The sequence below is a fragment of the Pieris napi genome, chromosome 7, assembly GCF_905475465.1.
Source record: "Pieris napi chromosome 7, ilPieNapi1.2, whole genome shotgun sequence".
Classification (NCBI taxonomy): domain Eukaryota; kingdom Metazoa; phylum Arthropoda; class Insecta; order Lepidoptera; family Pieridae; genus Pieris; species Pieris napi.
The window spans coordinates 63,048-206,645 of record NC_062240.1 but is presented as its reverse complement, the minus strand read 5'-3'; the positions used below and the strand labels follow the sequence as shown (position 1 = coordinate 206,645).

At 35.7% G+C, this 143,598-nt stretch overlaps 6 protein-coding genes across 8 annotated transcripts; 4 read left to right on the top strand and 2 right to left on the bottom strand.

Annotated features, from left to right (window-relative positions):
• Positions 1–2,345: 2,345 nt before the first annotated feature.
• On the top strand, positions 2,346–3,378 carry LOC125051259 (histidine-rich glycoprotein-like). The gene has a single exon (XM_047651471.1). It carries the CDS (start codon positions 2,551–2,553, stop codon positions 3,277–3,279), a length of 729 nt encoding a protein of 242 aa, XP_047507427.1. The 5' UTR covers positions 2,346–2,550; the 3' UTR covers positions 3,280–3,378.
• A 1,431-nt stretch (positions 3,379–4,809) lies between these two features.
• LOC125051252 (probable cytochrome P450 28d2) lies at positions 4,810–6,683 on the bottom strand. Its single transcript, XM_047651463.1, has 2 exons — positions 5,422–6,683; positions 4,810–5,183 (listed from the first exon to the last, which is right to left on the bottom strand). The coding sequence occupies exons 1-2, from the start codon at positions 6,629–6,631 to the stop codon at positions 5,005–5,007; spliced, it is 1,389 nt and encodes a 462-aa protein (XP_047507419.1). The 5' UTR covers positions 6,632–6,683; the 3' UTR covers positions 4,810–5,004.
• A 28,116-nt stretch (positions 6,684–34,799) lies between these two features.
• Positions 34,800–66,723, bottom strand: LOC125051238 (zinc finger protein 177-like). The gene is made up of 7 exons (XM_047651452.1): positions 66,225–66,723; positions 47,685–47,795; positions 47,292–47,463; positions 44,180–44,446; positions 43,844–44,013; positions 35,511–35,676; positions 34,800–35,338 (listed from the first exon to the last, which is right to left on the bottom strand). Exons 1-7 carry the CDS (start codon positions 66,411–66,413, stop codon positions 35,301–35,303), a joined length of 1,113 nt encoding a protein of 370 aa, XP_047507408.1. The 5' UTR covers positions 66,414–66,723; the 3' UTR covers positions 34,800–35,300.
• Positions 66,724–76,066: 9,343 nt separating this feature from the next.
• On the top strand, positions 76,067–85,170 carry LOC125051237 (nose resistant to fluoxetine protein 6-like). Of its 2 annotated transcripts, none has more exons than XM_047651451.1 (13): positions 76,067–76,359; positions 77,650–77,929; positions 79,144–79,329; positions 79,788–79,867; positions 80,724–80,917; positions 81,061–81,175; positions 81,319–81,533; positions 82,233–82,426; positions 82,513–82,648; positions 82,775–82,961; positions 83,143–83,285; positions 83,690–83,798; positions 84,002–85,170. In XM_047651451.1, exons 1-13 carry the CDS (start codon positions 76,176–76,178, stop codon positions 84,082–84,084), a joined length of 2,106 nt encoding a protein of 701 aa, XP_047507407.1. In that variant the 5' UTR covers positions 76,067–76,175; the 3' UTR covers positions 84,085–85,170. The 2 variants fall into 2 exon arrangements, with proteins under 2 accessions (XP_047507407.1, XP_047507406.1); XM_047651450.1 differs by lacking the exon at positions 76,067–76,359 and adding an exon at positions 77,267–77,522.
• Positions 85,171–87,366: 2,196 nt separating this feature from the next.
• Positions 87,367–94,864, top strand: LOC125051236 (O-acyltransferase like protein-like). Its single transcript, XM_047651449.1, has 12 exons — positions 87,367–87,610; positions 87,768–88,095; positions 88,174–88,359; positions 88,565–88,644; positions 89,000–89,193; positions 89,615–89,729; positions 90,309–90,523; positions 90,800–91,093; positions 91,969–92,167; positions 93,151–93,293; positions 93,512–93,620; positions 94,109–94,864. The coding sequence occupies exons 1-12, from the start codon at positions 87,433–87,435 to the stop codon at positions 94,228–94,230; spliced, it is 2,163 nt and encodes a 720-aa protein (XP_047507405.1). The 5' UTR covers positions 87,367–87,432; the 3' UTR covers positions 94,231–94,864.
• Positions 94,865–95,202: 338 nt separating this feature from the next.
• On the top strand, positions 95,203–102,856 carry LOC125050961 (facilitated trehalose transporter Tret1-like). 2 transcript variants are annotated; one of them, XM_047651059.1, is made up of 10 exons: positions 95,203–95,459; positions 95,790–95,899; positions 96,019–96,138; positions 96,513–96,668; positions 96,742–96,909; positions 97,213–97,345; positions 97,554–97,783; positions 97,901–97,947; positions 102,301–102,448; positions 102,579–102,856. In XM_047651059.1, the coding sequence occupies exons 1-10, from the start codon at positions 95,396–95,398 to the stop codon at positions 102,828–102,830; spliced, it is 1,428 nt and encodes a 475-aa protein (XP_047507015.1). In that variant the 5' UTR covers positions 95,203–95,395; the 3' UTR covers positions 102,831–102,856. The 2 variants fall into 2 exon arrangements, with proteins under 2 accessions (XP_047507015.1, XP_047507016.1); XM_047651060.1 differs by lacking the exon at positions 95,203–95,459 and having other exon boundaries at positions 95,787–95,899; positions 96,062–96,138.
• Positions 102,857–143,598: the final 40,742 nt, after the last annotated feature.

The following is a 143,598-nucleotide window of genomic DNA, read 5'->3' as shown; positions in this document are numbered from 1 at the left end:
TTCGTAATTCCCTTAAAACTAAAATATTTATTTTAAGAGAATATATTTATTTGGTAATGATTGCCGGATATTGGATGTAATGTGTTAATGTGTTCTATGATTGATACAAATAATATATATTATTGGTAAAACAATAATTAAATTATTATTTACTATTAATTAGTTTCTGTCATTCATCAATTGTGTTGAGGTTAAACGTTGAAAACATGAGACTTGAGATAAATGAGTACTTTAGCAAATATCACGAAATTGGCGTTTTTTATGGGAGGAACAAAAAGTCGATTTTTAAATATTTCATTAATCAAAGTATTTACCATTGCTATCTATGCACTTTTGCCATCCTATAGGTAGTTCCTTGATCCCTTTACTGAAAAAAAACCATTCGGTACCGTCCGAATGAAATCTTTGAATGCGGTTTCGACTGCCCCATCAGAGTTGAATTGTTTAGCTTGCAAGAAGTTATCCTAATTCCAAAAAAAATTGTAATCTGTTGGAGCAATGTCCGGGGAGTATGGTGGATGTGTTAGACATTCCAATAGAAGCTTCTCTAATTTAGTAGCAGTCAGTTGTGCAGTGTGTGGACTAGCATTGTCGTGAAGCAGCAGTGGCCTAGAGCGATTGACCAGCCTTGGTTGTTTAGCAGCTAGCTTTTCCATCATGGTTTGCAGTTGCTGACAAAAGACATCTGCCATAATCGTTTGGCCAGATTTAAGAAAGTAATAGTGATCGACCCCGGCACTAGTACATCAAACGCTCACAAGTACCTTTTTCGCAGTAAATTTTCGCATGGGGCACGATTTGGCTGGTTCGGCTGGGTTTAGCCATTGCGATAAGCGCTTCCGATCGTTCTACAGGATCCACTTTATGTCACTGGTTTTTTTTCATTCGATTTAAAATCCCTTCATTATTGTGCCGGTTGAGAAATGTAACGCAGCACTCGAAGCGCGTTTGTCGTGAAGTGGATTAATACAGTTTTATCAATAACACCGCAGCCTTCAGCTTACTCAGACGCAGTTTGCGATGGATCCGCTTCCACAATAGCCTTCAATTCTTCGTTATCAACTATGGTGTCCGGCCGTCCCCGGGGCTTGTTCTGCGGGTAAAAACATCCAGAATGAAAACGTGTTTTCTATTGCGACACCGCCACCATACATATTATTAATCCTTCGAGCCGTTTCTGCAGCACTGGTGCCACACACTCCTACTGGTTCATAACGGGATTTATCATGTTTTCTTTTTATAAATAGAGTGACACAAAGAAACAAATTCAAACGGGAAAATGAAATTAATTATGGTTTTCGAAAAACAAATGCACGAGTAAATAGCTGTAAAAAATCTAATTTTACAATTCCTGTATTAAGAAGATATTAAAATGTGATAAGATGATATCATATGAGGTGTGTCGGTATGGATTTTAGGCTTAAATTTATGTATTTTATTAACTTACCTGGTGATCAATCTGCTGTACGTGACTTGTCTTCTATTTTCCAACATTGTTGTACAATATATTTTTTATAGCATGCTGGTTTCCTTACTTGTTTCTCTCAATCACGCGAGCAGATATTGATTATTAATTGGTCTCTTCGGTAATTTAAAGTTGAAAAAATAATATCTTGCTGGCCAACATGCGATAATTTGAACGGGCTTCACTACTCTATACAATTCGAAGTCTTTATTGTGCACCGACCGGTCGTTTGTTTTTTAAACTTCTTTGGACAATTTACAATGAAGTAGTTTACTTTAAAAAAATATTACGGACTTAAAGATTCGAAAAAAAAATTTGTAAATAATTATATTATTGTATTAATTGTCAATACATAAAAATAATAAATCACGTATTATGATCAAAGACTTAATTAGTTTGAGTCCCTCTCCTCTTCGTGGTTATTTATACACAATAAAACATTACATAATATGTATATACACTAAAGAAAGAAATCAAGTAAATATAAAAATTTCATGCGTACTAAACATTATAGGGGTCCAGTCAAGAAAAGTTTGGACCTCTATATGATTTTGTTAAGGTAAAGACAACGAAAAATTTTGTAAGTCCGCTTCAGTCATTTTTAAGGGCCCTTATGGGTCGCTCTCAGTCTTGTTCCCGGACCAACCGGGACCAACAAAGGAATCGCTGAGGCGTTACTACATTGGCTGGTCTCCGACATACGTCTTAAACCTAAAAGTAAAAATTTTATTTGCTTCTAATACCTGTTTTTTAAATAATAATTGCTGCCTTCAAATATAATGAAATTCTCTTTAGGTGCCATAGTCTAGTAACATGATCTGTGTATATTCCATCAAAGTAATTATTGCAATTATTTTAATATTTCCTGTTTGTATTTTAAAATACACTTAACATGAAATAATACATTTTGTATGTAGTAGTAGCCCATAGTAGTAAAATTAGTCCACTGTTTTACCTCTAACATTGAAAAATGTGCCTGGCATTGTCAAGTAAATTGCAAACCATTTGTACATCGACACAATCGACACAATCAATATAAAAGACTAGTTTTCAGCGATCAAATCGTACTTCATAAAGCTACGACCATGAAGTGGGTTGTAGCTATCGGTTTCATCAGCCTCGTTGCGGTGTACGCCAGAGAGCTAGATGATGATTCGAAGGATCTTGTAGCAGCTGCCAGTGGCAAGGGACATCATCATGAAGAAGGAGGTGGCAAGGAGCACCATGCCCATCACCACCATGAACACGGGGAAAAGGGACACAAAGGGCACAAAGGGGATCATCATCACCACAAGGGAGAGCATGGTGATCATGGGAAACATCACCATGCTGGACATCACCATGAACATGGTGGTGGACATAAAAAACATTGGGACAAACATGATCATCACGGCCATCATCACAAACATGGGCATCATCACAAAGGCGCTAAACACGGTCACCATGAACATCATGATAAGGGAGATAAAACTGATGGATACCACAAGAAATACCACAAAGATACATCCCACAAGGACCATCATTTCTATGACGATCATCACGACGAAGGCAAGCACCATAAGCATGGGAAACATCATGGTCATCATGAAAAGCATGGCGGTGAGCACAAAAAGGGTGGTCACCATAAGCACGGTCATCACGAAGAACACTATGGGAAAAAAGGTCACCATGATAAGCATCATTATGATGAGGATCATCATGGTCATAAGGGCCATCACGGTCATGAGGAGCATCATCATCATCATCATGACCATGGTAAGAAGGGTGGCCACGAAGACCATAAGCACTGGGGCTTCCACCATGGAAAACATTAATCATCTTACTTTACTAAAGATTACACCAATAGATAATAATTGTTCTTACTTAATTGAATGTTGCCAGTTAAAGATAGTAGGTAGTTCTTATTAAGCGTCGTCACCTTCGTTAAAGATGTTATTTCCATTTATTAATCATAAGACATGTGTTTCTCAAGTTGATTAGGTACTTTGTTATGTATAATTTTTACTGTTGTTTTTATTATAAAACTATTTTGAAAATCCGCGTCTTTACTGTAATCCCCATAACTTACATATAAAAACATATTTATCTGCGATACGTTATTATTAGCAATGCCACTTCGAAAACCAATCGGTATTAGTTGCGAAATCATAACCTTGACCATAACGTGGACGTAACGGTGAATGAACCGTTTCATTTATTATGCAAACAAGTTAACTATTTCGGAAACAGAAAACTTACAAATCAATTTTAATACCATACCAACTCATAAAGCCAGCTTAAGCTGCCTAAATACTATTACGTTACTGTACGGTACTCCGTACACGCAATTAATACTATAATTGTTTGGCAAGGAAAGTTAAGTCTCAAGCAGTCAAATTTTAATTCTTTAAAATTATTTTATGCCGTGTGGGCAACAATTTGCCACAACGTTACCATTGGCGTACTTTGTCATTCATTCATCTACATACCTTTACAACGAGTCGTAAAACAGCGCTGAACATAAAACGTTTGATTAAATTCTCGAATATAGCAAATGCCAATTTTTCTTTGTTCTGCAAATACCTATACTCTGCAGCCACATTGTCTTTGAGAAATAAAAATGTGAAGAAATTATGGTTTTCCACTAAGGTAATCCAATCAACCGAAACTTAATAAAATTAGTAAAGGGCCTACAGTCATTTTCGTGCGATTTTCACTTATTTTTCTTATTCTGATTTCAAATAGTAAGTAGATTTGAGTGTATTTCTACAAGTAAGTATATTGTGCAAAGGTTCACAAATGCCAACAATAAACAATTCATGTAAATTTAAATGATTATAAAAAAACATTTTTATATATGCTTTTTATATTCTCATTTAGATTTAAGATTATTTTTAGCGCAAAAATCAGGGTACTATGTATATTCATATCTATAACCAAAATCCGACGTTTAATAACTGTGGTTTAACCTATCCAACGGTAAATACTAGTTTTTGTAGGCTTTTGTGCTACAAATAGTACAATATGTCATTTGGTATAATATTGTACACTGATAATGCTATTGGAGTTAGGAAAATAGTAAAAGTATGTAAATATTAGTCACGAATTAGTGTACGCGATTTTGTATGCATAGAATTTGGTGTAAAAGAGGCGGCGTTACCCTGGTTCACCTTTGCATTAGTAATTTATTTGAATATCAAAATACAAAATATATTTCAATGTGATACCGCAAAACTGTACTAATTAGTTATTACACCGTTAAAACCAATTTATACATTTACATATTTGCAAAATATAATTACCAGCTAATTGATAATTTAATATTATTAGATACTTATGATTACATTGGGAAAAGTTAAACACTATTAATATTTCATATTTATTCTTAACTGAGTTTCAGTTGATTCATAACAAAAATATATATTTTGAGAAGTTTTCATACCCGACCATGACCTTTTAGTACCTTAGTAAAGTCCCGTGGCATGTGGTTAGATGACACACTTTTAATTATCGAAAATAAATATTAGATTCAAAAGTTTAATCTACATTATATGCTTATTTTATATTTTATTACTATTAATAGGGCTTAGTTTCAACCAAACATCGTTGTCTATGGTTCGGCCAAAATCTGTATCAACCAAGCGAAGTTCAGTTGGTGTCATGTTGCAGGTATCAATATGAAAATTATTAACAATCACACTGGACACATCAGTAATAATTTTCATCGCCAAATCTGCACCTGAAAAGTTAACACAAATATAATTTTAATATGTTTACTACCTTCTGTTATTAGAACAGAATGCATTAAAAAGGCGTTTTCTTTTATCGATCCATTATCTGAGTTTACTCGGCTGTGTGAAATCGGTGTCCCCCATTTGAGTAATGTTGCTAACTCAATTGTCTATTGTAATTCATATATTTTTTCGTATTTCATTATAGACTGATGTTTACCGATTACCTAAGTTTACTTCACTTACCAACACAATTCCGCGGTCCCTGCCCAAACGGCATAAATGCTCCAACATCGTCTTTGTTTTCAAACCTTTCTGGCTCGAAAGACATGGCATCACTAAAGTTTTTCTCGTCTCTATGAATTGCTTCAAGTGGTATTGTAATAGTCACCCCCCTGTCTACGAGAAACTCGTCCTCAGCGAATGTGTACATTTTAATACATTTACGTGAAATCACAGAGTATGGTGGATGAAGCCTTAATGTTTCTTTAATGGCTAATTCTAACTGTTTATTATTACTCCTCACTCTCTCTTGTACCTCAACATTTTTAGCTAGTTCATATAACAGTGAGGTTAAAACATTATGGCAAGGTAAATACCCCTCTGTCATAAACAAACTCAGTACAGAGAATGTATAATTATCGTCGGTGTCCTTTTTCTTTGATTTCGTGTTTATTTTCTCCCCAGAGACCATTTCCCTTTTTTTAATATCTTTGTAAAGCTTAGTATCACACATGACGCTTATATACTTATGATATAGTTGCGAAATGGCCGTATTTATACCCAAAATTACATGTACCGATGGGAAGATATTCTTCAAATACCACTTTATTTTATCTTGAAATGAACGCTGTCCAGCCTGTTTTCGCAAACATGTTATAATAGATCCTTCAATATTATTGCCGATGAGTAAATCTTTAAAAACAATATCCAATAACTCCGACAATAACTGTTGAACGTTCGTATCTCCATTGATTCCGGACAAACAGACATGTAAGTCGTCTTGGATCTCGCTATTCATGTTCTTCAACAATGTTTCCAATTCCTTTCGCAACAGAGTCCACTTTTCACCTTCCGAATAAAACAAATTGTTTCGTAAACAAACATCCCTGGATTTGTCCAGCCCGAGGCCTCGGCAATGGAAATTCGAGAAATCCGTTGATAGAATTTTCCTTACTGCATCTGGATCCTTTACGATCAAATCTGGGATCCTGCTTTTGATACAGCCCACGAATTTGTCTTCGGGATATTGGTTGTATAGTTGTTGTACTTCGTTACTTGTATTTCTCAAGCCAAGGACTCGATGATAGTCGCTTCCGAAAAATGGTATTGCAGATTTGTACGGCACATGGCGTATGTACCAATAACTAAAGAATTTCGTCACATAATCAAATATTAGTGCTATTATTAGCGCTAAAAGTATGAACAAGTTTAAAATAAGGCTTTCGAATATCATTGCGTTCGAACTGGTCTGTATTTCGATGGGAACTGACTTATGTTGCGAGTTGCGACTTCAGTAGGTCACAGTACCGGTGTAGAGTCTGCAGCCTCTTTGATACATTATAGAAACCATTTTAGAGCGGCAGTTCCCATATATAGGGAATTATGAATCTTATGTGGTTACAATAAGAGGTAAAAGCGCATACCATGTTCAGTAGCGAGAGTAAATGCCATTGAACTTCACTCTTATGTCTTTAAATGTATTCAATTTCACTTTAGTAATTATTTAATTTCTCCGTTCCGAATTCAGTGTTTTAAGTACTTGGCTACAGAATGTATTAACACAACACCAAAGTAAATATGGCTTATGTAATTTCCCTAAAATTATTGAGAACACATAAAAATTGTATATAAATTACATTTTATCAATTTATATCGTATTTCTATGATGCTCACCTCATTCTGAAAACAATATAAAAATAATTCAATACCATCAGCATTTTAACGTAACGTATAAATAATATATACGTATAATGAATATATATAATAACACTAAATAAAAATTTACTTTAGTTCCATCTACAACCATATTTTAAAGTTTGATCATCATCAAGTTTGATATAGGTTTTACTTTAAACATAAGTTCTACTTATTTCACCTAGATGGCAGGCTTCGAAAAATGCTCGTATCGGAACCCAAGACTACATAAACTGTCTCAATTTAATGTGAATTTTTAACAAAGTGACATCTGTGAGAATGTATTCACACTAACTACGTGCACAACTGCTAACAGTTATATGTTTTCTTTACGTTTATATAGATGGCTTTATTGCAATATGAGCAGCTTGGAGTAGACTGTATATTTTTGGGTTTATTCGTCTACTCCTAAAGTATTATTAATATGTTGAAGTATGTTATATAAATGGGTTTTAATGTCATATTTATCTTTGTCTTTTTTTAAGTCTAGTTCTGGTTAATCGTTATTTTTATAATAATGGCAAACTGTTTGCGCAAAAATATTTGTGCGAATTATATAAATATAGCAAGAATATTTTTTTGTAACAACCAAAACGTCCTAGGTTTGATTCTCGGCGAAACAATAACATATAAATTAAAGTGGGAATTAGAGTGAGGGATCAGAATGAGTTGGCTTCGGTCCTAACGCGCCTTTTACCGGCACCTGTACTCGCTCGGCACTGTCCCGAAGAGCTGGAAGAACGCTTCAATACATCCGATCCCTAAAAAAGGCGATTGCTCTGATCCGTCCAACTATAGCCCACTAGCTATATTAAGGTCTTGTTCTCCAAAATAATGGAACCCATTTTTAATGGCCACCTCTTAAGGTAACTACAGGGCCACCAGCTAATTAGCGATTATCAGTACGGCTATTGTCGTAGTAGCTCAGCTGGTGACCTTCTTACACATAGATGGACAGAGGCAATTGAGTCCAAGAGTTATAGAGTATTGTAGATGTTATATTCTGATTCTCTTGTGACAAATTTTATACCGCACTACCGACCTGGCAAACGGGCCACTTAAAGATAAGCAAGTAACTCAAAATTCCTTTATTAATATTACATAGTACATATTAGGTTACGTGTTTTGTTTATAACTTCCAATTAAGAGATTTACATTTACCATAACCCGACAACTGACAAGTAGTGTTTATGGGGGACTGACAACTTAAAAATATTAATTAAGGTTGCAGCATGAAACAAGGGATACCTAACAATATCATCTGGATATATTGTTACAATTTCCTAGCTTTACAAAAAGACTAACAGAGTCAGATAAAACGGATTTTCTCAGTGAAGTCTAAGGATTTAAACTAAACAGAATGGAACTTAAATTTTTAAAACTGTAACTAAAGATGACTACCAATGTTTCCACAAATAAATAATTTATTGGAGTAATTACTGTTGTAATTATGTAATTATACTGTAGTAATTGTGTTGCAAGGATAGATCCCTTCCCTAAAGAAGACAAACTAGTGTTAGTACTGTTGAGATTGGATGTAACTGCTCTTATGATGATGCAACCTATTTTCGAGTGATTCAGAGATCAAACACACAAAAACAATATTAGATACCTATGTTTTGTCTTACATGTATAAAAACTGAATAGAAATTCTATAGACTCTATAGGCAATCTAATAGACTCTCACGAGTGAAAATTAAATATTTCGTTCCAATGTGAAGAGTGTATATGGATGCGAATCGTGGAAAGCCACAAAAGCCACCTCGTAACAAATCGCAACTTTTTGTTAACAGGTGCCTATAAGACAGATCCTAGAAGACGTCTAGCCTGCGAAGATTTATAATGAACAACTACAAGAACGGTGCTAGAAAATCTCAATGAGCTGAAGAGCCCAACCACATCATCAAATAGGCACTAGATTCGACTCCCCTCCTGGCGAAGCTTAATGAGGCCGAGGTTCGAGCCATTGGTTTGACGTGGTCTGAAGTTAAGTACGTGGCTTAAGAAAGAAAGCGATGGTGCACCATTGGGGATTACTTCTCCTCATCTATGAGATATACGTAAAATAGTCAAGTGACTTACTTATATCACGCTTTAATATTAAGTATTTTACCTATCTAAATTATTAAATACATGGACAATCAATATTTTCTAATCAAACTACATCTGCAGAGAATGAATCAATCATGTCTAATACATTTTGACATCGTTAATTATCCAATATTAATTACTGCTCGTTATCTGTGCGCCAGAGTAATACATTTTGGTTTAGATAAAATATTATACGTGTGACTAAAGTGAGGTGGGTTGTGTGTGAAATCAGAATAAAATAATTTAGGCTCTATTAGTTCAAATACCTAGGTTCAAAGACTATTCGAATTTTACTTAAAAGTAATAGCAGGTATGTTTTTGACAAAAGACATGTTGATAAAAAGTTACCTTTAGCAACAACATTAAAAATAGTGATTATAATAAAGATCGCAGCACGATATTTCTAACAAAAAACCAATCACACACGTTTAGTTCACGACAATAAGAATGGTCTATGATTTCCATTTGCGGACTTAATCAACATCTAGATCAATTTCGTCCAACAAAAGATCTATAGATCACTGATCGATCTCTTACTGCGAACAAGAAAGTAGTCTCTTTGAGCGCATTATTGATTTTAGATCGAGCGTGGAGTTCTATGATAAAGGGTTTCCCAATGGTTAAAAACAGGTAACTGAATTTTTAATTACTTTTCTTATTGCTATAAACACATTAATGATTAATTAATGTATACCGTATTAATCTTACACTATTATATTTTTGATAAGCGGTGCTTACCAAAAATATAGACGACTTCCTACTACTATTACATATATTTTCAACTATATTCTGTTTTCCAATGATAAAATGACGAATACAATATGATATTACTCCACTGAAGGTACCTACGGTTTAATGAGACAGAAACCGTAGATCACAAACGAAACGGTCCTGTCAAATTGAACCATTATGTCAATCTGATAACGTGATTGACACAGGTTTTAATCTTGTGACAACTTTCAACCGGTCCACGAGGATTGATAGTTTTTTTTTCCGTGGTAAGTTAATCTACTATACGTAAATCCAAAGTGGAAATCGTATGAAAAAAAATATAACATACCCTTTTTTATATAGATATTATTGTACTACATAAAATTTGAATTTATGTTAATTAATTCTTCACAAACGCTACGGTAGTTCAAATAAAAATTGATATAGGCATAACATTTATTATTAACAAAATTCACACACAGAAACTCAAAGTAACAATAATCAAAAACAAAAATAAAAAAGAATATTTTTTTTCTTTTAAAGAACAAGAAAGTAAACGTGTGTGTGTGTTTTATGATAGGTGTAAAATATAGTTTATTTTACATCTATCATAAGTAAAAAGTAAATAAATAATTTATTTTCACAGAAAGTAGAATACCGTAATCCGGTTTGGGCCATAATTTAATCAACGCAAAAGACAATACGGCCAAATGACTCAAAGGATAAAAAAACACCTTCGCATGACCTTGCGACGTGGGTCCCGTTATTCGAGAACTTTTTGCCTCCTAAACCTCGGGGCGCTACTATTCCTCTGATCTTGTGAACCGCAAAAGGATCCCGGTGAAGTCGTCTAAGGGAACCCTGTACACTGTTTGGGTACGTTTACTTTGTCTCAACAAAACAGATTTTACCACTAACTAAGCGAAATGAGAGATTATTTTGCTTTTTATTAAGTTAAGCTTATTTAAAATTAATGAAATAATTAGAACTTTATAATGATTAACCTGGAATATCTATAATATATTTTGTTCCTTATGATAAAAGATTAGCAATATATACACTCCTTAAGAACGAGGCAGGACGCTATGGAGACGACAGTTTTGACTATAAATAAGTGTTGTATTGTATTCAATAGGACGCAACAGGCCGCCACTGCTACCGTGCGCATCGTCGGCAAAACAAAAGAATTTCCAATCTTTATTCAGCATCTTCGAATTTATCCCGTCGACGCTCAGAACGTTAGATTTTACTACGGGCCTTTACATATAAGAGAAACCGTTGGAATCGTTGATAATGATTGTATTATTTCAATAAGAGCAACGCTTAGGCGTTTATGTTATGCCTCAATTTATTAATATATAATTATTAGACCTGGGCCGAGAGTTAATCTTGATAACAGTAAAATGAACTTAAGGGCCGAAAGCATTGACCTTCTCAATCTAAAATTGCTTTTAAAAAATGGTTTCAATTTAACGATTATTACACAGACCCATATTGCGCAGGTTAGCCATAACTTACTAAATGGTAGCTTTATGGTCTCCGATCCAAATCTAAAATTAGCTTTTATGAAGCTCGAGATTGGTTCCCGATCGATAAACGATACGAAATCTGCTCAATTTATTATTATTAATATTCGGTTCTTAATGTTTTATTTTTACTTAAATACCCAATCTACCAGACCTTCGACTTGGTCTATATTGTATTAAGTAAAACAATTGGATAAGGTACATCACGTAGAGCCAAATATATCAAAAGAAATAATAATATTAGCCCTAAATTAGGATGTTAGCAGTGTTAAAACACCCCTATATATCGGATAAGTACTATCGATCCTGCGCCGGCTCTCGCGGTACTCTGGCCGTGTCGGACATATCCGTTTCATCGTCCTGTGAGATTTATGTGTCTATGCATTGTTTACATATTTCACATTCTTCTAGCTTAGTGGTCGAATATATTAGAAAATCTGATCATTAAAATATTAAAAAAAATGTTCCCATTACCCAATAAAAAGGTCACTTAATATTTTGTTCTTATATAAAAATTTTAAGCAAATTACTTTGAAACAAGAACATAGACAACGTTTCTTTGAAACTATAACAAAGTTAATGTCAGCATAAAATATGTCTGCAAAGGACGGGTCTAAAGGTATCGGCAAGTATGGGTTACGGGGGAAATACAAGGTTTCTAACATATAATCTGCCACAAATTACAGTAGCAATACGCTAGCTTTCAATACACATTTTTCTTCTAAAATCGAGTTAGTACAGTAGCCCGAGCCCACTCGATTATAGTAATTTGATCCGAGCAAGATGGCTATTCGTCGACGATATCGATTTCATTACATAACCACTGATTTAATGTCTTCTGATCACTCCGGATGGGTTTTTGTTATGGATACGCTTCTTATTATAGTAACCAACTAGAAAGGTAATTACAGTACTTGAAATCTAAGCGATCTACTTTATGCGATTGTGGACTTTAAGAAAATCGCGGTAAGGCGAATGTGGTGTGACGGAACAAAGTTGACCATACGTAGGTGGCAAGGAATGAATTTTTAAAAAGCTGGTTCCATTTTAATGAGTCTCCATCGATTGATTGATTGGATATTTAATTGACGTCAATGACTATCCGATACACGAGGTATTGCATCTCGGTGCAGTGTTGGAGAAAACCAAAACATGAGCTTATTTCATGAATAGTATTATTTTTAAACATGCTCGAAAGAAAGGTTTTTTTTGTTTTTGCTTTGTATAATCCAATATCAGCAAGCACGATGCTTCATACCAATTTGTATAATAAAGTGTATTTGGTTCAACTCTCACTATTGGTAAGCAGCTGGCTTATCCTATTAGGTATATTACCTATATACATGTGATGATTCAGGGAAATTAATAAAGTTCTGGGTATTTATAGTTTTTCATGACCTAAAAAAGCTTGAAGGGTGTTTTTTCCTAGAACATAAAGAACAACTAAGCAGTCGAGTGAACTGTGAAGTTAAAATGAAATGAAACTTTAGCCGAACTCAAGCCTGAGCCCAAATCAAGAATTTAAGATGACTTCACTTCATTTTAATATCATATGGCTGAACACAATCACGCGTCACGCAGACCGACAAGTAGTACGATACAGCATATCTTCAATTATCGTGCCTTACTTAAACACACGGTTACTGCTATTACTGGTTTAGCAAAGATTAAGCGTTGAGAAGGTACTGTAAGCTAAACGTCTACTGTTTTTGCACCTCACACAATTGTTTTAGATTTGTTGTATTAATTATATTACATTAATGTATTTAATTATATATTGTTCATAATTTGAAAGATCATATAAAATAGATTAATGTATTACAAATTGGAATTTAAATACAGAACAATGTCGGTCACACACAAAATTAGCAAGAGTTTGGTATAGTAACCCTGCAGAACCATTGTTTGTAGTGTTCAAAGCAATAATCGTATGGGCGATGGCTCACTGGCCTTTAATTTTTAGTCAGGTTTAATCTTCTAATATTGTATAATGTTTTGTATTGTTGATCTCCATAATAGAGTTAAAACGTTCTCTTAGAAGCTTTAGAGTATTGGGTATAAAACCACACCACCGCACATAGTCTTTGACGAGGCTTTTTACGTACAGCACTCAGACACCGATCGCTAGCGATAGAGCCGTGATCATTGATCGCTAATCACGAACTGACGGGATAAGAACTCATTTCCTGTCTTACCATCTAATTTACAACTCACTTCGGTCGCTTTTTAATTTTAATTTTTAATATGGTCAAATGTGAACACGTTCCATGGATACATTTGGTTCATGACAACATTCTTGAATTACCCAATTGTGCAATCAAGGGCTAAATTGAATTTGAATGTAACGGTGCTAGCTAGCCAGCTCTGACAATCTCTATACAATCTTTGTAAATGAGACTAATATCATCCTAATGTTGACTATTCGGTTCCGGAGATTTTGATAAAATTTATTAACCCTAGGGTCTGACGCGCCCAGATGACCTTCTCGGGTATTTAACATTGGTTTAGGTATAACAGTGCCACCATATCATAATTTCACCATATCAATTTAAACTTAGATCGAATATGACTCATATGCAATTAGAATTTCTTGAAATAGTTTATTATGTTATCACACGTATCAACAAAATGGCATGTAGATTAACCGTAGATTTGGGTATTTTTCATAAATTATTGATCTATTAACTGATAGTACGTGTAATTATTATTCATAAGTTTCCTTATAAAATCATGATTAATTTGATTCTGTCACCGTGATATATATTAAACGTGTATGGCAAAACGAAGGAAATTGCAATCCAAAAACCAGTACTTACCCACGAATTACGAAGATGCCGAATGCATCACAATATCGTCCAGTCCTGTTGTTGTAATCAAAGGAAGAAGAACTTTTTCTTGACTTTGTATAATGCTCTTGTAGGGTGAGGATACGCTTTTACTTTCACGGATAAATCTCAAACTTTAAAACACTATTACGTATTTCTTTAGTAGTAAAACGGAGTTTGTTTAGTTCTTATATACTTTGAACAATATATAAATTTAAAAAAAAAAGAAAAAGTAATAAAGTTAATTATTTACTTTGATCGCTAGACAACTACTAAGTCTATAATTTGCTTGTATTTACTGCACCCCTAACTTTGTCGTATCAAATTCAATATAAAAACTACATTGTCCATGAACATGTATTTAAATAAATAACTAAAAAAGCCAGAAAAACCGATTGTACCGGGTACCAGTAATGACCAAGGGCTAGTATTGAAGGAGCGCTAATGACGTGCCCAAGGCAGCCTCCGTATCAGGAGCCATCAAAGTCTCCCACTTCACGCCAAAATGCCTCCAGTGACTCCTATATTATGATCATATTCCTTTAAACTTGTCGGATAAGTACCAAACGCGTTATTCTTCATTATTATGAGTAATCATAATGTCACAAGATTCCTTGCTGCAAGGGTGATGCAGCTTGCTCACTTTACTGCGCATTACAGATTCAAATACTGTATTTGTTTATAATTAACTTTGGTTAATACAAAAATCCTTCTTCAGCTGATCTCTAAATAAAAACGTTTCATACACGATAACGACAATAATAGAAAAGCAGCCGTTATCACGCATTTAATATTTGCAAGAAATATTTAGCCGTCACTAGTTCATCGCTTTAAAGAAATGAAATCGTATACCAATGTACTATAATCTTCTAAAAATGTACCATTCATTACACAGTAATTTGAACACACAATGATAGATTCGAGTCTCGGGACAAAACACCTGTATGAATGATACTTTGCGTGTGCACAAAGAAATCAGTTGAAACAACAATCATATCTTTTGCCTCGAGCAAACAAAAAGAGCAGTACAGTATCGAAGAAAAGTGGCATGTATGAGCAACGAAATATGACAGGCGATTTCAAGCTGATGCTGAGAGAAAAAAGCTATTATACGATACAGTAGCCCGCGCCTGCCGCCGCCAGCGGCCCTGTGACGCTGACAGTACAACCGAACACATAATGCCTAGGAACATTTTAAAAACATACGTTTTAAATTTATTTCAAGAAAAATTTTGGTTGTCTAATTTAAAACCGATTCTATACATGAAAAAACAATACAAGTTGAACTTTGATCTGTAGGCATCACTTTCGGTAGACCCGTAACAACTTACTTGACAACAAACAATAATAACATCTATCATCTTACTCAGTTTTCATTGACAAACATTATGGTTGGTATTTGTATTAAATATTATTATTTATTGAAATTTAAATATACTCGGAATTCATAACTCAAGCGCGATGGAACTTTTCTCAGCGACTGTACAGCAATGCCTGTACTGTCATTATTACCAGTTTTTGTTGCCGTTGCTCTGAAGACACGTGGTGCGATGAAATTATGGTAATCATGTCTCTCCGGTGCGTGTTTAGGGTCCCTGCGACTCATGCGCAATTCTATTTCCAATACGCACGCTACTATAACTATTAAGTTACTAATTTAGCGGTTAACTACTTCAGTCAGAATCTAAATTAGCCTAATCCAATAAAACTTATATGTATATCACAGTAGAACCATGGTTTTTCTTCTCTTTCTCTTATACTCGTAACAGTGCTTTAATCTCATGTTAAGTCAAATAATATACATTTATCTTACGACGTTAGGCATTTAGGAAGAAAATTCCATTGGTCATAAACGGGGTACGAAGAAAGGACCTCGGTTGCGTTAGTCGGTGGTCTTCCCTTAACCCCTAGGTCACTGGTTCACTGTATGATAGTTAGGTGTACATTAGATCTAATCAAAGTAAATAAAAAATAGTGCATTAACCAATTGATTTAATAAATTTTAATTTGAAGACGGTTGCTATAATTACAAAAGTTAGTCATTTGCAACAAAGTTTGTTTATAAAAATAAGGAAATCAACCGTTACAATGGTGGATTAATTAATGTCAAACAATTAATTGCACTGTTATAATAAATGTCACGTGAACATAGTAGTTATATATGGAGATATGATAATTGTTTTCTATCACCTTTTCCTGTTCAGTTTAACGTTGTATGCCGTATAATTACTGGTCAGATGAACTTGTTAACGCATTTTTTTTGTTATACGCTTAAAATAGTTAACATGCATACCATATGTGTGTATGTCTGTACCTGCTTAATTGGTAGAACAGTAACAAATTTTCGTAAGATTAACAAGAATAGATATTCATATTATACCTTAATGGTAAAGGTCGTTTACTAACATTTATTGTCACTGTAAAGAGATATCTTTTCCATTTCTATTTTAATTCAAATGTATTTTGCGCTATTCTCAGAAACTACTAGTTTCTATCTAAAAAATCTCTTTAGTTCACCTATCGTGTGTTGCTTAAACAGGAAAATAGTCCGTTTAAGTAACGTAAGCTACGTTGCGTGCGTGGCTTATTGGTTAAAGTTACGCAAAAATTACGTATGACGTTAATGTTGCCCTTTGAAATTCTAAAAATGCCAGATTGGAAAAAATCTTTCATGCCACATGACCAAAGAAACTTTCGCATTCATACCGTTTGCGACAGTTTGTATACTCTTCATTATAACAGAAATGTTGTTTCTGGCCAATGTCTGGCTAAATATATCCTCTATATGAGATTTAAGACAGTATAAAAAAATGCAAATCTCGCTCGTTTGTATATTTAATAGTTTGAAAATAGAACACAAAAAGCATTGTTCGCACGCCACCTTCACCTATTATTACCTACATGTAATTATATCATAAATGCCACTAAACTGGATCGCGACAAATTGAAATAATTGCTCATCATAATTTTAGCTTATAATGATGATAGTTTGTTTAAATTATATACGGCGAATTATTATAGAGTAACGGGATTGGTTGTTACGTTTTTTTATAGGATTAATTTGTATTTAATTTGCTTTTACTCTTGATTTTTTGTTTCAACCTTCTAAAAGTTAACAAAATTTAAATAAATGTCTTTGTTAGTTATTGTGACGTTACAAAGAATATCATTATTTAAAATAACAGATAATATCTAGGCGGAGGTAAAAATACTCAATAACAATATATCTATAGATTTATATTGTGTTCCTAAAAAAGTGATCTAAATATAAGAATGAGCCAACCTTGTCAATGTACGAGTAGATACTTTGTAATGTAATGCTTCAGCAGTGATGTGCACAATAGACTCAAATTGTAATGATACCGATATACTTCTTATCACTGATAATAACTTCCTCAATATAACTAAACTATTTATTTTATCACACAATGCATGGAAGTACGTATGGAAATTTAGCAATAATATGAATAATAACATTAACAACACGAGGCTGAATCATATAGTACTGAAGAAATACAAGTAATGAAAATACACTAATGTTATTAAATATCAATTAACGACTAGCGCTAAATACTCTCCACCTAAACACACCATTACAAAGGAAGGATATTATATATAAACATTTTCAGGTAAACTCTCGACTAACAGCTACCAAAAGGCAACTAAAAGCGGCCATTGCCGATCTGACACTGATCTCACTATCTATTGGTGAGGCAACATACTGGCCAGCATCTAGGGCACTAGGGATTCATGAGGAAGACTCCTCAATTACGACTCCACCGCAATGGGATCGGCGAATCTTTCCGCACTTCCACAATCAGCACAAACCTACCGTTTAAAACCAAAAAGAATTTATCACGGTGATTTACCATGATTTTAAATAACTTGTGGAAGAGAAAAGGTAGGCTCGCAAGCTATGGCAAACAACCTGATACCACGGGGACAAAAAAAAATCTACTACGTAACAGCGAAACCCACACACTTCTAATGTACCAAAAGGAATAGCTTCTAATGTAGCGTCCAGAAGTATTTAAATAATCTAAGTCCTACAGCGGCTACGGATTACTCTCTATGGAAAGCCATCAAAAATCTTCAAATTACGAAGACCTGATGGTTCTGGGCTATTAACGACACAGAAAATTGGCCAGTCAAAAATCCTCAGGATCACTATTAGCGCTCTTTGGTTCGTTACCGATGAACCACTCAAGTCAAATATTCAAATTCATAATTCCTGAATATATCATAAGTACCTATCCATGAATGTAATTCTAATAGTTATTCTATTTACATTCCTGTGTTATTATTTCATTTAAATTAAAAGAATTTATATAAAACAGTTACAGGATTTTCATAATTAGACATAAAAATTTCGTTACAAAATTATTATTTATAAAACTTTACCTAAATTCGTATTTCGCAAATGCTTAGTACTAATCGAAATACGCCTCATCCATACAAATGGTCATATTATTCACTAATATGTTCCCAAAATTCTCGTGCATTATGGTAATGATGTAAAAATTCAATGGAGTTTTTGTTAAACCTCATCGAATCCAAAATTGCATTTTGAACAAAAAAACTGATGTGCACTGGATGAGACAAGAAACTTTTTACAGCGAAGTAATGTATTTTTAATAAGTATTGAACATTTTTCGCGAACTTAGGATAGTTTTAAAACTTCTGATGCATGCAACATAACCACTCCAAATATGGTGACAAAATTAATACAAAAAGTCTACTAATTGGCGTTTAAATTAGACAAAAACGTTCCAAGAAAGAGATTTGAAACCCCAATTAGACCATAAACGGCTTATCATACACCATTAACCGACAACGAACACGTAGGGAGGTTTATGAGTTTTACTACACAAAATCGTAGTTGGTCGTTTTCAACAATCTTCTTTCGATTTACTACCAATTAACTCAATAAACACCGGCGCTTGTCTGTCTTATGCTCTGCTCGTTTGTGGCCTCCAAATACTCGTGTTTACATTGCTCATGATGGTGGTTGGTGGTGTTTTACCATTTATTCTTATATAACAATTTGGTGGTGTCAGCTGTCCACGATTTTGTTACGGGGACACAAATGGAAGACACATTGGGCTGTTTGGAATATGATTAGAGAATGCCAAGTGCTAAGCTACAGAATCACGACAATTTTTTTTAAATATTATTATTATTTAATTTATATTAAAATATACTCCTTCTGTTTATTTTTCGTGGCCCCTGTTTATGAACGCGCGCGGACCGAATCTACGAATATGTTAAGTTTATGGGAACCCATAGACAACAACGGCGCATAATTGAACATAAACTATAATTATTGACGAATGACGAACGGTAGCCGGCGGCTATGATGAGAAACCATAAAACTAAGAGGTTTTTAGATAACTCAAAAGTGTCGTGTTTTGGTAAATGCCGCTCTTTCGTGATTCTAAAGGAATTTTAATTAAGACACTTAAATTGACTTGTTGTGTGACTCTATTCACGATGCATCTTTATGTCATTTTGTACTTTACTGTGTTATATAATAGATTCATATATTTTTGTAATTATGAAAATGTCATAAAACTATAATATGTTGGTATATAATATATATATTTCCATAATCTAAACTGCAGTAAGTTTAATTGTAATAGGTAGACAACCAGTCTGACCCTTAAAAAATAAACCGGACACATTGTTCTTTCTTTCAAAACCTTTTATCTCAAATACATTGAATAAAACAAGAGATCCCCTCTGCAAAGTGAGTCTCTAAACTCTAAACAGAAATATAAGAAATATTTCTAGCATACTATTATTAATCTACTTTCTACCTGTACAAAATATATGAAAATTCCCTCAAACATAGCATCGATTTAATCAATTAAAATGCATACCAATAAAAGTGAAATATAGTTACAACTTACGACCAGTAAATACGTTATTGCTAGCTTCAGGCTACTATTATTGTTACTATCGGAAAGTGCCTTAATTTTACTGAATGAAGTTTTGGATATAACTTGTAGACAAGTTCTCTATCATCCCGTACTAAAGGTTATAGTCGCTTGAACACAAGAGATGTGTAACATATCCGGTCAATTAATAGCCAAAGGCGGTAATTTAATATTTTTAAAGCAAAGTTACCGAATCAAAATAGTCAATGCTAGTTTCACGAAGAAGTGAAGTCTTCATTTTTGGCATTTGAGTTATGATTCGATTGAGTTGTAATGTTTTGAAGTGATTAATCAAAGTTAATGATTGATATGTATTTAGAACACGAACTATTATTAAGCTGTAGACAGTAACACGATGGAGTACCTATTCAAAATACTTAGTTAACAAGAGAATATTTCATATCGGACCAAAGACTCTCTTCGTTTCAACCTTTAAAATCCTGCTCAGTTCGAATAATACACTAACCATGATAATATGTATAATGTTACTTATTTTAAGTTTCGTAAAGCTTTTTTCTTGTTACCAAGATATATACATTAATAAAATATATATTTTTTTGTAGAAAACATTTACAATTAAAACAAAACTTACACGTAATATTTGAAATGAAAATCTATTGCAAGAGCCATCCTCGAATAAACAGTTACGCAAACGATTGAATGAACTATTCTTGATAAGATCTGAGGCACCGAAATAATGGCAGACGCTCCCGGCACGTGCGCATCATACTCGTTTCTAACTATTCATCGAAGATAATAAAAAAATAATAACATATTACATTCGTTACCGTAGTCGCTTTAGGCTCTTTACTAAGGTCAAAGTTTTCTATCGATCGTAACGACAGGGGCCGTAGATGTACATACAACATTATATTATATCGTTTCAAAATAGATTACACTGTTATTTCATTCATCATCTTGCAAAATTACGTCAAATGCGTATAAACCTAAGCTTAGACATTTTCCCTAATGAGGACGAGGTAATTAATTAATAGTAGGCGATTCCGCAGACCAACACCAAATGTTTTATGTACTCAACACGAATCAAGAGATTCAAGCTAAAATATTGCAACTAACAATTTGGTTTGTAACGTAACTGCAATTCATCAGCTGAGGGCATTTGCCTGCGGGTTCCCTATGCGGTCCAAAGCATAAGCGATTCGAACTCGTGTAATATAATATTCTAACAAATTATTCATTGTATCCTATTAGCCATTATAGGCATGTTTAGATAGAAGACTTTCTTAACGGATATAATAAACGCGAATTTACTGCATTATTTACAAAACTCAACGTTTCGAGTGCTTTTCATACGCGAAAGGTTATCATATTATATTTATCAATATAGTCAAAACATCAAAAACAAGGCCAGTTACAAGTACAAACTACAGTTAGTAGTCGTCGTAAGAATAAATGATTTTTTCGCTACTCGGCGTTTAACGAACATTTAAAGATGAACGCATTTACACTGCGAAACAGTGCAGTAAATATTCTCGCCAAACCCCATTGCTTATACCACATGTAGTTGTCAATATAAAGGCAGGTGAGGTGGTACGTTATTGTGGCCACCACTCCCATCAATATGGAATATATTATTTAAGTCTACTAAAATTACGACATTGTGCGCTCGTAACCACTGTCAACTGATTGGCTTTAATCGTTTTTTTTATCTTCCACGATTAGTAGAAATCCTTTTAAAAATGTTCCAGACGCCATTTATCATAATATTTCGCATAATTTCTAAACGTTTTTAAGATTATCGCACTTGGTTTCATAGTCGCAACTATGAATTTGGTTAGTCAACATGCTCGACAAATGTTTGCAGGAAGTTTCGATAGAGGGCGCTACGCGTATACGCCTTATCGCGATCCATACTCGGGTAAGATCGACAATCGGCTTCTTTGATATCGAAGCATTAATTAGCAACCGTTTGGAGCAGCCAGCAGAGGTATCTCTTCCTAATCAATTCCCACTAGCGTGCAATAAAAATGAATTACGACTTTGTCTATTTTCGTTGGTAATTAATGTCAGTTGTCTAGACTCGCAGAAAACTTTATAAATGAGGTAAGTTTGAATATTCGTGTCGGAAATATTGATTGATCTATCGGGATATTTCAAACGAAAATAGTCTTATAATTATGCGATTTTAATGCAGTAGATAAAATCAACAAATCTTAATATTCAAAAACAAAATACAAATGTTTCATGACCTTTGACAACTATGTTATCTTGATGGGATACGAGAAAGGTATTTTTATATTTTGTTCAATTGTCTTAATATCTACATCCCTTCACGCTAGTACATATTAATTATTTTTTGTTAGAGTATCTTTTGAAATTACGAAATTTACTGCTTTCTATAATAACATAGAATTAACGACTATAATTTAATAAAAAGGTTTTTTTTAGTAAATATAGTACGATGCTTTTGTGTTCCGATAAAAGGCTTCGACTCTCCTAATGAAAAAAATAATATTAAAATCACGACTCTTAAGTAAAATAGTTCTTGATGACCTGTAGAAGAGTAATATCGTAATGTAATTACGAGAAGAGTATCGCGTAGGCGACTTTTTTAAAAATATTCACGCTAGTTATCATCGATAATGATTTATTGCCTTGCGCATGAGTTGGGCCAGATTAAGGTCTGTTAATATTAAGCTTACGAAGTGCGATCAGATTTAAGTGAACGTGTTCCGTAATGCTTTTTCATTCAAAAATTAAACAGGTCAAAATACAATGTTTTTAGTACAGTTATAGTTTTGGGTGAATAAAATTACGAATTAAATATTAATTTTGAACTTAAATTTATTATTTAAAATAAATAAAGTCAAAATACAATATTTTCAGTACAGTTATAGTTTTGGGTGAATAAAATTACGAATTAAATATTAATTTTGAACTTAAATTTATTATTTAAAATAAATAAAACAATAAAACAGTGGCCCTACAACCTTTTTAGGTCTTGGGCTCAGAACTTTGTATCTGTTTCATGATCATTTGTCAATCTAATAGGCAAGTCGGTCGGCCTCCTGTGCCTGACACACGCCGTCAACTTTTTGGGTCTAAGGCAAGCCGGTTTCCTCACGATTCTTTCTTTCAACGTTCGAGTTGACAAACGACGAACGAATGTTAAATGCGCACATAGAAAGAAAGTTCAGTGGTGCACAGCCGGGGCTCGAACCTACGACCTCCGGTATGACAGTCACACGCTGAAGCCACTAGGCCAACTAATGTTCATTTATTTATCGACTCACTACTGTTTACATCGGAATAGAGCATATAGAATGTTCTTTAGAAGAAGGAACCCTAAATTGGGAGAAACTTATATTACGGTGGCTCTCCCTATTCCTATTGATTACAAACATCGTGTTGTTTTTGTATCATCAGAGAAAGGGCAAATACGCAGATGGGTGCTTGATGGCTTTTATTATAAGACGCCACCAGCTTCATTTACCATTGATTAATAAAGCTATATACACTATGTATACACAGAGACAAGCTAATCGAAAGCCTGTCTGTGTCGTGCAGCTTGAACATACGAATTCTACTGTCAAAAGCTTTCTACATCTCCAAACCCTTGCGTAATGTAAACGTCTTTAATTCGAGCCATAAAATGCGTTTACTAATCATGTTATAAAACAAACCGAATCTAGCCCTCATTAAATCATTAATTACCTCAAAACACTGTTTAATGAAGTAAAACTTGAATTGCCATGGCAACACTCGAGTAGTTTATGTGTAAAGTGTTTTATATTAATAAAATAATTAACTACTGATTGCTGGAACTATATCATGAGTGGGTGTGGTTCTTCGCACGGTATAATTTATGAAACTTGTTATTCGTGAATAGATTGTTTGGGGATTAAGTCTGCTGAAATAGCTTTCTCTTGTGTACTCTTTGTATGCTATCCCTTGTACTGAATATAAAGGTGTCTTCAGCCTTAGCTTATCATTGTTTTGAATGCATTTTTATTTTGTAGCAGCGCATAGTTAAGAGTATTCAAAAGATGTAATATAAAGGAAAATATACATACAGAGAAGAGTTCCCCGAAATCAATCGTAAACAACCCCTTACTTCTTAATTGGCGTGTTGCGCTACCATTGAACCGCTGGCGTAAAGGGGTGAAACAAAAAAGACAACAAAAGGTGCTATATAAGGTGAAATTGTAGGATTGTTATGAATATGTATGAATGTATCATTATGGCGGGAACATATGCGCGACACATGGCCAATGAACCATACGGCAACTAATACTTATTGAATGTTATTTGTACGATAAAATCGGAAACGTCGTTTTTTACTTCAATTAATAGATCCTAGTGTATCCGCTGACATGCCTTATTATCTGACAATGATGCTCTTTTGTGGGCAAAATATGTTTAGATTGCCTTTGTATTGCAATTTGTTTTCTCCCTATTTACCGCTTATTTACGGAGGGCATTATTCATGTCGTTTACTTTCTCTATTTAATTAAGTCACTATTATTAGATTTAACACATTTAAAAATCTGGTTCCTTATTGATTAAAGTGGAAAAATTTACCAGAAATAAATATTTACTAAGAGTCGCCGAGTTGTCAGGGCGAGTAATGTAAAAATAAAGAATGATCATCACAAAAAAAGGGTTTGCCTATACTTATGTTATCATTACGTCCTTCAATTTACCACTTGACTGGCCGGTACTAACACGGCCGGATGGGCACGATCGTGCTTTATTCTTTACTCATTCCAATCTCTGCTATAGCTAACGATCTCTTTTTTGCGATACGTCCCATCTTGCCTCCATCACTATATCCAATTTGAATTATGGTTGTTGATGCTTTATCATTCACGCAATACGATGCTGGCTTTTCAACTGCAAAGTTAAGCAGTCGAGGGCAAAACTCGCAGTGAAATGCGTCCGCTGTTTTATCATTATCGTCATGCTTAGTAGTTTCATTTTGGAAGCGTGCGCGCACCAATCGTCACGGTGTCGCGTGGTCTGATTCACTGCGGTCCACCGCACCTTGCGCTATTTTTTGTACAAAAGTGGCATTCGAGGGTTCTGCATTTCAACTCTCCATATTTTACAACTGTTTAGATGGAAATTTTAAAATAACTTTTTTATGATATGCTTTACTTATCAACAACTATAACTCTAAAGTTCTAAATACTCATTAGGATTTTAGGACATTAAGAAGCTAAGTACTCATTCTGTGTATTGTGTCTTCATTGTTCATCTATTAAAAGCTTCCTTTTGACACACACGACACGACAGCACGAGGAACGGAAAAAGATAAGTTTCTTAATCGTAGCCAAACTAAGTCGTAGGAAATTTATCTCCGTTTAAAGTTTACAGCAATCTTGAACCCAAAAGTAAATCACCAAGTGAACGATGACTAACTGTGATTTCATAGTTTGGGCACGAGCTTATTGTCCAAAACCCCACGTAACGCTCCACGGGTCGTGCCTGACTTTTAATTTGATTTTCAACGTGTAATTTAAATATTCTTAGAAAGACACCCACCATTATCTGACGGAACATGCTGCTATGAGATTGGATTGTGTAATGGAGTGTGTATCTTCGAAATTAATAATAAGTAGGAAACCTTTCGTATTTGCTTTACTATTTCATGTCTAACGTAAAAATAAATTTAGCTGTTAAATTACAGGGATTATTATTTGTAATATTTACAATTGATGATTCCATCTATTATTTCTCATGAGGCACAATTCAGGAATGGGTATATTATATAATGCAACGCATATCATCAAAAAGGTCGTTTAAAAAAGGTTACGAGGGTGGCGACGTGTCTCGCAAGAACAGGTGAAACAAATGCCCCGTGCTGCAAATGTCAGATCAATTAGATTGTCTCTATTAAGGTCATCTAGTTTTCAAATGTGTAGAACTGTTTAACAGTTAGCTTTTTTGCACAATACCAATGTCATGTCACCTTTCCTTTCCTTGTATTCTAATAATTATTTTACGTGTCCTTTACTTGTCCTGAGTATTTTTTTCCAGTTTTTTATGACAAAAGAATATTATTTTTTGCAAAATCTAAGTATAAATTTAAGTTTCGTTTAACTTGTTTAAAAATTGTCTATCTAATGTCAAATGTAAAACGGTACTAGGGCATAGTATTGTATTTTCAAACAAAGTTAATTCATTATATTCGAATATAAATTCTACGTAGTTAAGTAGACTTCGTCCTACGTTATTGTAAAGAGCAATTTCCCTCGTGAATTATTTGAATTAACTGTTCCTCTTCATTGTTATTAACGGCAACTGTAACTATTATTAAACGCTTTTCATATTCGTTAAAATTGCTTTATAATCGCGGAATAATTTTGATTTATATTTAACTGGAGTGTTAAACGTCCATAAGAGCTGTTGTAATCACTCTACTTATGGGAGAGATAGATTTGTGCCGTACACGATAATGACGCTAAAATTACGATTTAATTCTCTTATAAGTAACATGGGAGGTCAAAGAGTATAAAAAGTTGTTGTGCGGACGACAGGTGAGGCTACCAGAGAATAGAAGATTTTGGAATTAATTATTTAGTCGCCAGTTATATTAATAAATAAATCTACTCTCTGAGGCACATAATAATGAAATAATTGCTTACACTAGTCAGTCTCATTAGTAATAGTCAGTCAGTTCTCATTTCAAATGTATTTTTCGTAAATTTTGTCTCAAAAAACCTAACACTACTTGTTATAAAAAGTGTTTATTATTGAAAAGCTTTGCTTGCTTTTAACTTGGTATTGAGTGAATATTATTTTTTTGTCCATCTCAATATCTAAAATATTAATTTACCGACTTACCACAGTTCTGGTTACGTTGATAACGTTAACAAAAAGAAGGCATGCAGTTAAGTACCTTGTAAAACAACAGAAGTCCAATTTTCTTAGTCATTAATCTCTTCAGTATGTTCAAGATTGTAGGGTAACTCTGCTTGACCATACTTCTAGATCTTATGTCTCCTCCTTCTCCTATCCCTATACGAAATGTATTACGAATTTTAACCAAGAACATAATAACGGGCGAAATAGTATTAATCGCATGGATACCAAGTGGTTATAGGTAGTGTCAGGAGTGTCCTACTGTGAGGACCAGCGTCTGTAATATGCAACAATAAACTCTTAATTGATTATCTATTTATTTACATGAAGCAATAACAATAGCTCATCAGTATGCTAATTAATTGTAAGTGTAGTCACCCCAGTCGCGTGTTTGAGCGGTCGCGAGCTTTCTACCGCTAACGGTCGACGCGTGCGGACCGCACCTGTCCCGCGACCCGCACGACGTGTGGTTAGCGTTCAATTGCACTTGCCTTTTACCATTTTAAAATAGGACTTTTATTGCAGAGGGTAATTAAAATTGGTCACCTCACGAGTTCACGAACAAAGTAAGGGTTACATATTGATGTTACTAATGAAGAACACCGGTTTTGCACCGACCGCGATACTCAGATGTAGTTTAGGTGCAAGCTTAGGTCTTGTTTGAAATAAAAATAAACTTGCTTTTAAATATAATAAGCTCTGCTCTCTGTGAGAGGACACTTATTTACAGGTCTACTAATGATTATAAATTCGATAACGCACTCTTTCTTATCGTGTAATAATATTAATTACAAGGCAGCTGACCTTTGATTGGTTCACAATGGTCCCAATATGTCCCGGAAAAGGATACTGTTGGAAACACCTTTAAGTTCGAAGGCTCTATCCAGACGGGACAAAGAAATTGACCGTTGGGGCAGGTGCGGCTACACCTGTTGCGAACGGCAACCGTTAATTCGGTAATGTGTATGATTCAATCAATGAATTTCTTTTTATGTAACTTTTGAGCAGGTTCATTACTAACATGGACGATGACAGAATCACTAATGCTTTAAAAGTTAACTATTGAATAATTTAATTAATTTGTAAACGTTAAGTTCTATAAATTTGCAAGGCATATATTAATAGCAATCATCATTGGTAAAATAGGTTTAATATTGTTTGAAATAATTTCAACGTTACAGTGAGCGTGCGGTCGTCCAGCGACCTCACAGAGGTGAGGCACATTAAGGATCTTCAAAACCAATGTCTAAGTACCTTCTAGTCAACACTTCGGACTTAAGATTTAAGCTTGACCAGAATGGCAGTCGACCAACTTTGCTGCAAAATGTTTTCTCCTTAGATAATATTTTTAAAGGAGCGTGCAGACTGTGCCTATTTCTCAGCTTTAGGTACCATACCATGTCCATGTTTTCTTCATTTAGGTCATTTTTTTTTCAATGACTTGAAGAGGATGTGCTACACTGTTGTTTTATATATAATTATTATTTTCATGTAAGTAAATATGGTGATTAGATAATTGTTTGTACACGACAGGAAGCGCCGGAAGTTTCTCGTTTCAGAGACCAAGGCACTTTTTGGGTCGCAGAGCCTCCGGAGTGAGTGAGTGAGCATAAACATACGTAAAGTATTTTAAGAGGTCAATTTAAACATGTGTTTGTGTTTGTTTGTGTGTTTAGCTTTTTAGTTCGTTTTCATTATAATGCAATATCGTTTATCGTATCTCTTCGAAACACAACGACATTTTGCATTTCAAACGCAAACTGTATAATATTATTCAAAATATCATAATCGTATAAAATACTAAGAAAACAATTACGTACAAGAGATAAACTATCCAAACAAATTATTTCGAACGTGAGACTTATCTCCTGATAACCACACTTTGCTGATATAATATAAACTGTAACATCCTTGTAATAAAAGTGATTGTAATGTGGAATAAAATGGACTACATTTATTGGGAAAATGATGACACGTGCTTGGAGCTACAATGGAATAGGGTTTCTATAACAACAATTTGTTGAAATTGTTTTTTACGGTGTAATCGTTTAAAACCATAATCATTATATTGGTACTTAAACAAAAATATACTATATATGTATAATACATATTCCGCAATTATATTACGCATACTTAATTTTTTTCAATAAAGGAATGTACTAAGCAGGTGTTTTGTCAAGAACTAGAACATTAAAACATAGTTTACGCTGTACATTAGCTCAACCGGTTTTACCCCAATTTTTTAACTTTGCTAAAAACGTATCCTACTTTTATACTTTATCGGATCGTAGTTAATAAACATATCAAAAAATTAAATTAGAAGAAAATTACAAAATTTTCTCTTTGTTTACTTTCAACGATATGAAATGGTCTCATCGTGTACAGCCCTGCAAATAACATAATAAAATAACTACGTTAGGGCGTTTCTGATCGATCGGCGAGGTTTTGCATCACGGATAGAATTACACTTTGCTATTTGTTTATGGTTTGATCTCAGATTTGTATATGTCGATAATAAGTTACTAGTTATATTTCTCATAAAAAACTGAAATAGCCTAGTCGATGCTCTATACTCTATAGTTACAATATTTGGTACAAAGTAATTATAATGACTGTAAGTATGATGACTTGTCAACACAACATGAAAAAATTATACACTTTAATATTAAATTATGCGGACATTTTGATGTTAGAAAGATTTACATTATCTCTGCGGGTCAATTAGTACGTGTATAGGTATGGCGGTCGAATTTAAAATTTTAAAAATTTGCACATTATTTGTAGGATGAGTAATATTAAGTAAACAAAACGCAAGTGTAAATGATATAGCTTTTAAGTAGAACAAAAATTTCGCTCAATCGAATCCTAATATCGATTAAATACGACCGCTGCTTGAATTAATCGATAATTGTACATAAATCATCGCTGTTCGATTTACGGAGTGAGATCGGGGTGCGAAGAGCTAATTTATCGTTGGGTATAATACCTGGATGGCGTGTCTCGGGTACATAACTCGGTCCACAATCCCTGTTTATGATAGTCACTTCACGGATCGGTAGGCGATCTTGTAATAAGTTATTAGTGGATGAGTTTCAGCTTAAAAATATTATTGTCTTAATCCGTCGTGACTCGGGCCCTCCAAACGAGGACGATGAAGACTATGACGTATGAGAGGCACTGGTTAGACAAAAAAACAAGTGCTTGCATACAAAGTAGGTACCACATGTCAGAAGTGAAGCTTCTTTGGCAAACTAATTTTTAAGTCTTATTATATTTATACATATCTAAAACTTTAAATTTCCGAGATTTAAAGGGAAGGAAAAAGGAAGATACGAATTTAATTGTTATTAAAATATTAAAAGTGTCGAAAATTAATACAAATTATAATTTTGTTTTTTTTCATTTATTTCTTCGATAGTAAAAACACGTGGCATTTTAATAGACAATTCGTCATTTGAGACCAATAAAATCATTTTGCACAAAATATAAAATACTAATATTTCATAAATTCTCTTTACGAAATTTTTATGTTAAAAATATAATTTCTACAAGGTAATTCGCCCTTCTCACTCTCTCTCTCACAATTTTCTTTGAATGCCGCATTAGTCACAACAGTCCCTATCACCTATAAACAGTATGAAGCCGCAGAAGCAGTAGCATGCTTCTGAAAAAACATAGCTGTTATCAATAGAAAAGTATACGTATACATATTATATTATAATAAAATACAAGTCTGTCAAACGACCTTTTAACCGAAGATGTGTGTGCGTGATTGTATTAAATGGAGTTTATTTTTGAATTTCATAAAATATTCAAGATTCATATTTGTAAAAACATGAAAATTCCCATTAGAACCGATATTGATCTGGGTTTGCTATCTTATCGTTTTCTTTTCCGTGTATTAAAATAAATTTCAATTACTTAATTACATATTAGAAATCTGATTTTTATCAAGTAATCTAAATATTATATTATGTACTAAAAATCAATCAATAAAAATGTAAAACCCACACCCACCCAGTCCGTCAGTGCTATCAAAGTTTTTTTACGGCGAAATGGGAGCAATACTCATCAGATATCGATACAAAAAACGCCGACATCGGACAAAGGCGCCACCTCGATTACACCCTATGACAAAGCACTTTGAACACTCCATATTGATCCAAACATCTCGTCTATTTTGTTGGCTGAATTGGATTTTTTGTTGCCTAGTGTTAAATGAGTTGTGTCGAAAGAGTTGCCAGCGTGCCTATGAGGTGGCACGATTTAAATTTGGAACACTATTGTTAGAGGACAACGTAGTATGACGAAATCTAGCTAAATCGTGTTTGATAACTCTTGTTAGCTTATTAAAATATCTCTTGTAAGCTTAGCTTGAATCTTAATTACTCATTAATAGTAATACATGTTCCTTCTTCCGAACAATAGCAAAGATATTTTAATATTTTTGCTAGTTTTTGGGCTCCCGTGCCGCGAATTGTTGCCCTGGGTGATCTCCTGCTGATCTTTGATTTAAACTTATTTAACGTTTAGAATGTTACAATAAGTAACATTTACTAATTAAATCATCTTATAACCATCAAAATAGCCTTGTAATTATATCATAGGTTTTTATCCTTAGACCGTTTAAAAAATGGTACATTTAGTGGCCTATATCGGACCACCCAACTAGCCCACATATAATTGTTCCTATAAACATTTATTATGTCCGCGATTGACGCTGAACTATAAATATTAAACATACACAGGGTGTGTTCTTAAATTAAAATACATTTGTTCAGTGAACATTTAAAACTATTTAATAATAGTTGATGTTGTGCGTTCTAAAGAAAGACATCGTTGTTTTAGAAAGTAATGCTACAAGCAGATTACTAGAAAATAATATAGTGCAGAGGACTCAGTAGAATCATCACGCGCTCAAGTAGGGCCAGCCCTATGTTTATTATTTATGATTATTCGTGAATTACATTAATCACCATTATGTGAACGATAACATAATTGATTAATATCATCAGGTTGTGGTGAAAGGTTTCGTTAACAATTACCTTTGAGGCAACTAGCTGAGTGGGATGTCCAAATTGATAAGTTTATTACAATGCAGCCGCAAGCTAAAACTCTGTTTTGGATTTCCTATTTTAAATAATAAAGAATGTAAAAATGTAATTGTTTTATTTTACTTTTATAATTGATTGATCTTTTACACACTAAAAATATGTAATTTCTCAGTCGAGTCAGACAGAAAATATATATGAAATAGAAAAATAAATCTTATTTTTGTCCTATTCATTTTACAAAATGTGCATCCAAAGAAAATGTTCCAATAACTTCTGTAAACAATTTAATCTGATCTGTTAAGTTCACTTTCTCAAAATTTGTATACTGTACACCTCTCTCTAAGTCAAGGAGTAGAAAAATTGATAGTTTGTTCTTTATTGCTGACGGTCGCGTTATGACCAAAGTAAACTAATTCTTTGACTGTATGTCGTTGAGAGTCTCGTACAAATTTAAAGTTGATGAGAGAATGAGAGTTAAATATTGGTATGCTAAATCTTACCACATATTTAAGACAGATGTTCTTAAACCAATAAGAAAAGCGATGATAAATCTTTTAAGCGAATATCATCTTGTGTACTACGCCTTACGTGCAGGCTACCGTATTAGGAGTTATGATCGAGAAATATTCACGGTACTTAACGAAGGTGTGACTTATTTTTATGAAGCAGTCTTTACTAAAAGTATCATAGATAATTGGGTTGTGCTTACTTGACAAGAAAAAGGGTAAATTGTAGCAGATTTTTAGAGTTCCCTTTGGAGGCTCTTTTCTATTAATACTAGTTTTTAAAAAATTGCAATATTTCCTTATAAGTTTACTGTTTCATTACCGATTACTTAACTTCTCCAGCTGTAAGTAGTTAATCCTAGTTACCCTTAACTGATCACTACGGAACTGTCTTTACTAAACACACTTTTACACACACACGTACCCGTAGTTTGATTTGCATTGTATGTGAAACCAGTGCATAAGTTTTTTATTGTAATAAAGAGAATTGTTGACGACGGAATTTATTCAAACACTTTTTTAAGTTTATTTTATTGCATTCGTAATTAAATAACAAGCGTCATAGGAAGAGAAATCCTGGAAAATGATTCCACAGACGGCATTCCAGGACTTCCATGCAACAATGTTGTAGTAATATTGAATGTTTTCTAGGATAATTACTGAATAAAATTTGTCAGTAATTAATGACAATTAGAATGCTTTTTACTTTGATATAAAGGTTTATGAACTCATGCAATTGCGTTTAATTTTAAACTATTCAATGAATTGTCTCTACTACTGTTCCTCATCCAAACTATCCAAACTTTTCGATCGTTTTGTACATTAAGATTTTTAGAGCAGTACCAAATTCGACCAATAAAAATAAATAAATATATATGACTAAACACACGTTATAAAAGAACTTTAACGTACCCTAACGGAAAGGTATTCTATATTGTATATGTAAATTTTAAAATGGAAAACTTATTGTATTATTTTAACTAAAACACCACACTTATATTTTTTGAAATTTTAATGAATGAACTGTTTTTAATATTCAATAATAATTATTTAAGGTGACAATTCGACTCCTGCCGTTTTATAATTAGGCACTGAATTCCCCAAAAGAAATGATACATTTGATTTTAATCTACAACTAAATATCATTTAAATTTTCTTTTTAAGTCCTGACGCCGATAAAAGAACCTAGTGTTAATAAAGTTCCCGTATCGATTAAAATTAACAATTTCCAGCACCTAATAAATGACTGCCGAGATTCGTAACACAACCAGTGAATTTCAATGAACCGATTCGCGCATCCTTAAAGGATAAAAGAGTCGATTTATCGCATCCCTTGCAACGTCCCACAGCTCTTTTCCACAGCACACGTACAACAGTTTGCATATCGAACATTAGCTTTACTCAGTCTTAACTCTTATTCATTAACTAATAAGCTTTCTTCAATTTATTTGAAACTCATCGCAGTAAAAAATATGAATTTGTTGTTCCTATGAAAAACTCATCGTATTTTAACACCCGATCCAACAAAAAAACTAAAGGACGTAGGTTTGGAAGTCAAAAAATCTTTACTGAGCGCTGGATGTATTTCAGCTAAATCGCTAAAGGTAGCTCTTCAGCTCTGGACAGCAATGAGTAGGTACTTACGTTTGTTAAAAATGCCTACTGCACGTTTTGAGCTGTCTTAGTACGCCACTGTAAGACAATTAAGACTTAATACTTTCAAGTGAAGTTGTTTTATGCAAATAGGCGCCGCGTTGCGTGTTCACGCCTACAGTTCGAGACGGTTATACTTAAAACGGTGCAATAAATTGCAGCGATTGGTTCATCTACGCTGGAGACGATCGGGCTTTCATTGACCCTATGCGGAGCATTTGGCTCTTTTGTGATTGACCACTTGTTGTAGGTAGCAATAAATTGGATCTATTGGGTTATATATGATGATGTTACTTCCAAATATACTAAAAATATGGGAAATTCAAAGTAAGTTTCTGATACCTTCAATTGTGAACAAGTGCTGAGCGACCATTAATTTTTTTACTGTATTAGATTTTTACAAGGGGCTTCGATTATTTAAAACACTACCCTTTTTTTTATTACTAAGCTTTCTATGGAACAAGACTATTATATTTATTGAGACAAAGAAGCTAAATTCCTCAGCTTAAAATCAGCGTTTTATTTATTTATTTGAATAGGTTTTCTATCTCATTTTAAAAAAAGTAAATGAAATACTAAATCGAAAAATAAAAAATTTATTACTCAAAAGTAACTTATAATAGAAATATAAATATATTATATAACTTAATAATTCATTATAATTTGGACGGACGCAATCATCACAATATACAAACGTAGTGTTAGTATATTTTATACATTTTTGTTACATAATTATATGTATCTCTCGAGGTACTATGTACAAAGCCTTATAATTTATATTATCATTAATTGATATCGTAACTTTAATATAACTCTTATAATTGTCAATTTAGTAAAAAGAAGCAACAGACAGGGTGACCTTCTGTCAGGGTGCAGAACATGAGAAATTCAAGAGTCCAATTTAAAAAGATCACATTAGGCCTATTTTGAATCTGTTCGCTATATTTACTTATGAAAGGAATAAATTACTCTTACTTATAACTTACACTATAGAACTAAACTAATATCACACTTGGTATAATGTATACGAATAAACAAATACAAATATATATTTACAATTCTTAATTATTATTTAGAGCGTTCAAGTAGCATCTTTCGCCGTGTTCCTTTGATGTTTAGCTGCAACAACAAATTGTTAAGCATTAAAAGATTTTCCTTTTGCCACTAATATATGTATAATACACATATATTACCTAAACAATCGAAAATATATCAGTATTGAAAATTAATTATAAATTGAAGTTAACTATGTAGTGGGCTAAAAAAATTTGTGAAAGACAAACAGACTTACCCGTATGCAAGAAAAGGTGGTTTTTCAGGTTTGTATGTTTGGAGAAACCTCTGGAGCAGACATGACACTTGTACGGCCAGGACCCGCTGTGGACGTACATATGAGACTTGAGGTCGCCCGGAGTAGGAAAGGACTTGGAGCAAAGACTGCATTTATGTGGCTTTTCCTGGTAAAGAAAATACAAAACTCTTTAATTAAAAGTGTATTGAAACTTTACTAACAAATAATAATCGAAAATATTTGTGAAATTAATAAGATAAAAAATGCAGGTTAAAGTCCTCAGCCAAAAGAACGAGTAACGATTTAAATAACTGTTTAGGTGTATACGGCATTCTTTTGCGGCTACCAAGACAATAATTACTACAACAAGAAAACAAAATCAATGTTGGAAGACAATAAAACGGCTAATAATCATCATCATCTCCAATATAATCAAAGTCATGACGGCGCACTTCACCGAGTGCAAATGAATTTATAATGAAAGGCGTCTAGGGTTGTCACTAGTCTCTGTTACGGTTTAATATTAAAATAAATATATATTCAAAATATATTTATATATAATATAATAATATATAATCTATAACACTGGCTAAATCAATAGTAATCAATATAAGGCTCAAATATTCTAATTTAAGTTAAGTATTTTAACGTAACTTTCGACAATCACGCCATGGTTTAATCTTCACGGCGTCAAAGAAGATAATAAAAGTACATTTAAGAAATAAACACATGAAATCATTAACTAAAGTATTTTAATGAGACGTAACAAAGCGTGCCTTGTGCCTACTGATGACACGAAAGCAGTAATGTGGGCATCGTGATGTACAAATTGAATGAACCGCTTTTACAGGAGCGAGCGTTGATAAAGCATGCTTCCGTTGGTATTGGCATTCTTTACAAAATAACAAAGTGACAGATAAAACATGGCGCAAATAATAATTGAAACACAAAAGCTCCTTAAAAAACACTTAAATTAACACAATTGTTGTTCTTGTATTAAAGAATCATATACTTCTGAGCGTGTCTTCATCGTTCATAAAACATAAGGCAAATAATGAAATCCAGTACATATAAATGGACTTTTGGAAAGTTTATTTTAATAATTTAAAATATTTTTAACTTTTCCGTCAAGGATTATCCTGTATTTACCGATGTATTCGGAGTAAATAAGAATCTAATCTATTACTTTTAACCTCATCTAGGTTATAACAGTAAAACAATAATAATACAATTAGCCATGTGTCATATTGCCATTATTTTACCGTTTGGGGAAATTAACGGTCACAGATTCATTTCCGGTGTGTTTCAAATGTAATCAAGTTATACACTATCAAAGATTTCTAGCACCTCCCATTCAATTTTCGCTCCACCGCCCAAATCACACCCACAAAAATGTAATTAACAAAATAAATTAAAGATGCTTAATTGGGAAACTTATTTATCGATTCAGTATAAAAACAGTGGCTGGGATATGTTTAAAATAGTATACGTTTAGGATAATATGTATTTTTAAAGCATAAAAAAGTGAAAATAGGGGTAACTGTTTCGCTTAAATAATTTATAAAAGTAATCGTCCTGTGTCGGTCCGCTACCGAATATTGCAATATATCAATACAAAGAGCCATTAGTTGTCTGACAATTTCCGTTGGATAAATCACACGGGGATAAAAAACAGGTCTGAGTATCGCTTAATGAAAAGTGATGACTCTACAGGAATTGAATATAAAAGATAAAAGAGAGACAAACTTAAAATAAGATTACATTTTTGGAGGGAAAAGTTTAATCAATTCTATATTTGCCTAGTGATTTTATCAATATGTTGAAATTTACTAAACAAATTTTAAGTAAACACTTAGAAAAGAATTTATTTTATAACTAAATAAGCCATTTAAAGTGGTCGCTTTGTCTTACGTACTCAATGACAATTTTTTTTATATAATTATAATATAAAATCATTATTGTAAATTTTATTTACTTATCTCTTCCATGAGCTAGCAATTAGAGCTTCATAAAGTATGTTTGCCTAAAACCGAGTAAAAACCGTCTAAGCCTTTATCAATACTTCCATCGGCGATATGTTAAACCGCGTCTTCGGTCACGATCCGTTCGTATCTACAAACAGTGACGTATGGGAAAAAGATACGAGTCGTGTTATGGAAATCGAATGCAAATGGCTTCCATTTCGCTTAATTTACACACAGAGTAGTTTAATTATTATAAAACTACGTATATGTAGAAATATAAATAACTAACTCTTATTCAGTTATTGTTACTGGGTAGATAACTATTGAATTAGTTAAATTTTAAACATTTTCATTTAACTTTCGTTCTAACTACTAACTGACGTGAGACTGATCATAAATTAAATTATTGTGATTCATGTGCACTTTTAACTTTTTATTTTTCATGTATCCTTTATCAGTTTAGTTTGTTTTTATTGTTACTGTTTAGTTTCTTTGTTTTTCTTAATAACTATATGTAATGTATTTTTGCACTTCTTACCTACCTCATCTAATTTAATACATTTTTTTTTCTCACAGTGGTTGCCTGAAAGAGATCGCTCGAAAGCGATAAGGCCGCCAGTTGCCCTCCTTTATATTTAATAGTGTTAAATTTTTATATTGTAATGCAAAAGTGTAAATAAATAAATTTAATTATATATTTTCAAGATACAACGGCGTTTGGTATGTGAACAATACCAAAAAAATAAATCTCGTCCTAGCTATTAACATAATATACGGTATTTGTCTACAACTTGTTTATCATAATAATAATTATTTGAATAAGTACAAATAATAAAAGGAAAATAACAAAGGGGAAAACGGGTGTTACTCTGTGGCAAAGTTAAATAAATCGCTAACCGTAACGTGCGTGCAGAGCCTATTTGATTTAGGTATCTTCGTTAACTGAGATGGGATGTTGCTTTATTCTGCAAGACATTATGAAAAAAAATATTTTAGCTTAAAATGAATGAGAGTAATTTGAGTAATATTTATGTGAAATACACTTAACATTGCAGTGTGCATAACACTTGCCTTTTGTAGAGCTCTTAAATACAAAAAAATACTTTGAATTACATAAAACAAAAATCTTATCCTCACATTTGGTTAATTACCATAAAGTGAAGCATTATTTGGTCACTCAGATATTGTTCTGTTGCAAAATATATTAAAATTAGACTATTATGATTTTTTTGTGCAATATGTAGTTTGTTTTTCAATACAAAACGCACGAGGAATTGTGCAAATCTGAAATAAATGTAAAAAAATAAAAATTAAAAAATATCATGCTTGACTCGAGCAGCTAACGATAAATGCGATATTAACTTTATTTGGTATATAATATGTTATTTTTTTTTCTTAAAAATTACTAAATGTTTACATACTATTAGGCTACGCCTTAGCTATATTATTAATGAATTCTTTAATATGAAGTTGTTCTAATTTTACCCTACGAATAATAAAAATATTTCTCCGCATTTCATTAAGATGGCTCGCTTGAATAATCAGTGTAAGGACTTATCCTTATCTTAATACGGCATGATTGATGGTAGCCGGAGAGTGTGGAGTATGTGATATTATATTATCTCACTCACTTTACTTCCATCTCATTCTTCACTCTTTAGATTATTAAATTTGTAAGAATTTACCACAACGTAGTAATAAATTGACCATGCGTAAGAGTAAAAACAGAGTAGCATGGAAAAATATTTCAAACAGTTACACAACCTGCGAAGAAGAGGTATTCGCACTCGAAGCCACTGCAATTTATGTAATGTTCATACAATTACATAAAAGCTGAAAGGCTGAAAGTCTGTTTCAATACACCCGATCCCTAAAAAAGGTCGTCGCTCTGATCCACCCAATCTTGGCGTTGCGTCTCTGCATCTTTTACAGCATTTACTTTGTATAGTGTTCTAAGGAGTTGTTCAGAATAATACCTGCGGCTAGATTTCAGTATCGGACGTCAAGACAGAAATCAAAATTCCACCTTGGCGTGTCTCTGAAGACATTTCTTGCCACCGCGTACCACTACTTTATGCGATCTCCAGATATACTGAATCGTAAAAAAAAAGAAGTCGCATCGATTAAAGAATGATCCCGTTATAAAAAAATAATAAACCTAATAATAACAATTACATTGTTATCCCCAATTTATATAGTAGGCAGCAAAATATTGAATTTCTGAGCTGGAAACAGCAAATCATGCGCAAGTGCATGTTTCATAAATCGAATTCAACATTTTCCATTCAACCGTAAACAACTCTACTTCGAAGGCGAAGATAAATCCTGTATTGTTACGAATATTTGCGTTTTGGGAGACTTACAGAAGTAGCTTTATTAGTTGTACGCGTCCTTCAGAGTTTCGAAATTAAACATGACAAGGTTTTTCAAAATACGGTTGTATAAATACAGCCAAAAGTATGTAGTATGGTGTGCCCAAGAAAATCTGTGTCGCAGAACAAGCAGAGTGAGCGAGTAAGCTAGCTTTAAGGAATCTCATTAGCGTTAACGGGTTATAATGATCGACATTTATTTAAGAACATCAATGTTCGGTGAAATGAATAGATTTCCGCCGAAATTGAGCAAATGAAGTGGACATATCTTTAGCCGGAAGTCAATTAAAATTTATTGGTCGAGTAAACTTTCGAGATTCTTGTTAAACTGTAATTAGTTCAGAGTTGGACATGTCGCTCAAAGAGATGACTTATAAATTAGAAGAAGTGGTTATTTTGCTCTATACATATAAATATATTTCCACCTCATGTTTTTTTTTCATTTATACTTTATTTTTATAAATATTTTATTAAAAATAGTACCTAAGAATGGTAATATCTTTTCGGAAATAATTATTTAATTATAATTTAATTGCAAGCGTACGTTATGCTTATACGCACGCAATGCTGAAAAATATAAGTAGTCGAAAATATTATTATTAATGGAAATATAAATGTTTAGAACAAAAGCGACCACAACGCAAGCGTAAAAGTCGAAGCGCTCTTACACTATAATAAATGTTCTAATCCATCGTTATCTTTGATTGGGTGTAATATAAACTTAGAATCAATGTTAACATTTCGCTTCCAAACTTTAAGAATTGACTCGGCATTACATTCATTTCTAAATTGGATATATTTTTGATTTTATTGCCTTGTGAATGACTTGTAAATAAACACAAGCTACTTTATGTATTGAGAAACCGATTGGACTAGTTTTAATGGGCTAGAGTAATTTATGTTATTTATAGGTAATTTTTTATCTATGATTTGCTAATTTCTTCATAATCTACTTAATGTACATTACATATTGCTTATTATCATATGGGTATTGAAAGTTACATATCGTTTATATAAATATATTTATTACTACTACGGCTCGTTCAATCTAGTGGTACCTGGTGGAAAAGTCTAGTTGAAAATGTCGTGCAGGATAATACAGTGTATCCCATTATTGCTTTTGAATACGACAATGGGCAACAACAAAGACCCGTTAACTTGTCAATAAGAGGCTGGTCGTGGTCGAGCGCTGACCAGAGTGATGGGACGCCAAACAAATGAAACCCTAACGAGAGGGACGTGTCAACTTGCGTCCGTCACAATAAGTTGAGGCTGTATGCAAACACCAGATAACAATAGGATTGTGGATTATATTTAATTTCGTTACTGTCTTGAAAACCAAGAATCGTGTGCAGTGAAGTCGTAAATTTTACGAAAATGGTGATCGTAATACATGATTCACCTGGGTCAACAAGTGTCCTTTACGAAATCAAAAAATCAAGAATATTCATCAAGAAGATTGACGAATCGAAGAACCTGGGTCTTGTTGTTGGTCTGGTCTTTAAAAGAAATTCTTTAAGGCGACTATAATGTAAAACTTAAGAAATTGATGTTCAACGCCATGCTTTTAACACCAACAGAGTTAAAGGTAGAATTAAGATAACGCAGAGAGAGAGAGAAGTCTTCTGAAGATTCAAAAGAAGAACAAACAAGTAAAGACTCACAGACCAACGATGGACCCACAGAATGACACGCTGGAACGGGCCTGGGGCACTTCGGGAAGAAAAGTTGACAGACCACTAGAAAAGTAGGCGGATGATCTCGTGGATGTGGCCGACAGAAAGCAGCACCAAACCAAAAACAGGGAACAATTTACGAAAACGGGGGAGGCACTTAACCAATATGGGATCTTATCATAATTATTAACCTAATTTAAGTCAGTTTATAGTACTACTAAATCATAAATAATGAAATATAAATAATCCATTGTACATTTTAGAGTAAATAAATTTATTATTATGATTACTTGATATAGGTTCCCCATACTTTTCTTATATTGATCTTAAAATGATACATTACGCCATACATTTTCACCATAAATTCAGCTCCTTACAACCAATGAATAAGGGCTTTCGCTCCTTAATAAATCAGAGGCGTGTATTGTGCTTCAACTTTATCCAGTCTATTGTGCAATGCTTTATTATGAGACCACTCAATGGACAACAGAGGGCAGTACTGTCCACTGTTGACAGACAGTTGAAAGATCCTTCTAAGTTTGATCCATCGGCTTTATCGAGTAAAGCTTATTATGGAGAGGGATTTACTAAGTTGTGAACTAATCTATACATACTTTTGTAAGAGCTCTAAAGCAAGTGATTGACTTATGTTACATACGCACGTTGCTTGGATTAACATTACATTCTTTATTTCAGATTTAACAATGGTTGGCCTGCAGTTACAATATGGAAGTCATACAGTGGTCATCTTCAGTTCACATACGATCGTCGACCGTGTGAAAAGATATGGTTCGCTGCGCTCGACGTCTTGGTATCGTCTTGTACGATACGGTTCCTAGCTTTCGTGGGAATATGGTTTTGGCTGTTTAGTGCTTTAGAATTTGTTAGTTCACTACAGTCAAATTAAAAATTTGGATAAAACATTGTTTAACACATTTAGTGGAAAGAAACAAAATGTTTTGATAATCCAGTATTTGTAGATTCTCGTAAACTAAATCTTTTATAAAAGAATAGTAGTAAAAGCTTTTTAATCAACAAATCTCAAATTACTTAAAAACAGTAGCAATTATTTGAAGGCAAAATAAACAATTGAATGCTTTGCTTTAAATAAAGAACAACAGAAGATATTGAGTCTCAATCAGGTCGAGTTGATATAAAGGACTCGATTGTTCAATAGCTGTATCGTCACACTGCCTGCCCACTGAGCTTCCCACGATTGACCTGACCTGGTAATTTATTAGCCCTTACCTTACCGCAGGTGCACCTTAAGACATTAGGGCTGCTACAACTTTTTTATTATCAATATTATTTGATAGTCTCATTAATTTCAAACAAACCGCTGCAAACAATTTTATGAAATTGGTACAAGACGCGACCATGTAAACGAAGATATATTATCTGATTTTTGGTTTGTCTGTATATTAGAATGAATTCTATTTCTACGTTGACGTGTTTATCCCCGTTTAGTTCCGAAAAACGTTCGACCATTAATGATCAAAAGTGGCGTATAGAATAATAAGAGAAGCGAAGCAACCCTAAAGTTATTAAGCGTGACGGTTGTGTGATTTTCTTAAGTCGTGGACACATGAGGTCATAGTTAAAGTAAAAACTTAAGGGGCGTTATGGGAAGTGAGCACGGTAACTTCACGGGCAATATCTGTAATATACTTTAGTTTGTTATAATTAAAATTACGTATTAAACAAAGACTATGAGAACCTAATTAAAATTTTCATTTGAAAATTTCCACATATATTTTTATATATTGTGGAATAGAGTTATTTCCTATAAGATTGTTATAATTATGTAATAAATAATGAAATGCTGATAAAATTGTCAACGTCGGTTATGCAACGTGTGACAATTTTCCGTGTTAAAGGCAATTACATCTGTAACAATACACCACTTTACATAAATAACACTTCAATATTTATTGTTCAAACATTCATAACATCACTTATGCATTTATTACTGATTTAACAATGCACATTGCGAAAAAAATTCAATTAACAATAACGCAAAAGGATGCGATATTAACAGAAAAACTGTAATAGCTTCCATTGTCTTCACAAGGATAGCAAGTTTTTATTAAATGTTATAAAATTACTGTTTCCGTGATAAGATGTAATATACCTACTTTTATACATTTAGCGTAGACGTGAAGGCTGATGAGAAAAATTCATGCTTAAACCGCCTGTCATCATTAGGTGAATTGTATCTTTTACAGTGGAAAATGGTTTTCATATCACAAGGTCTAATCTAAATCAAAATAGGTAAACTTTACGTTTAACGATTATTCAAATATCTTGAACCCAATGCTAACCTTTATATGCGTCATTCTGTGGTAATAAAGGTTGGAGCTGGCTGTGAACCTCTTGCCGCAGTGCTGACATTGGTGTGGCTTTTCCCCCGAATGTATCCTTCGGTGGGTGTTTAAACTACTTGATGTACTAAAGCCTTTATTGCAGACCATGCACACGTGAGGTTTTTCACCTAAAATATTTATATATTATTAATTCATAATGTCGTAATAAAATACAGATACATACTAAAGACCGTACTTAAAATGAACGCGTATTTTTAAAAATTTATTTAATTTTGAGACAGCAATCGCCACATATACATAAAGAACTAACTTTTATATTTGATAAGCACTAACCGGTATGCGTTCTCATATGCCTTTTTAACAAGGAGGGTCTGTCAAAAGCTTTTCCACAGACTTCGCACGGCAATAAAGCTCTTTCTGATTTCATTGGTCTTCTTTGAATTTTTGGAGTCATGTCCAACAATTCGTTCGATGATCCCGCCGAGGATGATGCCATTGAGTCACCGGAGACTGATTTATGCTCATCTTCAGGTCCCGATGGCGGTGATATGGGCAATAGAACTCGAGATAGGAGCGACGTGGACAGATCTAAGGGTGAATCTGTAAGGAAAATATATTTTATTATTTCGATTTATTCACATCCAAATATTACGTCTGTTTAATAAACATATTGAAAAAGACATAAAACCACCGAATGACAATCGTTTCTTTGATCCAATTTAAAAATCAAAAACAATTTTATAATAAACGGTTCGATTCAACTTGCTTACATAAAACATAATCAGTTGCCATAAAAGTGTTAACCGAATGACTCAATGGGTGTATTATAGCATTATATTCATCCCATTAAAACTCAACTCCAATCAACTCGAAAAAATTAATGATACACTTAATTGACAACCGTAAATATGTGGGTATTGGAGTCTAGAGATTTTATTGCAAGCAGTTATTCAACTCGATTAAACTCGCTGAAGCTTTTGGGCGATCTCTTGCATTACAAAATATTAACGAAATTTCTAAATTATCGGTGTTAAAGTACAAATCATTGCTTGTAACAACAATTCATTTGGTGAAAATCTGTAGATACGTTTTTAATAAAGAAAACTATTTTATATTTGTTACTGTTCGATGGTTTAATTTATAGGATATTGAACTATTAATCGTAGCAATGTCGGTAGCACTAATATTTTAATTATCTTCGCTTTCAAAATAGATAGCAAATGTAATGAATTGTCCCTTTTCATGATTTGTTGAACGCTATACATGGTATTACAATAAATACTCAAAGATATACATCTCCAAGTATATATTGCTCTTTTCAATCGATTTGAACTAATGTCGACGTAATTTATTTTCACTTAATACACGAGCAACGTAAAGAGGTTGTAAGTAAATTGATGGATTTATTGTCTAGTCCTTAAATAAGTATGCATTCTTTAGAACAAATTGCAATCGAGCTAAAAACGCAATATTAAAATATTATACATACGATGTTTTTATATAATTAAAAAAGGCGGAATCTCCTTGTAAAGACCTAAATAATTTCGCGATGTTTCTGTACCGATATAGTGCTTCCGTTGACAGCTGCAGCATTCGAATAATCGATACGAGAGCGATCGGATCTGCCTTTGATGCAAACGGTGCCGCATTCGTTATCGATCCCAATATAAAGTTTATAGTTGTTTCTGATTCTCATTCATCTCTTAAGTGAGGAATTTAGAGTGAATTCCTTTTGCTCTTTATATTTAAAATTATTGATTTGTTATTTTATGAACTATTCGAACATAAATATCAGTTTGACTTACATCACATTCAAATTTTAAAATATTCTGAGAATTTACGTTTCCTCAATTGAAAGTAACGGAATTAAATGTTTCCTTTTTACATTTTGAATAATATAGGTATGTATACTAATATTTCCTAACATGATAATATATGAAAGTACTGAAGAAATAAGAAGTAATTTTATTACTATTTTTTGTATTATATTGCTATGAATAATTAGGTACTAATAAATTGAGCTTCGTGTCATCGATCGGTTCTTCGGAGATAAAAAAGCAATCACGAAACGCTCACTACCGGCCTGTGAGATGTCGAGCATTGGCTTTGAGGTTCCGCCTCCTACCGACTGATAAAAATGTAATAAGGAAGACCGCCCCCGGTATATTGGAACAATATTTATTTTATCACTTATTATTGCTCATCGGTAGAGAATAAGCCTTGTACATTTAGGTATTAAATGAAACTTGTGCATCATGCAGTTATAAGGCATACTTGATTGAAAACACTAACCTAACGCGGAAGACTTCAATGAGATCTTCCTTCAATAAATTCAATATTAATTTGATATAATTCCGTCGGCTATTCAAGGCTCATCCCGCAGAATGCTACCCGTTATCTGTCGCGTGTACACGCCGCAGTCTCAATCTAGACACTCGTACTATCGTGTGAATACATCCACTTAGCAACCCTTTGAGCTGCCGACCTACCGACTGTAAACCTAAGGGACGAAACATTCTGGCGACTTTTAGTAAATATTCTGTACTTAATATATATTATGATTTAACTGATAGGATAGGGTAAGACCTACTGAACAATTAGCTTAATGCTTCGATGCCCTAAAGAGAAACATTTTTAAACGGAACAAGATGCAAAGATTGAGGAATGTTAATATTTTGTAATGTGTTAAATGTGAAGGTTGATATGTTATTAATTGACACCTTATTTATACGCAATTTAAAAACACGTTTTACTCTCATTTATATGCAAAAGGGCGTGATTTTATTTATATTAAGTGTCTTTTTTGGGTAATACATATTTAATTTAAATATTTTATCAAACCTTAGTTACGTTACTTTTTAATGAATTGTGCTCCTTTAATAAAACCAATCATATTGCATTATGTAGGAGTCACATAGATTATACTTTATGAAGACTGTATGACGAGAAGAGCTTCTAGTAAATTCTTAAAATAATTGCAAATGAGAAAAACGGTATTTTTATAGTCCAATCACTTAATTCATTAATAGCCAATTGTAACCCAATATGAAAGGTATAATTTCCACCATTTTCACGTATCGCCCATACCTTCCAATTACTATGTCGATCGTAAACGTTTTATGTACTCTACTTTCTCTACATTCTAACATAACAACCACCTGTTAATACAGAGTAAACCACTTATAGAACGCATTGAGGTGCTGGACATTACTTTTATACACAGACTCGGAAGATGGAATCAACGGTTTTACTGAATCACAAAAGGACATTTTTGGTTTATTTACTTTGCCTATATATATTTATTATTTTAATTAATATTTTGATTCATTTTGCTATAAAATAAAGAGCTATAATATTACTTGAATGGCCTTCACTAGAAAAATAATAAAAAAATACTACGTAGTCAATTAAGTTGTATCTACTTCACTTGTAACATTCGACGTACCTTCTAAAATTGAATCCATCGTCTGTCGATACAAATTATTTCTCATCCTGACAAAGAAAAGTTCTTCTGGTCTTTCGGGCAAGTAGTAGACCACTAGTTCCGTATGAGGAGATACAGGCTTCACTGCCTCGTAGACAGGCTCACCTTTCACCTTCGTGCACACGAGGTTCACCTGAGAACAATAATACTGATAGACGGCACTCGGAAGCTATATTTTTACTGTCAACAAGAAACATGGTCTGAGTTTGCTGCTTTGATATAAAGGTACTTCTGAGAGAAATACAATTACTGTGAGGGGGTAAAACGTGTGTAAACGCTTATTGTGTTTCGTTTTTATTATAATTTAGAGATTATATTATATGAAATATCGAGAGATAATAAAGTAGTTCTAACCTGAGGTCCATAATTTTCGGAAACCCGTAAGAACCGAACCCAATTGCAATGTCGGACCTGAACTCCCCCCGAGGTGCACACTTCGTCGTAAAGGCCAAACCTATGACGAATCTGAAACAAAGATGAAACAAATTTATCTCTGATTACTTTCCAATTTTGGCTCTGGTGTCCAAAATAAAAATAACAGTTAATTTATTCAATGCTTTTCAATTCCCTTACTATAATTAGCCTGATTTGACTGATACGTAAAATGCTTTGGCGACTAAACATGCAACAATTACTGTAATATTAATGATATAGAAGGAGAATCTTCATTAGTTCAATATCTGACAAAATAAATAGGTATGATTAAAGATTGCGATGAAGATAATCTAATATCTTGTTCACGTATGGACAGGATTAGCATAACTATAAAATTAAAAATAGTGCGTTATCAGAAATGGCACAGCAATGTACATAAAATAGCTGGAAATCATAGATGTAAATTGCATTTAGTTTCTTATCAAACCACAGAATAAAAGGTTTCAATAAAGATAATACGTTCAAGGTTTATTTAATAGCTTTATTTCTCAGTAACCTGGCGTGATCTTTTATCCCGGAATATTTTTTACATTTAGTTAAAAATTATTATTGAATTGAAATCCATAAAGAACAATAATGTTTATTACGATGAATCTTTTAAGTAACATAGATTTTATCCTTAACATTTCAGCGTCCACATTTTTATTCTGCATTGTAAGTTTTTAGCACAATCTGTGCCTATTAGGCATGTGGTGAAGATATCAGTAAGTGTTATCTGCGATAAAGTCAAATTTTGCAAAGAACGTAAAAAAGAAAAAAAATCTTATTTTTATACTAAGCTAAAGAAATCATAGTCATCGTGGGAATTTGTTCTAAACGTGCAATAAATATCACATTCAGGACACCTCAATAAATATGGTTTTGTCGTTTTTTACAAAAAAGCTCATCAATAATGTCTCCTAAGTATGTTAAAAGGTAATAAAAATTACATTTGCATAATTTTAACACCCGTGTTGAGATTTCAACTGCTTGTGTTCGTGATGAATGATTTTGTTGTTCAACACTAGTTCCAAATTTTTTAAACATCTCACCATATGTTAAACCCGAGTTAAAGTATCAAAAAACATAAGACAATTAACTACTCATACATTTGAATAAAATTCTTACAAGAAGGAAATAATTGTAACATTAATAAAACATTCCCTTCCACATTATGCAACGTGACCCAACTATCGATTCAATATCGACTTTTAATCGATCTCCCAAATTGTCTCAATCAAATTTAATTGACGTCGTGAGCGCTTCAAAATAAACCAAGAAAGTTCACACACAGTTAACTTAGATACATTTATAATTTTATATAACATTTTTGCAAAAGGGTTCAATCGCTTAGAAGCAATTGTGTAGAACTAAATTTTCGTGTATTATATCCAACATGAAAAAAAAGCGTATTATAATTTAATGATTGCGTTCTTAAACAGAAGCCCAAATGAACGTCTGAGCCGCAGGCGAACATTACTGACATCCCTGCATGCGGAGAAGGCTTTGCTCGTTTCCAATATACGACGTGGTACGACTCTCTTTACTCTTAATACGAAATGCAAGGTAGTTCAAATTGGGTGTTAGGATTAAAACAGTTGACGATATTTATCTGCGAATCTGTCAAACTGTAAAACAATCGTTGTCAATTGTCAATATCAGCGAAAATACAGTCTCAAGTGGCAGTGAGTTTTGTTCATGATCGGTTCGATTGAGTACGATCGCCTTTCTTCTTTATTTTTTTTATTTATTACTTTTACACAATAGTTGTTCTATTGAAAATATGAAGGTGAAGCAATTTCACAAGCGTGGTATAATTTTCGCGTGACAATGAAAACGGTGCCGGCATGATTGCGGCCGGGGGCGATTATTTGCCGCACTTCCACCAAATTGCTCGGCGCACGCGCATATTTTTAAGAACGTCGAACACTTGTTACTTCTATTGACCGTAAAGTAATGTGGATTACTTACATAGGTTTTTTATGTCGGTAATATTTAAAATAATAAAGATTATAAAGTACTAACAAAACTAAGTGATACACTTAAAGATAATATGGTTATTAGTTATACCGGTTATAATGGTTAAACGCCTTTACAAATTATGAGCTAAATTGCTAGCCTGCTCCTGAAGACATCGATTGTCTTCGAGAAAATGTTCCCGGTTTAGGATGTTTGTTTTTACTATGCATATAATATATTTTATGAAATTTGATGTTTAGAAAACATCAATTTGTCTGCGGATAGAGCACGTGCCCAACAAGAGAGTAATTCAAGCGAGTCGTGAAGGCCGCAGGTACGCAATAATAATACGACATTACGCGCTACGCTCCGTGTACTGTATGGTGCAAGTGGTAGGTGAGCGTTCTGCTGCCCCTTAATGTCCCGTAATGCGAATTATTATGACTTTATTCCACTATTTAAGCTACGTATTTTCAGTCTTAACCTATTAAAAAAATAAATATGAAACTATGTATATATTCATTAATTAGAAAATATTATAAAATGCGAATAGTAATATAAGAAAGAAATAATAAAAATAATCCTTCTTATCACTATTGGACATATTCCTGATACGCGAAGAGCATAGTTTCATTTACCTATCACTTGTGCCACAAAAGTCTCGAAGGCGTCTGCGGCCCGGAGTCGTACAGTCATGATCGAAATTGCATCTCATTTTATCTTCGGCCCACCGGTTGATTGTGATCCAATTGACAGCCTTTGCGATGTGAGTGTACAAAATAATAGATTGCAAATATCAACCCGGAAACTGTTTAATGAGAGGTTTCTATTTTCATCCCATAATAACGGAACCTTGAACTTAAAAGTGTCGGTATGAGACATGAGATACGTATTTATAAACAAACAAATTTCCAGAAGGCTTCTCTAACTGGTAATAACATAATTTGTATATAACACGAATTATCGACCTTGGGCACTTGTTTGTACATTGTTCCAGATGGAACTTTTTGATGGTAATACAGATGGTCATTTGTAATACACTTAATGGTCATGCTCTGCCACTCCCCCTCCAGTACTGCACGTGGTATACCGAAGCGTGACGTCACGCTCAATATTGCACGCAAAAGGCGTGAAATTACACTTGTTTGTTATTCAATTAATTAGCAATTCACCTGTTACCATGAAATTGATACGGTAATGCACATGTAATTAGTTGTGATTGTGATTCTCAATGGTATCCGCCCACTATACTTTAGTTCAGGAAACAGACGCATTTCTATTTTAATTAACTTACAATAAAAAGCGAAGATAATTATTTTCTGTGACTGGTTAAACGGTTAAACAGGAGCAATAATATGATCTTGTCTATGCGACATCACAAGTCCATGGTGTTGTTCGAATACTATTTTAAAAAAAGTGCTTCCATATTTATTATTGATGCCTCACTTTTCAAAGGTGATTTCTACCACACATTCCTATCACGGTTAGAATTAAGATTTAAATTGTGATTTTATCACCTATATCAACCAAAAACTATGAAATTACGTTATGTGCCAAATGGTGCCTCTTGGCCCCCGTCCTGTACCTTCGTTAAGACCTTTCAATTCTTAAGATAAATTAATCTTGTAATTATTTCAAACATTTCTTGATTTAAGAAGACATTTATTTGTAAAAGTGACGAACATTATGTTAACATTGTAATAATCAAAAAGCACGCTTTGAAGGCGACGCGTGGTACTCCTTATTATCTTCCCTATGTACACTATAATATAAATATGAATTACTGGTTTTTCTGTATGTTTCGTTAAAGACAAATTGCTGTGAATAACATTAGTAATTAAAATGTTACTACGTTTACTTTGAATAATGTACTAATATTACGAAAGTAGTGTGAAAATGTTTGCTACTATATTATGAGCATGGTACCACACGATAGGGCGTGCAAAAAGTACTCGACCGGGCGGCAGACGAAAACTTCCACAATCAACCTGTCACATTTTTAATCAAGGACTTGGCGCATTCTATCGCTTTTTTACTTAAATGCTTTTCTGACGTAATAATTGGTCTAAATAACAGGGTTAAAGAATTCGCGATACACAGAGGCAATTCGGTAAGCGGGACTAAGCTAGCATTTCATTTTCTCGTCTGCTTTTTTCTTACAATTTCATCTTACGGCTTCCTTGAAAACAATGAAATGTTAATCCAATATAAGTTAGTCGAAAGAAAATATTAGTCGTACACTGTAACGAAGCAAGTACTACAGTAGATGAGGCTCGTTATTTCGATAAATTAAAACATTAAATGAATTTAACAAATTGCATAACGACCAAAAGGTACCACGAGATATCCATGGAATTCAATTAGGAGTTTTATTACATTGAGAGTAAATACAAAAACATGTTCCAATCTCGTTGAGATGGGGCATAAAAAGACTTAATTTATCCACCATGTCTGATCAATTATGCTGTACGACACGATTGTATTATCCGGTTTTACATACATTACTGGTTTTCAATGTTGTATCGGTGGCGTTGATACTTAAGTTCTAGTCAGTGATGCAGAATGACGAAAGCCATAATTCTATATTGTCCATGAAAATGAAATGCGTATCTACGCGTTGTTATAACAAATACAAATACTTTTATTTTAGTCGATATTAAAGACAGGTACTTTAAAACCCGGACTTTGAAACCGGAATTGCTAATAACTGGGAAGCTTTTAATAAAAAATTTAGGTTGAGTTTCTAGTAAAAGTGCTGCATATTAAAAGTCGACTCGTTCATTATATTCACAGGAGCGCTCTTTGAAGCACCTTAATTTTCTCGTCGAATAAATCACTTGCAATCAATTTTAATTCATATCGAGACAGTAATAATTAAGAGGGCACATAAAGATAATCTATCGAATTAAACCATGCACTAGTTACCTGTGTTTAAGAGATAAATGAGTATTGCCAGCTAAGAAACGAATTAGCATTCCGGCCTTTACCGTTAGCCGCTACAAATTCTTTGCCGCACTTATTAATAAGCAAATCTGCTAGACTACTTCAAAAGTACCTGAGGCTGAAGTCATATTTAATTTTCATGATTTAAAGGATATGTGAATCTCTTATCGTTGCAATTAAAATCATCGTTCGATTTATATGCAATATAAATATTTTATGGATATTGCTTTTATATAATTATTCATGCAAAAGTAATATTTTCTATCAGATTTACTCACTCCTGTGAAGTATATCGTATATTGAACAGGTCACTTGGCTCCATAGATTCCTATAATGCCTATAATGACGCAAAAAATGTATTTTCTATTAATCTGTGGTGTCCAGCCACTTCACGATTAGGTAAAGAAACATTGTAAAAAACGTTTAAAATGATTAGACCACAATCATGTGTTTTATCAACAAAATGAATGATGTCGGTGGAAATCAAATAGTATTTTATAAAAATAAGGCATAAAATAAACGAGCTGAGAAAAAAAGTAATAAATCGATGCGAGCGGTACGTTTGCTCTCACGTTTAACAAATTAATGAACGATTAAGCTACTGATTTTAGTAGTCAGGAATATTCGATGGGATTTTAATGAGGTGCAACAAATTTTATAAACACTGACAAGGGTAATACGCAAACGTAATTTGTTTAGGTAAGGCCGGGTTGTGTTGCCGTTTTTTATAAGCAAAAGCTAAATCAACAATAATTTTAAGCCATCATCATATCTTAAAAATAAATGTTCACCCGTAGAAGCAGATATGTTGTTAATTTTTGTCCTTATCACTCTCTTGTCACTTTATAATGTGATGAAGGAGCAAATATGACAATTTATCACCATTTCACAGTCAGAGTTGATTTTTTTTTTATAACTTTATTTATTCTATTACGACACAGTGAACCTATGTTAGTATATAAAGAAAAAAATACTCTGAAGAAGTCATAAGATAACTCTAATAGTAACAATTAATAACTGTTCACTCGAGATAAAGATGTAAAGCAAATAAATCGGTTTATTTAAATCGTCTTATCATTTTTGATAATTTAACTTGCTCTGATGCTAATGACAATGGTCCATTCAATTAAATTAAACTTACACAACTTTCAGCTTTTTTTAAATAAAGATACTGTATTTTATATGACGATCACTTAAATAGATAAAACAAGTATCACAGGAAACGTAAAAATGTCATTCGTCTCGATATTAATTACTTTATACTAAAACTTGAAAAAAATGCGCCTTTAACATTGCGCGCATAATTATCCAGCAATAATTTAGAAAATCAAATGTAACATATTAAATACTTATTTATTCCAATTATAATATTAGAAACACAAATTAAAACATTAGATGCGATAATTACCTTACCCTTAGCTTTTAATAAAAATAAGAAGTGAATATACATCACTCCTATACAATGTCTAGTCGACAAGTTGAAAATGGAACAAAATAGAGATACTACTCTTAAAATTATGTGCGATAGCTCATTGGATCCGGAATGACGTCTAGAAAAATGTGCTAAAAGCGTGTATTAGCACATAAAAAATTGCAAAAGTTATAGACCATTAAAGATGAAAAAATAATGGCATTTAGTTTTTTGCCAATATTTAATAAACTATTAATATTTAAGAAATTTCAAATAAAGATTCTGAAAGAAGAGGAAATTTCTAATAAAAAACTCTTGACTCCCAGAACTCTATCTCCATTATTTATAATGTTAATTTAACGCTGAAAATAGGTCTGCGGGTGACATTTTTAGGATTCGCGCGTGGCGTCAAAAGCGACTACGGCACATTCATTAATTTATTTAAGGTATTGAATATTTTTTTTTAAATTTGAAAAAATTATGGTGTGTTCTGAACACTATAATTAATTTATTCCCGTTGAAAATTTTACTTAAAGTTAATTTTTCAACAAGTTAAATAATTGTTAACTAACGAAATTTTCTCGAACGACCGTCTTAATTGTAAGTGAAAAAAAATGTTTAAATAATGGTCGTAAAAATATTTCGCTTCGTAGAGCCTTTCTTACATACATACTTAACAAGATCGTGCCATAAAAGTTAAAAAAATATTTATACTTTGTTTATAACAATTTTTTTACTTAAACAAAAACTTAAAAATCCATGTAATGATGTTAAAAAAAAAAAAATTTTTCTAAATCATCATATAATCGTTTTTTTATTAATACAAGATATTTATTGATTTGCAAAAAAAAAAATTCCCGCCATTTGTTGATAAATTTTTTTTTAACAAATTGATTAAATCAATATTTTAAAAAAAAAAATTAACACAACTTTATTACATTAAAAATTTTATGATTTTTAAAAAAAATTTTTTTCCTTAATAACAATTTTTAATTGTTTATAATCGTTTTTTTTAATTTTCTATTGTTTAAATAATTAGTTAAGAAATTTTTTTTTTCCTAAAAATCATAATTGACAGTCTTCTATAAAGTAACAGAAAAAAAATTTTTTTTAATCAACAATTCTATTGTTTATTAACTTACGAATTTGTTATAAACAAATATTCAACTTTTGTTTATTTTTTTTCTAAAACTTCTAAAATTAACAAAAACAACCATATATAACAAAGTATAGAAAAAATTTTTTTGTAAATTTTTTGATTATCATGAATATTACTTTTATTTAAAATTAAAAAATTTTCAAAAAAATTTTTTCTATACTTTGTTATATATGGTTGTTTTTGTTAATTTTAGAAGTTTTAGAAAAAAAATAAACAAAACTTGAATATTTGTTTATAACAAATTCGTAAGTTAATAAACAATAGAATTGTTGATTAAAAAATTTTTTTTTTCTGTTACTTTATAGAAGACTGTCAATTATGATTTTTAGGAAAAAAAAATTTCTTAACTAATTATTTAAACAATAGAAAATTAAAAAAAACGATTATAAACAATTAAAAATTGTTATTAAGGAAAAATTTTTTTTTTAAAAATCATAAAATTTTTAATGTAATAAAGTTGTGTTTAATTTTTTTTTTAAAATATTGATTTAATCAATTTGGTAAAAAAAAATTTATCAACAAATGGCGGGAATTTTTTTTTTTGCAAATCAATAAATATCTTGTATTAATAAAAAAACGATTATATGATGATTTAGAAAAATTTTTTTTTTTTTAACATCATTACATGGATTTTTAAGTTTTTGTTTAAGTAAAAAAATTGTTATAAACAAAGTATAAATATTTTTTTAACTTTTATGGCACGATCTTGTTAAGTAGGTATGTAAGAAAGGCTCTACGAAGCGAAATATTTTTACGACCATTATTTAAATATTTTTTTTCACTTACAATTAAGACGGTCGTTCGAGAAAATTTCGTTAGCTAACAATTATTTAACTTGTTGAAAAATTAACTTTAAGTAAAATTTTCAACGGGAATAAATTAATTATAGTGTTCAGAACACACCATAATTTTTTCAAATTTAAAAAAAAATATTCAATACCTTAAATAAATTAATTAATGTGCCGTAGTCGCTTTTGATGCCACGCGCGAATCCTAAAAATGTCACCCGCAGACCTATTTTCAGCGTTAAATTAACATTATAAATAATGGAGATAGAGTTCTGGAAGTCAGGAGTTTTTTATTAGAAATTTCCTCCTCTTTCAGAATCTTTATTTGAAATTTCTTAAATATTAATAGTTTATTAAATATTGGCAAAAAACTAAATGCCATTATTTTTTCATCTTTAATGGTCTATAACTTTTGCAATTTTTTATGTGCTAATACACGCTTTTAGCACATTTTTCTAGACGTCATTCCGGATCCAATGAGCTATCACACATAATTTTAAGAGTAGTATCTCTATTTTGTTCCATTTTCAACTTGTCGACTAGACTAAAACTTACAAAATTGATATTTGCCATCGTTAAATATGCACTTTGATAATAGCCCACTAAACCAGCTACAATTGACGTGTGCAATCTTTCTAGATACTTTCTGCTATTACCAGGGATTTAAAATATTATCACCATGTACTTCCATCTCTACGAAAACCGAAATTTAACGCGACCGCGTAATTGTACTTAAGTACCTAAATAATGTCTTACAAAATGTTACATTTTTATATGAAGTTAAAACGTTTTTACCCTAACCTTTAATTCAAATAATATTTTAATCATAAATTATGAGCTCATCATAATATTATAATCCATACCACATTTAGTCTGAACTAATTTGAATAAATTTTTTAGATGCCCCCTCTTCACGTATCAGCGCGATGTCTGCTCTCAGACAGCAGAGAGCTTCTCAAAGTACAAAGCCTACAGCGAGTTAGCGTCGTCTTAAGAGTTCTGAGTGTTTGTAGGCACTATTTTGTTGAAAGAGTAGTTTTTACTAGATGAAATAGTACACGTGCTGCATCTAAAATAATTCTCATCTGTATGTAGATGACCTTCCAATATTCAAAATCAATTGATTGACTGATTGACTACTATTAATTTCACTAATTTTTATTACTAATTGGATAATATTAGTGAATGGAGTATTAGCCCAATTACCATGGCCAGTGAATCGTATATCAAAGAATAAACCAAAGTCGACCACTTTACCCTAACTTACTATTGATGGTACCGTCATCGCATATCACAGAAGGCAGTCCCAAATGAATGAACTGAGCAGAGGGATCATTTATGCATCTCACTCAAAAAATCTGTTCTATTCTCCCAATCTAGCCTACAAAATATATGTTGGTATAAGATTTATATTTGGACTTCATAAATTTAAACATATACCAGAGTTCCGAAGAGCTCTGGTCAGGCATACAGTTAGGCATTCTGATAAACAATAAACTACAAGCTCCCTTCTTATCAGAATGTCAAATCATAAAATGACTGCTTCACGAATGATTTGAGCGCGACCGCCGCTGCAAAAACCGCTGTGTGAGTTCGAAAAGTGAGTTACAGAATCGCAGGGCTGATCTTAATTTTTTCATTTTTGCAAGTTGGCTTAACTTATAATAAATAGGTATTTCATGTGTCTTGACAATGAACATGAATAGTAAATAAAATATTAAATGTCAAGTAGCAATGCGGTGAAATATGAGTGAGTAATTTGCGGTGGCTCTTACTGAGGTTACACTGCGGATAGAACTTGTTTAGAATAAACCTAATATTATATAAATAAATTATTAAAATATCTTCAATTTAAGAAAACATATAAATTATTATTGAGATCACTGTCATTTATACTTACTGGTATCAAAGCGTGGTTCATTGATTGGAATTAATTTCAATTTAATTATTTTTTTTTATTTTAAGAACGTTCAGAATAACGCTGATTAATTTTTAATTAATTCATAAAAATCCTTAACAGCCCACTTAATCAGAGCGTGTTTATTCTATTAGCCGCCGATCTTAAGTTCACATACAAATAAATTTAAATAAGACATATTTACGGTAAAGTAATTATACCAGAACATAATTATTCATCATCGACCAGACAGATCTGATTGAAATCAAATAAATTACGAAATTTATGTTTCAACTTGAAGTATTTACTGTCTTTAATACGAGCAAAGCAAATAAATAGAAATACGTACGTAAAAAGCCGCTACGTACTAGAGATTTTATGTAATTAAACATTGCTAATATTTTATTGGAGAAACAACCGTTAAGATATAATAGACATTTTTATCTGGTTTGGTTTGAGCGTCAATTGACAAAGTCCCACATTCATTAACGGCTTCCCTTCCGGTGTTGAGATGTCGTCGAAAGTCATGCCCCTTAATTGCATTATTAATATTCTAATGATTCATTTTATTAAGTGCTATTCTATATAAATAAGTTATTCAACTTGTTATTGTTTATGCACCTCATACAGTACAACATGTCTCTTAATGTTCTGTTGTGTTTGAGCCAAGCGCCGCCCAATAGGTGGCTAATGCATTCGACCTTAACTTATCCACAAGTGTTAACTTTTGAACTATGCTCTTAATATCCGACAACAAATCACTAAGCATTTCCATTACCCATCGTCCGGCAGTCACGACAACTTTTATTAGCATTACCGTCTATCTATCAAAACATTCTTGTTCCATTACTGGATCAAAATGAAAGGTGAATGTTTAAGATCAAATAATTCAGCGTCAGTGGTCGTACAATTTGAAAAACTCGTTCCATTGATTGATTAAGAAGTAGTAGTGTGGTGAACGCATTCGTTTATAAATACCTGCGATGCGGCAGATGTTAAGTAGCGAAGTAATCACCTATTTGAATTACTTTACATCAATATCAGAAATACAAATCATACTTACATAACAAAAGATAATGTGTAACGATAATAATTTAGGACTAGGACTATTAATGTACCATTTGAATTTTATGAGTCACACTTGTGATATAAATATTAAGAGCTAATTCTAGCTAATTTAGATGTGAAGAATTTAAATATATGAATGAAATTGCATCTCATTATGTTGTTTCCGATAACATTGATAAAGCTTGCCTAACGTGATGCTCGATCGCGTTTCCTCCATAGTGTCTGGGAACCAGAATTTCGTCAGCTCGCAGCGGACGTCCTGTCGTTTTCAAAAAAATTTGCATAATCAATACGAATATTTAATCTCGTTCTGCATTTGATTTGCCTACTTTATTAAGAAAGTGAAAATAGTGTGGAATCATCAATGAAGTTGTAGGTTAACGACCAGAAGTCGACTGTGAGAACGGAGCACAATTGAACTTCATGTGTTCGCAGTAGGTATTTAATGATTGAACAAATCTACATAAATCAATGGTCAGTCACGTATATTAAGTTCAATATCATACTATATATTTTATGCGTGAAGATTGTCTAGTTATAAAAGAACAGTTGATCTACTTGTCGACATTCACGTACCTGCTACCTAATCAATTAAAGCCGCAAAAACTAACATTCCTTCATCATGTTCTCATGTTAACGCACCAATGCTCATACAGCGATAGGTATTTGACAATTGATATCAAACTGATCGTAATTTAAGCCGTCACGGTCAACTTGTGACTTTTCTATTCCCATGATACTCAATACTGATATTCTATAGTAAAATGATTCCGAATAGTCTTACACCAAAGCTATAACATGGGATACCTTCGCTGATAAGCAAGCAACTATAACCAATCTGGTGAACTTTCATAAATTTAAACCTTTAAAAGTAAAAAATATGGAAGCACTGGTCACGATAATGTTATCATTATTACATAATTCTTATTACTTTATTTATTATTTTTATAGTTAAGAAATTTAGTTAGTGTGTTCATAGAGCAAATAATATTATCATTATTCTATCGTTGACGTATTGATAATAATCACTAATAAAAAACTACGAAAACATTCTCATTCTCATCAAATTACAACGCATTAGTGAAACCATTTTCGAGCATTAGTTATAGTTTTTTTTAACCAAATGTCGAGTCTCTTGGCCATTGATGATTTGTTGATGATTCTTTTGTCAGGTAACAAAATGTGGGCTTTTCAAATTTGCACCGGTCTGATTGTAGTTTTTACGGTTTATCGCAATTTGACTAATGACGCATATGATGGAGTGTTTCCGGTCTTTGGTTCCGTTACTTATTGGTCCTTGTTGTATGCGTCCTCTGGAACAGACTTTTATTACTGAAGTTAATACTGTTTAATTATTTATTTTAGGCGTATTTGTCTGAATTTGAGCAATACACGTGATCAACCGAATGGCAGAGGCGCTAAACAGGAAAATAGAGATAATTAAAGAGCAATTTACTTGTTTTAAATGTTAATTAATATCAGACACGTTTGGAATTTATAATTTTTCACTTAAAAAAGCTAAGTTACGAATGTTTCATGGTTGCGGTACTACGAACTTAATCGAAAGGAATATCTCAGCGTATTTATGAAATACACCTGGTACTCCAGTTATTTCATTGCTAACTTGTAACAAATCAAACCAACAAATTGGTTTCCAACAAATAATTATATTTTATTACCTCGCCCTCTCGTTCAGATAACAGTCAAGTAACAATAATTTTCACAGTAACTAGTCTCACCACGACTTACCGGCTGAGATTCTGTCAAGAGTTAAATAAATAACGAATTGAAAGCGAGCCTTCATCATTTACATTTTCATGCTGCGGTTGGAAAAGACGATCTCTTGTTATAATAGATAGAACAGAAGTGTTTTTTTAGTTTAAATGATTATTGTTTAAAACTTAGCTTTCTTTGTACAGTTAGGAACAATAGGTAATCACGACAGAAAGGAGACTCCAGGAGGTTATTGTATTTGGTCGATTATATTGATACCAATTAATTCGATTGAATCGACTAACAAGGTACCATCTGTTTTCAATTAATTAACGTGCTATCGTGATCACCTAATGGTATTAGGCGCTTTTGTTATCATTATATAAATTCGATATTAATCGATTGTTGTAATCGGACAAAAGATAGATTAATCGTTTTGCTTTATCATCAAAATATAGCTGCTATACTCTTTTAATCCTTATCATCGTACTAATAAAACAAAGTTATATGATTTCCGGTCCTAACCTTAAAGTGCCCTTAGTATTAAGGTTGGTTTTGATATTTCTTTCGAAAGCTTAGGCAAACAATATTTAGCTTAATCTCTAATCACTACTCGTAAATTATAGATTAATAATTTAATTAATATTCAGTCTAAAGGTAACGAGATTAGCAACGATCAAATTCTGATGGTTTCATAAAATAATATTGCCTTTATCAAAGATACCGCAAGTGACCATTACATTTGATATTTTATTTCTTTCAATACGGTTCAAGTATAGATAAGCCTCCTTCCATTTGTTATCCATTTATGGCTTAGATAATATAAGTTTGAATATTATTAACGATTTACATGCGCTTATCACATCATATACTGTGTACATGTACTGTTTTTATGATACCGATATATATGAGGATATAAGATTTTCAATGGCAAGACTCTGTAGGATATGCAGTCCAAACTGATGTTTCGTAAATTACTAATTTTAAATAAGAAATAACGTTATCCTACTTATTATGTTTCGCTTGCAAAACTATTATCGAATTTGATAAAGCATTCAGCAGCTATAAAGTTATTAAAAATGATTAAATAAAGAAATAGAATATAAGGCGATTTATGTATGTATGATAGCATACAGCTACGAAGGCGGCTTGCCTTTATGTGATTATTTTGCTACTATAAAGATAAATGATGGAACTGCGTTGGCAACACCCGAGTAATATTTGAATGTTTTTTATTAATGGATTTAACATATTAATTAATTATCATTGTATTTATGGACAAAGTTTAATTTGATAAACGGGATTAAAGATTTTTGGCATTCATGAGTCACAATAAATTATTATCATTAGCATTGTGTTTAGATAATAATAAATATATTTATCTTTTGTACAATGTAAAATATAGTCATTTTCAACAAATTTCACAATATTAATTTAATTTTGAAATAATTACAGATTTATTTTAGCCAAATTTTTTTGATAGTGAAAGTATTATCTCAAATTAGTCTAAATATTGAATATTTTAATAATCACTTAGTACAATTTATAATAATATTAACGAGGGCACTTTTCACCAACCCGACGGCTTAGAAGAAGCTGATCGGGTTTACTTCCTACAAAAGACAAGACAATATGGCGATAAAAAAATCTTTTCCAAGTTCTTCTTGCAAGTTCATCGGCCAAGGAAAAACTCATGTGACGCAATCCAGTGAAACACAATTATCTCATGAATGAACTTTCGCTTTTGTTGAACCACTGTTCTCTCTAATGTGGTAACTTATTCGCTTTTTACCTCGTATTGTTTAGCTCCAGCTTGGCCAAGCCGGAAACCTTACTGGTACTACCGGCCAGTGACAATGTGAAAGTATTCTTAAAGAAGTTTGTAAAAATTAAAATTTATTTTTAAGAAATATATATACCAATATGTATGTTTATGAGAATGTATGTTTTTTTTTCCGCTGGCGCAACGACCCAATGTCTAAGTCTTAGCCTCTGACACAAGACAACGCCACTTTCAACGATCTTGCGCTGCTTTTTGCCAATCGGCCACTTGGAGCTCGTATAAGTCCGTCTCCGCGGCGTCCTTTCAGCGGGATCTGGGCCAGCCGATGAGCCAACGGCCCATAGGTAGTCTCTCTACCAACGCTAACGAATTTTACCGATGTTGAGCTCAATAATATTCCGGATAACGTGGTATACTGCTTAGACATCATTGACGTCAAAGGACTTCTAAGTTTGCAGTATCCAATTAGTAGCTAAAAATCAACTCCAAAGTGAAACCCTTTAAATTATTACATTTAGTATTGTTTAGAATTGTTGCTGTAATGCTGTGTTATAATCTTTGTAATGAAATAATTTTAGAAAATATATGGCACATTCTTTTGTTTACGAGACAAAGCGAAGAAAACGTGTGAACACATTAGAGAGGTATTATCTCGGGCTCAGTTACACACGAAATTAAGTAATTATCGTACGATGACATATCACCAAACTGGCATTATCTATCTATATATTAGGTGGCAACAGAACAAATACAATAGAAAAATACTAATTTGGACAAATTTAGTTATAAACTTGGTTCTACATCGCGGACTATTACAATAAAGTTTAGATTAAGAGATGAGTTATTCTCTCGTTCTATATAAACAGTTCATTCCAATAAAAGCAATAAATCAATGTGTCTGTTATAGATGGATCTCTCCTAATCACACTCTCACAATTATTCATAAACATTATGCGCTCGTGATTCATGTATTAGAGTTACAACTTACGAACTGTAATTATTGACCGTAGGTGTGGCGAACGGGGTTTTAATTATTGCATTATTATTTTTAACTTAGAGAGCAATTAGAAAATTACCAATTTAATTCCTTTTAAACCGATTTATTACAACGCTACCTTACTGAGTATGTATTGTAATCTTAAGGAGAAATAGTTATGTGGAATACTGACTGACAAATTTGTAGCTGGATGTGATCACACCCTACTTATTCAAGGGACAAGGGAAGGAGACGAGACTTGAAGAACAAACTGAATAGTGTCGTGCACCGATTAAACCGCTGCTAAAACTGTAGTAAAAGATACGTTTAGCAATAAAAGGTGTGACATCTCAAAACTAGCACAAGAAATATACACGTTGTACCTATAATCCAAACAATAACTAGAACCAGAATTATTGTTAATAACCACCTGGCTTAGAAGTCGACCTGCTAAGTTTGAATGCTCTGTGGTATTATTATAAATAGCCGTTGTCAAAACATCTCAGACAATTGTAATTAGCCTCTTGTATGGAACAAAGCTGTGGCCGTAATGACCGCCACAGCGCGGCGCGTGCTTCCTTACGAAAAGTTTCAGTGGGTTAACTTAAAAGCTGGATGCTATGAAATTTGTGTGGATATATTGAAAGGGACACGTATAATCTATAGCGATACAACTATATGTGTTATTTTTATTTCGTATGTAATTTAATCGAAACGAAGATTCGTATTTAAAAAAAATATATAATCACTAAACATTTTGGAGCCACTACAATGATAAGGAGGGAGATATAACCAAAAATCTGGCAGCTCAGTAGACATAACAACTAAACATTTAAACCGATGCAAATTAATATTTCGCTCCTCTTTTAAACGGTTAACGTTTTATTTAATCGCTTAAACTTGTAACTTGTACCGAATGAGAAGTGGCTCACTCAATGAAAGCTTAACGAACTGAAATTAATTACGAACACAAAATTACAAATACAAATATGCCTTTGTTTGGACAATGCACCCGTCTTAATTAGGAAATCGCTCGAATCGCACAAATATTAGAAATATTGGCGAAATTGGTTGGAAATCAACTAATAAACTTTTGTTCTTGTAATCTTATCGTACAAATATCGTGACATACTTAATACTGGAATATTAATCGGTGCAAATAAATATTGTTTTTGATACGGAAGAGGAATTGCTTGGGTGAAAAATTGTCGCAATTTCGATCGTAATAATTAATTTATTGTATTTCCGATAACAGGATAGGAGACCACTCACACGAGCATTTATAAAGTAAATATTAAGAATTTCAATCGAGGTTTTTGTTCGCTAATGTCATCATCATATATAATAATAATAACCTATACATATTTAAGTAAATATGTGTGTGTATATTTGTTGTTGAAATGAATTCACCAATTTTTTTGTAATTTTGTATGAGTAGGGTATCCTAGGTATCCTAGGACATAATTTACAAGGAGCAGAGGAAGTGTAAAATAATATTGGAGCAATTGGCTATTTGTTCACCGAAGTAAGTATAGGCTTCGATACCTTTTACTCACTGACCACACCCGGCGTTACTTAAACTAGTTGATTTCGGTGAAAGTCGTGCATGTGTCGATATTTCCGTTCACAGGCCTCGTCGCAGGCTTTTGGCAATTTGAAAAATATTGTTGTAATTATTATAACTCTAAGATATTCCATTTTAATTCTTTCTTTTATTTAAATCTTTTTAATAAAGACAAATTCTTTAGAAATTTAGTTTGAAAAAGTTAAATTGTAATTGTAAAACTATTGAATATAAATAGATATATAAAAGTAGGTACCCACCACTTGAACTGTACGAACCAATTTTAAATCGCTCTCCGATATTACTAGTAAAGTGTTGCATATCGATAAACAAACAATTTGAAACAATCGAATCTGTATTGGAAACAATCATGCGGTTATACCAACAGTGTAATTCTATGATTAGAGATAAAAACCATCTCAAACCCAGGCGCTACGTGAGCTTCGTCGGCTGAACCACTTGCGGTCGAAAACATTTTTTATACTTATTGAAATATTTCTTTGTGCATAGATATGTATCAATGAAACTGAACGGAAATTAAAAACTCACGTTTATTTAGCGCTCACTGGGCAGGATTTTTAGAGATTAACATAAGTATTAAATAATGTCAGTCTGATATTTGTGTTAGATAATAATTTTATTACGCCACAGCATTCGAAGCTATTTAATCAATTCTGAGTGAGTCATTTCCTTTGTGAAAACTTGCAGAAATATAAAGACGCGGATTATGGCAATCGGATATTATTAATTATACAAGTGATATTTTAAAATGATATTTACTAAAAATATGGGATATGTGCTCGAGGATTCATTTAATTCACCAAAAATCACTCAATAATTTAAAATTAAGGAGATAAGTGACATTAACTTGTGATCTTAATGGTTACATATTAGAAATAGGTCACTATAAAATAAATATTTAGATTATTTTGCAATTATTACCTAAATATCAGATTCTAGATCCAGTTTTGCTAAATGGGACAATCATATCAATTTTTGTGTTTTTTTCGTAATGAGTTCGTCACTATGTATTATGCAAAATGCTATAGTAAATTACATTAGTTTTTTATCATCAGATAATTGTTTGATAAACAATACCAAATTATACGATTTAGCTAATGAAATTTTCATTATACTACTTTATAGTTTATCGATGTTGAATAATTTTATTAAAATACGCAAATACAAAACTACCCATTAAATATTTATAGGTACTCACATCATGATCGGGCGCATAAGAGTAGACATGAAGCTTATCAATTCTTATCGTCCCCTGAAACGGATACAAAAGTGCACCCCTTGCTATTTCCATAGAAGTCCAAACGCTGACCGAAGCCTCCCGACCTCTAGCGCCTCCCGGCCTCAAAGCCAAGCTCAGCTCTTGGGGGATCAGTACTAGAGTCTCCATCTTACTGGCACATATCCCGAAATCTATCCAGTCCTCAAGCCCGTGTCATAAATGAATAATCACCGGGAATGCGGCCGCTCGCCTTCATCACAATTAATGAGCATAAATAATTTATTGGGAAGATGAGGCCTTATCGATGTCACGGTGATGGATCGTCCTTTAAAACGTCGCGATAAATTACACAGCCCTACACTGATTTCGGTAAGGTTCGTTCAACTCCGATATTGTTGCACGATACCGATGGGGCGGTCGCGAGATAGGATGCGCGCGCGATCTTGTCTGAACGAGCACTGAAGGAAGCGCTAACATTGACCTTAGGCACGGCCGTGATCGCGTTTACAGTTCATTTTTTGTTCGATAAAAAGGAGAGGAGTAAAGCCCTACAGAGGCCGTTGCGAGCGGTTCGAGGCAATTGGGATCTTCGGCGTTCGTGTTAGAGGCTATTCGAGCGTTTGATCGAGTTTGTAAGACGTTAAGTGAGGTGCCCCCTCCATAGGCGGCACCTGCCGACTCGTGCGCCGCCCGACACAGCGCCAGAGCCTTCGCTCCGCGCACCTGATCCCAACGTATTTTTTAATGCTACCTGTCCGTTTTTTATTTTCGCATCTGCCCTAATGATTTTTGATAACGTGTCGAGGTTCTATTTGTGTCTTCGTATATATTTGTGGGTTTTCAATTGTGTTACACTAACTAATGGGATGGATGGAATAGATATTGCACCCCAAAGGTTTTCGCGGAGTAATTTCATATTCTAATATTTTTATAGAATTATGTAATTAGTAATTTAAAATGTATAACGTCACGCATTGCCGTATGCTCCCTTAAGAAATATCGCTAAGTTAAAATTATGAATTGTGATAAAGAAATTAATTAGGGGCCTCCCCTGCAGCCACTTCTATAAACGATGACCACAACCTTAAACCTTCACGAAAGAATCAATAAGTGAGAGTTACACCGTATACGTCACTACGAAGATCAAGTAAAACAAAAAGTTCCAATACAATCTTCGGTTTTCTCTTTTATTGTAATTATGTTATCCGAACGGGTATCTCTAGATAGTAGGTACGTATTGAAATTCAACTCACTGAATAATATCTCTCGGATTAATTATTGGCCTTACTTAAAACTGATTCATCAGGAGGTACTTGTCGGATTGCGGTTAGGCGCCAGGTGTGTTAGGTCATCGACATTCTGCATCATACACCTATCATGCACTCATTCAATAACGGACCTTATGTGATTTTATTACAGGCTATTTTCTATTGAACGAGATGATCTTCGGGTACGGGACAGCATATCTTAGTTAAGTTTTAATTAATTCAGTGTATATCTCGTGATTAATTTTCCATTCCTAATTTTTTATTATTTATATTTAAACTAATAGTTAATAGTTACAATGATATTATACAACTATTAGGATGTGTAACTGATTTCATTACATTTTATTATTTTACGAAATTACTAAGCAAGTTGCTCTAGTCTACTAAAAGGTCCTTTCTAAATAACAGAACCTGCAATAAAATGAAATCCACCAGATTGAATTACATTATTAAATATTTCTTTATATGCGATTTTCATATGAAAGAGAGATATAAAAACCAACAGTCAAGTCGATACCTAGGTTATAATAATGCTACAGCGCACTCTCCGGTCAACATTCGAGACAGATTTATGTCAGCCCAAAATAAGCAATTGACAGATGTACATGATTGTGTGTTATTTAAAAATGTGTTCATAAATCACGTGAGGAGCTTATGGGCGGAGTTTGGGCGGGGCGTGGTCAGTGCGCGGCCGCCCCAGCTCGCGCGCACTGTGCATTACCGGATTGTATTGTTTGGAAGTTTTTACTCGCGATTGGCTGGACATGCGCGTTGATGAGCTTTGTTCCAATTCTGAATTAAGATGATACCAATATGCTTCAATATTGGTATGTGTTCTATTTATATATAATTATTAAATTTGCTTATGTAACAGAGTTCAAGAGAGAGTGTGATCCATCTCTTAAAAGTATCAAACTTATGACTAGGACGTTAGGAAGCGCTTATCTAGGCTATTAGAGGTAACTTTTCACGAAAAAGCTTAAACCTAAGCATTCATAAATATTTATGTAAAATCATTGACGTTGATTGAATCGCACATACACACACACATCGACATACTCTAGGACGGGCCCTGAATGTAGACAACAATACCAACGAACACGTGTCGATATTTCACTGACAGACTTCAAAGACCCGAAGGCGGAGAAAGTTAATGGCAGCTACTGTTCTACTTCTAGGGAGTCGATATCTAATACAAAAACTTTATAGAAATTTAAATCTCATCAGTACCACTTCAATTGGTTTGAAGCTTTTTATAAATATTGAAGGCGCGAAAAAACATTACTCCCACCATTCGGAAAAGAACAAACCATCTTGTTCTCCATAGCTTTAATTGTTACTGACAGCAACGAGTCTGAGTAATTACTCCCTTTGACATAATGCCCTTGGCCTAAAAGCTACTGATTATAGGGAAGATGTCAAGTATATTTTCGGTCAATCGAGGGCTTCGCGTGTTCGTGTTTACCTGTCGAAGCTCTTGGTAGTTCACGGGAAAACATATTTAAGTACAAAGAAAAGAAATCGTAAGCCCTTTTAACGCGTTATATCCCGCGCTGGATCGACACTAAGCACGAGTAATCGGATTTCATTCTCGATACCGAGCAAGCTGTGTCTTTTACGAACGTCTAAAACGCTTGGAAATCTAATGGGGCATCCACACGCTGGCTGTTTGTCACAAACACCGCAAACAGCAAACGAAGTCCCAAACACCAACCACAATCACCCAACACAAACAGCCATCCACATGCTTGGCGAACGTTCATAACATTCCGAATCGGCAAACATGGCGGACGACGAGCATGTGGCAGCTATTACTTTCGGGTTGACATATTTTTATTATAAATTAAAGCAAGAGAAAGAAAAAAGGAAAAAGAGAAGAAAGCAAAGACGATGGTGGATGATTAAAATACATAGAAATCGTACAAGGTACTGCTTTAGACCTATTATTTGGGCTTTAATTGAAAAAGTGTAGCAAGTAAATACGTCCGCCTCCCGCAAGCTCGCGCGCATACTGATCGCTGCCAAACGTGTGGATACGTAGCAAACTGTTTGCCAAACATCCTTTGATCTGACAAGATAAACCGACACCGATGCCGAACACTGCCCAACACAAACACAAACAGGCAAACAACGACAAACACCCATCCACACGTCCGTGTCTGCTGTTTGCTGTTGGCTGTTTGCCATTGTTTGTCAAGCGTGTGGATGGGGCTTGAGCACATGTTGAGTTTTCACATTTTTGCTAGCTAGTGATTTACACGTTGCTGTCATAGGCATAGTCTGCCTTATCTTTATGTCTGCCTTTTAAAGTCGTGTAGAAATAATATTAGAAAACAGTCAGATGAAACAGATTTAATATGAATAAATAATGTAATCATTACATCTATTACATCTCTGGCTCGTTCATAAACTGCCTTATGTCATCATTTAATTTCAAGTCAATTTGAGCGAACGATCTAAATCCTCTATCCTCCGTCGTCAGTATTGTTTACTTTTGAATGTTTGGGTCGGAATTAATGTCACATTCGACATTAGATTTTCTTTGGGCTTAAATATTCAATGTATCAATTTGCCGCTTAAATGAGTTAAGAACGACCACAAGTGCGACAAATTATACAAATTTGCAAAGAAGTAGAAGATACCTACTACTCTTTTTCTTCTTCTGATAAGTTTGTTCAAAAGAATGAGGTGATATGTGAGTTATGTAACCTAGAAGTAGTTAAGTTACATCTATATATATTTTAAATAAGCCAAGTTAATTTTTTGTTAGCGTTACAACCCCACTACCCCTAATTATATGTTAATTATAAGCTCATATTTTAAACGATTAAAGCCAGTTCATACCCAGCTTTAAAAAAGTAGTTTTATTTATCAAATATTTGAACATCTACTACAACCACTATCACGGAACTTAACTTGTGTAATGGCTTAATTTTTTTAATACTTAGTAATACACATTACGCATACCTTATTTATTTGAATAAAATTATTCTTTCAATACACAAAGTGGCGAAGAAAGAGAGTGAGTCTGGTACACAATCCCCAAATCAAGTCTGGCAGACACCGAATTAAGCTGCGCACGCGAGTCAGATAATGACAGAAACTGCTCCATGATTTTGTGCCATTGCAAAGTAAGTATTCCTGTATTAATCGCAGCACAGCCTCCAGTTCCCTTAAGTGAACCGATTATCCGCTCCATGAAAGGAGTAGTATTTCCGAGCTAGTGAAATATATAGCTACGTCAATATAGATATTAAGCATTTGAAATATTATGTAAACTGCGTCTTACAACTATACAACTGTACTTAAATAATAAAATTATTATAAGTTACGACACTAAACAACAATACGGGCCAAACATCAGAACACTTAGCATGAAAAATCTCCAGTCCAGACGGAGGCGGTGTTTAATGAATTTATAATTTGCGGCCATCGACAATTATACTCAGTGATAGAACATGTAGGCGAGCGGAGCGGGAGCGACATCGACGTTCACAGAGTACAAATAATTTAACTTTTATTGATGATAGATAACAGTAAAACATAATTTATTATTTAGATTGGATGCAACTGACATCTGACGCAGACACGACATTGCCCTCAAAATAGCTTTTCCAATTTTTTATATAAAATATTATTTAAAGCACTAAAGGTGCTTTACAATATATATATTTAATAACATGTTAAGGTGTTACTAATAATAAAAATAATTAAATAATATTATTTATTTTCATTACTATAATTCTTCCCGTCGCCATCCACGCAATGCCCTTCAGACTGGGTGCATCGCCGCAGGACAAAACCGACAACTCATTGAGAGCGATCGTTATGGTTTTTTATAATAGCCATTTTCGTTTTTATGCTCCTTTGATTTGTTGAAACTGTTGCTAATTATATGAAATAATAAGACAAATCATTTACTCTTAATTCTGGCAAACTCTTAAATTATTATATATTAAAATCCAATTGAAAATCATATTCACTTGTTTTTCGATATTTTTTTTAATTATAGCCAATTATAAAGTGAAACAGTGAATTAAATGAAAGCTTATAGAATAGTTTAACTGTTCACCGTTAAACTCAGATCAGTGGTTAACAAACAGCAGCAAAAAAACTCGCGTGTCTAAAAAACGATTATCGGCTGCAATCTAAAAAGAATTGCCTCCGGAAACGGAATGAGAAACGGCCATTTAACAATAAGTTGATGACTACTGTTGGCTTCGGAATTCCAAATTGGCAAATGGAGGTTTCGTATGCTAAACTTAAACGCTCCCTTTAAATAAAGTGTTCCTAATTGTTACCCGAATATTTCCGAAAGTGGCATTTTTCTTTTGTAATCGGTCGGATTCGATTTGATAAATATTAGTGTGGATAATGATATAACTACAGGGATTTGAATATCTTTATTTTATCGAATTTTGATAAAACGTGCACCAGCCGTAAAATTCCATTTTTCATGGGGCTATCGTTACTGTTATACTCACTAAACGTAATGTATTCTGAAAATTTCAATACACCACAATATCTTATATATATATATATATATCGTATATCTTATACCACAATACAACACAACTTTGAAGGCGCGAGCTACAGGATAATGCGAGAAACGAATCGAGTGTCGAGCGCCATCTTCACTTGGAGAAGCAAAACAATTTAAAAATTTGACTTCCAAACACAAGTGGATGTAGTTTGTGTAAGCCACGCTCACCTGATAAGATACATTAAGCCCTGTCTTCCTGTATTTATCGCAATCTAAAGACCATTCATAAACAGCAATTAAAGATTGGTCCAAATGTTAAAAGACAAACAATTTGTTTTTTGCATGTACGTTTCATTGTGATAAAAAAATGGAATAGCATGACAGAAGCAATATTATTTTTTTCCATCGAAGATGCTACGAAGATGATATGTTAGGTCTTACATAAATAATATAATACATACATAATAATTTCGGTTATCGTATAAGAAAAGGTAGTTGTTATTTCTAAAATAATGGGCTTATAATGTGATTCTTCGTGAATGGGCTACGAATGAATGGTTTCTGATGTCTCGGGCCCAAATTTGAGTTTTTTTTTTATAAATAAACTCTGACGACATCTCACAAGTACAGCGTCCTAAAGTTCAGTTCAGTTGCGATTGGGTTTTCCTTCTGGCTCGAAAATAGCGTTTAACTATTGATCGGACGTTGTGCTTTATTAATAACGTATAAATATTTGTATAATGAATGATCCTTATCGCAAAGTCCACGAGTTCTCGTAGCGATAAAGCGGACAGATGCAAAGAGATCCGCAGAGATAGGCCGCTAACAATTAACAATGAGACATTATACTTACCGGCCATACCTTCGATAATTACTACCAGAGACGTATTCATGAAAGTGAATTCTAATCTAAGCACACAATAGCCTTATTATTCTAAATATAGTTAATTATTTTGCTCATTAGCTCAGAAATCATACTTCAGATTTTGAAACAAGTAGGAATTCGCCTAACATTGTATAAGAATACATGTAATTAAAAATACAATACAAATTACATAAATTAAATAAACAGTAGCAATGAATATTATTTAGTTTTAATAACGTTTATACAAAATATAGATAATAATTCTTAAAGTTCAACCCTGTTTTCAAAAGCTTCGTCGTTTTGCTGCTCGTCTTAAATAATGGTGACTTATATTAGTGTTCTAATTGGTATGTTCCCTCTGAACGTTATGGCCACATATTTATATTAAATACTATTTGAGTCATTTACATAAACATCCTTTTTAAATTAAAACCAACTTTTACTTTATTATATACAACGATAATATTATTAGACTTGGAGGAAAAACGGATGACCTAACCTGACTACCTAACGGACAGGAAGGTAAAATTGTCAATAGGGCGAATTCTTTGGTATTTTTTACTACACCTTCTGCTCTGGAATACTGGAAAGGCAGGGACATCACGCCCAGGTGAATGACGACGATGTGAAACTCCTCCTTCTCCTCAAAGGCACATGCACTAAATATTGATTAAAGGACAAAGCTTTCCTTAAACCAGGTGAAATGTTGAGGCGAGCGTAAAAATAATAATATTACTCACTAGCCATAATTATATTTTATAGGCTACATTGTAACTCATGTAATATGAGTAATATTATTATACTTACTTGTGACTCTGAAAATATCCCAAATATCTTTAGCAAGACGTAGGAATAGCAATTCTACGCCTTGCTACAAATAGAAAGATCCTGGTCCAGACAGCATACCTAATTAAATTCTTAAAACAGTAAAAACACTGTCCTAGCTATCCTTTCTCATCTCTTCAATAAAATTCGTAAAATCATCAGTCATTCCAGAATCTATTCAATATCCACGGGAAAGCAAATTGAATACCTAGAACAGTACTTTTTGGTACCTAGGACAAACAATTTCACGAACGCACAACATAGGAAAAAAGATTTTAAGAAGAATAATTAACGGGTGAAAATGTTATTTCATACATTTATAAATAAGTTATGAAAGACAAGAAAATCGAAATTATTCAATTCGTGCATACCACCTGTCTCAACGTATAGATTTCGATGGATTGGAAGTTTATGGAATGCGGGAGTTGCAGGAGCTGGAAATAGTGATGAAAGTGAGTCTATACAAAGACGTGTTCAATTTACAAAGTTTGTTGGAGATTCTATTTCTTCAGGAGGATTCATATATTTTCCTCAATATCACCATCGAGAGTTGTTTTTACATCAAATTACAATTACTGTATAATTTCAAAATCAAGTTGAAATGCAACTGAGAGCAGTATTTGTACTGAATTGTATCTCACTGTTGGAGAAGATGTTTCTGTGTAATCTATTTGATAATGATGGGATCACGTTAAGCACAAAGTCTAGACTTATAGATTCAATATTCAAGAGTCTATCTTGTTACATATTTTCATTTCGTTATTTGTTAATTTTATAATTGTGATTGGATATACCCCCTTATTTCATCAATCAATAAATCAAAATACGTTTATTCAATTTAGATGCATCTTAGGTCATGCTTATGAATGTCAAAAACGTTTACAAAATTCCCGAAAGAGCAAGACTTACGCCATCCATTCGCAAAACTACCAGGAGACCTTGTTCTGAGAAGAACGGGCAAGAAAATCAGCAAGTTTTACCCTCCCTCTCTACATAACAATTATTCAATGGAAAATATCATAAACCACAACGTCATTAAAGTTACATAAGTAAAAAAAAAATCTGTTCTGTGATTTACCACCATCATAAAGCCAGTTGTTCATGGTAAGATGCATTGAAGTAGCTGAATCTATATTGAACCCATAATCACATTTTGTTGTTGCTACATAACCTGAATCTTTATTATTGTCTTGTTATGCTTACTTTTATTTTGTAATTTTTACTTAATATGTGCTCATATTTGTTGCAAATAAAACATCTCGGGCCTCTGTTTGGGATTAGCTGAGACTGCTTTGAGTTATTGTGCTTCGTCTACAGTACTGTAGTATTAGAATAAATTGATTTTACTTCATAGAGTTATTTTGTCTTTATTGAGTCAGAAAATTACTATTTGGTTTGTAGGATTCCGGCAAACCAGCCAACAAAATGTTCCCAGCCATTCATCATCAACATTAAAGTTGATGTTTCTCAACTTGTGAGCGGAAGACATTATGTTATCAACATTTATTCCAAACTATCACTCATTTCTAATGGTGTAATTAAGTCCTTTAAATTGAGCTGAGATTGGTGAGAAACGTGGATAGAGCTAGAAGGCCTCGTGTCCCAGGAATCAGGATATACTGTAGACCAAATTTTTGTTTTGTATTGTGTTACATTTAAAACTGCATAACAATCCACCAAAATGCAGGTAAATTATTGATTATTTTCCTATCTCGCACGTCTTCATTATTATTTTTTATCATTAAGAGTTAATACTGGCTTAAATAAAATTTAGATAAAATGTTATCCTTGATTCCGGTTGCGATGTATACGTTTCTTCAAATATAATCAATAAAAATTTATTAAGCGATTACAATCATATATGTCAATAATTTGCCTTAATTATATATAAGTTGTAAATACACTATAGTATAATATACACTATATTTCTTAATTTTCACTATAAATTGAAATAATATACATATAAATATTTGCATTTGTTGTAAGGTTTTTTAGTGTAGTGTTGGCCTAGTGGTTTCAACGATATTCAATTAATAGGTTCGATTCCAGGCATTTAAACTCGTTCGTACGAAGGAATTAAATTGCGGGGAAACCTGCATGCCTATTAGAAATGATCACGGAACTTTTACAGAAATCTGCGGGCCAGACCTAAATAGTTGTAGCGCCATTGGTAGCATCAAAGTTTTTTTATTATCAAGTATCAATTAAGTATTTTTTATATCTACGGCAAAGATAATCCCTATTATAAAGCTTTATAGTAAGTACTAAGTTCAATTATAGCGGAAATCTTTAATTTATAACCGATGATTTAAATATAGCGATAAGATAAAACACAGTTTAACTTCTCCACTTTTATGAAAAAAAGCCCCAGTAGCTTACGGTCACTTCTGGGATATACGGGCTTTGGAATTCTTATAAATAACTATAATTGTAGAAATAAAAGACTGAACTACTCGTCACTTAGTTGTGTTAATGTGAACGTCGACAGAATGTATTTGAAGTGGTTATTTATTTACGGTTGTGTAACGAAAATTGGCGCACAAATACATGGTCCCGTTTCCATACCGAGGGACTCGTTTGATCAGGGACTGTACGAATCAGTGTTAGATGAGGAACAATGCCAGAAGGAAATTGACTATATGAAGTTAGAGGATCAGTGGCTACTTTTGAGGTGTAAGTACAAAACGCATATAACAAATAAAATGTAATATTATTTCTTTAAAAATGACTAATTGTATGGTAGGTAATCATACAGACTCTAGCACATTTCTGTCTCGTGGATAATATCTGGTCTCTCCCGTGGTTCATATATATGTGGAACAATAGAAAGCTGTTCACGACGAATGTATAAAATAATTTATACATTTATAAACGAAAAGTCAAATTAAAACCGGTTAAATAAGAAATTGTGTAAACATATATATAAAAGAAGAAAGAGAAAATAAGATTTGAAATAAAATGCTGTGAGTATTACATTTACGCACATGCGCTATCTTGTTTTTGGATTATAAATAATTGAGATTATTAGTTTCGACTAGTTTTTGTTTGACATATTATATTTATGACCTTTTTACCTATCATTTTAACTTTTGTTCACCGTGACAATAATATATAAATAATATTATATATAATAGGTATTTATCGGCTTTCCTTATAATTAAAGTACAATTATAATAAAATATATAACTAGGTTGTAGTGAACTTTGGGGATAATTGTGAAAGTTTTTCATCTAAAGTTTAAAACATAGAACATAGGACGTTTACATATCAGTGTAACCTAAATTGTTTTTAAAATACATAAACTCTCGTTTAAAAAGTGAAATTTCTACCACTGTGACTTGGTATTATTTCATTAGAGGTCCTAGGTACAGCGGTTTTCGGTTTACTGTGACTCAGTGTTAGACAAATTAGCGGAATCGCCTTTATCAACGTAATCTGCAATCAATACAGAAATATTTAGACTGCGCTCGGAGAACCTTTTTAATTAAGTCATTATTTCCGATAATTGTAAAATCCAGTGATTAGATTATAATTGTAAATTAATCATATTTATTAGATCTTAGTGGCTTTCCGCATTCGACTTATAGCGGTGCGGTGTCACGAATGTGAAAATATTTATTGAATGGAAAAGTATTGTGGCAAAATGAGTTTCGTATATTGCATAGCAGCCGTAGTAATTGTTAGCTCAGTGAGAAACGTGAAAGCGCAATTGGGCGCTCCAGACGGAGTCCCCAATGTATTTGACAAAGATTTGTACGAATCTGTGCTAAACTCCGATTTGTGCCGATCTCAAATAACTCATATGAAGTTCGAAAACCAAGTTTTATTGTTAAGATGTGAGTCCATTCATAAGTTATATGCCATTCTTATGCCGTTATCGACAAACGGAGGGTTTCGATTTGACGTGTATTTTTTTGCTTAAATTAATTGTCTCTTTCGATAACCCTTAATCTTTTCTTTCAGTTTTCGATCTCGGTTTTCGAGCGCCGACGGGTATTATGGACAATGTGAATACGAATGACTTCGGGGATTATTTCAAATGCCTAGAGCTAAACGCAGATTCACAAGATCCTCCGATCAAGGGAAAGTACTGCGCCGTTACGGTGCCTTTGAATCAAGACCTTCGACTGCCCTTTTTGGATGGCCAATTCAACGGACGAGATCTTTTGTCTGACCAAATCAGAAGGAAGGGAATGGATCCAGAAGTGGTGTTCAAAGCGATAGAGCAACGTTCAGACGACTCGTAAGATTTAGCTTAAGACATTGATATACAAAAAACCCAAGATGCACACTCAACGTCAAAAAAACGTCCTCAAAAAATGAGCGCAACATTCTAAATTGTGCGCTCATTTCAAATAGTCTCGCGTCTAGAAGTGGAGTCGATGTTATTTATTTGTGTTTTTTTTTATAAATAAATTTATGTACTCTTGAACTTTTTTGTGTGTAGTTTTTGACAAATATATTTACGCTATATAAAGTGTGGGTCAGGAGGTAGCCAATTTAACATTTTTTTTTAATTTAAAGAAAAAACTTTTTAACCGGATTAAAGTTATGTATTATTATAAATTTACAACTATTTAACATCCAACACCTTTTGTCTTCAGTCACCGTGACCACTCACGCTGTAAAGCACCCGAAAAGTCGGATAAATTTAAAATTATGTTAAATAGTTGTAAATAAAAAAGTCAAGTTCGACTCCACTCAATACCTTGTCCTAACGACTACGGTCGGTCGTAAAATTTTATTGTTTTAAGTACGTATACACTGCGTTGTAATAACAACTTTAAGCAATTCGCGTAAGGTTGATTTTGCAATAATATATGCTTGTAACATATACTGTTATGGACAGAAATAGTGTTTCGGGACACTTTCGAGCGTTACTTTTATATGAGACTGTGCATCTTGGGTTTTTTGTATATCAATGGCTTAAGATCATTTATTTAAAAGATTAATTATAAAATACTTATTTGTAAGAATTAGGATAGAACAACTCACTAACGTGGCTTAATTGCAGTACCGGTGAATTGTTAATAATAAATAATTTAGGTATCTCTTCGTCGTCGCTAAGCGGCGATGGATATGAATATCAAAAAAAGTACAATATCTTTATAGTTTTTAAAACCATCATTAAATATTATATAATAAAACTGATATTTAAAAGTCATAAAAGACAAGATTATCATGTTATATTACTCATGGATCATCATTTTTTCTTTTACGGATACTTTCTACTCTTCATAAAATTCGACGGACTTTATCTGCAGGCAATGATACTAAAACTTCTGAAAAATATATTTAAAAAAAAATACTCGGTGCTAACGAGGAATGGAGTCTAAGTTTTCATTCAGTGCTTTACCCTACGCGTTTGCTACTGCCTTTGCAAATTCAGAAGTGAAACTGTCTGCATCTTATAACTATGTATTTCGACATCCTTTGAATGGCTTTTCTTTTCAACAGGAACGCTGGAGGAATATTCGATGACTTAACGTTCAGATTTGGCATTTGTATGCCGCAGACGTGTAGGACGGATCAATGGGTGTCGGAGGTGTTCGCCAACGTCAGCGCTATTGGGTTCAAATACGAAGAAGAGTTTTGCCGTCTGCCTGACGACAGGCCTTGGGTGGCCGCCGACTACGTGGCAATGTAAGCTTCGACATTAACAAGTCCACTCGAAGGGAAATCGCTTCATCCGTTCTTGTCATCCGTCGTTCTAGAACGTTCAGTCCGGCATCGAGAAGTTTTTTTTCCTCCGTTCCTTTTCCTAAAACGCCGTTACAGAAAGCTTCATCACCAAAGGGGTGTATAACCAATTCTAAAAACGCCTGTAAACAGGTTTCTCGAAAGCTAACCCAGGTGACTGCACTTACTCTGAAACAGTAAAAAAATGTTTCATCCTTCAGATAACGTAACTCTTAAAATTATCATAAATCAGATTTCTGTTTGCCAAAAACGTCTCTAAGCCGTTCCCTGCCAATCCGTACATATATAACTATATTCAATAGATCGTATCTATGTCTGACTGTGTATATCCACAACTCACAAAGCACTTTATATGCTTTATTGCAGCAACAAGAATAATAATAATGGTCTTTCATTTACAGAGTAATATTTTCAACATTGGTAGCTTTAACAGTTGCGAGTACGTGTTACGACCTCCACTGCACCTTTACTCTTAAAAAAGGTAAATTTATATATCTAAACCTATTATTATCGGTAAATAAGCGAGTTTTATTGTGATTCATAGTGAGAGGGTGTAATACAAGGATTCTTTCTAGACGCACTTAAAATGTCCTGAAAGTCCTGGAAATTGGTCCAAAAGTACTTGCTTTTTAAGCTAGAACGGATAATGCCTAAGCCTCTAGATTACCTCATCCGTGTCCGGCGAAGACTTCCCAAAAGAGTGCAATTAACTCATTACTCAAAAAACGAATAACATTGATGTCGTCATTACTTTTCGATTATATTATCTTAGTGAAATAAATAATCTTTCTTTCTTTTTCTTAACTCCTCGTTGGAGTGGGTCTTTGGACTTAAGAGAGACTTCTTGTTTCAAATAAGTTCTTACGCAGGTTGGTCATCGTTAACGTTATACACTAATGATAATATGGAGTTGATACGTTTATCAAATCGTAATCTATAAATTCAGTTCATTTGAACCGATCGTCGTCTCGTAAACAATGGAAACACGTGTTCCGTTTGGGATTTAATATTATCTTAATTATTTGCTTTTAATCGGCGACGTATCAATTAATCGTCCGATGATACAATTTTACAAAGCGATATCGCACGTCTGAATTTAGGGGCTATTTTTCTTATATTAAAGCGTCGAAATTTAGTTTTCAATTTAATTAACCGTTTTGCCGTATTATGTCCGGCGACCGGACAATATCAAATTTATTTTTAGTTGGTTTTTGATCGATTCCGGGCTAAAAGAGGAGCAACTCGATGTCCTAATTCAACTCAAACAGATTTGGTAAAAAATATAATGAATACAATACAACAATATTTGATTCACAATTAATTTCGCGTCGTTCCAGACAAGAAGCAAATCAGTCCTCTGTTGAGCTCTTTCTCCGTCTACACGAACACGCGTCGGCTGACGACGTTCTCCTCGAACGCCAACACCCTGGACTGCTTGGACGGGATCCGGGCGATCTCAATGATGTGGGTCATCTTGGGCCACACCTTCTCCATGTACAACACGTTCATGAATCTCCTGGAGGTCATTGACGTGAGTGACGGCATATTCGTAGATAAAGAGTCGATAGTTTTTTCCAATATTCAAATTACCTTTTACACATCAATGTTAAATTCCTACAACCGTCAATCGTGGTGCGTACACGGGTTGTGATAAAGATCACACGTGGTTTACAGTTCCTCGTCTCCACTCCGGCCACCTTCGTGCAGTCCGGGGTCTTCGCCGTCGACACCTTTTTGACGATGACTGGAATTCTTCTGATCTACACGTCCGTCGGAAAGATGACTACGAGTAAGTTTTGTGAACGGGTTTAGGGGTCGCTCAATATCGGGAAGCTTAAGACTAAACGATCGTAATATCGGGGTTTGGGATATTTAGCACACGCTTAAACGAATGCCTAACGCTATGAAATAATATCGTCGTAATATTTTCAGAGTCACTTTTGAAATCGCTTCACGTGTTCTACATCAATCGTATCATGCGTCTGTTCCCTCTGTTGGGCGCCATCGTGCTCCTGGAGGCTTCCGTCTTTCACAGAATAGCTGACGGCCCCTACTGGTTGACGGTGGCAAGAAACGTCGAGAGATGTAGGAACTGGTGGTGGAGCACCATTCTATACGTCCAGAACTACGTAAATCCTAATGATATCGTAAGTTACTCGATATATTATATTTTTCAAAATAATACGATTAGACTAAAACTGTTTGCCTTCCGTTGAGAACTTTACGACACCCTCAATGACGCCAGCATCAAACTATGAAATACTCAAGCGATCGGGACGCGAGCCCCGAATGGCCTACGACACAGGCGAGTTAAAACGCAGTAAACCGAGGATTTAAACATATCCTCGGTCTACCGGTTAATTAGAGATTGGGCGAGATAGCGGTCGGCAATTACTGTAAGGAGTGATTTAAGTAGGTACTATTTTGCTACTGGTACTCGACTATTTCAGTGATCATAGAAGTGTGATAAAGGTACTCTACGTACACAATACCACATCGTTGCTAACTTTTTTACATCGATAAATAACTATTTCGAATTATTGTGAAGACCCAAGGGCAATTCAAGAACTCGATAGGAGTTCCTCTAATTTATGCTTTCATTGTTGTAATCGCTATTGCGATTCTGTAACTCACTTTTCGAACTCACACAGCGGTTTTCGCAGCGCCGGTCGCACTCAAATCAGTCATTTTACGATTTGGCATTCTGATAAACAATAAACTACAAGCTCCCCTCCTTATCAGAATATTATCGCCCTAACCGTGTAGAGTTATTACATTTCTGTTTTAACTTTTAAGTGTTTGTAATAATCCACTTCGTGAACGTCATAATTCAAAATGACTTTCAGTGCATCCAGCACTCCTGGTATCTGGCAATCGACATGCAGCTGCACATCATCTCTCCACTGATTCTGGTCTGGGTATACTCCGGCAGACGCAGACTGGCGTGGGCTGGCCTCTCGGGCGGCATCCTGGCCGTTCTGGTGGCCTCGACGGTCTTCAACTTCATGTTCGACTTGCCCTCCAGTAACGCGAGTCTCGTGTGAGTTGATTCTTCGATACGATGAAATACGTCGTAACTTTTAGCGTAAGGTATAATAAATATTGGAATATGTTTTTTTATTTTAGCCGTTTAGGAGAACAGGCGGACTACATGCAGAAATTCTACCAAAATACGTTGACGAGAGGTGCGCCATTTTTCTTCGGAATGGCTGCGGGCTACCTGCTCGTCCTCACAAAGGGAAAGAAGATAAAATTGCCATTGGTGAGACCAAAGCAAGAAAATAAAAAAGTTTAAACCGAGTTTTTCTGTTTTCTATGTCTATAAATTTGTTATCGAAATAAATTTTCTAAATAATTGTAATAATCTGATTTTATGGTTGATTTACAGGCCTTCGTGCTCGTGGCTTGGATAATCGCGCTGTCGATGTTCTCCACCGTCTTCTATATGACATACGAGGTGATGCAGTTGGAATGGAGAAACCAGCTCGCCGACAACTTGTACAACTCCTTTGCCAGGCCGATTTGGGCGATAGCGCTGTGCTGGCTCGTCTTCGCTTGCGTTCACGGCTATGGAGGTATGTGCTTCTGTAACTTTTAGTAGAGAAAGTTATAATGAACTTGACAATAATTGATAATTAAATTGGTAGTTGACGTTAACAAATCACACAATTCAATCAATCTCGGCTTCGTCTATAAGAGTAGCAGTACAAAAGAAAAAGAAATAATAATGGCTTCAAAAATTTCTTCAAATTGAAGGTCCCATCAACTGGACGCTGTGCCTGCCGATGTGGAAGATCCCGGCTCGGATCTCCTACGCCATGTACCTCTTCCACTACTCCTTCATGTTCATCGCAGCCAGCATGCAGATTAGGCCTCTGTACTTCACCGTAGCTCAGTCGGTAAGGACGCGATCGGCTATCACAATTTCGAGATTTTTTAAGCTGTGTAAATAGATATTTAGAGCAGTGTTGGCCTAGTGGCTTCAGCGTGCGACTCTCATATCTGAGGTCGTAGGTTCGATCCCCGGCTGTGCACCAATGTGACTATCTTTCTTTGTGCGCATTTAACATTTGCTCAAACGGTGAAGGAAATCATCGTGAGGAAACCGACATGTCTTAGACCCAAAAAGTCGACGGCGTGTGTCAGGCACTGGAGGCTGATGACCTACTTGCCTATTAGATTTTAAAAATGATCATGAAACAGATTAAGAAATCTGAGGCCAAGACTTAAAGAGGTTGTAGCGCCACTGATTTATTTATTTTTTAAATAGATATTTAGAGTTTCTCCGTTCTTCTCCTTTCAGCTTTTCGATTTCCTCGGCCACTTGTTTTTGACCACTCTGACGGCGTTCATAGTGACGGTGTTGATCGACTCGCCGTTCTCCACTTTGACCAAACTGCTCTTAAGCGGAGGTGAGTTCAAAATATCCTCCGATGAGCAAACTCTTTATTAAAAATTAATCGTGAGTCGCAAAACTGAAAACGATATTAATAAAATCACTGATGTAGCTAATTATAGTAAATAATGTAAAAGCTTTTGTCTGCTTTATTGAGACTTTAATTATATTAGCTTAACTGTGTTTGGAAACAATTAATAATAATACTTTAATATTCAGGACAGAAACGACCTCGACGACCTCCACCGGAAGTCAAAGCGTCCGTCGAAGGACAACCCGAAAACGGCAACACGAGAATATAATTCAATCAAATCGATTAGTTTATTGTTTCTACGTCAATTAATTTTCATAATTTTATTCCTAATACGATTTGAATTCATTCGAAGTAATTTCTCGATTCTGAGCTTACACAACGATGACCATACCTTACCTATTGTTATCGAAAAATAAGAACATCATCGCAGATATCTAATTAATGTAATACTTCAAAATTATAAATGTTTCAATTAGAATACTAATTTGTAAACATATATACCTATATTATATGTGTACGATTAGAAAACCTGAGGCGTAATGATATGATGCGTACATTTATATTATATTATTTATAGATTACGTGACATTTAGGTTTAAGAATAACTTTATTTCTCATAAGAATTGCATACAAAATTCACTTACTGAGAAACACATATTTAAAACTAAGATTAAAAATTAGAAATTAGAGCGCACAGATGTAGGTACATATATAAAATAACAAAACAGAACAGCACCAAAAATGTGGGTAGACATAATAAACTTGATCAGTCAACCAAGCAAAACACGGATGTACGAATTTGAGTTTTTACTAGATGTGGCATTGATGGCATAGTCTGATATAACAAGTTTACATTGATTATTTTAATTTTTTTCCATAACACTATTTTATTTTTAGTTTATTCCTATATTTATATATTTAGGGCATGTACAAGGTTTATAAAACATTTTTACAGACTAAAATCACTTTTAGGCAGATTTTGGTCAATATCAAATACAATTCTTTAACACCGTGAGGAGTGTTAGTTTAAAGTTCTTTAGACATTAAACATTTCAAGTGTTATCGCATTCCTGTCAATATATATATATACATATTATATTTTAATCACTTATTTGTATGTAATTAATGTGTAAGTTTTTAGAAGCTTTTTAAATCGGGCATAATTTTGTTCCGCTTTTATAACTGATGGTAACTTATTATAAATTGTACCACCCTCATACTCCAAACTTCTTTTGCCATAGTTAGTTCTAGGAGGGCGGGTCACCAAGTAACTAGCACGTCTTAAGTTAATATTTATTGTAAGAAATATCACATGTTTATTTATCTTTAGGGCAATCTCAATAATGTACATATTATATTTAAGGTACGATTAAGTCTATTTGTAATTAAACAATTCAAAATAAAAACTTTATTTTTTTAAATACCAATTATAATAACGAAATTCACCGAAAATAGTGTAGTTCACAGATGAACAAGGACTAAAATTTAAAAATCTTTAAATAACCAATACTGATGACAAACGAATATTACCGCCATCTGTAGTCGTTATAGACAACTTATCTTAAGCAAAGCGAAACGTATAGCTTTGATAGCGTATAGCTTTGATACACTGTCACTAGATGACTCTATTACAAAATTTTATTCAATTGTAATGATGATATTACATCCTGAAAGCCACTAATAACAAAATAAGTATTTGTATTCAAGTTTACATGGTTTGATCTCACTGTAGAATTGCTCTTTACTCCTGAATTAAATTAATAAAATTAAGAAAATAAGTCTTCATAGCGATAACAATAATTAGTTATTACTTATTATCAAAATGTTCTATTAAGTACTTACCTATTCAAGTATAATTGATTATGATGGTCAAATTCGGTATATATGTAGGAATAATTAAGAAATTAACAAAGAGAAAGGAAAAAAGGGAAATGTTATCGTCGACTAAGATTCGAATATTAGAAATAAGAGTACAGTCAAAATCTATAATAACGCCATCGAAGAGACTACTCATATTTGGTCGTAAAACTGATAGTCATAACAGCCGATGACGTTGTTATTAAGAATCTAATGCGGACGTATTATTGAATGTGTGATTTTCACAATATTTATTGCACATGAAAATTATAATTAAAAAGCCATTACGTAATACGTACATATAATTATATTTTTTCTACATTTAAGAAATTTTGTTATTTTTATCTATATGAATTCAGCCGGGACTTTTGATTTTGGTCAATATAACCAGTATGTTGTTCTAAAAGATGTCGTCGTAAACGGTTTTGACTGTAGATACAAATTCCTTTAAAGACGCACGCCACACAATGATAAAAGAATATTATGCGTTATGTAATTTTAAATTAGTGGCAAGTAGAGAGGGGCAGATTAGTTGACTCTTGTTTATTTACACGTGACACATGACAAGAAGTACGGCAGTATTATCGTTACTGTAAATGTATTCATTTACTTATGAAAACTAAATACTAGGTTTTGTAAAAGTAAGTTTTGTTAAGAGTGCATCTATGATGTTATTCGTCGGTTTCAGTTAATTAAGTTACTGAGACATCGGCCTTCCTTATTCTTGAAAATATCATACTTATACAGAGCTCTTGAGTTTTGTTTTTGTTTTGCCTCTATAGGTAGAAAAAGCACACACACCCAAGTACAATGGACATACTACATCAACGGCAGCGCTCTAAGCAAAGTTAATCACATTCGTGACCTGGCGGTACCTTGTACAGTAAACTTCCGCTTACATATTGATAGCTTTACCAGGAAAGGCATCAAAACTCTGGGTTCGTCTTACGCAACTGCATAGAAATCCAGCACTATAATTGCTGTATACAATGCTCCTGTGCAAAATAGTTTGGAAAACTGTAGTGTCAGGTGGAATCCCCACTATGAGGTCAAAAGAAAAAGCATGGGGTCGTGCAAAAGAGTTTTCTTCGGCACTTGTTTCATAAAGAGCACTTTAAAAAAAATTCCATCGAATAGCAATCGTCTAAGCACTACGACTTAAAGTCACTTCATCGTCGTAGGGATCTTCTGTATTCAAAAAGGGGATAGGGTTTTATGGTCCACCCAACCGAATGGCTAGAGTTTGCTCCAGGGCCCGAACGATCTTAATATTTTTTGGGACAGCTAATCCGATTACAGGTTAGGCATTCTATTGTCACTCTCACAGGTTCCTTTGATATATTTTGTTATTTTTATCTATGTAAATTTTTTAATTACATAATATTATAAGCATATTGTTTGTGCACACATCGGTTCTAGTTTGTGTTACTTGTTTCTTTCCTTCTTTTTTCTTATGTGTGGCCTTGTTGGTCCGGCTATAAATAAACAAATAAAAATGCTGTCAAATTATATCTCTTCAAGCCCTCTAATTCACTCCACACCTTTTACAATGCAAAAGTAGATCGGTCAAGTATGAACCGTCATTTTATTACTGTGGCTGTGGTACATAGACATGCCTCTAGGATTGTTATCTTTCAGGTGGCCACTAATCGACTATTTCTGATAAGATAAAACGATGAATGAATAAATAGAATGATGAGAAATCATAAATATCGAGTTCCATTAAATATCTAAATCAATAGACATCTCACTCTCCAAAATGAAGTCTTTCGTTTTATTGTTAAGTATTTCTTACGCAACGGCTTGGCTGGATCTGAAAACATTTCCAAAGTTCTACCCATTTGATAGAGAATTGCATAAAAGGGTACTAAATTCAGAATTGTGTGAGAAACAGTTAAATTACCTGAGGGATAACGATAGCACTCTACTTTTAAACTGTAAGTATTTTTTTGTTTAACTTTTCATTCACGCCTTAACATAGAGCACGTCACCATAGACAAATTTTAACAAGGTTTTGAACGATGATTGTGGTATTTTTCAATTTCGAATTTTAATAAGGTTCTGAACGATGATTGTGGTATTTTTCAATTTCAGTTCTCGATGCAGGGGCAAGAATTCCAAAAGGAGTTTTTGGAGGTAATTTTCGGGACATGGGTAATTTTTACCAATGCCTCGGTATAAGAAAGCGCGTTGAAAATATGGATATAGAAGGAAAGTACTGTACAATAAATATCCCTCTGACACCCAATACATCGTTTGATACAACCATAGCGTCACAAAATCCTTTTAAATGGACAACTTTAATTGAACTCGTGACACAAAACAAACACAACTATTTTAATCAATCCACGATTGATCAATTCAGCCTTGGGAAATATTTGTCATATGCTCCCTATGTCATGAAATTAGACGATGTCATCAGGTAGATTATATTTGGTTCGAATATGAGGTCTGCAAAGGTTTAATGCGGCTTATGTTAATTATTTATAATTATTTGTAGTAAGTCGGCCCAAAACAGAGCTCTAAACGTAGTGGTCCAATTAGCTTTATGTATTCCAAAAGCCTGCAGCACGAGAGAGTTTATAAATAAAGTGGGGAACATCACCACCTTAGGTCTTCAATATGAGGACAATTTATGTCGACTTCCCGACGACAAGCATTGGGTCACTGCAGATTATATAGCCATGTAAGTGAAAGTAAACATTTCCGTCATGTATTATCCGCCAACGGTACTCAATTACACACTACTACCACAGTCTAAATCCAGAGAACTCATAAAATAAATACATAAAAGGCATTATTTTGTATCTGGACAGGTCGTTGTAGTTGCATCGAGATATTTAGATAAAAGTTTAATTATATATAATTAAGTCCGTAATTCTTGTTTTCAGCGTTGTTTTTTCAGGCTTTGGATTAATTATATTTTTAAGTACGATGTATGACTTACATCATCTTTTTTACTTAAAAAAAGGTATGCAAATACTAATATTACTTATTTATAATTTAAATACTGAAGTTTCTATAGAAATACTTCGTAAATGTGGATTTTAGAGAAAATATATATTATTGATAAATTCAGTGACTTTTGCCGTGCCATCTGTTTTCGAAGGTTGGCTCATCAGGACTACTATAATTTTGATGCCGCGCTTCTGAACAATGAATTGGTGCTTTGACCAAACTGAACATAATATATTACATATTTATTTATTAATGCGGAAACATATATTAAAAAGTCTTTAATTATAAAAACTACAAATCTACGAAAAATAGCTTCACGTTTAATTTAAATTTTATTTGATGTAAGTTAAGAAAAGTCTTATTTTCAGATTTTAAGGACGAGAATATATTTCGCATCTTTTCTGCCTTTACAAATTTGTCTTTGTTATTGAACTTGTCAAATAAACCTGGATCATTGCAATGTCTCGATGGTATACGAGCAATCGCCATTTTTTGGGTGGTTATTGGACATGCTTTTGTAGGAAATCTTATAACTGCGTTTAACTTCCTTGATATTCAAGAGGTACGTACAATCACCATCGAATAGAAAACAGCAGTCGTACTACAATCTTTTAGGTTAGGGTCTCAGATTTTTTTTTCTAATAGGCAAGTAGGTGAGCCATCTGGTGAGCTCACACACACGTTCTCGTTTTGGGTCCAAGGCGTGCCGGTTTCCTCGCAATCCATTCATTGACCGTATGAGAGAGCGTTAAATGCGTACATAGACAGAAAGACCCTCATGGTGCACAGCAGCTTGAGTCGCACACTGAAGCCACTAGGCCAACATTGCTCGCCTAGGCATTATAATCATCGAACAAGCAAAATTGTTTTCCGCAGACCTTTTGCTAACTTTTCCACTGGCGACTACCAGAGAATAGTAAACAATATAAAAACCGCTATCTATTTTTATAATAAAAATTATCCATTGTACAATGTGTTTACAGTGGCAATCTTCGTTAAAGTCGATGTGGATAACGGGCGCACCCATCACAGTCGACACGTTCTTTATGATCAGTGGTCTACTACTGGTTTACACCAGTATGGCTAAATATACGAGCTGTAAGTTTTCTTTTACATATTTTTCCTTTTTGTTAATTATCACGCGTTATTGAGTCAATTTACACTTATGTAATGTGGTAATTAAAAAACATTATAAAAGTATGAATCTACAATGTTTTGATAAGCATTAAGTGGATGTTATTAAAATAGTATTGAAATAACTATCACAAAATACACAGATACGGATAACGGAGATTAAATTTAATCGTAAATCAATACCGATTAATGTGTTTTTCTGTGATTCATAAACATACGTAGTTTATTCTATTATCTTTTAGAAATAATTTTCCGCTACCTCAATCAATTAATGGTTTAGCGTCACAATTAAAAACCACATCTATCCTGATTCCTAAGTATTGGCAAACTATAAGTAAATAGTTTGTTTTTCCTTGGCGCTTAAACCAAACCATATACATAGATTACATATTTCCTAATATACCTAATAGGTACTACTATAGGTACCCTACTCTTAAAACTAAAATCGGAATAATAGATACTATATTTTTATAATGTGTTTTATTCCGACAGAGAAGACATCGTAAATTAAGAAATCATTTCAAAATATTATTTAATTTACAGTGGGACTACTGAAAAACCTTCACGTTTTCTACTTGAGCAGATTATTGCGTATGTTTCCCGTGTTGGCATTAATGGTTCTCTTCGAGGCATCGCTCTATAACAGAATATCAGACGGCGCATTTTGGCATGTCGCGGGGAACGGCGTACACACCTGCAGAGCTCTTTGGTGGAGCACACTGCTGCATCTTCAGAACTTTGTTAATCCATTAGCAGAAGTAACTAAATTAAGATTGTATTTACTTACTAGAGACAATTGTTTCCAAATATTCTGAACAAAGGTTCTGAAACTTTAATCAAATTGCTTGCGAACTGTTGTAAAAAGACAGTTTGAACACTATTTTACGTTGATTCAGTATGAAAAGACTTTATTATTCAGGAAGATTTTAATGAAATGCAAGTTTTAAAATAAAAATAGATAATGGCGTTTTGTATTGGCTTTTCAGCTTCAATTCTGTCGTTGTATTTCATTAAACTTTATTGTTTCTTTCCAGTGTCTCCCAGTTACGTGGTACCTAGCAATCGATGTACAGCTACATGTTATTTCACCAATAGTTCTATTTTGGTTACTTCGAGGCAGTAAAAGAACATCTTGGACAGCCCTCACCATAGGTTTCTTGGTGTCTATAGCTATTGCTACAACATACATATTTCTAACAGATGTCCATAGAAATTATTTTGTGTATTACTACGTAAATATATTGGTCCGTTCACCGCCATTTTTCGTGGGTATGATAGTCGGATACTGTCTCCGTATTTATAGGGATAGAGAGTTCAATATGTCTACGGTACGTATCTGTTTTCAAATTTATTATGTAATTTAACATTTAACTTAACGAACAATAATGTGCCAAACAATCTTCCTAGTAAGTATATAATAATTACCATACTAATGAGTATTTTTTTAGTCTTGAAGTTGAACAGGGCATAGAACATTTTATTCAATTATTTGCAGTGCCAATCGTCGGCAAGTCTCATCTCTGGTTTAAATATGCTTATTAGGCGGTTTCGCGGCGAAAATGGGTACGATCCCCACACAACAAGGAGCCAATATTTTGGCTGTCTCTTAGCATCCAACTCGACCTGTTCACGCTCACACGCACGCTCACTGTCTCAAACCACTAAAAGATCGCTTATATACACACAATCCCAAAAAAGTTCGCTCTGACCAGTCCAACTACTCAATAACCTAACAGCCAAAACCTCTTTTAAATAATGGAAACCAATATCAACGGCCACCTCCTGAGGTATTTAGAAGGCCGCCAGCGAATTAACGTTTGTCAATACGGCTTCTTCGTGGTGGCTCAGCTGGTGACTACCATGTACCTCTTAGACTCAGTTGCCTTTGTCTATCTATGTAGGCAGAGGTTTACTTTGGATTTAGAAAAAAGCTTCGATCGGGTGCGACATAAAGCCTCAGCCTTTGGGCTTCGCGAGACATTATGCAAATGTGCTGAACTCTCAAGTTTTCTGGCAGAACGGAGCATTAAGGTTGACATAGACGGGGCATGTTTCGACCTCAAACCCTGTGTCCTGCCCCGACACTTTTTCTTCTGCATCTCAATGACGGTGCAACCTAGCAACATTCAATGCTATGCGGTTGATAGCACTGGAAATACGCTTTACACTGGCCGTGCAGGTATTTTTATTTAATTTTTTTTAGATTCTCAGCGCATGTATGACCACTATTAGCCTTGCATTGTTGTGCTTGGTAATTTACGTCAACTTCTTAAAGGACTACAGTGTTTATAGCAAAGACTGGACTAATAGCTATGTCGGTAACATAATTGACTCATTTACTCGATCTATTTGGTCTGCGGCTTTAGGATGGATTATATTTATGTGCGTGAATGGATATGGTGGTACGTAGAACTCATTCAAATACATTTATCACGCTTTAACCAAAGAAGTGATTTTAGTATTTTAATAAAAACAATAATAATAAGCCTTTTAATCTAAATCTAAAATAGATTATATTTTATGATTTAGTAGTACTAGAAATTAACTTAGATTATGTTAATACTGTTAATAATTATGATAAGATCCCATCTTCATTAAGTGCCCCCTTAATTTCCTTCCAATGTTTCCCAGTTTTTGGTTTGGGGCAGACAATTTCTGCCGGCCACATCCACGAAATCATTTGCTCACCTTTAACGTGGTCTGTCAACGCTACTTTTCCCTAACTAGAGTGTAATTTAGCGAGTCTTTCTTAGGGTCCATCGTTGGTCTGTGAGTCTGCCGAAGTGACCTGGCCACCTCATTCTTATCTTGTTGCCTAATCATTTTACTACTTATTTTCGCTTTCTTTCGATTTTTTAGAAAACTTATTTCCATGGCTTTTTGTGTTATCTTAATTCTTCGAACTTTGGTTAAGGTACATGTTTGACATCCATCTTTTTTTTGTATTAAATTAGAGTCGCCTTTTAGAATTTCTTTTATAGTCTAAAACTTTTTCCAGGTATGAAAATTAAAAAAAATATGTTAATTTTGTAACATTAGATACAGGTATCACTTATTCCACGTCATTAAATTTGTATAGGTAGACATCACTACTCATCGGCAAAGAAGACAGTGGGTGTAGGCCTAGAGTAAAAGCCGGCGTAAAAAACTCTTGGTCAGATTCTTCGATTGACTTCTCTTGATTGTTTGATTTCCTAAACGACTGTTTGAGTTCTTATATATAATATGGGTAAACAAGTTTCTGAATGTCACACACAAAAAATTTCATTAAAATCGGTCTAGTCGTTTGAGAGAAGTTCAGTGACATAAACACTCACAGAAGAATTATATATATAAAGATTATCTTGTAATTATTTCTCCACTACAAGTGATATGTACATTTCAGGTCCCATTAATCAATTCCTGAGCATGGATATGTGGAAGATAGTATCTCGAATTTCTTATGCAATGTACATAGTCCATTTCTCAGTTATAAACGCTTATTTTTCTTCTATGGTTGAAAATCATTACTTTACTGTTGGAACGACCGTAAGTTAAATACCTTACATATTATCAAAAGATTAAACTTAGAATTAGTCAATTCAAACCTAGCAAAACTAGTCATCGACACACGAATAGGTACTTTTTGTAATTAAAGCAGTTTTTATTTCTGCCGAATCTATCTTCTCTATGCCTCCTGGGGTCTATCTGCGTTTAACAGTTTGCACAGTGAGTCATGACCTTTACTTACCTTTTCTTATTTTCAGGTATTCATATTCTTCTCGTGCTCGGTCGTTACAGTAGTGGTTTCGATTCTTTTAACTGGACTCATTGAAATACCATTTTCTATACTGTTCAAGAATATGCTGGATAAAGGTAATCTTAGGTTCAAAAACAATAGTATATCCTCAAACTCAAACTTATTCTTATTCTTATTTCAATTAGACCACCTTAAGGCACCTTTTACTTTCTAAGTCCCTATATTGTTGCATTTTTCAATTCGCACTGTGCACAACAATATGTATTGTAATCATAGTAAACATAATAATGTTATAATGTACATAATCAGATAACAAGCGCGTGTAATACCAGTTATGAGGGTTGTAAATGAAAGTAAACAGTTTATTTTAGCTTTTCTATTTATTATTTTAATGTCATATAAATATAACTTACATACAGTACATTGATTGACTTTTACTTTTAACTATGCTATGACTAAATATTATAAACTATGTACTGATAAAATTAATAATCATTAAATATTAAAAGCACTTTCTCATTTTTAGCTTGTAAGATTTAATAATATTTGTAGAATAAATAATGTGGTACCTATTCATTATCTAATAATATAATTTTTATTTCAGTTAGTGTGAAATATGAAAAACCCTTAGTTAAACCATCAGGACCTGTTGAAATTGAGAATACGAATATCAATGGAAATATTAATGAAGGATTTATTTGTGAAGAAACTAAAACTAATCTATAACTAATATTATAAAACGGTAAAGGTTGTGAGGTTGTAGGGGTAATGGAGTCTGGATCTACTTTATTTTGTAAGAAAAGAACTCACGACACTACTTTAATTACTTAGTTTCAATTTTTACACTACTCACACTACAATTAAATATAACAAAACAGTGATGAGTAAGACTTTACTAGACTTTTTGTAATATAAAACATGATTTGTGTTTAGATTGGTCTGATATGTCATTGAATGAATTTTAAGTGTTTAGTTTAAGGGTTATTTATTGAATATAACTTGATGTATTATATCACAAACCACAGTTTGAACTTACTTTACATATAATGTATTTGCTTAAGCGTAAATCGTTATGTCGATTTTAAAGTGACTCGCCTTTTAAAGTGATGATTACATTGTCCATAACCGAAAGCCGTAAGTGTTTGATGGTGAGATTGAGACAACGTAGTTTTTATAAATAATGTAACATTGACGAACACTATCAATAAAATAAAATGAAAATCACATTAAGAAGCATTTCCTAATACTCTTATATCCTTATAGACCAACCTTTACTTTTAGATTGAAAATTGTGTAAATGTATTTATATTGTAAAAAGTTATATTGTTGTAAAGTTTACATAAGTTTACATAATAATGTATTGTAAATATAAGAAACTGACACATGTTCTATTATTTTTTTCTGGATTAACTTTATTAATTCGCTGTTAATACGTATTTCACGTATATTTTCCTTTATCGGAGATAACTAATTGTCTATCAGCATTACCCATTCGGTAAAACATTAATAAATATTTACTTAGATATTTTAACATACCGATTCGTTATATCTATCTATCTATTGCAATTAGAAATATGGTTACAAAATTAGCAAAAAAATATTATTTAAAAGACAAAGATCTCACAGGAAATTAAATATTGATAATTGACAAGGATGTAGAACTAAATAAACTCGACCTTAATGAGGGATTACATACAGAACAATAAAATAAATAAATAAACATTGTGTACACGCCTTTCGGAGATCTATTAAAAACATTTCACTTCTAAAAACATCATTGCGAAGTGTCATTCCTTAACGAAGCTGTCTCTGATATGTGTTCCCTGACTGTTTCAACAATCACAATCAATTTAATGTAAACTGTGATATTAGTGAAAAAGTTCATGTGCCAATGAAGTTCTATAGATTGTTTAGTGAAGGGAGTAGAGTTAATCAGTTCATATGTGCTTTTTTAAGTAAGTTTATATTATTTCATTTTTAGTCGATTTGTTTACCATTGTTTTTAGAGTTTACCATTCTCTTTTGCCGCACGGCTTCCACTTTGTAGTGTTCTTACTAGATCCGATTACACAGCCTCCTAGTGTTGCATTAAACCATAACTGGTTGTATAAAATATTGTATGGGCTAAACTATTAATTCTTTTTAAAACCCCGTATATAAATTAATTAATTGTCGTTTCATTTATCATTTCATAGTCAAAAAACGTAGTAGAGAAGGTATAAATGAAATGATATTTTCGTATGATGGAGAATCAAGTTGAGAAAAAAACTCTGGTTTGTTTATAGTAAATGTACCAGTATTCGCATATGGGGCGAGCATAGGATGGATGTCCCCGATGACTTTGCTCTTGCAGTCAGAGAAGTCTCCCAGAGGGACACCTCTTACTGATTTAGAGGTAACATTCGATACATGAGCTAATTTTATGAGATAAATAGCGTAAATAGCTAAAGTGCCTGTCTTTCTTGTATTGATGAAAGAAACTTCAAATTGCAGTGTATGATTCTGATCTTCCAGGTCTCAACCATGGCCGCAGTGGCTTATCTAGTTTGCATTCCAGGTGATTTCATGATGGCGTTATTAGGAGATTGGATTGGAAGAAAGAAAACCCTTATGCTTATATCCGCTTCCTGCGTCGTAAGTGAAATTCAAATAATGTCGTGTTTATACATATATGTAGCATACGCTATGAAACTATGAGATTTTTCAAAAGATTCTCCGAGAGAGAATTTTTTAAAATTGACATCACGTCCGTTATTTTAGGATTTAATCTATTACTAAACAATGTTGTTATGTCATAACACAAAAGCTACGTGTATAACTCGTATATATTCATAATTTTTACAAAAAACTTCTAGAAATAAGCTTCAGGACAATTTTATATGTTAACTTTAGCGATAAATTTGTACAAAGATTTAATGTTATCAGTCAAAGGTTAAAAAGGTTATGACTTATTTACGATACACATCATATTATATAATCAGTTGATCGATGCTTGAATATCTTTACAGGCAACTTGGGTGACGCTCTTGTTTTCTACCGAAGTGTGGGCGCTCATCTTGGCCCGAGCTTTCGTGGGAATCGCCATGGCGGGTGCTTACGTCACCTGTCCAATTTATACGAAGGAAATTAGTGATGACAGTATACGAGGAGCTTTAGGTTGTCTTGTAAGGATAAATAAATATAATTTATTAAATCGTGTATTAAATAAAATGAAAACGGCTGCATTTCAAATTTCAGGTAGTTGTATCGCACACTACAGGCAATCTGTTTCTTTATATCATCGGTGATATTTTAAAGTATCGGACAATTCTTTGGATGTGTCTTTTTATACCGACCTGCCATCTAGTTTTGTTTATGATGATGCCGGAGACGCCTTCGTATTTAGTTAAAAAAGGAAAAACTGAGGTAATGTTCAAGGTACTTTAATTTGAGACGACATATTAAATATGCGTAAATAATAAAATAAATTAAGGTAAATAAAGTCGGATATCGAAATCGCCAGGATGATATTATCTTTCATTCCCTTCCCTGTTTCGTCCACCATTCTCTTGCAGACGTTTAATTTATATATCACATATTTGTAAGCACGTATATCACATATTTGTAAGCACGTATAAAACGTAACAGTCTATATTATTTAAGATTCCTACTCTTACCTCAGGCATATTCGATTCGTTAAAAAAGTGTCATGTCTCTTTACCTTCTCAGGAAGCAGTCAGAGTGATGGCTTGGTTGCGATGTAAAAAAGTTACCGATTCGACCGTTACAACAGAACTTCAATCATTGCAAAAAGAACAGAAAAATGATGAAGGAGCCAATAACTTTTTGTTAAAAGCAATTTGTAAGAAATTTTTAATAACATAACAAGATTTCAATTTTTTTTAAATTTATGACTGTCTCACTGCACACTGAAATATATACAAAAAAATCGCTTTGGATGGGTAATTTCAACCCGTTAATATGTTATGTATTTGTTTACTTTGCTTTCATAATTGCGTCGTTGCGATTTAATAATATATTTTTTATTATGTAGTTGAATTATTTTTCAGTCAAAGATAGAACCTTATCGCGAGCTTTCCGCTTAGCAATGGTCGTCACCTTAGCTCGCGAGGTGTGCGGTGCTGTACCTGTCATGAACTTTGCTGGTGAAATATTTGCAATAGCCTCCAAAGAAAATGGGTTAATTCTCAGTCCCAATCAGCAGGCAATGATGTTGGGTGCCGTACAAGTAGCGGGCTCGGCACTGGCCTCTATTATCGTCGAGAAGGCCGGCAGAAAGGTATTTTGTATGATTAATTTTAAACTGTGATTTACTGAACACTTCAGTTCGCTTTTTCAGCGATGCCTGACAATAGCCTGTCTATTACTTAAAACTAACAAATTTTTAATATTACAGTTTATACTTTTCACAACGTCACTGGTCTCCGGGATAAGTATGTGTGTGTTAAATATGTATCAAAATAATGTTTATGTACTATTAGTGACATCTAGTTTGTTATAAAGAAAGTACTCATTTGTGGGTCTATGTATGATTGTCATTGAATTAAAGTTAGTCTGTCAACGTCCACCGTTGTTTCATTATTAAAGGTTATGGGCCCAGACCCGTTTTTAAGTGTATTATGGAAGTTTAAAGTATTATCTTTATCCATACTGCTATAATAATGTCGGTGAATTATATAGCCAACGTCCCAAAGTTGAAGGGTCGTGAAAACTATGACGACTGGTGTTTTGCGGTGCAAAATGTTTTGGTGCTAGAAAACATGGCGGATAAAATCAAGACACAGCTATCAGCATCGGCGTCGGCGAGTGATATTGAAAGTGATGCTAAAGCCAAGGCAAAATTGATATTAACAATCGATACATCTTTATATGTTCATATCAAGCAGGCAGCTACGGCATATGATTTATGGTCTACGCTTAAACATATGTATGATGATTCCGGCTATATGAGGAAGATTAGTCTACTGAGAAATCTCATTAACATTCGGCTAGAAAACTGTGAGTCAATGGCACAGTATGTTACTCAAATTGTAGAAACGGGCCAGCGACTTCGAGGAACAGGATTCAGTATAACCGATGAGTGGATTGGAGCATTAATGTTAGCGGGATTGACCGAAAAATATGCGCCTATGATAATGGCCATTGAGCATTCTGGAATTGAGGTTAGTGCAGATATTGTAAAAACAAAATTGGTAGACATGTGTGCTGATGATTATGTTGGTACTACATCCGGTTCAGAAAGTGCATTTATTGCGAAAGGAAGACATAGATTGAAAAGTGGCAATACTAAAAGCGGCCATTTTAATAGACAATCAGATATGACGCAACCTATCAAAATTATAAAGTGCTACAAATGTAAACAAACCGGTCACTATAAAAATCAGTGTGCGCAATCGGATAATACTAAACGAAAACAGACCAATGCCTTCAGTGCTGTTTTTCTGAGTGGAAATTTTAATAAGAACAGCTGGTATATCGATAGTGGCGCAAGTAAACACATGACTGCAAACAAAGATAACCTCACGAATGTATCGCATCAGCAGGAAACCAAAGAAATTATTATCGCAAATCAGACTAGAGTTTCAGTGTTGTGTTCTGGCGACGTAAACATCGTTACAGTAGTCAATCGAGAAGAATACGACGTTACAGTTACAGATGTATTGTATGTTCCGAATTTAACCACTAACTTGCTTTCTGTGAGTCAGTTGATTAGGAATGGCAACAATGTAATTTTCAAAGGAGAAATTTGCTATGTTTATAATCAACAGAAAGAACTCGTTGGCCAAGCAGAATTAGTTGATGGTGTGTATAAATTACAAACATTACAAGTCGATGAAATATTTGCAGCACCTGCAATAACATCATGTGAGACTTGGCACCGGCGATTAGGGCATATCAATAGTAATAGCCTGAATAAAATGAAAAATGGAGCTGTAGATGGAATCACATATCCTGAGGTGGTAAACATAGGCAAATCTTCATGCACTGTTTGTTGTGAAGGCAAACAAACTAGGTTGCCTTTCAAGAAAAGTTCATCAAAAACAGACGATGTGCTGGAGATTATTCATGCAGATGTTGGAGGTCCTATGGAAAATCAATCGATTGGAGGATCAAAATACTATGTTTTGTTTGTGGATGACTATAGCAAAATGGCATTTGTTTATTTTATGAAAGCTAAGAATGAAGTGTTCCATTATTTTCAAGAATTTCAGAGAATGGTAGAAAACCAAAAAGAAAAGAATGTCAAGGTTCTTCGAACTGATAATGGAGGGGAGTTTTGTAGTCGTGAATTTGGCAGTTATCTAAATAAGCAAGGTATAGTTCACCAGAGAACTAATGCTTATACACCAGAACAGAATGGTCTCTGCGAGAGGATGAACAGGTCAGTAGTTGAAAAGGCCAGATGTTTGATCTATGATGCTGGATTAGAGAAGAAGTTCTGGGCAGAAGCCGTCAACACATCAGTATATTTACGAAATAGATCAGTTGTCACGGGGCTGAATAATAAGACTCCTTATGAAGTATGGACTGGTCAGAAACCAAACCTAAGTCATTTGCGTATATTTGGCAGTGTAGTCATGGTTCACATTCCCAAGGAAAGACGTTTGAAATGGGATAAAAAGGCCAACAAGCTGATTTTTGTAGGTTATGCAGAAAAAACTAAAGGATACAGAGTATATGATCCTGTAACTAACATTGTCACAATCAGCAGAGATGTAGTTGTCATGGAAAGTCCAAACCAGAATATGGTAGAAATACCATTGGAATGTAAGCATCCAGTGGAGGTAACTGAGCAAGAGAATGATTATGAAGAAATTGAGAGCTCTTCCTCTAAAGACGATTGTGGGGATGAAACTTATGTCCCAGAATCTGAAGTTTCAGTGAGTACTTACAGTGATAAGACATTTGACACAGTCTCAGACCCAGGTGTTGAACCAATTGAGCCAGAGCAATTACCCAAACGCACTAGAGTGAGACCAGATAGGTATGGTTACAATAACTTGTGTATGGTGGAGTGTGAAGACAGTAGTCAAGGAGAGATAACACTCGGAGAGGCATTAAATGGTCCAGAAAGTCAATTCTGGCAAGCCAGTATGAAAGAAGAACTAAAATCATTCTGAGAAAATGAAGCTTGGGAAGTGGTGGACAGGCCAAAACAAGCTACAGTGGTTAAGTGTAAGTGGGTGTTAAAGAAAAAAGTGGACAGTGATGATAACATAAGATATCGTGCTCGGTTAGTTGCTAAAGGTTTTACACAGAAAGCAGGAATAGACTATACCGAAACTTTTTCCCCAGTGGTTCGTCACTCAACAATAAGACTATTGTTTGCATTAAGTGTTAAATATAATCTAGATATAACTCACCTTGATGTAACCACAGCATTTTTAAATGGGCATTTAAATGAAGATGTATATATGTGTTTACCTGAGAATTTTGAATGTCATGATAGGGAGAACAAAGTGTTAAAACTAAAGAGGGCAATCTATGGGTTGAAACAATCAGCTAGGGCATGGTATAAGCGTGTAGATGATTGTTTACAATCTTTTGGATATAGAAAGTCAGTGTATGAACCTTGTTTATTTATTAAACATGATAATACTACCAGAACATATATAGCTTTGTTTGTAGATGATTTTTTTATTTTTTCTGATTGTAAAAGAGAAACTGAATGTCTTAAGACTGAACTAAAATCTAAATTTAAATTAAAAGACTTGGGAGACATTAGACAGTGCTTAGGTATGAGGGTCAGAAGAAAAAAAGATGAGATTTTTGTAGATCAGGAACAATTTGTTGATCATTTGTTGAATAAGTTTAATATGAAAAATTGTAAACCAGTTAGTACACCTATGGAGGTAAATTTAAAGCTTAAAAAGGGAGACACTTGTTGTACTCAGTATCCTTACCAACAATTAATAGGAAGTTTGCTTTATTTATCAATGTTAACCCGTCCTGATATATTTTATTCTGTTTGTTACCTAAGTCAGTTTAATAATAATTATAATGAAACACATTGGAACCATGTAAAACGTGTTTTAAAGTACTTGCAAAAAACAAAACATTTTGGTTTAAAATATGTCAAGGATGATTTAGATTTAATAGGCTATGCGGATGCTGATTGGGCATCAGATTGTGTGGACCGTAAGTCTTATACAGGTTTTATGTTTAAGATGTCTGGTAGTGTCATCTCATTTGAATGTAAAAAACAATTAACAATAGCTTTGTCTAGCACAGAAGCTGAGTATATGGCTATATGTGAGGCAAGTAAAGAAGCCATTTATTTAAGGAACTTGTTAATAGAATTGAAATGTAGAAATGAGTCACCTATACTATTATATAATGACAACCAGAGTGCACAATTGTTAACTAAACATAGTTTATTTCATAAAAGAAGCAAGCATATTGATGTTAGATTTCATTTTGTTAGAACAGCTGTTGAAAATAATTTTATTGTAATAGAGTACTTAAATACAAATGATATGCCAGCAGATATATTAACAAAAAGTTTATGTTGCCAGAAACATTATAATTTTGTTAACCAGTTAGGTGTCACTCCATTGTAGAATGAAATTTGTTCACTATGTTTCAAATGATTAGTTGTTTTTTCTTTTGTCTATATGTCAATTATTTTGATAAGGGAGTGTGTTAAATATGTATCAAAATAATGTTTATGTACTATTAGTGACATCTAGTTTGTTATAAAGAAAGTACTCATTTGTGGGTCTATGTATGATTGTCATTGAATTAAAGTTAGTCTGTCAACGTCCACCGTTGTTTCATTATTAAATTTGAAATTATCCTTGCTTCTTGGTTCCTGGCTAATGACTACGAGCTATATCTGCCGAACTGGTTGCCAATACTCACGCTTTGCCTTTGCATCTTTTGTGACTCATCAGGACTAGCGCCAATGTCGCTTGTTATTACTGGCGAAATATTTTCTTTTAAGGTTAGTACACCTTTTTGTAGTTTCTATCTAACTGGTTTTTCCATTGAAAACGTCAGATTTATTCAGAAACTACTTGATTATCGACGTTAATATATCAAAAACTAAGTTTTTTTTAATTATTTCATTACAGTACCGTGGAACAGTAATGGCAGCAACGATGGCCACTGCATCGCTTGCCGACTTCTTCCAACTTTTAATATTCAAACCTCTGGTGAATTCAATCGGCATTCACGCTGCTTTCTATTTCTTTGGCTTTTTTTGTATATTTATGTCTATATATGTGATATTCTATGTGCCAGAGACAAAATCGAGGTGTTTAGAAGACATTTACGATGATTTAAATAAAAGTAAGCGAAAACCTAAAGTACCGACCGCAGCCTAATTAATAAAATAATGTTTATATTAAAATTGTTTTATTTTACAACTTATTTACTGCACATGTACCAGATACGGTAGGTACTTCTTTAATAATTATTATCTTAAAATAATATATCAATTTAAAGCAAAATAGATTAGAAATTTTGCATTTTTCATTTAATTCAGATTTTTTGATTTGAAAAAGAAAACGTTCCCTCTATAAGGTCAAATAATAAGGTGAAATCCATAAAATGTTTTTTTCGACAAAGTGTTCCGATATTTAATGGAATCAAGTGCAGGTGCTCCGCGCTCTCAGCACAAGCCCCTCACACTTTTCTTCTTGCACCTTTCTCTGGTCCTCCACAACTAGTCCACTGTACGAATTCTCTAAACTACACATTACGTAGCAATGTTCTTATCTTTTCTTTTGGCAATTAAATAATCTGGAGAAGGCCAGTTTTGCTATTCTGTAACTTTCTTTTCAAAAACGCACCGCGGATTCCGCTCTCAAATTGCTTGTGAAGGAGTCATTTTACACATATGTATGAAACGATGCTAATGTAGTAATCATTATTACTTTAAGTTACCGAAAAATTACGTCATGACGATCATCAATCAATGAAATTTGTTTAACTTAAAAAGGAAAATAGACTGTTGTAAGAGCCATAAAAATAAGTATATTCTATTTTTTATATAAACCAAAGATATTTGAAAACTATTAGGTACTATAAAAAGTCGACATTCACAAGAAAATTGTTTTTTTTTACAACAGTATTGTCTCAAGTATTTTCCTCCGAATAGAAGTCGATATTTCAGCGACTTAATTTGTTCAATATTTTTTTCTTTAACGTAGTATGAATTTAAGCAGTTTATCAAATAATATCAAGGTATAATGTCGAATATCAACATTTTTGCCTGAAACGCAAAATGTACATTGGTCAGTTGGCCACTGTTATGAGATTTTCTGAATCTACCTGAAAATAACTTAAGCGATATAATTCTTTAGCTTGCATTGTCCTGGTTAGGGATGTGAAAAAATAATCGATTATTAAAAAAATCGATTTTTTTAATAATCGATTATTGTACGCGATTTTTATATTTAAAATGATCGATTAATAATCGATTTTTTTTTTTAATTGAAAATCAATCATAGTCGATTTTTCATCTGCCACCTCCCGACATTATGTCTGGTCTTTTATAACCCGAACCTCGAACTATTAGGGATATTCGATATAGATCGATGTTTACAAAGCGATACATTGAATCCGATGCTTTAATGCATTGAGTATATTAATACATCTTGTATTGATATACTCGATGCATTGATATTTTTTTGTAAAACATCGAAAGGATGATAAAACCAGTTAATTTTACAAAAAACTCAAGTTTGAATATACCACTATAATTTAAAAGTAAAATAAATTTATTCAGCAGCGCAAGATTACAAACAATTAAAACGACAACAAAAATACTGCAATGTGCTACTGAAAAGGCATACACTCAGCATTTATCAAATTTCACCTAAAATCTATCAAAACGAGATTAAGTTAATTTCGATTTTGATTATTCTTAAACGTTAATTTGTGTTTATAATTTCTATTGTTTACTTTTAATTAAAAAAACCATGAAGAAAAAAATATTTAGGGTGTTTATTCTGAAATTAATTTAAAAATTTGGAAAAAATCGATTAATAAAAAAATCGTTTTTTTATGCAGAATGTCATTTCCCTAGTCCTGGTAATTGCCAAAATGAACACAACCGGTCTGTTTGTCGTTTGATAGCTTTATTTTTTTCGGCATTTAGACTAATATCTTCTTAAAGTATACTAAGAATTAAGATATTAATTTAAGCTTTAATTGAGATTTGCTATCCATCACGGGCATTTTCCTATTTTTTTGAAGTAAAATTTCTTTAGGCGCGACTAGGGAGTAACTTTTTTTCTGACGGAAGTAACGCTTTAACGTAGTTTCCTCTATTTAAAATAATACGATAGCGCGTTTTATAAGACCGTCAGCGCCATCTAGTGATGCATTATTTGAACTGAATAAAGTCAGTTTCTTGGTTTAGGATAGCATTCATTCGTTTTATTTGATACTGATTCTTGTAATTACGTTATTATTAGTATATTTATATTTAAAATTAAAATCCATACTAGTAACATGTAACCAAATTTAAATTCCACTAAAGAGGGAAGGTTCCCATCCTAGCTTGCTTTTCTTTTGTTATACATAGTAGTAGGCCAGTTTTTTCGCTTAATTTAGTATTTTACCATTTTGGAAGAAGTAAATGAATACCAAATTATTATCTTAAAAGTCGGGTCTATTTTATATAAAAATAACCAAGTTGTATAAGAGAATAGAAAATTGAATAAAAAAAATTCAACAGTTTAAAAAAAAATGTTTTAAATTGCAAAGTTTTTCGAAAATCTCTAAATATACTTATTGATTTATTACTTTTAAAATAAGTAAATTAATAATAAATTTTATGACGATTGCGACATTCTATAATATTCAATTTGAATAATCTTTGTAAAGCACATGAATCATAAATATAATTAAATAATCAAAGAATTAGTCTAGCAATTCAAATAGGGAACGCTGCCAGTATCTTCGGAACCTTGCCTAAAGGGACTCCTTTTAATGATATATTTTTATATATGTTAAGTTTAGTTATTTATTTCAATGTATATTATTTTATTATATGTAGTTAAAATGTATGTCATCGCTTAGGTTAAAATTATGTAAATGTAAATACATATTAAATGCTTTTAAACAATAAATATTAAATTATAATATGATATTTATTATTTAAGTTAATATTTAATAATTTCATTGATATATGCCGTCAACGCCAAAGAAGTTTTACTTCAATCGCGCGTAAAGATTACACGCACACACTTTTTTATTTTTCTTTTTAAATCTTCTTCAGTTTATTTTATGATCTCAAATAACTATTGGTATTAGAATACCACTTTCTTAGTCCTGAACCATAGGCAGGTTTGAATTATGTTTTGGTCTGTATATACCTCAATATTTTAGTAAAGTACAACCATTAATATTGGAATATATAATAATATGGTTTTAATCTTAAAAATTAAAGCTTTCAATAACATTTATCTCTTTCTCAAGTGTATTTGATTGATTATAACAATAGAAAAATTGATATTGTGAGATAAATAATATATATATTTTTTTTTTTCATACGCTTACGATATTCTCACGCATAGGCTACTCACTCAGCCTTCACTTATGATAAGGAATAAATAAGAAAAAAAAATGGACGGCCGCGGCCGCGGCGACAAACCGAAATTCCACGTTTGAAAGTAGTCATAAACCTAAGTGGTGGCCGCGTTCCCCAACACCGATCCCGTATTTGTTCAATTCTTAGAAATCTTCTCAGTTCATCTTAACATACTGCTATAATATGTTTAGTTATGACAACTCTAGATGTAAACTAAATAATATAAAAACACGATGGTGTTACAAAGAATTCACTTTCATATTGGAATTTATATTTGGAAAACCAAATTGAAACTATACTTAACCCATTATATTATGTAAAACTATAATTATATAACTGAAACCTTGACCAAACACCAAGATATAAATAGATATTTGTGATGAAATTTAAAAGATTCACACCCTGTATGTGTTTTTGATCTAGACTAATAGATGGCGCCAGATGTACAATAAAACGCGATGTTATTAAATGGACAATACGACTTTAGAAGAATAGGAATGTATATTACGTCTTCGACGAGGTTAGGTTAGGTTAGGTTAGGTTAGGTTAGGTTAGGTTAGGTTAGGTTAGGTTAGGTTAGGTTAGGTTAGGTTTTATTTTTTTTTTTTTTTTTTTTTTTTTTTTTTTTTTTTTTTTTTAATGCACCTAATAGGCCTACCTTCCCCGGCTACTTTATCGCACAGGGGCGTTGACTAAGCTAATCTTTCCTCTTTTCTTTCGTCCATCCTCTAAATAATGTACAACACAGCTTTATTCTTTATTAGGATTTTACACCTATCAATATCACAGTTCCGGTTTCACTTTTTATTATCCTACTTATATCTATCTCCTTACTATCTATTTATCTTTACATTTCTATCACAGTCATTCTTTTATTTACCTACTTATATCTATCTCCTTTCATTATTTATTTTCTACACATTCCAATCACGAGACGTGGCCCGCGAGGCGGGCGGCTTTCACTTCTCCGTGAGTATTCTCATAATACTCATTGGCAAGTGGGCGCCGGCCGCCTCGCGGTCCCCGCCCTGACTTTACTCCCATTGAACTTTGCTGTCCTATTTACTATTTTTAGGCAAAAATCCTCCAGGTGTGATCTGTTACAGACTAGCATGTCGGGCAGTCCCTGAAGACTGAGCGACATGCCTGTCATCTGTTCCAGGTCGCACCTGGAGGAGGCAAAAATGGGGCACTCCATAAGAAGGTGTGGGATGGATTGTTCCACCCCACTCTCACATTCACAGTCTCCTCTTTCCCTCAGCCTGAAACGGCACAGGTATTCGGCAAAGGGCCCATGGCCTGTGAGGATCTGTGCCATTTCAGGACTGTATCTTCTTTCTCGTATTTGTTTATGTGCAACAGCGACGTTCTTCAGGAACAGTTTTGTTTTTCCCGCTGTTTCTCCCTCTTTATACCGCCGGTCCCATTCTTCGATCGTTTTCCTTCTGATCTCTTTCCTTATGTATGACAGCGGGTACTCTACGTGAGCTGCTCTGACCTTCGAGGTCTCCGCAGCGGCTCTCGCAAGTTCGTCCGCCCTCTCGTTCCCCTCCGTGCCGACGTGCGCTTTCACCCAGTGGAGTCTTATATTCTGGCCCTTTTTTCGGCTCTCCGCCAGGTGTCTGCGGATCTCGACTACTCGGGGGTTTCGAGAGCGCCCGCCCGCAATCGCCTCGAGCGAAGACCGCGAGTCGCTGCAGATATTCACGTCAGTACCCATTGTCATCGCCTCCCTTACTGCACCAACGAGAGCTGCCAGCTCTGCTTGATATACGGTGCAGTAAGGGGCCATCTTTATCTTCTTCCATTTCTTTTCACTTCCACTCTCCCATTTGGACCAGGCGGCACCTACTCCTTTCTCCGTCTTACTTCCGTCTGTGTATATAGCCGTAGTGCTGTCATTTTGTATTAGGCCAGGGTCAGTTGTGATGGCGAAGCTAATATCCGGTTTTTCCGCGGGATGAGGTTGTTCTAACGCAGGTACGGCTCGCTCAATCCGGTCTCCTTCGCGTATGAACGGAGACGACCCCCTTCTGGCCTCAAACATCGCGGCGGCTTCTTCCACCCTGAGGTCGAGGGGCAGTATCCCCGCCAATAGCGTCGCGGAATTTAGCGATGCCGTCCTGTACGTCTTCGCTATTTTTTGTGCGAAAGCCCTCTGCACCGTCTCCAGTTTTTTCCTTGTACACAGTTTCTTAACTGTCGGTGCCCAGGCTGCCGACGCGTAAGTCACTATCGGCTCTATGACGGCTTGGTATACCTGGTGTACCATGTCTCCCGTCATTCCCCATTCCAGCTTCGCCATTCTTGCTACCTTTTTATGTATGTCTGCCGCCTTTCTCGTGACATTTTGCACATGCTTGTTAAACGTTAGCCCATCGTCTATCGTCAACCCCAGTAATTTAATCTCCTTTTCCATTACTATGTCTTGTCCATTCATTCTTATTCTTGGAGTATCGAACTTCAACCTTCGCGTCAGGACCATTGCTTTGGTTTTTTGTGGCGCGAAGTTGAGCTTGTTCTCGATACCCCACTTCCTCACATACTCGAGGGCAACGTTCGCTCGGTTTTCGATGGAGTGCGTGTCCGTTCCGCTGAACATCAGCACAACATCGTCTGCGAAAGCTTGTGCGTATGTCCCATCCTCTTCTAGTTCGACCAGTAGTGGGTCGAGCAAGATGTTCCAGAAGGTGGGCCCGCTAATCGAGCCCTGAATGCATCCCTTTTCAGGTTGCCTCACATTCTCTCTGTTTGCGTAGCGGACCACCACCTTCCTGCCTTTAAAGTAGTCTTCCACTACCAGCCTAAGTTGCTTGGGACACTCCTTCTTTGCCAGTTGATACTTGATCGCCGGCCACCATGCGTTGTCGAAAGCCCCCTCGATATCTAGCGACACCATCAACACTATTTCTTTGTTTCCGATGTGGTTTCTCGCTTTCGTAAGGATATCGTAGAGGGCATCCTCCGTGCTTTTTCCTGGCATGAATCCGTATTGTCTCCTGCTCATCCTGGGGAGTAGGCTATGTCTTATTCTGTTGATTATTACCTTTTCGAGTATCTTCCCCATGACTGGCAGGAGGCCTATTGGACGATAGGATTTGGCGGCCGCGTAGTCCTCCTTTCCTGGCTTCCTCAGTATAACTATCGTGGCTTCCTTCCATAGATCAGGGAAGCATCCCACTTCGAGGCATTTGTTGAAGATGGCCAAGGGAACCTCCGGGTTCGCCGTGATAGCTGCGCAGCAGATATCCGCAGAGAGTCCGTCAGCTCCCGGGGCCTTCCTCGGGTTGAAACTTCTAGCAGTACTGATGAGCTCCGCCATTGTGATTGGCACTTCATCAGCACTACTTCCCTGCAAGCTGCTGGTCATTTCCTCAACCGTTTTTCTCATTCTTTGATGGATGTCATCATCCATCTCGCAATTATCAGGCGGGAAAAATTTCCGTGCCAGCAGCTGCACCGATTCTTCGGAGTTCAACGAAATGCCCTTCTCTATTAGCGTGGTGTCTTCCCTGATCCCTTCCGCCTTTCTTATTATTTTATATATCCTGTCCCATAAGCTTTCCCCTTCTTGCTTCGTGCAGAGTTTTTTCCACCCTTCCTTTTGAGCCCTTTCGATCTCTTCCTCGTAGGTCTTTTTTGCCTCCAGGTAGGCATTTACTACGCACTCTCTCCTCCTGGGAGCTGCGTATGAGATCCTTTTCTTTTTCCTTGTCATGTCCTTCTTCAGGGCCTCTATTTCCTTGTTCCACCAGGGTGGATTGAAGTTTTTCCTTTTTTGTTTAACTTTGGGGATATGTTTTTCTGCGGCTTTTATTATTGTTTTCGTATATTCCGTTACTATGTTATTGACCCTGGCCTTCGTGTCCAGTTCTTTTATTTTGTCTGTGTTTATTTCCTTATTTGTCATGTCTGTCCTTACCTTGTTCTTAAAATCCTCCCAGTCTGCGTTTTTCGTATTGTATTTGCGGGTCGTCTTCGGTAGGTTGTGCGTTTGGGGTTTTTGAAGGGCTGTAGTCATAAAAATCGTGTTATGGTCTGAGCTTGTGATAGAAGTATCAACCCACCATCTCGTTACCTTACTGAGGAGGGCCGTTGTGCATACTGTGATGTCTACTACACTCGTGTATCTACGGCCCCCTCTTACGGTGTCGAAGGTGGGTGTGTTGCCACAATTTAGGATGCTCAGCCCTTCTTCGTCAAGGAACCCTCGTAGTTCCTTTCCTCGTGTGTCTTCGTTTCGGCTCCCCCACCATTCACTCCATGCGTTCACGTCCCCTCCAATCAATACCATCTTGGTTTTAAGTTTTTTCGTGAAGCTTCCTAGTTGTTCGAGGTATGGTTCGATGGGTTCATCGCCTTCGAAGTACACTGAAACTACCCCTATTTCCCACTGGTCCGTTCTCAGGACGGCAGCCACTATGTTTTCCGTGATAAGTGACTTGTCTTGAAGGACTTCTATGTGTTCGTCGAAAACAAGTATCGCCGCCTTCACCGGTTTCTCTCCAGTGGGTACGCACTGCACTACTCTGTACATAGGGCTTTCTGCCATCTGTTTACTGGCCCCTATGTACGGTTCCTGGAGTAGTGCTATTTTAACGTTTCTACCGCCCGCTTCTTTTATAAACTCCTGGATCGCGATTCTCTTTTTTCTAAGGTTCGCTTGTGCCAGGAGAAAGCCGGTAATATTGTTGGTGCCCTCGGCTTTTTTAACAATACGCGTAGCTTAGCCTCGCCGCCTTGTCCCACCCCTGCCGGGTTGGACAGCTCTGGCTGAAGGCTCCGTGCTCCGCGTTTCTTCCCTTAGTGTCTTTGCAGTTTATGCAGCTGGGAGGCTTTCCATCCTTGTGGATCTGGCAATCCGCCCTCATATGGGCTCCTCCACAGTGGCTGCACACCTCGGTCTCCTTTTTACAATGTCTTCGGGTATGTCCGTACCCCAGACACATAGTACATTGGACCAGAGGGGATTGGTCCTCTACCCAAACCCTCTGCAGGTCCACGTGTATCCTGCCAGCCAATGTTAGAGCTTGCCAGAGTTTAGGCGTGACCTGTAGGACCACGTGGCTCTCCAGAGGGTTCCTTGCCTTCCTCCTGTACTTTTCTGTTATATCTAGGTCCCGTTCCTCCAGGTGTGCAGTCACATTTTTGTTTTGGTTTTTGATGGCCCGGGTAATGTCTTCTGTCGTGTTGCAGGACAGGAGATTTTTAATTTTAATTAACGGGTTTTTATTTAAGGTGTCCTTCACCATCATTTCTTCCCCTAATTTTTCTTTGATTTTATTCCTTTCCTCCTCCGTCCTGCATCCCACTACGACCTTCCCGTCCCTGGCTCTTCTTATTTTTGCTACCTGCCAGCCTTCTTCTTTTGCATTTAACAGATGCCGGATGTTCTGCATCGTGTCCTCTGCCGTGTCTGTCGCACTCTTAGGCGCCACAACGACAGAGTGTAGCGTAGGTTTCTGTCCTCCCGGGCCTTCTTTTCGATTTTGGCCCTGACCGAGATTTTCCTTCGTCGCTTCTGCATACGACCTCATTTTCCTTTCCCAGATGTTATGCCTTTCTATTTCTCTCTTTTCTTTTTCCTCCAACTCTTTCCTAATCTCGGTCAGGATGCTTTCATTTTTCTGTTTTGCCAGATCCTCCATATTTTTTCTAAATTTTTCCAATTTCTTGTTCTCCATTTCCATTCTTTCTATTTGTTTGTGTAGCTTTTCGTTTATATCTATTTTTGCTTCATTTTTCTGTTTGGGTGTTTGTTGTTGTGGGTTCCTCTGTATCTCCTCTTCGGCCTCTTTGACTATCTGGTACAGCCGCTTGACAGCTGACTGTACCCCTGTTTTAATATCCGTTTTTATGTTCCTGGACTCCGCCAGGTGCGCCATTGCCTTCAGATAGCAGTTTTTGGCTTCTTTTTCCCTGGCCAGAGCGGGAGCAGGAGACTTACCTCCTCCACCCGCCCCGGTCAGGGAAGCCTCTTTTGCCACCTTTGGGGCCTGGCTAGAGGCCTCCTCCCACTTATCGATGCTGCGCCTGATGGCAGGCGCCGATGACTGACTTTTCGGTGGAGTACGTAGACCCAGCATTTTGCCTATTAGGAATTGTCAGTGGTAAAATTTAACGATCGTTCAATTGAGTACTTAGTCTAAGGTCTACCCCCAATAGGGTGGTAGCCGTGTCAATAATATATTATTTAAATACAATAATTTAAATTATCCAATAAAACTTATTCTAGGGTCTACTCCCAATAGGGTAGTAGCCGTGTCAGTAAATTATTATTTATATACAAAATTTAAATCTACAATAAAACTTATTTTAGGGTCTACTCCCAATAGGGTAGTAGCCGTGTCAATATAATATTATTATTATACAATTTTTGAAAATACAATAAAACTTATTCTAGGGTCTACTCCCAATAGGGTAGTAGCCGTGTCAGTAATTATTATTTATATACAATTTAAATATACAGTAAAACTTATTTTAGGGTCTACTCCCAATAGGGTAGTAACCGTCAATTAAAACTTAGCCTACTTTCTTATCTAACTTAAAACTAGTGTCTTTTCCCAAAAGGGAAAAGGCAGTCAATAAAGCTATATGTTTCAGGTCCTCGGGAAGGGCTGGTATAATTTAGAAATAAAATACGCGCGCTGGACCGTCCGCCCTAGTCGACGATGTGTGTGTGTGTGTATAAGTGTGGTGGTCAGGTGACTCCCCTCTTTGAGTGGAGTCAAATGAGCCGTTACACTTAGTGTTTATGGTGTTTTGTGTGTGTGTGTGTGTGTAAGTCACTTGTGTGTGTGTGTAGTTAGGTGCGGTAGCTATAAAAAGACTCCCCTCTTTGAGTGGAGTCGTTTGAGCCGTCGCACCTGTATGTTGTTATTTTGATGGGTGGTCAGGCGGACGTGTCCGTGGGTTAGGTGCGTTTTTTATATATTTATATTCCCCTAATTTGTCCAAACTTGCTAAGTATACGTATACTACGTATACAAGTCCGCTGCCAAAATTGCCGAAAAACGCACCGTTTTCGAGTTATTAACTGCCAAAAGATTTTAATATTTCAAAAGTTTTAGAAACTTTTAATAAATTTAATAAATTTTGAAAATTTGGAATTTGAAGATTTTGAATTTCGATCCTGGTAGGGGCGGGCCAGGCGGACAAATCCAATATATTAATATATATTAATATATTGATCTGCCCTTAAAAACGCGAAAAAACCAACCGTTCCCGAGATATTTATGTTTTCTTCCTGGTTTCTTCCCGTCGCTGCAGCTCCGCTCGGGTTGGTCCGATCTTCTGGTTCGAACCGTCGTCAAGTTCAGCTCGCAGAGGGCTATCCAACGACGTATCGCACCTTTCCAGAAAATTTGGATTTCGCCGACCACGTGCCACGTGGTTTTTGGGTTTTTATGTCGTAACTTTTTTATTTTTGATGGTAAAAATCCTTGCGACCCTTCAGCAGACGCGTCTTCGTGAGTTCTATCGAGTGACGTTATTTAAATTGGGGGTCACCGCTTTAGTTTTTAAGTTTTTGAGCTTTAAGTTGTTTTTTATTAGGTTATTTTTGGTTTTTCAGTTATAAAATTTTTTCCCCTAGGCATATATTTTAGAAAATTATGTCAATCGACTCGTCTTTTTGAGCCGCGTCTTTTGGTGTATAGCACTTGTGGGGGACGGCTCTAATTCTCCGACCAGTGGTCACGCCCCTTTTTTATTTTATTTAAATTTCTCAAAAACCTTTATCCGTAAAAATCCAAGATTGGTGTCAAAAGATGCGGCTTAGCAAGGCGCATCTAGCGATGCGAAGAACGGCACAGGTCACCGATCAAATACGTGCGTCGCACTCACTTTTGTCACTGTTTTTTCACTTTTTTGTTGTTTTTCGAACTTTTTAGTCACTTATATTCACTTTTTATTAGACAATATTTATATATTTAGATTCGCCGTCGCGAGACGCACAAAATGATGTATCGCACTGTTTGTTTCGCGACAAAAATCCTATTTTTGGGATTTTTAGTTTGCGGAGCTTCACTGTTTTGCTGTTTACGCGACGGCGGTTCGACTGCGACTGGTTAGGTTAGGTTAGGTTAGGTTAGGTTAGGTTAGGTTAGGTTAGGTTAGGTTAGGTTAGGTTAGGTTAGGTTAGGTTAGGTTAGGTTAGGTTAGGTTAGGTTAGGTTAGGTTAGGTTAGGTTAGGTTAGGTTAGGTTAGGTTAGGTTAGGTTAGGTTAGGTTAGGTTAGGTTAGGTTAGGTTAGGTTAGGTTAGGTTAGGTTAGGTTAGGTTAGGTTAGGTTAGGTTAGGTTAGGTTAGGTTAGGTTAGGTTAGGTTAGGTTAGGTTAGGTTAGGTTAGGTTAGGTTAGGTTAGGTTAGGTTAGGTTAGGTTAGGTTAGGTTAGGTTAGGTTAGGTTAGGTTAGGTTAGGTTAGGTTAGGTTAGGTTAGGTTAGGTTAGGTTAGGTTAGGTTAGGTTAGGTTAGGTTAAGGGCCTCATAGCCAAGCGGCTTTGTATGTGACCGTGGTGGGTGTGAGGTTCCGGGTTCGATTCCCGGTCCGAGTGTAAATTTATATTTATTCTCGGCCTTTGGTAGGGCTGTACGGTGCCGGGCGAGTGTTTAAACCGTACATAGTGGGCACAGTTGAGATTCTATAGTGTGCAGTGGGCACCCAACTATATCGATACTCCTGTGTGAGGATGGCAATTACAAGTGGTTAAGTAATTCAAAAAAAAAAAGGTTAGGTTAGGTTAGGTTAGGTTAGGTTAGGTTAGGTTAGGTTAGGTTAGGTTAGGTTAGGTTAGGTTTTTTTTTTTTTTTTTTTTTTTTTTTTTTTTTTTTCCTTTTAATTGTTAGTAGGCCTACCATCCCCGGCGACTAACGCCCCGGGGCCGAGGAAGCTAAGCTAAAGTACAGCTTGAAGTCTTTATTGATGTAAAAACAGATATATACATTGGGCGTGAATTAGGTGGTTGAGGGTTGGTTTTGCTATTTGATACAATTCTTTTCCCTCAACCACCTGAACAGAGTCCGCGTCTTAAAACTAGTAATTATATAAAGTGAAAGTAAACATTTTTATAAATTATTTGTACTTAAGTAAGTAGGTTATTACAAAAAAAAAAAAAAAAAAAAAAAAAAAAAAAAAAAAAATATGTTTTACTATTAGACTAAATAAATTGTGTTTATAATTATTCCAGTATTAAGAATTGACGCGGGTCGGTTGATGAGGGTTGGTTCTGCTATTAGATACAATAACCTTCCCTCAGCCGCCCAATTTAAGTCCGCTTCTTAATACCAGCACATATTGAACAAAGAAAACAGTTTAATCTATACATCATCGTTGGGCAATGCAAAACATAATTTAAGCAGAGATATGCTTTAGTAATTGCGCTTATAAATAGCTATGCAGGTGTTAGAGTAGGACACGGGTAGGTTGTTGAGGGTCGGTTCTGCTATTAGATACAATAACCGACCCTCAGCCGCCCGGTTTAAGCCCGCTACTTAACACCAACATTTAGTATTACACAAAGAAAAGTTTAACATTATTAAACATAAAGAATAAAGAAAAAATAAAAAGTTTTACATTTACTTTTACAGTTGATACAAAGCTAAATTTGAACAAAGATGAATTATGATTAATTGCGCTTATAATTATGCAAGTGTTTAGCGTTGGACACGGGAAGGTTGTTGAGGGCCGGATCTGCTATTAGATACAATAACCGACCCTCAGCCGCCCGGTTTAAGCCCGCTACTTAACACCAGCATTTAGTATTACACAAAGAAAAGTTTAACATTATTAAACATAAAGAAAAAAAAAAAAAAAAAAAAAGTTTTACATTTACTTTTACAGTTGATACAAAGCTAAATTTGAACAAAGATGAATTATGATTAATTGCGCTTATAATTATGCAAGTGTTTAGCGTAGGACACGGGAAGGTTGTTGAGGGCCGGATCTGCTATTAGATACAATAACCGGCCCTCAGCCGCCCGGTTTAAGCCCGCTACTTAACACCAACATTTAGTATTACACAAAGAAAAGTTTAACATTATTAAACATAAAGAATAAAGAAAAAATAAAAAGTTTTACATTTACTTTTACAGTTGATACAAAGCTAAATTTGAACAAAGATGAATTATGATTAATTGCGCTTATAATTATGCAAGTGTTTAGCGTTGGACACGGGAAGGTTGTTGAGGGCCGGATCTGCTATTAGATACAATAACCGACCCTCAGCCGCCCGGTTTAAGTCCGCTACTTATCACCAACATTAATATTACACAGAGATCAGTTAGAATTGTAGTAAAATAAAAATAAAAATACACAGTGAAATGGAATTAGAATTAAATAATTGATATAAAACTAGATGTAAACAAAGGTGGGCTTAATTAATGTGCTTATAAATAACTATGCGGGTGTTTAGAGTCGAACACGGGTAGGTTGTTGAGGATCGGTTCTGCTATTAGATACAATAACCGACCCTCAGCCGCCCGGTTTAAGCCCGCTTCTTAACACCAACACTTAATATTACACAGAGATCAGTTAGTATTGTAGTAAAATAAAGATAAAAATACACAGTGAAATGGAATTAACAGTTTATATAAAACTAGATGTAACCAAAGGTGGGCTTAATTAATGTGCTTATAAATAACTATGCGGGTGTTTAGAGTCGGACACGGGTAGGTTGTTGAGGATCGGTTTTGCTATTAGATACAATAACCGACCCTCAGCCGCCCGGTTTAAGCCCTCTTCTTAACACCAACACTTAACATTACACAGAAATCAGTTAGAATTGTAGTAAAATAAAGATAAAAATACACAGTGAAATGGAATTAAACAGTTAATATAAAACTAGATATAAACAAAGGTGGGCTTAATTAATGTGCTTATAAATAACTATGCGGGTGTTTAGAGTCGGACACGGGTAGGTTGTAGAGGGTCGGCTCTGCTATTAGATACAAAAACCGACCCTCAGCCGCCCGGTTTAAGCCCTCTTCTTAACACCAACATATAATATTACACATAGTAACAATGATAAAAATAGGAAAGTTTTATAATTACACATACAGTTGATATACGGTTAAACCTGAACAGGGGTAATCTATAGTGAAAATGAATCCTAATATTAGAATAATGCGTAACTAGTTACACAAACGAGATTAAAAATATTATCATTCAGTGAAGTAGAATTATATAAAAGAATATAAAATTGTAGTAAAATAAGAATGTACAATAAAATGGGATTAAACTTATAGTAAAATAAAAATGGAATCAATATATTAAATTATGTTTAGTACAAATGATATTAACACAGTAAAGTGGGATTTAAATTTCCTATTTAATGAAAAATAGATAGAATAAATTTGAGATTAAGGTCTAACATAGGTTAGTAGTATTAAGTAATTGAATCGAAGTTAAGTTAAATATTAAATGTTGGGTATTATAATTGTAAAAAGAGTAAAAGGTAATATATGAATAGACGTAACTTTATACATTTTGTACGGGTGAGGGTGGATTACTTGCAGATTAATTATTAAGTGTGAGTATAAGATATAAAATATCTTAGTTAGCTTTGATAGAGCACACGAGGTTTGGGAAGGGTTGTGTTGTTTAATAAGGGGTAGGGTTGTGGTTGTTTTCGTGTTTTAGTGTAGGTAACCTAGAGGAGGTGCAGCGTGTAAAGGTCGTCGAAAATTTTGTCGTTTTCGATTTTAAAGGAGGTTTTGTATAGGTAGACAAATGCTCCAGTGCGAGTGCTGCGCGTTGAGGTCGCAATTAATGTGAGTGTTTAATTCAGTGTGTAATTGTGTTGTTTAATATGAAATTAGTGTTTTGTGCATGTTTTAAATGTAGTTAATTTTTGCCTCAACGCGGGCACGCATGGCTGTAACTTTGGGGCATTTGTCTGAGTCGGCGCGGTGTAGAGTGCCGGTGTTGGTGTTGAATTGTTTGTTATGTTCTGCGCAATTGGTGCAGTTGTGTACTTCGGCCTTGCACTCCGCTGTAGGATGGTGAGCGGAGCACTTGGCGCATGTGGGTGTGGTGTTGGGGCAGCGGCTCTTTGTGTGTCCGAAATTTAGGCAGTTTTGACACTGCCTAAATGGTGAGAAGTTGTCACTGTGGACCCGCTGCATCCCTATGTTAACTCTGCCTAGGTCGGCGAACGCCTTCCAGGCAGAGGGTGTTGTGTTTAGAACCGCGTTGTACAGTGTAGTGTTTCTGTTGTTAGCAATGAATTTTATAGTGAATGTGTGATTAGCTAGTGTGATGTTTTGGTCTTTTATTGTTTTAGTGAGTTCAAACTCGGGAATTGTTTTCTTTATGCCTTTGAGGATGATCATTGGATCAATCCGTTTTTCCTCTTGAGTGTGTATTTTTGTGTTTTTTTGTAGTCGTGTAATTGTGTGTTGTTTATGCTCTTCTTTCTCGAAAACGAGTTTAATCTTTTGTTTTGACAGTGGGGTGACTTTTAAAGGGGCGAATCCGCCCTCTCTGAAATTAACGGTTCTACTGATTTGTGTCAGTATCTGTTCTGTTGTTGTGTCGGGACCCTCTCCGGACACGATGATGGAAGGCCCTGCAGGGGGTTTGGGCGTGGCGGCGGCCTTAGCGTAGGATTGATGAGTCTTATGCGGGTCCGCCGACACTGTTTGTATCTCCGGCGGCGCGGGTTTAGGGTATGCCTTAATAACCCTGGTATGTTCCTGCAAGGCCTTATTCGATTCATCGAGTAACCGAGAGTGGGCCTCGAGTTTGTCTAACAGTTGTTGTTGTGTGGTGTCTTTAGTTGGTGTAACTGTTGTATTGGTGGCCTGTGTCGTGAGGGGTTTGGGAGGGGAGGGGGTGGAGGGGTCGAGCATGGCGATGACTCCAAAGAGGCCGTTTATTGCCTCTGTGATCGTGGTTTTGAGATCACCCTTTAGATTGCGGGAGGCTGATACTGCGTCCAGGCCTTTCTTTCTATAGTCTCTCGCCATCTCTATGTATGTAGACTCCGCAGGGGGAGTTGAGCGGGTGAAAGACGGGCTCAGAGTGTCCACTAGGGACCGCCTGGCGGCTGCTGTGGTCATGTAAGGTGACGGAATGTCAGATTTGGATGTTTTGGGAGGGGTTCTGGGTAACATGTCTGCGGAGGGGGGTGAGGGGGGGCTAAAATGTGGACAGGTGTATTCGCCTCTTCAAGCTGGGTTGATTGATACCCAACTCGAGGGGGTGGGGGTAGGGGGGAAGATTTTGGCGCGGTGGGGGGGGGGAAACCTGTATTGTGGGGTGGAGGGGGGTTTATGAGAGGAACAATGTGCACTATCTTATAGAGCTCGCTAAGCCGGTTCGAATGAGCCCAAGCTCGATGGTATTAGAACAAAAATTTAAAAATATTGAATATCTAAAAATATGGGGCTGGTAATCCACCCTACCTTGAGTTTTAGAGCAGGATTGCTCCGCAGCTGTTGCTCGTAGGGCAGAGGTGCTTGTAGTTTTCTACTTGCCCTTGGAGAGGACAATCCAGTGGTTGTGATGCTGGAGCTGTTCCAGCTCACCAGACAATCTGGTGTCCAGCTCGGTGACTGGAAAATTCTTGTGGATGGAATGTAAGATGTCTGTTGGTGTTTTTTACGGGCTGTCCGGTGAATGTAAATTTAGAATTTTAGGTGTTCTGGATCCTGTGGATATCCTCGTTTCCAAGCTGTTTCTGACCGTTACTTCCTGGCTATGGTTCCGATTCTTATAAACTTGGTGTCAGTAGCTTTCTAATTTTTAGTTTGTCTGTGGTATATATAGTGAAGTGTTGTGCATTTGAGTTTGGGGCTGATTAACACCCAAAAACAGGTTTTCCCTCTGTTCGAGGGGATATTTCAGATCGGATTTTCTTGCTATATATATCAAACGATTCCTTTTGGTCTAGCGGTTCTAATAGACACGTTAAATGAACTGTAACTTGTGGGGCACTGGCAGGAGGGGCAAAACCCTTATTTTTGAAGTTATTTGGCTCTAAAAAGTTGGTTCTTGGGCCCAAAATTATAAAATGGGTATCGGACGATAGCCCTCAATTAGGACTATCGTTTTAAGCTATGATATGACACTGTTATAGATCTGAATAAAAAGTTATCGACCTTTTTCCGGTGTTTTGTCCATGGAATCCTTGGTTGTGGACCCTTATCAACCAAAATTAGGTCGAAATGACCGCCTTAATTCACTCTACTACACTATACCACTAAAACAATTTTTGAAGAACTAAAAGTATTTTTAAAAGACAAAAAACCAAAAAATTTACTGTTTTTTATGAAAATAAAATATTAAACTAAAACTTTTAAAACTGAATTTAACACTGTTAGTTAGATCGCAGAAGCGCGCATCTAATGATATGTAACACTTAACTGAAAACGGAAGAAAAACCACTGTTTAGATTTTTTCAAACTTTTTTAAGGCGCGGAGCGACGTGAATTCGACCGTTTCGGGTGGCGTTTGGACGCGGACTGGTTAGGTTAGGTTAGGTTAGGTTAGGTTAGGTTAGGTTAGGTTAGGTTTTTTTTTTTTTTTTTTTTTTTTTTTTTTTTTTTTTTTTTAATTGCTAGTAGGCCTACCTCCCCGGCGACTTAAGCCCCGGGGCCGAGGAAGCTAAGCTAAAATAAGCTTTTCATGGTCGTTTTAATTTATTGATGTAAAAGAAAGTATATACATTGAACGTGGGTAAGGTGGCTGAGGGTTGGTTTTGCTATAGGATACAATTCTTTTCCCTCAACCACCTGAATAGAGTCCGCGTCTTAAACTAATCTTAGAATAATATTTATTTGTGTACAGTTGCATAATATAAAGTTGAATTTTAATCTTAGTTACGTAACAGTAGGCTATAATTTTGGTAACGTTTAACAATGGTATATGGAATTAATGTATTGTAAACTATAATATAAAAGTACATATCAGATGTGAATTTAACACTTATACCGTGTTAAGGATAAGACACGGGTAGGTTGTTGAGGGTCGGTTCTGCTATTAGATACAATAACCGACCCTCAGCCGCCCGATTTAAGTCCGCTACTTAACACGATAACTAAATTAAAGTCTAGATATAACAGTACGAATCAAAGGTAAATTTTTACAAAAACAATATTAAGTACAATTCAAGGGTGAAATTTAACACTGATGCCATATTAAGAATTAGACACGGGTAGGTTGTTGAGAGTCGGCTCTGCTATTAGATACAGTAACCGACCCTCAGCCGCCCGATTTAAGTCCGCCTCTTAACATGCTGAATATAAGTCTAGATAAAAAGTACAATTCAAGGGTGAAATTTAACACTGATGCCATATTAAGAATTAGACACGGGTAGGTTGTTGAGGGTCGGCTCTGCTATTAGATACAATAACCGACCCTCAGCCGCCCGATTTAAGTCCGCCTCTTAACATGCTAATTAAATATAAGTTTAGATAAAAAAAAAGTACAATTCAAGGGTGAAATTTAACACTAATGCCATATTAAGAATTAGACACGGGTAGGTTGTTGAGGGTCGGCTCTGCTATTAGATACAATAACCGACCCTCAGCCGCCCGATTTAAGTCCGCCTCTTAACATGCTAATTAAATATAAGTCTAGATAAAAAAGTACAATTCAAGGGTGAAATTTAACACTGATGCCATATTAAGAATTAGACACGGGTAGGTTGTTGAGGGTCGGCTCTGCTATTAGATACAATAACCGACCCTCAGCCGCCCGATTTAAGTCCGCCTCTTAACATGCTAATTAAATATAAGTTTAGATAAAAAGTACAATTCAAGGGTGAAATTTAACACTAATGCCATATTAAGAATTAGACACGGGTAGGTTGTTGGGGGTCGGCTCTGCTATTAGATACAATAACCGACCCTCAGCCGCCCGATTTAAGTCCGCCTCTTAACATGCTAATTAAATATAAGTCTAGATAAAAAAGTACAATTCAAGGGTGAAATTTAACACTGATGCCATATTAAGAATTAGACACGGGTAGGTTGTTGAGGGTCGGCTCTGCTATTAGATACAATAACCGACCCTCAGCCGCCCGATTTAAGTCCGCTTCTTAACACGGTGTGAATCTAAGTATAAATGTACATGTAAGATGAAAAATTTTAAAACACTGAAATAGGTTGTTGCTCCCATTTAGGGTCTTTGAGACACTGATATATCAGGCTATGGTAAAATAGAATTATACAAGGAATGATTCGTATGTTATAAAAAAAGAATGCCTTGCTAAAAATATACAGATTAATTAACTTCAGTATCAAGTAGATTAGCATGTATGTGAAGTCTTAAAACATTTAAATATTAGATGCATGCTATACAAATTTTTACAATATAATGAACTAACATAAGGTGGTAAAATGTTGATAAATATCATACCAACCTTAAATTATGTAGAGAAAGATTGTTTAACATTAAACATTGAACATTAAACATTAAACATTAAAATTAAGATTAAGATTAAGATTGTCCGCATGTTATATTAATGCTTGAAAGACAGATCTTAAGTAAGTAAGTTACATTTTTTAAAAACAAATATTGAATATAGAAAATAGAAAATAGAGAATACCTTGTGTTTCACAAAATTGGAATATTGCAGTTCTATAGGCGTTTGACTGATTAATTGATTACATTTATAATTGGTGATAGAGTGATATTTAAAGAAAATGTGGTAAGGTGATAAGTAATTTACATAATTGATGCACAGAGTAAGAAATGATGTTAATATACTAAGGGTGGATTACGAGCGTATTATTATTATTGGTTTATTTATTTATTTGATAGCGTCCAGTAGGTATGGGAGGGGTGGTGGTGTTTAATGTTTGTAGTGAGGTGACGGTTGTGTTGTTGTGTGTTATTTGTGTAGGTGGACAAATGCCCCCGGGCGAGAGACGCGTGTGAGGTCGCTATTAATTTATGTTTTTGTATGATTGTGTTACTGTGTTTATTGTGTTTATTCCAGTGATTATATTAGATGTTGTTGTGTATGTTGGGAATTTATGTGTAATTAATTTTAGCCTCGACACGGGCCCGCATGGCCCTTACTTTAGGGCACTTGTCAGAATCAGCGCGGTGTAGAGTGCCAGTGTTGGTGTTAAATTGTTTATTATGTTCGGCGCAATTGGTGCAGTTATGTACTTCGGCCTTGCACTCCGCTGTAGGGTGGTGAGCGGAGCACTTGGCGCATGTGGGTGTGGTGTTGGGGCAGCGGCTCTTGGTGTGTCCGAAGTTTAGGCAGTTTTGGCACTGCCTAAACGGTGAAAAGTTGTCGCTGTGGACCCGCTGCATCCCTATGTTAACTCTGCCTAGGTCGGCAAACGCCTTCCAGGCAGAGGGTGTGGTGTTTAGTACTACGTTATAAAGTGTTGTGTTCCTGTTTTTAGATATGAATTTGGTGCTAAATGTGTGATCGGTAAGTGTAGGGTTTTGATCTTTAATCGTCTTTGTTAATTCGGTTTCGGGTATTAATTTGTTGATACCTTTGAGTATTATCATCGGATCGATCCGTTTTTCCTCCTGTGTTTTTATGATTGTGTTTTTCTGTAATTGTGTAAGTGTGTGTTGTTTGTGCTCGTCTCTTTCGAACACGATTTTGATCTTATTTTTAGATAGCGGGGTGACCTTCAGAGGGGCGTATCCGCCCTGTCTGAAGTCAACTGTTCTGCTTATCTGTGTTAATAACTGCTCGGCAGTGTTGAGACCCTCTCCGGACACTACGACGGAAGGGCCTGCAGGAGGTTTAGGCGTGGCGGCGGCCTTAGCGTAGGATTGGTTAATCTTATGCGGGTCCGCCACTACTGGTTGTTTTTCCGTCGGCGCGGGTTTAGGACATGCCTTTAAAGCCCTGGTGTGTTCCTGCATAACCCTGTTCGACTCCTCGAGTAGCCGAGAGTGGGCCTCAATTTTGTGTACAAGTTGTGTTTGTGTGGTGCAAATTGCAAGAGTTGTAGATATAGGTGTAGTAGTTGTGGATGTTGAAGATTTGTCAGCCTGTGGTGTAAGTGGTGTGGGAACGGGAGGGGTGGTGCGGATGGTGGATGGAGGGTCAATTAGGCCGATGACTCCAAAAAGACCTTCGATGGCCTCGGTAATAGCGGCTTTTAGTTCGCCCTTAATGTTGCGAGAGGCAGATAGAGCTTGTAGGCCTGTCTGCCTGTATTCCTTAGCCATCTCCATGTGAGCCGACTCTGTTGGGTGTTTTACACGAGTGAAGGCCGGGCTCAACATCTCTACTAGGGTCCGTCTTGCTGGTGTTGAGGACGTAGAGGGAGTAGAGGCTTTGTTTGTTGGTTTGGGTGGAGTTCGGGGTAACATTTTGCTGGTGGAGGGTGAGGGGGGGTGAGGGGGGGCTGAAATGTGGACAGGTGTATTCACCTCTTCGAGCTGAGTCGTTTGATACCCAACTCGAGGGGGTGGGGGTGGGGGGGAAGATTTTGTCAGGGTGGGGGGTAAAAACCTGTATTGTGGGGTGGAGGGGGGTTTTTGAGAGGAACACTGTACACTATCAAATAGAGCTCGCCGAGCCGGTTAAAATAAGCCCAAGCTCGACGGGTTTAGGATAAAAATTTTGGAATATTGAAAATTTACAAATATGGGGCTGGTAATCCACCCTACCTTGTGTTAAGGACCAGGATTGCTCGCCAGCTGTTGCTCGTAATGTAGTGGTGATAGGTGTTTTCTGGCTGCCCCCGGAGAGGACAAGCCGTTGGTGTTGGAGCAGGAGCTGTTCCAGCTGGTCGCCTGATGACTTGGTCTCCAGTTGGGCAGGTGAAAAAGTGTGATTTGCGGTTTGGAACTAATCCGATGAAATCTTGTGCGGGCTATAAGATGGTGGTAGAATCCGATTTTTCGGAGGTGTGGATCCCCTGGAAACCCTGGATTCCAAGCTATTCCTGGTCGTGGTTCCTGAACTACTGGGCGAATATTGATGATCTTGGTGTCATTCGGTAGCTTATTATCTGTACTAAGTCCTTATCGTAACTTTGATTTGGTGTTCTAATGTTTGGGGGTGGTTCACCCCCAAAAACTGTTTTTTTGGAGTTTGAGGGGATATTCCTTTTCCGATTTTAACAATCAATATGTCTTTTGATAGCTTTCCGTCTAGCGTATCTTATTATTGTATAATATGCTCCCTAACTCTAGGGGCTGCAGGCTGGGGGATGAAACCCCTGTTTTGGTCCCCAATAAATCAGTGGTTGGTCCAGAAGTGTCAATATGGGTATCAATCGGTAGCCCTTGATAAGGACAATCTATTTAAGCTATAATATTGTGGTATTACCGATCTAATTTAAAAGTTATTTACCTTTTTCTGGTTTTTGAGCTCTATTATCCTCAAATATGAGTCCTTATCCTCAAATTTTTTGTCGAAATGTAGAGCTTAATTAGCTCTACAACACTGCACTACGTTTTGATTTTTTAAATTATAAACACTATTTTTAAAATGGTAAAAACGGAAATTTTTAATGTTTTTTGAAAAAATAAAATATAAATCGTAAACTTAAAAAACTGAAATTAGCACTAAAAGATAGATCGCAATAGCGCGCATCTAACGATATGAAACACTTCACTAATATCACACGAAATACCACTTTTTTGATTTTTTGAAACTTTTTAAGGCGCGGAGCGACGTGGATTTTGACTGTTTCGGGTGGCGTTTGGACGCGGACTCGGTTAGGTTAGGTTAGGTTAGGTTAGGTTAGGTTAGGTTAGGTTAGGTTAGGTTAGGTTAGGTTAGGTTAGGTTAGGTTAGGTTAGGTTAGGTTAGGTTTTTTTTTTTTTTTTTTTTTTTTTTTTGCACCTAATAGGCCTACCTTCCCCGGCTACTTTATCGCACAGGGTCGTTGTCTAAGCTAAACTTCCATCATTTCTATCATCCTTCCTCAAAATAATTGACACACAGCTTTATTTTTTATTAGGGTTTTACACATAGTATCACAGTTTCAATTACATTTTTTTATTATCCTATTTTTATCTTTTTCTTTACTCTATCTATTTATCTTTACATTTCTATCACAGTCAGTCTCTTATTTTCCTACTTTTATCTATATCCTTACATTAATTATTTTCAACACATTCCTATCCAGAGACGGGGCCCGCGACGCGGGCGTCTTTTACTTTTCCGTGAGTATTCTTATAATACTCATTGGCAAGTGGGCGCCGGCCGCCTCGCGGTCCCCGCCCCGGCCTTACTCTCATTGAACTTAGCTGTTCTTTTGGTAATTTTTTGGCAAAAATCCTCCAGGTGCGATCTGTTACAGACTAGCATGTCGGGCAGTCCCTGAAGACTAAGCGACATGCCCGTCATCTGTTCCAGGTCGCACCTGGAGGAGGCAAAAATGGGGCACTCCAGAAGTAGGTGTGGGATGGATTGTTCCACCCCACTCTCACATTCGCAGTCAGGTTTTTCTTTCAGCCTGAAACGGCACAGGTACTCGGCAAAGGGCCCATGGCCTGTGAGGACCTGTGCCATCCCGGGACTGAATCTTTTCTCTCGGATTTGTTTATGTGCCCTTGTAATATTTGGCAGGAACAATTTGGTTATTCCCCCTGTTATCCCTTCCTTATATCTTCGATCCCATTCTTCTATAGTTTTTCTTCTCACTTCTTTCCTGATGTATGAGAGCGGGTACTCTACGTGAGCTGCTTTGACTTTCGAGGTCTCCGCAGCGGCTCTCGCGAGTTCGTCCGCCCTCTCATTCCCCTCCGTGCCGACGTGCGCTTTCACCCAGTGGAGCTTAATATTCTGGCCCTTTTTAAGGCTCTCCACCAGGTGTCTGCGGATCTCGACTACTCGGGGGTTTCGAGAGCGTCCGCCCGCAATCGCCTCGAGCGAAGACCGCGAGTCGCTGCAGATGTTCACGTCAGTACCCGCTATCATCGCCTCCCTCACTGCACCGACGAGAGCCGCCAGCTCTGCTTGATATACGGTGCAGTAAGGGGCCATCTTTATCTTTTTCCATTTTCGCTCTCTTCCTCCTTCCCATTTCGTCCATGCTGCCCCTACTCCTTTCTCCGTCTTACTACCGTCTGTGTAGATAGCTGTTGTGTCGTCATTTTGTATTAGGCCAGGGTCAGTTGTGATGGCGAAGCTTATCTCCGGTTTTTCCGCGGGATGGGGTTGTTCTAAAGCAGGTACGGCTAGCTCAATCCGGTCTCCTTCGCGTATGAACGGAGACGACCCCCTTCTGGCCTCAAACATCGCGGCGGCTTCTTCCACTCTGAGGTCGAGGGGCAGTATCCCCGCCAATAGCGTCGCGGAATTTAGCGATGCCGTCCTGTAGGTCTTTGCTATTTTCTGTGCAAAAGCCCTCTGCACCGTCTCCAGTTTTTTCTTCGTGCACAGTTTCTTAACTGTCGGTGCCCAGGCTGCCGACGCGTACGTAATTATCGGCTCTATGACGGCTTGGTATACCTGGTGTACCATGTCTCCCGTCATTCCCCATTCCAGCTTCGCCATTCTAGCTACTTTTTTATGAATATCCGCCGCTTTTCTTGTGACATTTTGCACATGCTTGTTAAACGTTAGCCCTTCGTCTATAGTCAGCCCCAGTAATTTAATTTCCTTCTCTAATGCTATGTCCTGTCCATTCATTCTTATTCTTGGGGTATCGAACTTCAATCTTCGCGTCAGGACCATTGCTTTGGTTTTTTGTGGCGCGAAGTTGAGCTTGTTCTCGATACCCCACTTCCTCACATACTCGAGGGCAACGTTCGCTCGGTTTTCGATGGAGTGCGTGTCCGTTCCGCTGAACATCAGCACAACATCGTCTGCGAAAGCTTGTGCGTATGTCCCATCCTCTTCTAGTTCGACCAGTAGTGGGTCGAGCAAGATGTTCCAGAAGGTGGGCCCGCTAATCGAGCCCTGAATGCATCCCTTTTCAGGTTGCCTCACATTCTCTCTGTTTGCGTAGCGGACCACCACCTTCCTGCCTTTGAAGTAGTCTTCCACTACCAGCCTTAGTTGCTTGGGACAGTCTTTCTTTGCTAGTTGGTACTTGATCGCCGGCCACCATGCGTTGTCGAAAGCCCCCTCGATATCTAGCGACACCATCAGCACTATTTCCTTGTTATTTATGTGGCTCCTCGCTTTTGTCAAGATATCGTAGAGGGCATCCTCCGTGCTTTTCCCTGGCATGAATCCATACTGCCTCCTGCTCATCCTGGGGAGTAGGCTGTGTCTGATCCTGTTGATGATCACCTTTTCTAGGATCTTCCCCATGACTGGCAGGAGACCTATTGGGCGGTAGGATTTGGCGGCCGCGTAATCCTCCTTTCCTGGCTTCCTCAGTACCACTATCGTGCATTCCTTCCATAGATCAGGGAAGCATCCCACTTCGAGGCATTTATTGAAGATGGCCAAGGGAACCTCCGGGTTCGCCGTGATAGCTGCGCAGCAGATATCCGCAGTGAGTCCGTCGGCCCCCGGGGCCTTCCTCGGGTTGAAGCTTCTAGCAGTGCTGATGAGCTCCGCCATTGTGATTGGCACTTCATCAGCGCTACTTCCCTGCAAGCTGCTGGTCATTTCCTCTACCGTTTTCCTCATTTTTCGATGGATGTCATCATCCATCTCGCAATTATCAGGCGGGAAGAATTTCCGTGCCAGCAGCTGCACCGATTCTTCGGAGTTCAACGAAATGCCCTTCTCTATTAGCGTGGTGTCTTCCCTGATCCCTTCCGCCTTTCTTATTATTTTATATATCCTGTCCCATAAGCTTTCCCCTTCTTGCTTCGTACAGAGTTTTTTCCACCCTTCCTTTTGAGCCCTTTCGATCTCTTCTTCATAGGTCTTTTTTGCCTCCAGGTAGGCGTTTACTACGCACTCTCTCCTCCTGGGAGCTGCGTATGAGATCCTTTTCTTTTTTCTTGTCATATCCTTTTTTAGGGCCTCTATTTCCTTGTTCCACCAGGGTGGATCGAAGCTTTTCTTCCTTTGTTTTACTTTGGGGATATGTTTTTCAGCGGCTTTTATTATTAATTTCGTGTAATCCTTTACTATGTTATTGACCCCGGCCTTTGTGTCCTGTCCTTTTATTGTTTCTATGTCCAGTCCTAGATGTGTCAATTCCATGTTTATCTTGTCTCTAAATTCCTCCCAGTCTGCGTTTTTCGTATTGAATTTGCGGGTTGTCTTCGGTAGGTTGTGCGTTTGGGGTTTTTGAAGGGCTGTAGTCATAAAAATTGTGTTGTGGTCAGAGCTAGTGATGGAAGTATCAACCCACCATCTCGTTACCTTACTGAGGAGGGCCGTTGTGCATACTGTGATGTCCACTGCACTCGTGTATCTACGGCCTCCTCTCACGGTGTCGAAGGTGGGTGTGTTGCCACAATTTAAGATGCTCAGCCCCTCTTCGTCAAGGAACCCTCGTAATTCCCTTCCTCGTGTGTCTTCGTTTCGGCTCCCCCACCATTCACTCCATGCGTTCACGTCCCCTCCAATCAGTACCATCTTGGTTTTAAGTTTTTTCGTGACGCTTCCTAGTTGTTCGAGGTATGGTCCGATGGGTTCATCGCCTTCGAAGTACACTGAAATTACCCCTATTTCCCACTGGTCCGTTCTCAGGACGGCAGCCACTATGTTTTCCGTGATAAGTGACTTGTCTTGAAAGACTTCTATATGTTCGTCGAAAACAAGTATCGCCGCCTTCACCGGTTTCTCCCCAGTGGGTACGCACTGCACTACTCTGTACATAGGGCTTTCTGCCATCTGTTTACTGGCCCCTATGTACGGTTCCTGGAGTAGTGCTATTTTCACGTTTCTACCGCCCGCTTCTTTTATAAACTCCTGGATCGCGATTCTCTTTTTTCTAAGGTTCGCTTGTGCCAGGAGAAAGCCGGTAATATTGTTGGTGCCCTCGGCTTTTTTAACAATACGCGTAGCTTAGCCTCGCCGCCTTGTCCCACCCCTGCCGGGTTGGACAGCTCTGGCTGAAGGCTCCGTGCTCCGCGTCTCTTCCTTTTATTCCTATACAGTTAACGCAGCTGGGAGGTTTACCTTCCTTTTGGATCTGGCAATCTGCCCTCAAATGGGCTCCTCCGCAATGACTGCACACCTCGGTCTCCTTTTTACAATGTCTGCGGGTATGTCCATACCCCAGACACATAGTGCACTGGACCAGAGGGGATTGGTCCTCTACCCAAACCCGCTGCAGATCCACGTGTATCCTACCAGCCGATGTTAATGATTGCCAAAGTTTTGGCGCGACCTGTAGGACCACGTGGCTCTCCAGAGGGTTTCTTGCTTTCCTTCTATACTTCTCCACTATGGTCAGGTCCCGTTCCTCCAGGTGTGCAGTCGCATTTTTGTTTTGGTTCCTGATGGCCCGGGTGATATCTTCCGTGGTGTTGCAGGACAATAGATTTTTAATTTTTATAAGAGGGTTTTTATTTGACGCATCTTTTACTTCCATTTCTCTTCCTAATTTTTCCTTAAGTTTACTCCTCTCTTCCTCCGTCCTGCAGCCCACTACAACTTTTCCGTCTCTGGCTCTCCTTATTTTTTGAACTTGCCATCCTTCCTCCTTCGCGTTTAGTAGATGACGGATGTTTTGTATTGTATCCTCTGCCGTGTCGGTCGAACTCTTCGGCTCCACCACGACAGAGTGCAGCGTAGGTTTTTGTCCCGGGCCTGCTTTCCTATTTTGGTCCTGGCCGAGATTTTCCCTTGTCGCTTCTGCGTACGACTTCATTTTCGCTTCCAGGATGTTATATCTTTCTTTTTCTCTCTTTTCCTTCTCGTCAAACTCTTTCCTAATCTCGGCCAGGATGCTTTCATTTTTCTTTATTGCCAGATCCTCTATTTCTTTCCTACATTTCTCCAGTTTTCTGTTTTCCGTTTCCAATTTTTCAATCTGTTTGTCTAGTTTCTCGCTTAGTATTTCTATTTTCCCTTTTGGTGTTGGCTTTTCTTGGTTTTTCGGTGACTCCTCTTCGGCCTCCTTTACTAGTTGGTACAGCCGTTTTACGGCTGTCTGTACCCCGGTTTTTATGTCCGTTTTAATATTTCTTGACTCCGCCAGATGTGCCATTGCCTTAAGGTAGCAATTTTTGGCTTCTTTTTCCCTGGTTTGAGCGGGAGCAGGAGACTTTCCTCCTCCACCCGCCCCCGCCAGGGGAGCCTCTTTTGCCACCTTCGGGCCCTGGCTGGAGGCCTCTTCCCATTTATCTATACTTCGCCTTATGCCAGGCGCCGATGTTTGGCTTTTGGGTGGAGTTCGTAGTCCCAACATTTTGCCTATTAGGTTTTGTCAGTTATTAAATGAAAGTAGTTCAATAAAAGTACTACGCTATTTTCAGAATTTTAAAATGAATAACTTAATCTAGGGTCTACTCCCAATAGGGCAGTAGCCGTGTCAATAGCAAATAATTTCTATATACAATTATTAATTTCTTAATATTATTACTTATCCTAAGGTCTACTCCCAATAGGGCAGTAGCCGTGTCAGTTCACAGTAATAAATTATTATTTACAATTATATTAAAATATTAACTTAATATTAGGGTCTGTCCCCAAAAGGGTGGCAGCCGTCAATTTGTCAAAAATTGTTTAAAACTTATCCTAAGGTCTGTCCCCAATAGGGTGGCAGCCGTCAAAATGTCAAATTTCTAAACTTAAGCTAATTGTTTCAAGTCCTCGGGAAGGGCTGGTATAATTTAGAAATAAATAACTACGCGCGCTGGACCGTCCGCCCTAGTCGAGAGGATGTGTGTGTGTGTGTATAAGTGTGGTGGTTGTCAGGTGACTCCCCTCTTTGAGTGGAGTCAAATGAGCCGTCACACTTAGTGTTTATTGTGTTTTGTGTGTGTGTGTGTGTGTGTAAGTCACTTGTGTGTGTGTGTAGTTAGGTGCGGTAGCTATAAAATGACTCCCCTCTTTGAGTGGAGTCGTTTGAGCCGTCGCACCTGTATGTTGTGATTTTGATGGGTGGTCAGGCGGACGTGTCCGTGGGTTAGGTGCGTTTTTTATATATTTATATTCCCCTAATTCGTCCAAACTTGCTAAGTATACGTATACTACGTATACAAGTCCGCTGCCAAAATTGCCGAAAAACGCACCGTTTTCGAGTTATTAACTGCCAAAAGATTTTAATATTTCAAAAGTTTTAGAAATTTTTAATAAATTTTATAAATTTTGAAAATTTGGTATTTAAAAATTTTGAATTTGGATCCTGGTAGGGGCGGGCCAGGCGGACAAATCCAATATATTAATAAATATTAATATATTGATCTGCCCTTAAAAACGCGAAAAAACCAACCGTTCCCGAGATATTTGTGTTTTCTTCCTGGTTTCTTCCCGTCGCTGCAGCTCCGCTCGGGTTGGTCCGATCTTCTGGTTCGAACCGTCGTTAAGTTCAGCTCGCAGAGGGCTATCCAACGACGTATCGCACCTTTCCAGAAAATTCGGATTTCGCCGACCACGTGCCACGTGGTTTTTGGGTTTTTATGTCGTAACTTTTTTATTTTTGATGGTAAAAATCTTTGCGACCCTTCAGCAGACGCGTCTTCGTGAGTTCTATCGAGTGACGTTATTTAAATTGGGGGTCACCGCTTTAGTTTTTAAGTTTTTGAGCTTTAAGTTGTTTTTTATTAGGTTATTTTTGGTTTTTCAGTTATATAATTTTTTCCCCAAGGCATATATTTTAGGAAATTATGTTAATCGACTCGTCTTTATGAGCCGCGTCTTTTGGTGTATAGCACTTGTGGGGGACGGCTCTAATTCTCCGACCAGTGGTCACGCCCCTTTTTTATTTTATTTAAATTTCTCAAAAACCTTTATCCATAAAAATCCAAGATTGGTGTCAAAAGATGCGGCTTAGCAAGGCGCATCCAGCGATGCGAAGCACAGGTCACCGATCAAATACGTGCGTCGCACTCACTTTTGTCACTGTTTTTTTCACTTTTTTGTTGTTTTTTGAACTTTTTAGTCACTTATATTCACTTTTTATTAGACAATATTTATATATTTAGATTCGCCGTCGCGAGACGCACAAAATGATGTATCGCGATGTTTATTTCGCGACAAAAATCCTATTTTTGGGATTTTTTTAGTTTGCGGAGCTAAACGGTTTTGCTGCTTACGCGACGGCGGTTCGACTGCGACTGTTAGGTTAGGTTAGGTTAGGTTAGGTTAGGTTAGGTTAGGTTAGGTTAGGTTAGGTTAGGTTAGGTTAGGTTAGGTTAGGTTAGGTTAGGTTAGGTTAGGTTAGGTTAGGTTAGGTTAGGTTAGGTTAGGTTAGGTTTCCCTGGGTTGAATGCCTTGTGCGACCCCCGGGGAATTCAATGCGGTGCCAGATGTCATTCATTCAGAATGGATGTGTCTGGCACTGCAGGTGATATGGAGGGCCTAGGAGGAATTTTTAGTGGGTCGGGTTTCTCCCCTCTGGTTAGCAGAGGGATAAGAGATAACCATCCCCACAGTCCCCGCGGTAGCGACTGCATACGCCCGCGGGCCTGCAATTGTGCATTTTAACCTCCTTCATAAAAAAAAAAAAAAAAAGGTTAGGTTAGGTTAGGTTAGGTTAGGTTAGGTTAGGTTAGGTTAGGTTAGGTTAGGTTAGGTTAGGTTAGGTTTTTTTTTTTTTTTTTTTTTTTTTTTTTTTTGTTTTAATTGCTAGTAGGCCTACCTCCCCGGCGACTTAAGCCCCGGGGCCGAGGAAGCTAAGCTAAAATAAGCTTTTCATGGTCGTTTTAATTTATTGATGTAAAAGAAAGTATATACATTGAACGTGGGTAAGGTGGCTGAGGGTTGGTTTTGCTATAGGATACAATTCTTTTCCCTCAACCACCTGAATAGAGTCCGCGTCTTAAAACTAATCTTAGAATAATATTTATTTGTGTACAGTTGCATAATATAAAGTTGAATTTAAATCTTAGTTACGTAACAGTAGGCTATAATTTTGGTAACGTTTAACAATGGTATATGGAATTAATGTATTGTAAACTATAATATAAAAGTACATATCAAATGTGAATTTAACACTTATACCGTGTTAAGGATAAGACACGGGTAGGTTGTTGAGGGTCGGTTCTGCTATTAGATACAATAACCGACCCTCAGCCGCCCGATTTAAGTCCGCTACTTAACACGATAACTAAATTAAAGTCTAGATATAACAGTACGAATCAAAGGTAAATTTTTTACAAGAACAACATTAAGTACAATTCAGAGTTGAAATTTAACACTAATGCCATATTAAGAATTAGACACGGGTAGGTTGTTGAGGGTCGGTTCTGCTATTAGATACAATAACCGACCCTCAGCCGCCCGATTTAAGTCCGCCTCTTAACATGCTCATTAAATATAAGTCTAGATAAAAAAGTACAATTCAAGGGTGAAATTTAACACTGATGCCATATTAAGAATTAGACACGGGTAGGTTGTTGAGGGTCAGCTCTGCTATTAGATACAATAACCGACCCTCAGCCGCCCGATTTAAGTCCGCCTCTTAACATGCTAAACATAAGTCTAGATAAAAAAGTACAATTCAAGGGTGAAATTTAACACTGATGCCATATTAAGAATTAGACACGGGTAGGTTGTTGAGGGTCGGCTCTGCTATTAGATACAATAACCGACCCTCAGCCGCCCGATTTAAGTCCGCCTCTTAACATGCTAATTAAATATAAGTTTAGATAAAAAAAAAGTACAATTCAAGGGTGAAATTTAACACTAATGCCATATTAAGAATTAGACACGGGTAGGTTGTTGAGGGTCGGCTCTGCTATTAGATACAATAACCGACCCTCAGCCGCCCGATTTAAGTCCGCCTCTTAACATGCTAATTAAATATAAGTCTAGATAAAAAAGTACAATTCAAGGGTGAAATTTAACACTGATGCCATATTAAGAATTAGACACGGGTAGGTTGTTGAGGGTCGGCTCTGCTATTAGATACAATAACCGACCCTCAGCCGCCCGATTTAAGTCCGCCTCTTAACATGCTCATTAAATATAAGTCTAGATAAAAAAGTACAATTCAAGGGTGAAATTTAACACTGATGCCATATTAAGAATTAGACACGGGTAGGTTGTTGAGGGTCGGCTCTGCTATTAGATACAATAACCGACCCTCAGCCGCCCGATTTAAGTCCGCTTCTTAACACGGTGTGAATCTAAGTATAAATGTACATGTAAGATGAAAAATTTTAAAACACTGAAATAGATTGTTGCTCCCATTTAGAGTCTTTGAGACACTGATATATCAGGCTATGGTAAAATAGAATTATACAAGGAATGATTCGTATGTTATAAAAAAAGAATGCCATGCTAAAAATATACAGATTGATTAACTTCAGTATCGAGTAGATTAGCATGTATGTGAAGTCTTAAAACATTTAAATATTAGATGCATGCTATACAAATTTTTAAAATATAATGAACTAACATAAGGTGGTAAAATGTTGATAAATATCATACCAACCTTAAATTATGTAGAGAAAGATTGTTTAACATTAAACATTGAACATTAAACATTAAACATTAAAATTAAGATTAAGATTAAGATTGTCCGCATGTTATATTAATGCTTGAAAGACAGATCTTAAGTAAGTAAGTTAGTTACATTTTTTAAAAACAAATATTGAATATAGAAAATAGAGAATAACTTGTGTTTCACAAAATTGGAATATTGCAGTTCTATAGGCGTTTGACTGATTAATTGATTACATTTATAATTGGTGATAGAGTGATATAAAGAAAATGTGGTAAGGTGATAAGTAATTTACATAATTGATGCACAGAGTAAGAAATAATGTTAATATACTAAGGGTGGATTACGAGCGTATTATTATTATTGGTTTATTTATTTATTTGATAGCGTCCAGTAGGTATGGGAGGGGTGGTGGTGTTTAATGTTTGTAGTGAGGTGACGGTTAAGTTGTTGTGTGTTATTTGTGTAGGTGGACAAATGCCCCCGGGCAAGAGACGCGTGTGAGGTCACTATTAATTAATGTTTTGTGTGATTGTGTTACTGTGTTATTGTGTTTATTCGAGTGATTATATTAGATGTTGTTGTGTATGTTGGGAATTTATGTGTAATTAATTTTAGCCTCGACACGGGCCCGCATGGCCCTTACTTTAGGGCACTTGTCAGAATCAGCGCGGTGTAGAGTGCCAGTGTTGGTGTTAAATTGTTTATTATGTTCGGCGCAATTGGTGCAGTTATGTACTTCGGCCTTGCACTCCGCTGTGGGGTGGTGAGCGGAGCACTTGGCGCATGTGGGTGTGGTGTTGGGGCAGCGGCTCTTGGTGTGTCCGAAGTTTAGGCAGTTTTGGCACTGCCTAAACGGTGAAAAGTTGTCGCTGTGGACCCGCTGCATCCCTATGTTAACTCTGCCTAGGTCGGCAAACGCCTTCCAGGCAGAGGGTGTGGTGTTAAGTACTACGTTATAAAGTGTTGTGTTCCTGTTTTTAGATAAGAATTTGGTGCTAAATGTGTGATCGGTAAGTGTCGGGTTTTGATCTTTGATCGTCTTTGTTAATTCGGTTTCGGGTATTAATTTGTTGATACCTTTGAGTATTATCATCGGATCGATCCGTTTTTCCTCCTGTGTTTTTATGATTGTGTTTTTCTGTAATTGTGTAAGTGTGTGTTGTTTGTGCTCGTCTCTTTCGAACACGATTTTGATCTTATTTTTAGATAGCGGGGTGACCTTCAGAGGGGCGTATCCGCCCTGTCTGAAGTCAACTGTTCTGCTTATCTGTGTTAATAACTGCTCGGCAGTGTTGAGACCCTCTCCGGACACTACGACGGAAGGGCCTGCAGGAGGTTTAGGCGTGGCGGCGGCCTTAGCGTAGGATTGATTAATCTTATGCGGGTCCGCCACTACTGGTTGTTTTTCCGTCGGCGCGGGTTTAGGACATGCCTTTAAAGCCCTGGTGTGTTCCTGCATAACCCTGTTCGACTCCTCGAGTAGCCGAGAGTGGGCCTCAATTTTGTGTACAAGTTGTGTTTGTGTGGTGCAAATTGCAAGTGTTGTAGATTTAGGTGTAGTAGTTGTGGATGTTGAAGATTTGTCAGCCTGTGGTGTAAGTGGTGTGGGAACGGGAGGGGTGGTGCGGATGGTGGATGGAGGGTCAATTAGGCCGACGACTCCAAAAAGACCTTCTATTGCCTCGGTAATAGCGGCTTTTAGTTCGCCCTTAATGTTGCGAGAGGCAGCGAGAGCTTGTAGGCCTGTCTGCCTGTATTCTTTTGCCATCTCCATATGAGCCGACTCTGTTGGGCGTTTTTCGCGAGTGAAGGCCGGGCTCAACATCTCTACTAAAGTCCGTCTTGCTGGAGTTGAGGACGTAGAGGGAGTAGAGGCTTTGTTTGTTGGTTTGGGTGGAGTTCGGGGTAACATTTTGCTGGTGGAGGGTGAGGGGGGGTGAGGGGGGGCTGAAATGTGGACAGGTGTATTCACCTCTTCGAGCTGAGTCGTTTGATACCCAACTCGAGGGGGTGGGGGTGGGGGGGAAGATTTTGTCACGGTGGGGGGTAAAAACCTGTATTGTGGGGTGGAGGGGGGGTTTTGAGAGGAACACTGTACACTATCAAATAGAGCTCGCCGAGCCGGTTAAAATAAGCCCAAGCTCGACGGGTTTAGCATAAAAATTTGGGAATATGAAAAATTTATAAATATGGGGCTGGTAATCCACCCTACCTTGTGTTAAGGACCAGGATTGCTCGCCAGCTGTTGCTCGTAATGTAGTGGTGACACGTGTTTTCTGCCTGCCCCCGGAGAGGACAAGCCGTTGGTGTTGGTGCTGGAGCTGTTCCAGCTGGTCACCAGACAATCTGGTGTCCAGCTCGGTGAATGGAAAATTCTTGAGGATGAAGTGTAGGATGTCTGTTGGTGTTTTTTACGGGCTATCCGGTGAATGTGAATTTAGAATTTTAGGTGGTCTGGATCCTATGGATATCCTTGTTTCCAAGCTGTTTCTGACCGTTACTTCCTGGCAGTGGTTCCGATTCTTACAAACTTGGTGTCAGTAGCTTTGTAATTATTAGCTTGTCTGTGGTATATATAGTCAGGTGTTGTGCATTTGAGTTTGGGGCTGATTCACACCCAAAAACCGGTTTTCCCTCGGTTCGAGGGGATATTTCAGATCAGATTTTCTTGTTATAAATATCAAACGATTCCTCTTGGTCTAGCGGATCTAATAGACACGTTAAATGAACTGTAACTTATGGGGCACTGGCAGGAGGGGCAAAACCCTTATTTTTGACGTTATTTGGCTCTAAAAAGTTAGTTCTTGGGCCCAAAATTATAAACTGGGTATCGGACGATAGCCCTCAATTAGGACTATCTTTGAAAGCTATAAAAACACTATGTCACTGATTTAGATAAAAAGTTATTAACCTTTTTCCGGTGTTTTGTCCATGGAATCCTTGGTTGTGGACCCTTGTCAACCAAAATTAGGTCGAAATGACCGCCTTAATTCACTTTATCACACTATACCACAAAAACAATTTTTGAAGAACTAAAAGTATTTTTAAAAGACAAAAAACCAAAAAATTTACTGTTTTTTATGAAAATAAAATATTAAACTAAAACTTTTAAAACTGATTTTAACACTGTTAGATAGATCGCAGAAGCGCGCATCTACTAATATATAACACTGTACTAATAACTTAAGAAAAACCACTGTTTTGATTTTTGCAAACTTTTTTAAGGCGCGGAGCGACGTGAGTTCGACCGTTTCGGGTGGCGTTTGGACGCGGACTGGTTAGGTTAGGTTAGGTTAGGTTAGGTTAGGTTAGGTTAGGTTAGGTTAGGTTAGGTTAGGGCCTCATAGCCAAGCGGCTTTGTATGTGACCGTGGTGGGTGTGAGGTTCCGGGTTCGATTCCCGGTCCGAGTGTAAATTTATATTTATTCTCGGCCTTTGGTAGGGCTGTACGGTGCCGGGCGAGTGTTTAAACCGTACATAGTGGGCACAGTTGAGATTCTATAGTGTGCAGTGGGCACCCAACTATATCGATACTCCTGTGTAGGCTTAGAACGTAGCAATACGCTCTAGGCCGAGGGTGGCAATTACAAGTGGTTAAGTAATTGGACATTCCTTTTAAAGGGCCTCATAGCCAAGCGGCTTTGTATGTGACCGTGGTGGGTGTGAGGTTCCGGGTTCGATTCCCGGTCCGAGTGTAAATTTATATTTATTCTCGGCCTTTGGTAGGGCTGTACGGTGCCGGGCGAGTGTTTAAACCGTACATAGTGGGCACAGTTGAGATTCTATAGTGTGCAGTGGGCACCCAACTATATCGATACTCCTGTGTAGGCTTAGAACGTAGCAATACGCTCTAGGCCGAGGGTGGCAATTACAAGTGGTTAAGTAATTGGACATTCCTTTTTAAAGGGCCTCATAGCCAAGCGGCTTTGTATGTGACCGTGGTGGGTGTGAGGTTCCGGGTTCGATTCCCGGTCCGAGTGTAAATTTATATTTATTCTCGGCCTTTGGTAGGGCTGTACGGTGCCGGGCGAGTGTTTAAACCGTACATAGTGGGCACAGTTGAGATTCTATAGTGTGCAGTGGGCACCCAACTATATCGATACTCCTGTGTAGGCTTAGAACGTAGCAATACGCTCTAGGCCGAGGGTGGCAATTACAAGTGGTTAAGTAATTGGACATTCCTTTTCACCTCTCGCTACCGAGCGTTGTTGCAGCAATGCTTGGTAGCCAAGAGGCATGGCGAGCGGTAGCTTTCTTCTGTGAGCGCGTTTTGCTGCAGAAGGAGGCTGCTGAGCGTCAGCGGGAGGTGTGTGGCGATGGCCGGAGGGGTTGTGCTCGGCGAAGGCGTGGCGTGGGCGCGGGGGCTGGACGCGAAGAGCGTACGCCCAACAGCGTTCAGCTGCGCCGTCGTTGAGCCCTTATGCGGACATATTCGCCTGAATTCCCTGGGTTGAATGCCTTGTGCGACCCCCGGGGAATTCAATGCGGTGCCAGATGTCATTCATTCAGAATGGATGTGTCTGGCACTGCAGGTGATATGGAGGGCCTAGGAGGAATTTTTAGTGGGTCGGGTTTCTCCCCTCTGGTTAGCAGAGGGATAAGAGATAACCATCCCCACAGTCCCCGCGGTAGCGACTGCATACGCCCGCGGGCCTGCAATTGTGCATTTTAACCTCCTTCATAAAAAAAAAAAAAAAAAAGGTTAGGTTAGGTTAGGTTAGGTTAGGTTAGGTTAGGTTAGGTTAGGTTAGGTTAGGTTAGGTTAGGTTAGGTTAGGTTAGGTTAGGTTAGGTTAGGTTAGGTTAGGTTAGGTTAGGTTAGGTTTTTTTTTTTTTTTTTTTTTTTTTTTTTTTTGTTTTAATTGATAGTAGGCCTACCACCCCCGGCGACTTACGCCCCGGGGCCGAGGAAGCTAAGCTAAAAATACAGCTTGAAGTCTTTATTGAATAACAAGAAATATATACATTGGGCGTAAATTAGGCGGTTGAGGGTTGGTTTTGCTATGGGATACAATTCTTTTCCCTCAACCACCTGAACAGAGTCCGCGTCTTAAAAACTAGTGATTATTTAAAATGATAGTAAAATTTTAACAAGTTATTTGTGCTTAAATAAGTAGGTTGACACAGAAAAAATTTTTACTACTAAGTAGTATATCTAAGAGTGGTTTTATAATTATTTAGATAACAAATTGTGTTTATAATTATGCAGGTAATAAGAATTGAACACGGGTAGGTTGTTGAGGGTCGGTTCTGCTATTAGATACAATAACCTTCCCTCAGCCGCCCGATTTAAGTCCGCATCTTAATACCAGCACTTAACATTGCACAGAGAAAAGTTACGATTATAGTAGTATAAAAATATAAATGCACAGTGAAATGGAATTAAACTGTTAATATAAAACTAGATGTAAACAAAGGTGGGCTTAATTAATGTGCTTATAGATAACTATGCGGGTGTTTAGAGTCGAACACGGGTAGGTTGTTGAGGATCGGTTCTGCTATTAGATACAATAACCGACCCTCAGCCGCCCGGTTTAAGCCCGCTTCTTAACACCAACACTTAATATTACACAGAGATCAGTTAGAATTGTAGTAAAATAAAAATAAAAATACACAGTGAAATGGAATTAGAATTAAATAGTTGATATAAAACTAGATGTAAACAAAGGTGGGCTTAATTAATGTGCTTATAAATAACTATGCGGGTGTTTAGAGTCGAACACGGGTAGGTTGTTGAGGATCGGTTCTGCTATTAGATACAATAACCGACCCTCAGCCGCCCGGTTTAAGCCCGCTTCTTAACACCAACACTTAATATTACACAGAGATCAGTTAGTATTGTAGTAAAATAAAGATAAAAATACACAGTGAAATGGAATTAACAGTTTATATAAAACTAGATGTAACCAAAGGTGGGCTTACTTAATGTGCTTATAAATAACTATGCGGGTGTTTAGAGTCGGACACGGGTAGGTTGTTGAGGATCGGTTTTGCTATTAGATACAATAACCGACCCTCAGCCGCCCGGTTTAAGCCCTCTTCTTAACACCAACACTTAACATTGCACAGAAATCAGTTAGAATTGTAGTAAAATAAAGATAAAAATACACAGTGAAATGGAATTAAACAGTTAATATAAAACTAGATATAAACAAAGGTGGGCTTAATTAATGTGCTTATAAATAACTATGCGGGTGTTTAGAGTCGGACACGGGTAGGTTGTAGAGGGTCGGCTCTGCTATTAGATACAAAAACCGACCCTCAGCCGCCCGGTTTAAGCCCTCTTCTTAACACCAACATATAATATTACACATAGTAACAATGATAAAAATAGGAAAGTTTTATAATTACACATACAGTTGATATACGGTTAAACCTGAACAGGGGTAATCTATAGTGAAAATGAATCCTAATATTAGAATAATGCGTAACTAGTTACACAAACGAGATTAAAAATATTATCATTCAGTGAAGTAGAGTTATATAAAAAAATATAAAATTGTAGTAAAATAAGAATGTACAATAAAATGGGATTAAACTTATAGTAAAATAAAAATGGAATCAATATATTAAATTATGTTTAGTACAAATGATATTAACACAGTAAAGTGGGATTTAAATTTCCTATTTAATGAAAAATAGATAGAATAAATTTGAGATTAAGGTCTAACATAGGTTAGTAGTATTAAGTAATTGAATCGAAGTTAAGTTAAATATTAAATGTTGGGTATTATAATTGTAAAAAGAGTAAAAGGTAATATATGAATAGAAGTAACTTTATACATTTTGTACGGGTGAGGGTGGATTACTTGCAGATTAATTATTAAGTGTGAGTATAAGATATAAAATATCTTTGTTAGCTTTGATAGAGCACACGAGGTTTGGGAAGGGTTGTGTTGTTTAATAAGGGGTAGGGTTGTGGTTGTTTTCGTGTTTTAGTGTAGGTAACCTAGAGGAGGTGCAGCGTGTAAAGGTCGTTGAAAATTTTGTCGTTTCCGATTTTAAAGGAGGTTTTGTATAGGTAGACAAATGCTCCAGTGCGAGTGCTGCGCGTTGAGGTCGCAATTAATGTGAGTGTTTAATTCAGTGTGTAATTGTGTTGTTTAATATGAAATTAGTGTTTTTGTGCATGTTTTAAATGTAGTTAATTTTTGCCTCAACGCGGGCACGCATGGCTGTAACTTTGGGGCATTTGTCTGAGTCGGCGCGGTGTAGAGTGCCGGTGTTGGTGTTGAATTGTTTGTTATGTTCTGCGCAATTGGTGCAGTTGTGTACTTCGGCCTTGCACTCCGCTGTAGGATGGTGAGCGGAGCACTTGGCGCATGTGGGTGTGGTGTTGGGGCAGCGGCTCTTTGTGTGTCCGAAATTTAGGCAGTTTTGACACTGCCTAAATGGTGAGAAGTTGTCACTATGGACCCGCTGCATCCCTATGTTAACTCTGCCTAGGTCGGCGAACGCCTTCCAGGCAGAGGGTGTTGTGTTTAGAACCGCGTTGTACAGTGTAGTGTTTCTGTTGTTAGCAATGAATTTTATAGTGAATGTGTGATTAGCTAGTGTGATGTTTTGGTCTTTTATTGTTTTAGTGAGTTCAAACTCGGGAATTGTTTTCTTTATGCCTTTGAGGATGATCATTGGATCAATCCGTTTTTCCTCTTGAGTGTGTATTTTTGTGTTTTTTTGTAGTCGTGTAATTGTGTGTTGTTTATGCTCTTCTTTCTCGAAAACGAGTTTAATCTTTTGTTTTGACAGTGGGGTGACTTTTAAAGGGGCGAATCCGCCCTCTCTGAAATTAACGGTTCTACTGATTTGTGTCAGTATCTGTTCTGTTGTTGTGTCGGGACCCTCTCCGGACACGATGATGGAAGGCCCTGCAGGGGGTTTGGGCGTGGCGGCGGCCTTAGCGTAGGATTGATGAGTCTTATGCGGGTCCGCCGACACTGTTTGTATCTCCGGCGGCGCGGGTTTAGGGTATGCCTTAATAACCCTGGTATGTTCCTGCAAGGCCTTATTCGATTCATCGAGTAACCGAGAGTGGGCCTCGAGTTTGTCTAACAGTTGTTGTTGTGTGGTGTCTTTAGTTGGTGTAACTGTTGTATTGGTGGCCTGTGTCGTGAGGGGTTTGGGAGGGGAGGGGGTGGAGGGGTCGA

Coding starts and splice junctions, on each gene's coding strand:
- LOC125051252 (XM_047651463.1), bottom strand. CDS start 6,631: ATGATATTCGAAAGCCTTATTTTAAACTTGTTCATACTTTTAGCGCTA. Junction 5,184..5,421: donor GGGACCGCGGAATTGTGTTG/GTAAGTGAAGTA, acceptor TTAACTTTTCAG/GTGCAGATTTGGCGATGAAA.
- LOC125051238 (XM_047651452.1), bottom strand. CDS start 66,413: ATGGAGACTCTAGTACTGATCCCCCAAGAGCTGAGCTTGGCTTTGAGG. Junction 44,014..44,179: donor GCATATGAGAACGCATACCG/GTTAGTGCTTAT, acceptor TAAATATTTTAG/GTGAAAAACCTCACGTGTGC. Junction 35,339..35,510: donor CCACCTTTTCTTGCATACGG/GTAAGTCTGTTT, acceptor TTGTTGTTGCAG/CTAAACATCAAAGGAACACG.
- LOC125051259 (XM_047651471.1), top strand. CDS start 2,551: ATGAAGTGGGTTGTAGCTATCGGTTTCATCAGCCTCGTTGCGGTGTAC.
- LOC125050961 (XM_047651059.1), top strand. CDS start 95,396: ATGAAGTTCTATAGATTGTTTAGTGAAGGGAGTAGAGTTAATCAGTTC. Junction 95,460..95,789: donor GTTCATATGTGCTTTTTTAA/GTAAGTTTATAT, acceptor GTTTGTTTATAG/TAAATGTACCAGTATTCGCA. Junction 97,948..102,300: donor TCCGGGATAAGTATGTGTGT/GTTAAATATGTA, acceptor ATTTGAAATTAT/CCTTGCTTCTTGGTTCCTGG.
- LOC125051236 (XM_047651449.1), top strand. CDS start 87,433: ATGAAGTCTTTCGTTTTATTGTTAAGTATTTCTTACGCAACGGCTTGG. Junction 88,645..88,999: donor TCTTTTTTACTTAAAAAAAG/GTATGCAAATAC, acceptor TCTTATTTTCAG/ATTTTAAGGACGAGAATATA. Junction 89,730..90,308: donor TATGGCTAAATATACGAGCT/GTAAGTTTTCTT, acceptor TTTAATTTACAG/TGGGACTACTGAAAAACCTT.
- LOC125051237 (XM_047651450.1), top strand. CDS start 77,309: ATGGAAAAGTATTGTGGCAAAATGAGTTTCGTATATTGCATAGCAGCC. Junction 77,523..77,649: donor CCAAGTTTTATTGTTAAGAT/GTGAGTCCATTC, acceptor CTTTTCTTTCAG/TTTTCGATCTCGGTTTTCGA. Junction 79,330..79,787: donor GCCGCCGACTACGTGGCAAT/GTAAGCTTCGAC, acceptor TTTCATTTACAG/AGTAATATTTTCAACATTGG.